At 32.0% G+C, this 123,185-nt stretch overlaps 2 protein-coding genes across 2 annotated transcripts; one reads left to right on the forward strand and one right to left on the reverse strand.

Annotated features, from left to right (window-relative positions):
• Positions 1–10,184: 10,184 nt before the first annotated feature.
• Positions 10,185–94,931, forward strand: LOC147063929 (uncharacterized). The gene is made up of 4 exons (XM_085958563.1): positions 10,185–10,296; positions 89,506–92,938; positions 93,420–93,544; positions 94,779–94,931. The coding sequence occupies exons 1-4, from the start codon at positions 10,267–10,269 to the stop codon at positions 94,821–94,823; spliced, it is 3,633 nt and encodes a 1,210-aa protein (XP_085814689.1). The 5' UTR covers positions 10,185–10,266; the 3' UTR covers positions 94,824–94,931.
• Positions 94,932–98,220: 3,289 nt separating this feature from the next.
• LOC147063930 (putative fatty acyl-CoA reductase CG5065) lies at positions 98,221–121,074 on the reverse strand. Its single transcript, XM_085958564.1, has 8 exons — positions 120,578–121,074; positions 112,580–112,828; positions 110,236–110,381; positions 106,801–106,910; positions 105,163–105,367; positions 102,928–103,155; positions 100,297–100,560; positions 98,221–98,620 (listed from the first exon to the last, which is right to left on the reverse strand). The coding sequence occupies exons 1-8, from the start codon at positions 120,815–120,817 to the stop codon at positions 98,515–98,517; spliced, it is 1,548 nt and encodes a 515-aa protein (XP_085814690.1). The 5' UTR covers positions 120,818–121,074; the 3' UTR covers positions 98,221–98,514.
• Positions 121,075–123,185: the final 2,111 nt, after the last annotated feature.

Genomic DNA, 123,185 nt, shown 5'->3' on the forward strand with positions numbered 1-123,185 from the left:
AATCATAGAATTTTTTAAACAAATGGAAGTAGTGCTGTTATCAGAAAAGCTGAAATCAATTTTGGGATTGATCTTTAATATAGAATAAAATATTTACCTAAATTACATTAATGGAAATCAGTTGTGAAGTTAGTGCTTTATAAATAAATGATATGCGCAGAATTCTGCATAGTGCGTGGCAATATTGTATGAGCTACATGGCTATATATCATTGTATCTTTTATCCAGTGACGTCCCATGGGGGTAGGCAAACTGAGCGTTGTTTGGGGGCGGCAGTTACTCAAAGGGCGGCAAATCGAGGAGAATCATTAGGTATATATAGAAAGCTACCTAAACTTAGTAATAACGGAAATATCTTTCCATTAAAAAAATCAGCTCACTAGTTGGAAACAAAATATATCTATTAATTAGATAAGTACTATACAATTTTCAACAGGACTTTATTTTTTTGTTGGGTTCGCGATGTCTAGTTTACTTCCGTTGTCCTTGGACGTCACGTTCTTCACAGTCACTCGCGAGTTATGAAAGTTGTCAGGTATATTTTTAGTTGTACCTATCTGAAACCGTAGGCTCGCAATATTGTTTATTGAAGCAGATATGGCATTTAAGTTAGATTTAGTAGTATAGGTGCCTATATCTTGTTAGTAATGTATCCATACAACATAATTCTTAGATGTTGGAGCCATGAAAGGATGATACAAAGTACTGTATAAAAAAATTTTGGCGGCATTTTGGCACTGCCTAGGGGCGGCATTTTGTCTAGGGACGTCACTGCTTGTATTTTACTATTCCAAAACCATCATATCTTCAATATTAACTGTGATTTTATAGCGCTGTATGCAGTATTAAAAGGTGATGTCTCTGGGTAAAGTTGTTATCGAAAAATAGCTAGAAAAGTTTATTAATCGGTAAATATATATTTAAAAGTAATGATAAAAATAAAATAAAAAATTAAGATGTATCGTGGAGTTCTATATACCAAAAATACGTGTCAAATTCGGTACATTTCTATCGGGTGGTAAGAATGAATGACATAAGATTTATTATCAAAATTACGATAAAAATGTACGTAAATCTATTACCTAGGGAAACGCTAAACGTTAATTGGAATTTATTATATCCTTATATCTTTTGTTTCAAATTTAAAAAACATCGATTTAGAGGTTAGAAAGCATGCAATTAAAATCGAAACATCTCGGTTCAGACGTAATTTATCGCAAAAAACGCTTACCGTTTCTATTAAAAATATTATTTAATAATTTTTAGGCTAGTTATTTAAATTTAATCTTGTATTTTTGTATATTAACGAATCGATTGTAAATAAAATGAATATTTGACAAGACTTTATCGACATATGCTGCTAACGCGGAAATAAATCGAACTATTTTTGAAACAGTACTTGCATAGATTAAAAAATACATACACACACACATACATTGAAAATAAAGGTTCGCCAGGTACGAAGACAAAAACTGTGTTAATTCTGCTGTCAATAATTTTTGTTTGCGATATTGGAGCATATGTCAATGGACTACATATATCAACCTCCACTTTCTGAAATAGTGTTGTGTAATTATTTCAGATATTTATTACTGTTTTGACGTACCTACCTTTTATAAAGCGATTTTAAAATAAATATAGTTTCATAATAATATAAAGAAAGCATACGAGCGAAAATGCCTAAGATACTTCTGACACACATCAAATTTAATCTTTGTCTAGTAACTGTACAATTTATCCATATTTATGTTAAGTGTTTAAAATGTTATAAGTAAAAAAAAAATCGTCTATTCACGTGGTAGTCGCGAAAATTATGAACAATATACAATGTTAAAAATAATAAGAATTGTTAAAATTTCTAGTCACAATATTATTCAAAGACAAATTAACCCGATCAAAACAGCCTCGACAAACTTCCTTTTCACTAACTTTTGTTCTATATGTTTATCCTGGATACAGCGGCAAACACATTTTGAAAATAGCCGATATACTGGATTATTTGTTAGCTTGGGTTAGTTTAAGTTAGATTAGGTAATCCTAACAAATAATCCAGTATATAGGCTATTTTCAAAATGTCTTTGCCGCTGTATCCAGGATAACCGACTTGTACCCTAACTTTAATTACATACATACTATTGTACTATATTTGGGCCATCAAACGTTCATTCCTGTCTACGGCCTTAAAATTATTATCTACGTGCCTATATAACTGTATGCCGTCCTGTCAAAAAGTGGAGGTTGATAATTTAGTATGTAGAAAATAGAAGTTATTATTAGTCTCCATAAAATATAGGGTAAACAATTCAGTGAATGAACACATAAGAGGTGAATTTGAAAATAAATTAAATTAAAAACGATTAAATGAACTAAGAAAATTATAACAATAGGTAGGTACAATAAATTGTGTATAACCGTGGTATTACTAATTTTATGCCGTGATGCTTTGATAGTTGAACTTTTCATAATATTTGGATCACTATTTAGTTGCTCATTTATCTGCTACATCATAAAGTCGTAAATATTGTTTTTTTATGAAGCAATCATAAATACAAAAAATTAAGATCTACTTTTCAATCATAGTAGATACCTAGGAATATGGTATAGGTGTTGATAATTTTTAATTATTTATTCGAGATCTTCAGGGAATTACAAAAGTCCACACCTAGAAACCACTGGGCCAATAAGGTTTCTTTTTATATCTCCAAATCCATTTCACTTACACATTTATAGGTAAAATAAATAAAACTATCTTTTATTTTATCTTGCACTGTTCTTTAAAATCTACATTAGATTTTTTCAAAGAAATAACGTTCTGTCTTTTTCTTAGAATATTATGTAATCAGTGGTGCACTTACTTCAAATTCTAAATTTTTTTCTTACGTTTTACAATTTTTTTTTTAATTTGTCACTTATTTTGTCCTTGGGTTTGCTTATCAAGATTTGTTCGCATGTTTATTTACGTTTTTTCTTACCTCCAACTTCTTTTTTATTCAATTCGTTGCGTGTCTTACTTTATTCTTATCTCAGATATAGTTAGTTAGTTAATACAAACCGTCCACTCTGTGGAGGCCCATATGAACCCATTAGGATCGGACATGGTTGAAACGAAATGAATTGGGATGTCTATATAATATCGACATTGTCATAATTATAACTACAGTCGAACTCGGTTATTACAATCTCGGACATAGCGAGATATCGGATGTAATGAGGAAACAGTCGTTGACATTTGGTATATGATTTTCTCCGTACATTTTTATTCACTGTTATAACGAGATACTTATCGGATATACCGAGCTAAAATACTGGTAATGTGTTGATCGTTTAAAGACATTTCGACCCTAAGCAATAAAATCCGATCGGACAGGATGCCGCCGGGGACAGATTACGTTTATGACACTAGTTAAGTGTCTAATTGTTGTTTTCGCCAACAATAAAAATACCTATTCTCTGATATAACGAGTACCGCTTATAACGAGCACATTCAGCCGGTCCAACCTTCCTAGTAATAACCAAGTACAACTGTATATTCCTTATTTTGTTTAATAATAATTCGAATGGCATTTGTTTTGCTATTCATTTCATATCATTCTTTTATTCCACCTCTAGTAGAAATTCGATGTAATTGTCAATTGTACAAGATTAAACTCAATCTTATAAACATTTGTACCTAAATGTTCATTTACTACTATAAATGAATTTTACTGTAGAAAAATATTTATATTAATTCGTATTGACAACGTAAAAAAATCTGGTTCATTGACTGGACAGGATACCCTTGTATTGCCACTGTAAAAAAAACTACGGTAAACAAAATGTAAAAATCATAAACACTTTAAATCAAATCAAATAGACATGTTAGAATTGTAAATATTTTATGGGGAAAATATTAATTGTAAATATTTTTACATAGGTAAGTAAATATATAATAAATTTAAATGCATTTTTATCAAGCTTATGATTTTTTATATGTGGCGACACACAATATTTTATTTTATATTTTATTGCCATCTGGTTGCGATCGACGAAAGTTTTTAGTAACACATTTTTAGAAATTCATGGTAGATGCCTGTAGATGCCTTTAGATGGCGTTGAAGTCACATTTGATCGTAAATTGAGGCAAAGAATTCGCCTTAAGGACTTTAGCGGAGGTAGGGATGTAGATAAACACATGAAAATCCGTTAGACTTCCTAAGCTATGATATAGAATGGTAAGGCTATATGGCTATATGAAATCTAGATGTTCTTCTTTTACAATGGCGTTAGAGTCAAAACTGAGCATTCTTATTATAATAATATAGTATAACGTATTACTATAAATTGTAATATGGAAAATAGCAATGTACAAGGTACCTACATAAAGAACGGATAAGGTTTTTATTACCCCCTCTAGTAAGTAAATATAATAAATCTTTATTTAAATTCCTAATGCATTCTCAACGGTTTAGTAAAGCACGTTTATCAAGATTAAAAACCATAATCGTAGGGCACCATTGTTAATGAAGGATAAATACAGAAAATTCTCCGTAAGAAATATAAAAAGGCATGTTGGTTTTATCATTCTATGAAATACAGGTATGTGTGAACAACACTGATTGTCAGACTACGCTCAAATCCAAAAAATACTGTCTAGAGAGTGGGAACATTTTCTTGAAGAGTTTTATTTTTTTTGTGCTCGAATAAAACTATAAGTATATATATATAACAAAATTTTTGACGACAATGCGATTTTAAAGACATTTGACAATATTTTTTTCTCTCTGCCTTCAGGTGAAGTAGGTAATAAGGTAATTATTGGTAACTTATCAGCTATTAAAAATCTATGCAAAATACTGTATATAGCTATAAGTAAATCTTTTTTTCACATTGAGCATAAATTGTCTCAAATTGATTTATCATAAATAGTTTATGATAGTCATATTATATTATTTGAGATTTATTTTTGTGAAATTGTATTTAATGTAAACACTGAAAAGTTATTCATTTTTTCAAAGTGCTCTGTTTTCAAGCTGTTATTTTCGACTTACATAATATTTACACTATAAGTAAGGGCTATTGCGCAGAGTATAATACTTTTAAAATATACGTTTAAATCAGGAAACTAATAATGAATTAATTAATATGGTATATCAGTGTCTACGTCTATCAAAACGTATTTTAACATTAATCTTACTAATGGTGACGTGACAAATGAAATATCTAAGTATTTTAAGAAAACGGATATTAATTAAACAAATTTAATAATAGTGATAGTATTGCAATAATATTAGCTATAATAACATTGTAAATATAATTCTACCTAATAAATTAATGTTATCGTCATAATCATACATGTCTTTAAAAAAATATAAGATTAAAAAAAAAAAAAATTATAACTAAATTATATAAGATCACATCAGTGCAGTACTTCAAAGCCATTATATATTATGTAAAAATGTGTAAGTATAAAATTAGTTAATACAGATTTTGTACACACAGTATCATATTTTTTTATTACAACGTTTTTCTTAGCTCGTATTCTTATTTGTCCGGTGGTTGTTTGTCCGGTATAAATCTTGCAATCGATTTTTAACTAACTTCCCGACTAGCTAAACATTTGAAACTTTTGGAATATGTCAGAACACGATGCCAATGTATTTTTTTTAATACTTTTTGCCATCTTTAAGTAGAATTGATTTCATTTTTAGTTAATTCTGTTTTGTATGAAAAGTTATTTCGGAAGAAATCCATAAAAAGTAAAACTATTATTGGTTGCTAAGTGGGTCCTAGGAACTAAATTATTAATATTAATATATACGTGCGTTACTATGGAAATCAATATGACATTTCAGTATTATTTCTATCAAGTTCAAATTTTTTTGATCGTTTAAGCTAGTCAAGTCAAGTTTATACAATTCAACAGAACATTTAACAACGTTGTATATGAAAGTTCTTTTTATCTTGTAATTATTTAAAAGCTAATTTACCTTTGAGTATATTCATAACAGAAACTTGAAATTTTTAAACCAAAATGTCGTTTTATCTAAATTCTTTTTTTTTGACATAAATCATTGTCTGGCTCTCCGGTCTGTTACGTAAATTATTTTATCGTAATGTAAATTTTTACATAAGCTATTAGATAATTGAATATTTTAAAGTTGTATTTTTAGCTGGGCTAACAGGTACATCAGGTAACTGAAGTTGGCGCTTGCCAATTTGCCGATTCCTTTTTCAAAAAGAATTAAATTATTTTCCCACCACCCTTATTTTTATAGTAGAATTTGCAGCATATATTGCTAACCCTTTCATGTTCATTTCGATTGCCTTGAGCTAGAGAGAGAAAGTATTTGGATATGAGGTGCAATACTAGATGAAGCGTGGGGGCTAAGTGTCAGAAAAACAATGTAAAGTGCATTCAGACTCCAGTATTATGCCCGTAAAACGCACGCGGTATATCTATTCGTAAAGCGCTGCGGAAATTTTTAGAGGATGCGATACTTTATCGATTTAAACAAAACTGTATATTCTATGTCACTTTAGTAGGTAGTTTTTTTACTTATTATTATTGACACGTTTATCTTTCATTACTTTCAGAATTGGAAATCATCACGTAATAGTAAATGTACCTAGTGATAAATTGAAATTACATGATTTTAAATAGAATAAATAAATTGAAATGGATAATAATTCAGTTTGCATAAAAAATGTTTTTAAAAATGTATGTTTAAGTAAGTGCATATGCCATAAACAATAGATATAAATTGATTAATTATTTTATCTGTAAGAAATGAAATTACAACGTGAAAAACAGCGACATCTGTAAATAATAAAATACTGGGAATGTAATCACAAATATGTGATTAACTTTCCACTTTCGAAATATATGGAAACTCAGTTTTATTTACAAAAATAATATTTAAAGTTAGTTTAGAGTTAAACTGAATAGGTTTGATCTAAATAGGAGGACAATATTACCCCGCGTCACCCCAAAAAGATAGGTGTATTAAATTATAATACATTGATTACTGTGTATTTTTATTCTTTTTAATTGCTATATACGAGGGTGGGTCAATAAGTCCTTAGAAAAGCCGACAGGTGGCGCGACTAGTACTGTAAGCAGTTTGTTTTCATGCAGCGGCACTACCGATTCAGTATGCTGCGAAGTTTCAATCAGATTGGTCGGGTTGTTGTGTGTTTCTCGTACATTTAAAAAAAAAATTGCTTGTGGAAAATGGAAAAATGGAAAATGGAGAAAATTGAGTTTAGAGCTGTTATTAAACATTTTAATATAAAAGGGTTAACAGCAAAGGAAATAAAAAATGAGTTGGATTTAGTTCACGGCATATCTGCTCCTTCACTTGCAACTATTTATAACTGGTTAAATGAATTTAAACGTGGTCGTACATCAACAAAGGATGAACCACGCTCAGGACGTCCTGTAGAGGTGACTACACCAGAAATGATCAATAAAATCTACGATATGGTGTTAAGTGACCGAAGATTAAAGTTGAGTGAGATAATTGAGGTTACAGGGATCTCAAAAGGTAGCGTCATTTCTATTTTACATGACAAATTGGGCATGAAAAAAATTTCTGCAAGATGGGTGCCGCGTTTGCTCACAGTCGACAATAAACGCAATGGGGTGGTGGCCTCTAAAGCCCTATTGTCGCTCATGCAACGCAATCCGGATGAATTTTTTCGTCGCTTTGTGACTGTAGATGAAACATGGATACACCACTATACTCCCGAGACGAAAGAACAGTCAAAGCAGTGGATTGCGAAAGGCGAACCATGTCCAAAGAAGGCGAAAACCGTAAAATCAGCTGGTAAGGTTATGGCTACTGTATTTTGGGATGCACGTGGAATTATTTTCGTTGACTATTTGTAAAAAGGAAAAACAATAACAGGGAATTATTATGCATCTTTATTGGACCAGCTAAAAAACAAAATTGAAGAAAAACGGCCTCATTTAAACAGGAAAAAAATCCTCTTTCATCAGGACAATGCCCGTGTTCACACATGTTTACGATCAATGGCTAAAATTGAAGAATTGAAGTTCGAATTGGTCGACCACCCACCGTATTCGCCAGATTTAGCCCCCAGTGACTTTTTCCTTTTCCCAAACTTAAAAAAATGGCTAAGTGGACAACGTTTTTTTTCAAATGAAGAAGTCATCGATCGGACAAATGCTTATTTTGAGGACCTTCGAAAACTTATTTTTCTGACGGTTTAAAAAAAATTGAGAAACGTCTAACCAATTGTATTGAGCTCCAAGGAGATTATGTTGAGAAATAAAAAAAAAATACAAAAATAAAAACTGTTTTAATGCTTTTTTCTAAGGAATTATTGACCCACCCTCGTATATTACATTAAACGATTGACAATTTAACAAAAAGAGATCTTTTATTTCCTCTTTTATTTTTCATCAGCCATTTTCTACTGATAAAAATGCTACTTATATATATATCATTTATTAGTTTCAAACTAAATGGACATATAAAATTATCAGCATCTGTATTAAAAAAATGCTTGGTAGTTTAATATATTTGTCATCACATTTTTTAACCATACTTTCTCTTCCATCATCCATCATGTTTTCACATCCAATATGTGGTAGTATATCGTGCTGTAATAAATATAAAACCATTAAAAATATCCATGAATTTTACCAGAAGCATAAAGCAATATTCCCGCGAATAAAAGTGTGCAAAGTCACGGTAAATTAGTATTTTTAATTACGATTCTATTTTGCTACTTCTGTATATAATTTAAAGTTGAATAATTATTAAACACAATTTATTCATACCACCCATAATTTTGTCTCCAACTGTAATTATGTTTTCATATTTTTGGATTTGATATAATGTATTATTTTACAGATTGTTTTTAAAATTACTATAAATTTAATTAAAAGACACTTTTACAAGTATATATATTTATATATATACATTGGAGGTAGGTAAGTACATCATACTATTACAACCTGTCGAAACATATTAAAACATAAACATACATCTTCACGTGTTTGCCGAATGTATAATTATATTATTTGAAGTAGAGAGATAATAATTATCTACATTAATAATTTATACCTACATGTAAATATTACAAAACATGATGATAATATGCAATGTTATTATATGCACGTTCTGCACCAAAAAATTCTGAAATTAAATTTATTGAAATAAAATGAAAAATGATTTGGTCGCTTTTATTTATAATCACTCAGTTATATTTAAAACTTTATAACTACGTATGTACTTATTTATAGCGCAAAACAAGCTGTTGATATTGATAACTCACATCTTTATAATTTTATATTAACTGCAAGATAATATATGTTTGTTTGTTCTTTCTAATTTAAATTTTTTGCAACTGCCTAACATAATTTTTGCATATTTTGGATTCTATTTTAATTTTTGACTTTTACTGTTAGAATTATTTTTATTTTGATATATTGCATTCCTATATTATTAAATAGTTAATTTGATATTGAAAAATATAACGAAGCGATTTCGTACGAAACCGGGACTTCAGCTAGTACCTACTTATTGTATAATTAATAAAAAAAAATATTTACAATCATTATAATATAGTTTAAACTTGTAAATGCTAGTAAAATTAATGATATAATATTATTTTTGTAAATGTGTACGGACTCAAATTGATTAAAAAAGCCTATAAGAGGCGGTGTTTTTGTAGCCGATGCTATGTCGAGTGCAGTTCACGTACCACCTCACCGAGAGCGCGCCGTATGGCAGCAATGAAGATTCAACACTCACAGGTAAAGTGAAATGGGTCACTAGGTATAAAGACTGCGGTTTCGCGTCGCGCGCGGTTATTTGAATGCCATCGTCGTCGCGACCTCTCGTACCGCGGTTCATTCCACACTCAAACAAGAGTGCATCACATACGCATTTAAATCGGCGGGAACCGCATCTTATAAAAGCGCGCGAATGCACAATAGCATCCATGTTGTTCCATTTTCAATAAAAATAAAACTTCTACATTTAAAAGTTTAAAGCTTAATAATTCATCCAATCCTATAAAAAGCTTCAAAAGTTAAAAGTGTACTGTGAATTTTCTTAATATGTTTCGTAAAAACTTTTACGCTTTTAATAGAACATTTTTTATTATATTTTGTTAGTGAAAGCTTTTTGATAATTTATTTATCGAAAGCTTCTTTTATTTGACTGTGAGAGCAAAAGCTCTATAAACGTTAAGTGAAATTAAACAGACCGTTCCAGAAGGAATGACGTGATTTTATATTTCAAGGACGTTATTGTTATGAATATCCTGAATATGGGAGGGCTAAAGGTAAGGACTATTTTTTAATAATAGTGTAAAAAAATGAAAATAATAATTCTGTCTAATTCAATACAATATCTTAAGGAATAATTAAGAAATATTTATCTATATATTTAGCATAAAATTATATATTTAGGAAAAAAAATATTATTTGACTAATTTCTCTCGCACATTTTCACACAACAATCAAGTTTTTTGCTGAATTTGTATTATAGTATTGTTGTTACTAGCTACATGTCTTATCTGTACCTACATAATACAAAGTATTGGGGCCTAATGCTAATGGAACGGGGGCCCTAAATCACAGTCCGATAGCTTATCTTCAATTGATGAAAATCGTATTACATTATATTATATCGCTTAAAAATGATTAAACATTTTACAATCAATTCAATGTGTAGCTAATGTTGAATAAACATATTTAATTAACGTATGAAATTAAATTGGACAAAAAAAGCTCAAAAAGCTAATTATACGTATTAATGATTTTATAAACATAAAGCCGACGAAGAATAAAATTTAAAAAATGATACCCACCCACGAACTTGTTTTATTGAAAAACTAATAACTAATTAAAAGATGAGTAATAATTATAAATGGTAGAAAATTTTTGACATTTCATTTAGATAATGAGATTGAATAGGTTAGGTTAGTTTATAGATTGTAGTAAAAAATATACATATCAATCAAAATAGTTACCAATACATTTAATTGCATATTTAATTTACTTAGCATAAAATTAAGCAAGTAGTTGATGTTAGAGTTTTTACTTTTAAAAATCTAAAAATACAATAGTCTGCAAATGAATTTCAAAAAAAAATCTGATGACTTATGTACGTGAATAATATAATCTCTTATTAATTTAATTAGTGTAAGTGGTTGAGGCGCCGAAATTATGTATTTGAATTGAATTGGTGTGAATGTGAATTAATTGTACTATAATAAAGCGGTATGAAAAGAATTACGGTATATTTAAATTACCAGTTAAAAATTGTGTGTATATTAATTATTTCAATGCTGTATTGCTCGAACAAACCTAATCCAGATCAAATGAGGCAAATTAAAGTTGAGTCGAATTTCTTTTTTGATATTCGGTCTACAAACACAGTTGTAAGTATGTAATATCGAAATAGTTACACTGTTGAAAATAATGTAAATGCTATATTACCTATTATTTTAATATATTTTCCTTACTTATGCCTTTTCTTATGATATGAAGTTTAAAAATATATTAATAGTTATATATAATAATTGCGTTAAAAATTCTGTATGATGATTTAGTGATATTATAATATATTACGAAATTTTTGTTTATAGAAAACTAATCGTATATTCACATATTTTCCGATTGAATCCGTGATTTTACGAGTAGTAAAAATTGATTGAAAAACGTATGATACCAATAGAAATATTTTGATATCATCATTTTAGCATATTCATGACTTTTTAGGTATATAATAAGTAAATGCAATATCACTAGTATTTATGTATGCCTGAAATCAGTACCTAACATTTTCTCTATATCTAATACATAAAACCATGTCCGATCGTAATATGATCATATGGGCCTCCACAGAGTGAAGGTTTGTATTAAAATATTTTTGTTTTTATGAACAATGTATGATAGCCACTTGCTAAACCTATTAGGTCTATACGCTGACTACAAACACAAATTGAAAAACAATATGTGTATTTTCCATACCCAGAATTTGAGCCTGGGACCGACGACATTATAGGCCGACGCTTCAGCCACTTGGCCATCGTGAATGTTTTCTCTACTATTGAGTAACCATCTATCAAATAAATCAATGACAAAACACTAATATACTTACGTAAAGCATTATTAAAATATTTAATATTAATGTTTGTCTAACTATATTTACACCCGTACACGTGCATGGATTTACTGCTAGTAATAGCGAAATCTCGACAATAACTTTTTACACCCAAAAATGCTGATTGTCATTTTTCAAGTGTTAGCAAGATGCGTTTGTTATATTTGCGTGCATATTTTGTGTTCTGCGCTGTGTAGTTTATAATAAGTATTTAGCTAAGTACTAGAGTTTCTACTTCATTCTACCCCGCATGCGCATAATATATCGCGCGAGTTATAATAACTATCGCGAGAAAATTCAGAAGTCGCTAGCTTTCTTTGATCCATGCATGTAGTGCTTAGTGACAATAATTTTTTTACATATTTTGCATTTTATTATTATCATCGCGACAATGAGTACCACCAGCAGTAAATCCATGCATGTGTAAACAGGTTATAATACAAATTTGAATTATATTCATCTAATAAGTCAAACTACCTACTTTGGTGACTTCTAAGCATATACATATTGTTACGTGGAATAGTTAATACCCGACAATTAGATCCTTGGACTGAATCAAAATTAATACGTACATTTTTAAAGAATATGCGATTTTTGGTAGATGTGATACGATTCATGACAAGAATTGCTGTTTAAAACACAATTAATAATACAAATAATTATTTATCTAAATTATCAGTGTAATCTATAATACAAATACATTTGACTAACAACACACAGTTTCAGAGAGTTAGATTTACTTATTTAAAAATCTCATAACTTAACATCTCAGCTATAAGAATACGGTTGTTATATAATGTAAGTACATACCTAGTTAAATGATTCTTGTGTTAATGGTATATCGGATATCCAATAGATTTGTTATATTGATCTGAATCTATCGATGTTTCCCGTCATGTAAACGTCCAAATATATTTAAACGTTAGTTATTCATGTCATCGGCTGTCATTCTTTACTATACCATCGTGCAATCGTGACCAAGTCAGTGTCTATAGATGACGTTTCTCGTATCACAGGGAAAAGCGAAAATATTTACATTTACTAAACCAGTTCCCACTTCAATGAATATTATGCAAAATCTAGAGCAGAAGATCGCTTGGGAGATATTATTTTTAATCTGCACGTTATATTGTTTCAAGAAATTAAATAAGTACGTACATTAATAGATTTTAATTTACACTTCCATTCATTGAAGTTATCAAACTGTGCTATTAACATATTATTACTATTTCCGATTCACACATTTATAAATATGTTTTTTAATACTATCGACCACTGACAGTGAAAAGAAATGCTTTTATATTGAATAGTGTATCACATTTATATACAGCCATTATATCATCTCTGTTCTGGCAGAACACACTAACTGGAGAATACTAGTTTTGAGTAATTTGATTTTGAAGTCGTTAAAATGTTTTAAATGGTCTATCATGTGAGTTTATCAAGTAATTGTAAAAAGGATGACTTTAAAATAAAGACTGTTTATTTATTAAGAAGGTTTCCAGACGGTAAAGTTTGAAATAATACATTTTGGTATAACTAACTCAATATGTCATTTTTTCGAATTAGTGTCTTCTGCCAGAACAGTGACGAATTATAATACATATTAGGTATAGATATTTTCTGAAGATGTGTAAAGGCATGGGAACGAATAAAACTATTTTTTATATACGCTCTTTAGGTAAAGCGTAATATATTATTATTATTATAAATGTACTACGCGTATTCCTCGTTCACTCACCATATTGCTCTTTATCGCTCACCACTCACCTGCATGGCCCCCACATCCGGAAGCGGCCCCCCAGACCAGGATGTTTGGTGGCCCCCCCTACCTATCGCTAAGGTGAAGGGCGTGTGATTTTTTTACATTAGTGTTCCCCAAATGGTATTCCGCGAAACCTCATGGTTCTTTGAGGTCAACTTAAGGGTGTTTCGTGTATTCTTAGCAATTTTTGTATTTTTAAATAATTCCAGTTGATTTATTGAGTCGTCAGCACTGAGCATCAAGTAACATGCGATCCTTCGACATATTGGATAAATAGCCATTTTTATAGTCAGGAAACACACTAAAAATAATTATAAAATGAAATGATACACATGAACTATTATCATTTAACTATATCAATCTTCATATCACATCAAATTGCATCGTACATCATGTAAATGTTCTTCATATATATTAGCTTTTTTTTACTAGACTATTCTAGAATTTTTTAGTACTTATAGGTGATGCTATACCTACCTATTGGCGAAAAAAGTATACACATACTAATGTATTTCAAAACAAATAAGTATTTTTTCAGTTACTTAGGTATATTTTCCCAATATACATATTGGTTTAAAAATAACTACCTACTCTCTAATTTGGATTCTATTCCCACCACGTTGTAGGTATGTTAGCGTAAAACATTACTTCTACCTATGTAAATTTATATTTTTTAATAGCTATGAAACCAAAGCTAGTAAAGATAAAGACTAGCATTTAAATATGTGAATATGCAACTAAAAATAAACATAATAAGGATAATGATTAAATTAACTGCGGAAAGTTAATGAACTTCATACGTTTTACATACTTCTTTTATTTAGATGAGTAATCATAGCAAATAATAGTAATACAATTCAAGCAAAACATGGTGAATATTTTGTTTTTATTTGGTTACAATGCTGCCAACTACTAATTGATAAATAAACAATTATAAAATCGTTCTACATTTTAATGTATCATGTTCTAAAAGTAGGATTCCTGAAAAAGTTATTGATAAGGGGTATGTCAGAAACGTAATCATTCCAATTAGAAAAAAAATATAATAAAAATCTTGGATCAAATCGGGTTTGAAATAACATTATTCAGGGTGAGAGGGTTTCTAACACAAAGCTACCGCCCGAAATACTTTATTATTCATTGTTGATATTGCCAATGAAATATGTACCCGAGGTTTTTTTTTAAATTCCAGACCATTTTTTGTATGTACAATAATTTATCTTGTGTATGTACAATTATTTTTATTGATCGTAATATTTTTTTATAATGTGCATTATTTATTAATTAATTAATAAAGCACGGATTTCATTGTTAATAACTATTTATTAATCGTCGAATACTATCAATGGCGTAACAATAAAATAATTCATTGAGGAAGTTTTTGTTTTTCCCTGCGTGCTGTATCAAGCGGTGCCACCTCGCATTAACACATAATTTTATTCTTCCTGATACCAAACGCTGGCAATTTTCATTATTACGTTGGAAACAGTGTTTATTCATTATTATTATTATATTATTAAGGTAATTGCGAAATATTTAATTATTTTGCAAAAAACTGCACCAACAAATTAGAGATTTAATAAGGTATACTAATCAGTAATTCTAGCAATGCATTTTTGCATATCGACTGCTTAATATGGAAACCGGCAAACTCCATTTAGACAAATTGTTCAGGAAGGAGAAAAGACTTAATAATTTAACTACTGAGCGGAATTTAATAATTCCAAAAATACACTTCTCTTCTTATATAAAGAGCTGAGTTATTCCATTTACGATATTGGAAATTTGACACCCGCAGTTGGGTGTTTTGTGTGAAGAACGATAACGCGTTTATTTATAAGTTTAAGAGTTTGAAATTTATTTTGTGTGAGCATCGAAAACATGCTTTATAACAAAATGCCATAAAAATCTCATTTTTGGTCAAAGTGCAGTTAGCTGGTTTGCGGATTAAGCAGTCAATATGCAAAATTTTATTAGAATCATTAAGCTTTTGCTGAGTTAAAACTTACTTCTATTATTAGATATTATATTATAATATTTTTCCTTGTTTTATATCGTAACTTTGTGTGTTTTTATAACACATGTTATAATATGTGCAGATATCATTAATCTGTGAATATTGGAAATTATGGGAACAACTGAAATCCCTGTTTTTTTTATAATTAATTGTATCATACTTACAGGTGTTGTAGTATTTATATACTGGGTTTTTCTTTTCGGCATCTTCATATTGTTTATATATATTATATATATATATATGTATACAACTGATAAAAACAACCGTTTGTAGTCTTTATTCCATTAATTAATTAGACAAACGTTCGTAAAAATAGTAGAAATTATTCAGGTACTCTAACCATACTTAGATAATTAATCAATTAGTACCCACGGTAATTTAATGCGTAAGATACTGGCTTTTTATCCAAGGGCTCCGGGTTCATTTCCAAGTGAGATAACAATTAATTCATTTAGATATGTAGTTTTTGCAAAGCGTCTGTTGTAGTATTTAAAAAAAAGCTGTTCTTCATGTCTGATTTTGCTGAAAATTAATTAAGTAGGTACAGAACATGAACATTAAGTCAATTCACTTTTTAAATATATCCGTGACAAAAACCTGAAGGTTTGTAAACCACAATGTCAAGAATTCATTAACAGTCTTATCTTATCTTAATCTTATCTTTACTACCAATCATATAGGAACAGACGTTTCCGGAAGCTTATAAATACTTTTCCAATATCTTAACATACCTAATTTTAGTATAAAAATCCATTTAATTAGGTAACAAATGCACCAATCTCAGTGGCGGAACTTCCAATTATGTTTCTTGCCGCGAAAAGAATAATCAAGCGAGTCACCATAAAAATACTAAACCAATTTCATGTTAATAATATTATTAAATCTCACCGCAATTATTTTACAAAAAACATATGGGGTGTTAAACAAAAAATCACGTTTAATTAAATATAAAATTCGATTTCAGTTCAGCAAGATCGCGATATTTTTGCATTGCTATATAGGTGTAACATGTTTCAATTAAAATAATCATCAATGTCTAATCACAAGTATAGATCATCTGCAAACTGCCAACGATTGAGTATTTTATAAAAACATATTTAAGTTTACAATTACAAGTTTAAATTGTTTTTGTTTTTTTTCCTCTCCTGTAAATTTGTATTGTAATAATTGTATGAGTAATTATTGTAATAATATGTATTAACAGTATATGTTTTAAAGAAAAGCTAAATAAGACTCAATTGAGACTTCGTAGCTTAATAAATTATTTTTTTTAAGTGAATTTAGTTTTTCTTTTAAAAAGTATACTAAGTATAATATTGAGAATGTATCTCTCTTTATATACTTTACGTCATTGGGCGGTAGGGGTTTTAAAAACATTTTCATCATGTTGTCATAAAATTCTCTGTGACAATTTAAATTACAGAAAATATACTAGATAATTGTATCGTCATCGCATAAGTTTAGCTCACGTTACGTACGTGAAATTAAATGGCGCTATAGATTTATTCTGGCAAACTTAGCGAATGGCATGTAATTAATATCAAGTATATTATCATTTAACTTGCTGTGACTCTGCTTTATAAATTTCTTCCCTTTACTTCCCTACTTTATAAATCACTATTACTGTGGAACCTGTGGGCGGTTAGAAAATTTTACTACTAGCATAGATACAAAAGTGGGCGGTAGGTATAAAAAGGTTGACTACTCCTGATATAGAGTAATCCTGCGCTGATATTGTAGCTTCAGTTAACGTTAATTTAGTCGTTTTCTTGGTGGTGTTGTTTAATCTTTTATTCTTATCACAATCGGACAACGCATCTCTTGTAGTTGGCCGAGAGACGTTCTTTGATGCTAAAATTTTCCAGTATATGGATATTTTTTTGTCTGGATGTCGATAGAATATAAAGCAACCTCCGTCAGTACCACATCTTGAACGCATACATTCTCTTTCTATTGGATGCTCTGACCATTTGTAAAAAGGTGCTAAAGATGTTGGGCTTTGTCTTGCGTACTTCCCGGGTCTTTTTGGATGTTACGGTACTAAAAAATCTCTATAACTCCTTAGTTAGAAGCAGACTTGAGAGTGGGTCTATCGTTTGGGCCCCACATCAGTTGAAGTACGGGAGAGAGTCCAAAAGAAATTTTTAAGACTCCTTTTCTTTCGGCTGTATGGATATTATCCGTGGCTCTATCCGACTGATTTTCTCTTAGGGATGCTTACATACTGTAGCTTAAAATTTAGAAGGGATCTTTATTTAGCTAAATATTTTTTCAGACTTATACGCGGCGTAAATGTGAACTCTGCCATTCTTGGTGCTGTTGGCTTGTGTGTCTCTGATAATTACCTTAGGAATCGAGGGCATCCGTTGTTTGTTCTCCCACGGTGCAGAACTAACCTGCCATTAGTAATGCCAATTGGGAGGGCAGTAACCATGTTTAATGAAATCGCTTCGGATATTGATATATTCCACTTACGTGAGGGTGAATTTAGGTGGACGTTGATTTATAAGTTTTTAAGATAGGGTCTATCAAAGTTCACTCTGTGTGCTTCCATCTACTTTTATTTTGTTACTTATTTTATTTCTTATTGTATTACTTATTCTCTGTATTTTTATTTTTAAATTTATAAACACTTTATTTATGTCATGTCGTGAACGCTTTGAATTTATAATTTATGTTCATTATATGTAAAATAAATAAATTTGATTTGATTTGATTTAAAACTTCATGTTTCAACACCCTATATCATGGTTTCCCAAACTATGGGTCGCGACCCACCAGTGGGTCGCAAGCGAATATTGAGTGGGCCCTCGCCACTGTACAGATGAATTTAACAAAAATAGGAAGTGATAAATTTGATATTTCATTCAGCTATTTATAATTCCTCAACATTGAAATAAACTTAAGTTGCGGAAAATATTGTTATAAAATAATAATAATTTGAATTTGCCAATGCACTACATATGGCAGCACAGTCGCGGAATATCGCCAGCTAGCACCAGCCATACTGACAGCTCAGTCGGCGACAGCGCGGCGAACTTTGACGACTATTTTGGGGACGAGATGAAAAAGTTTGATTCGTTGCGTTGGATTTGTAACCCATTTCAAGACGAGTTACCAACTAATATGTCAACAAAAGCAAGTGAAGAACTAATTGATTTATCAGAAGATACGTCACTGAAAAATAGTTTCAATCGTAAACAGTTAACGAAATTCTGGCTCTCAGTTGCTGATAATTATCCTTGCCTGTTTGATGAAGCTATGAAAGTGCTGCTCCTCTTTACTACCTCATATCTATATTAGGTTGGATTTTCGGCTATGGTTAACATTAAAACAAAATACCGAAATAAATTGGATATATCAAACTCACTGCGATTAAAGTAACTAAAGTTGAAGTTGATGCTATAACTGTAATGAAGAAAAATAAGAAACAAATACATCCTTGCAGGTGTAGGTATTTAAGTAATATTTTTTTAAATATTTAAGTTGTGTTTCTTATTTCAACAGTCTTTCATTCATATTGGTAACACTTATAAAAAATATTTTTTTTTATTTCAATTAGAACAAATAAGACAGCATTAAGTAGTTCCACGACTCGCCACTAGGGAATCTGAGCATTACCAATATTATGCCCTCTTTTCTCTAAGACAGCTAAGAGGTGGGTCCCAAGATTGGAAATTTTTGTTATATGGGTCGGAGCCCAGTCAACTTTGGGAACCACTGCCCTATAGGAAGATTGAAAATATTAGCGTTTTAACGTGTCTTTTTTAGTGAATATGTAGTTGCATTGCTACCATCTCTGCTTCTAGCGCAATATACCTCTGCCACTGATTACTATCCTTTTCTTAATTTATAGATTAATTAAAATTATAGATAGGTAATAAGCATTGGTACAATATTGTGACATATTTAAAATGAAAACTTTCTCCTGTTTGAGCCGCTTCATCGAAAGATGTTCGAGCAGACAATAATGCTATCGTGAAGTACTTGTATAAGTTTGTTTTAAATCTCAAGCGACCCAATAAATGTAAAACTTTTTCCATGTAATCGGCATACTCGCGCTTGGAGCCCGGCGAGCCAGAGTGTGAGAACCTTTTTACGTACTACCCAGTAAGCATGCATTGTGTGAGTGATTGAAAACATTTGGCTGTCGGTACATATTGATATTATTTATATTTCTTATAAGATATCAGTATTATATTGTGAGGTTTTTTGAAGATTGGAGGAGGCTTCAGCGGATCTATTCTATAGACAAGGCCGCTAAAGTGATTAAACGTTAGTATTTATTACATACATTATTTATTGAGGTATTATAATTGTTACAATAAGTAAGCCGTCTCATCAGTCCAAACTGTCTCTCTCTCTCGCTTTCGCTCTAAATTTTATTACAGCCAAGAGACGCACTATTAAAATATAGCACTTATTGCAACAATACCAACCAAATTATTGTAATTGTTGCAATAAGTTCTAATAGCCCCATACAAACCTACCCTAGTTAGCCGTAAATACTATCACTTTATGACTTTAGCGGCCTTGCGTATCGAATAGACCCGCAGAAGTAGATGGTCCTTGATAAGATACGACTTATTAAATATTACAACCTCAAATTATGGTAATACAATACAGATGCAATAACTAGTCACCATCTATAACAAGGGTTTTTAACCGCATGCCTGTGGGCGCACGTACGTAATATCTACCCTAATAATATATAACTAAGCGAAACTTTGAAACACTGTGTATAAGGTATACTAATACAAAGAAATGAAGGTACTGTTTGGTTATCAGGAATACAGCGGAAACACATTTTGAAAATACCCGATATACTGGATTACTTGTAAGTTTGGGTTAGTTTAGGTTAGGTTAGGTTGGGTTAGGTTAGGTTAGGTTAGGTTTGGTTAGGTTAACCTAACAAATAATCCAGTTTATCGGCTGTTTTCAAAATGTCTTTTCTGCTGTATTCCTGATAACCGAACAGTACCGATATTAATACTTTGGACGCGGAAGACGCACACGGCGCGTAATGACCAGGCGGCCGATCGATGTAATTAACGTGTATTTTAAAGGGGGCAATTAAAATCTCATTATCTATTCAGCAGCGAATGCGTTAATATTATTATATAAGATTCGTAAACATTACATTTAAATGGTGTAGGTATGAATAAGTATAAGTATATTGCAAATACTGCTAAAATTTTATTTAGGAGATTTTGTGTATGATAATATTATGTATTCCCCTGCTCATCATTAGGCAATTCTTACACGTATGGCATTTAAATTGATATTTTATTAATTAATTAATAATTAAATAACACCATTTTTAAAGGTTGTCTCCTGCTGTAATATACGATAAACACGCGACGCGACTCGGTAGGCCACCTTATCTGCTTTGTTTTGACTCCATTCAATTGAATTCGACCACAATTTCACATTTCACGCAACATATGTGTGAATTTTATTCTTCTTTGCCAGAACCACTTTGATCATGTTGTGCACACATAACTTACATGATGTGTTTAGTGTGAACGTATTTCTTTTTTTATATTTACCGCCACCAAGATAGTAATACTCGTCCAATTGATCTGACAATTAGCGAAAAAATCAGAATCAGTCAAAAACCTTTGCCCTCACCCAACATTTTCATGACGTGCTAAGATTGTATGCGTCGGTGACAGACTGTTAGTTATAGTTAAAATCACTAATGGGTTTTTAATGGTGTGACTAAAATTATGTAAAAAAAAACACTAATGCTAGGCTTCATAATATAGTTATTGCATATGTATATTTGCCAACTGTTTCGGTTTTGTGTGTACAATGTCTAGCCTATTAACACTTTAAGATTAATCTAAATAAATACGTACAGCGTTTTAATTATTATGTAAAGTGAATGTTTATAAGCCGATCTTAATTGTATGTGAGAATTGTATGAAAACGTTGGTTTAATTCGTTAATAATTCATGCACACTAAATGTGCTGCGTTCTTAATGTGCAAAAATCATTGGCGGAGAAAAATAGACAGATATCAGTGACTAAAAGGTTATTATACTTAATAATAATAAGAAATATTATTAATTTTGTAATCTCAAAGAAATTGAGAAGGGCAACGTAGTAAATAAAGTTCAAACATGAAATTTGTGCGTTGTTCAGTGATTTTTCTCTTGTTTCACATATGCAATTATTTAACTTCGCTATTCAGGTCATCTCAATGGATATCTCAAGGGTGAAATAGGTAGGTATACCTAATTACCTAAGAGTTTAATTTACCTTAATTAACCTACAAAGAAGTAAGGCATTCCTGAGTGTAATGCAGTAAACGTGAGACCTACATTTAAATGAAAACAATAAATTGATTGTTTTGTCCCTGTGGGGGAAACGAGCAATTACCACACAAAGTACAAAACTCAAATTCAAAAAAATAGCATGATATTTTCTAGATGCATCTGAGATCTACATTTAATTGAAAAACAAATAGAATGATAGTTAGGTCCCTGTGAGGGAATCGGACAATTACTACACAAAGTATAAAACTAAAATTCTTGACAGAAATTAACATTTTTTCCCCCAATAAATTAATAAATGCTAAATCATAAAAATCATTACAATTGGTTATATAAGTACTAGTACGATTTTTTTTTTGTAAATAAAATACATAATCTCTTTAACTTTTTGCAAATATATTTATTTCAACCAATAATTGGTCCTCCCCGGACCATCTTTCTGACAATCTGCTCACGCCAATTTTAGAATACTTTTCACATAGTTCGGGCTCTAGTGCCCGATTTTGATTTATGACCATATCCCAGTCTAGACGATTTTTAATGTGCGACCGGGCTTAATATTACGAGAAACGAAAACCAGTCCGCCACTGAAATAAATAAATAAAATGGTTCTCACAATGATGATTTAAATAGCGTCTACATATTATTATCTTTGTCGTATCATCTTTGATTCTGTGAGTCATTTTTATATCAGCTGATTAACCGGGTTTTAATTTTATATATTCAAAAGCTACCACACTTCCCAGCGAGTATAACCATAAACTATCACGTTGCGCATCGTCCCAAACTTAGAAATTTTCAAAGTAAAACTTCTTTAACTGTACTAGCAAAAAATCGCCTAAAATAAAGGAACGTGTGGCAAAATCATAAAATAACAAGTAAGAACGATATTATATGAGATGTCCGATTTGATTTGAATGCGATGAGTTTAAAATATCAGTGCAATCGTCGCTAATGTGTTATGAGGTTAGTTTTTGTTGCACTGGGACATTGGAAATTGGGCAATTAGAAATAGGACAACTGGGCACTAGGACAATTGGGTGCCGCACTGTCGAATAAAATAAATACACGTCCGTTACATAGTACGTTTATACAGAAAGTAGACGAGGAATTTAACCAGTTTCTATCTACTACTTAGTTTTTTAATTCATTTTGCTCTTAACATAATGTTTTATATTGCGGATTGATAATTATCATGCATGAGGCTTTATATAAAAATAACTCTCTTCTCTTTCATTATAAACAAAGAACTCTCTTCACGTTGGAACTTAAACATATGCACAATTATTAAAGCATTATTTACGTGTGCATATTTAAATTCTCGGCAAGTATTAATAAATAATAATATTAAATACATATTTTAAAAGTACCTATAATTGACGAACGACTATTTATTTTCGAATTTTATTCGCTTGTGTGGCGCCCAGTTGTCCTGGCCTGATAACTGATCATTCTATCGAACTAATATTGGATCTAGTTTATAAAATAACATACTTAATTTATTCGACAGCAATTATCTCGCCCTTATTAAAAGTATAACTTTAATTAACCGGCACACATAAATAAATTTTAACTCTTGAAAAATCGATACAAATAAATAGATTTTTTCTGATTGTATCATAAATGTTGATATTAATTAAATTTTAAGTAATAGTACCCCATATCATAAAAATGCCGTTTTTTATTTTCTTTTGGCAACATACCGAGAACTCAAAGAAGGAAGCGCAAAAATCAAATACTTACACGAATCAAATTAATTATTAATTGACCCTTTTCAAGTATTTCATTGACTATATTATGGAGTATGTACCTACTTAATATTTGCCAAACATAACATGCATCTATATATTGGTGTTATTAACATCTTCTTTTCTTCTTATTCTTCTACTTCCGCCCTGTCACGTCCCAACATTGGCGCATAGGGCAAGCACAAGTTGGCGCCACTTCCCTCGGTCCATCGCCAACTCTTGCTCCTCCCACCATGTCAGTCCTGCAGCACGTATGTCGCTATTGTAGCACCGCTGCAGGGTGAGGGAGAGCCGGCCACAGCTGTGAGACATGGCATCTTACTAAGCTTCAAGAGTCTCGGTTTTTGAGCTTTGAGAATCGATGTCTCCGCCGAATCTTAGGGGTACATTGGTACGACCGCGTTACAAACACCCGAGTTCGTGAGCAGGCACCACAGCCTTACAGGTTATTGAAGGTATCACGAAGAGACGCTTTACGTGGCTGGGACACGTATTCCGAATGCCGCCAAAGAGTGCGACACTTTGTACCCTTGTGGCACAGCCTCAAGGGTTCCGTTGTTATTAACATAACACAATAAAATTAACATTTAAATCTTCTTTATAATATTTGTAACTATTTATTTGTTTACTAATTAAAAATATTCCGCATTATGATTCTATAATGGTTATGACATAAAGACTTCATCTAAGTTTAATATGCGTAATTAAAAGTGAGTGAAAGCCATGGTATTAAAATATTTTGGGAACGAAATGCTTTTAATTTTAACAAAAGGTTGAGTAGGGACGCTAAGTAGTTTTTTTTTTGATTGCTGAACAATCATACTTAATATTATTTCATTAGAAAAACTTTTTGAAACGGTTGTTTTAATGACATTTCATCAAAGATTGACAATGGGATAATTAACCTTAACAGATAGGTACGCGAAATTGCTGGAAAAGTTTATTTTTTTCTATTATCAGTGTTAACTTTCATTAAACATTAGGCAAAATGTCAAATTTAATATACTTACTTATGACATTGGATTAGAATGCTCGTGCAATTTATAAAACTAAAACAGGTAGATATCTGGAACACACTATATGTATTTTATGTTCATTTAACGGTCAAAAATGAAGAATTCTAAGTATATTATGAATCTAAGCCTGAATAATCAATCAATATAAAACATACATAATTTTGAAAACACTTCTGAGAACATAATTAACCAATAGAAAAAAATCTGTTTTCAAAAAAGGAAGACACCCAGCAGGAATCGAACCTAAATATTTTTTCTATTGTTCAATAATTAGAATCTTACATTCTTAAATCTTGTGAATTATTCGTTGAATAAAAAAAATAGTTAACTTTCAATATATGACCGAGTTGTAGGAAATTAATCATTTTTATTATGTTCCGATAATAAAAATGAAGAAATAAAACCCCGAATAACCGCTGCAAATAAATCGTACTTCTCATTGCTGCCCTTATTCAAACCAGAAATGTCCACGACCACAAGACCCGGCTCTATAAAACCGCTATACGCACAGTCGTTGCATACATGAGTCATGGAGACTAAATATGAAAGCAGCTGAAATGGTGGACGGCTTTGAGAGAAAAATCCTGAGACGGATATACGGACCCATGAATGATGGTGGGGAGTGGAGAATTAGGTACAACACGGAACTATACCGCTTATACCAAGATTCAAAACTCTCACCTTCATAAAACTCCAGAGGCTAAACTAGGCAGGTCATGTCCAGCCCATGCCTGAGTCACGGATACCGAACAAGATCCTCGAAGGAAACCCAAGGGGAAAAGGCCAGTGGGAAAACCACGCACACGATGGGGTGACAACATTACAAAAGATGCCAACCAGCTGCTAAAAATCATGAACTGGAAAAGACGGAGGAGGCCAGGGCTCGACTTGAGCTGTAGCGCCATCGAAGAAGAAGAAGATTGTGTTCCGATACTGCATCAAAAAAATAACTTTTTTAATAAAACTTTAACAGACGACTCGTATTAGTAGATATATCATATTTTATATTTATCTTTATAAATAAAATGATTTTTAATAAGTTCTTTAAAACATGATAACGGTATTTTTGAATACTTTCTTTAAAATTTAATTTTTAATTTTATATGTAAATATCGGTTATATAACTTATAATAAAAATGTGTATACCTTCAAATATATTTTATTTATATCGAATCGATGTTTAGTACGGTCACAGATAAATGATATTTGTAAAAAAATGTAATTTGGTATGGAAAGAATTTATGTATTATTCCTGAATCGGAAAATTTGCGGCCCATGGCAGGTGCCTCTTCTACCCTCCTCTCCCTAATAGAGCCTGATTATTGGTATATTATAACAATATATTGATCACTTTATACGTATGTATTGATATTTTTTCGTATGTAGCAATTATTCACTGCGATATAAATAAATAATCTTCGTCACTGCCCACTATAAAATAAATAGATCTGAGGTAGAGTATACACTTTATAACCTTGCACTCCGACTCTTGGATGAAAATGATGTAATATATTCTAATAATATTTTTTACATATATTATCCATTTATTTATTTATTACTACATATATTATTTGATTTAATTTTATACGAAGTAATTAGGCAAAGAGGCATATCAGTGTAGTAAAAAGTGCACAAAAAGTGCAAAGTTGTAAAACGTATACTCTAAAAACTGTGTTGGCTCCAAAAAGGGTATTAAAGCATTTTTTTTCTCGATCTAAATACACATTTTGGCTGGAAAAAAATAATAAAATGTAATAAGCGAGCGTTTTAATTTCTACTTTGAAAGTTTTCTTCTTCACAAAGGGCAAGCATATAACTGGTATGCCTGGATGTGAATACATACATGATTTCTTTTAAACTCTCATGTCAAGTCATTACACGATGTATGTATCTATATTATAACCTTTTACCAGGTAATTATAGTAAAAGCATTATCGTGTTTAGGTATGCGGCATGCGTCTTCATGCACTGGACTAATGACCATGTACAATGTTGATTAACAAACTCTGGCAGGCACTTACTGATCAGCGCGTAATAATAGTCAAGTACTAAAAATATAATCTTCCTAACGACCGTTCACTTTAGGGCCGTGATGCACTAGGCGTACACCGCGGTTGATACCGATCAGGAAAAAAAACGACGCAAATGTTATTAGGTGACCAAAACGTTAACCGGCTCTCACATTAAAACTCGTTTCGCCTGTAATGTGTCGAATACGTTGATGTGATGTCATCGTTATTCACAAAACACACGTTGCCAAATGGAGCTCCGCAAGTTGGTCGAATACGACTTTTTAGTTTGAACAAAACATTTACGTTGCAATCGACAAGTTACATGGTTTTCGGGCCGCGAGTCGAAGACACCAGGACTAATACATACACATACGAATTGGTCATTCCTATACCGGCTCGCCGATTGCCGTATCCAAATATCTATATGTTTCGAATGTTACGTGCGACTGTCGCTGGGTAGATGTGCGCAGTCTTCATATGCAACACTAGATCAACGTTATTGGAAGGTTTGATTTATGGCTGTCCGGCAGACGAGGCGAGTTTAGATGTGAGAGCCGGCTTTTTATCAGAGAACATAAAAATAAGGAAACAGGGTTTAATTCAGGATGAGGCTGTGAACGTATAATTCTCAAATGTGTAGAAATATGGGATCCACTTAAACACGACCGTATTAAAGAATATGTTATTATTAATAGTAACGTCTGGATCATAATATTATTATGTATTTTGACTTCAATGAAAAGTGCATTGGATATTGGTAATATTTCAGGAAACTTAATGGGATTTAAATTTCTTGCGTTTTTATAGCATGACGGTCATTTAGTAATACATCAAAGCTGGTGTTAAAGCTATGGTCTATCTATGGTGACTGATTTTTCCATTTATATATATTTTAATCGGTTGTTTGTTTATCTTACAAAGATTTTAATTAAAGTATAACCATTGCTCATTGCTCACTGAGTCAATAATAGGTTACATTAGTAACTCCGCCAATTGGTAATATCACCTAAATTTGTACTTCTCTCACATCGCTGACCATTTGTTTTTGCATTCCATCTTTGCAGTATACTCGTTACATGACTTGGCATTACGAAATATGGTTTCAGGTCTAATTTAATTAATCATATCACCAATTAAAACCGAGGGCGTAGGTACGTCTCCATAATACACCTGAATGGCTCTGAATTATAAATATATTATATAAAGTCAAAGTGAAGTTAATATTGTGTTATTAAAATAAAACCTTATGTTCGTAACAGATAATCGTAAGAAAATTAAGCGGTCATATTTTTCTAGTCCGTGACCACCTCGTTTTACGACCGTGTGTATCGATCCTTAGTTCGTTTCATGCGTGCGCGACTGTTTCTATCATAATATTAACACCACTTCCTGACATATTATTTACATTTTTCTCTCTAACGACAGTGTAAACATACCTTATCTGATATAACATAATGTTATCATAATGTTGACGGTTTTTGTTAGAGCCGTCTAAGTTTTTTTGAAATAGGTAACATTTATTTTGTTTTACGTAAGGAAGACATGTTGATAGTTTTATGACAATCGCAAAAATTGTACACAGTGTAATCCCAGGTCAAACTTTTTGTAAATGTAATTTATTAGTTATGATTTAATCGAATTTGAAGATTAAATCTAATAGAATAACGGTTAGAAAATTCTTAAAATAATTTATTGAACATGACGATGTTTACTAAATCTAGACAAACGTTATACATATAACTGATGGGAATTCAAAAAACCTATTTTTCCTTGCAACAATGAGTGATCAAAATGATAGAATAACCTAAATTTAACTAATCTACTAGACCCATAAATAAAATAAATTATTTGAAATTGAAGTATTTGTCTGTAATTTTGAAATATTTGTCAAAATTTAGTTTTTTGTCTATTTGTTTGTTCAGTTTATAATTTTAAAGAAATCTGAACATACATAACTTATAGACTATATTCCAGTTAAGTAGAGTTTCATTTTGGTCTCTCGAAATTACAAGATAATACATCTCGAATATAACGCACTTGCAACAATAGATAAAGTGGTCGTGTAGTAGCGGTGGAGTAGTGAAGTGAAATACTGGTAGCAGGGCGTGCGCCAGTACTTCACGTTAGAATCTGAACAAAAATTAAAACGTATCGGTTTACTTTTTAAATTTAATTCTGTATATTATGATTACTTTTTATTTCCATACGTAGAGGAAGTCGTGGACTATCTCTAGTATTACATGTATTTTTTCAAAGTTTCTCTTTTAATTTTCTTGTGAAATTGTTAAAATAATTTTGCGGGTATTTAGGCAATATATTTTACCTACAAAATTATTAAATTTACAGAAAACCTGAAAACTGAACAAGGCATTCGATGAATAATACCATGAAATTGTATTACCATGACTAGCATAAATGCCATGCAAGGTGGTTTTTTGAATCTTATTTTCCAATCAATCTTCATCTAAGCCTAAGCTATACATATTATATAATGTAGAAATGAAAAAATGGTGTATTGCTAAGATAAATTTATAATATTATGACGTATAAGATTTTTGAAAACGACCAAACACAATTGTGCGATATCTACCTATCCATGCAAAATATCAATTTTGGCAGAAATGTCAGATAGGAAAAACTATTAACATGACCGTGATAGATATATGGCAGTAATAGTTATCGGTATATCGACAAACTAGCATCTTATAAATATTGGTATGTTGATCAACTATCGCTTACCCATACGGGGAATGTTTTTAGAATGAATGCTATATGGTTAAAGAGCAAAGAAATGCAGTACTAAATAACGGTAATGTCCATTTCGTTTGCCAAGTGAAAGTGAAGATGAGCATTTCCCTTCCGGCGAATGTGAGAGTGATTACTTATTAATGTTACTTGCAAACGTTCGTTAACCCTTTTTTCATATGTGATCATGACATTAACTGCATTATGATCGAGATCTAAAGAGAATCATAAACGATCAACATTATAAAGCTATATATTTTAATCAGTTAAAAATGACTGCATTGCACTAAACATGTTGGTTTATATAAGTAAAATTATCCTCATTAAAATAAATTAAATAAAAAGTGATATACAACCTTTTTGGCTGTATCTACTATTTATTATTTAATTACACGTTTCAGTGTATGGGACATTTGATTACATGTATCTACGCTAAAAGATTTAAGAAAGGATTCTGTTTTGTCGTATACACTATGAAAGGTTCCGTTAATAAAAATGATTTAAAATCATTGCTCTATACTAAAAACACGATGCGGTACGGCTTAAGCCTCGGCCTATAGCGTCGTGTGTCTCAGGTTTGAATCATGGGTCTGGCAAGTAAACATATTGTTTATAAATTAGTGTATGAGTCAAAGTATGGAATTCATAGATTGAGCAACTGGCTGAAATCCATTTGTTGTAAAAACAAAATCTGTTAATACAAACCTCCACTCTATGGAAGCCCATATAATGATCTTATTAGGATTACAAAAAAATACTACTATACAATCGTATAAAAATATATATATGTACGAAACAAATGTAGCTATCATAGAATTATTTTACACTTGACCTACATTAGTTTACTATTTTGTCAAAGTTTATCTCAATACTCAGCATTAGCATGTGATAACAATATTATCTTTCAAAATATGTTACATAAAAATGATCAGCTAAATAAGAAGGAAAAGATTTACGGAAAAAGAGTCAAGGTGAAAAGAATGAAGCAAATATTCATTACAATAACTATATCTTGAAGGGTATATCAATATCTGTTGTAGCATAATAAACTTTAAAAAATATTAATAGTACATGAAAGCCTTTTATTATAGGGTATTAGTACCTTGTCCGCGTGTTAAAACTGTGTACTAATAATCTCCTCCAATGCAGCTAATCACACTTCCGTTTTCAAATGAGGAACGCCCCCAAATTTATCATTTCAATTTACGCTTCCATGGTGCACGAATCTGTCAATTTACGTAGTTTGAAACTTTTTTATAATAAAAATATGTCTAAAACGATTAGGAGTGATGTTATAATTATTATTAGTAGAATTTTGGTTTATTTTAAAGAAGAAAACCGATATATTATTTAAACATTCCTCTAGCACGCGTTGCCGCCACGACAGGTACGTCACTAGAAGTCTTCTATATGCGAAAACAGCGACTTCCTGTTATCGCTGATTTCTTGTTGTCGAACAATATAATATTCGTCTCTGTTCTGGCAGAACACACTAACTGGAGAATACTAGTGTTGAGTAATTTGACTTTGAAGTTGTTAATATGTTTGAAATGGTCTATCATGTGAGTTTATTAAGTAATCGTAAAAAGGATGACTTTAATATAAAAGCTGTTTATTTATTAAGAAGGTTTCCAGATGGTGAAGTTTGAAATAAGGAACATTTTGGTATAACTAACTCAATATGTAATTTTTTCGAATTAGTGTCTTCTGCCAGAACAGTGACGATATTATATTCTATAATATATACCTACTCGTATATAAAGTATATTCTTAATTTAGTCAGTGGGTACATACCATGGGACCGTATACGTACATAATATATATGGCATAAGTGTTTAAATATAAACAAAAATAAATATGTTATATTATTATATACATAAATTAAGTAATTTTATTTATATATTTAAAAAAAAAATCGTAGTAATAAGATAAAGTGATTAAATTTCAACATTTTTCATGTAAACTATATTGAAGATGAAACCGTGAGCATAACAATCGGTTAATACATGGTTAAACTTGAAATCCGACGAGTTATTGCTTTAATGTATTATATTTATTGCGTGTAAGGTTATTATGACGTGTTGAGTTGAAAGAGAGGTACGTTAAATACCGGTCAAGGCAGATTGTTCAATCGAGAATCATTAACACTTAACGGAAGCTGTGCGATATTCCGCATACATCACGACTCGTTGTTGGTTTGTTAATACATACCGTGAATGAAATCAAAGACGTGATTTATTGACTCTTGGAGAGATGCTTATCCAACAAAAAACTAAATAAAGAAAAATAGAGGCACGTGGTTTTCAATAAACAACAATTAATAATTTAGAAAATTGTGTTACTTTTTAATTCTTAGTCAAACTAAAGAAATTTAATCTTTGATTTACTTGGCTTGAATGCTTGTGAATTGGTATAAAATAATTTGAACGTAATGATGTAGCTTCAAAATCAGTCATTTAAGATTAAGGCTGGTCGCACACGACTAGGGAATCCAATCCCGGGATCCCGGACAATTTTCGATACTTATAAATCCAGGGATTAGTAAACATAATTCAGAAACCTTCAGCATTGATGTTTTTATCAGTCACAATCAATTAGTATGTATACAAAATTATGTTAGTGAAGTGTATGTACATGTACATGTCACAGGGGCAATCGCCGGATGCTCACGGATAATAAATAACCATTTTTTGTTGTCATACGCAATCGTAAGAACATCAGAAAAATAATAAATTCGTTCATTTAACCAGCTGATGTTCTGGCACGCGAACGGCGTCTAACCGCCAGTGCCACGGACGTGCAGGTAGGTACTTATTTCTACGCCGAATTTTATGAATTTTATCTTTTCTTAAATAAATAAATAAATTGCTTTACTTTCACAGTATTATCTATATTACAATATTATTTACTCCGTTAAACCCATGTATTTCTGAGATTGAACGTACATAATATTATATTAACATTAAATGTCTTAAATAGTATAAATTAATAATTATTGCTATTAACATTTTTGACCGATTTTATCAGTGCTATTTGTATACATAAAAAAACATAATATTAACTATCGAAAAAAACGCCATTCCCGGGATCGTCAAATTGTAATCCCGAAATCCCGGGATCCACACAATAACTACCGGGTGTGGGTATTGACATTATATCGAAAGAAAGTATCGATTCTTCAAAGTGTCGATACTTTTGTACGTACCTAGGAATGGGTGCAACAGGTTGTAGATATGTTTATTGTACCTTCGGAGCAATTCGGAGTGACATGAAAAATAAAAATGAGAAATGCGGATGTCCCGTTAGTTTAAGTAAAAAGTCGCAGTAAGGTAGTACTTATATTATTAAGGCATCACTATTAAAAACTAATATATAAGCAAATGCAAAGATGTCAAATAAACAAAATGGAAAAATCCTTTTGCCAATATACTAATGTTAATAATACCTTGATTTAAATTACAAAATATATTGAAAAGTCAGCGCGTCTTATGGGTGGAGTTTAAAAATACCCTTAGATGCAAGAAAGTCATTTAAATCGACAGCTTAATTATTTCTGAGACTGCTCCAAGAAATGTATTTTGACGAACCTAAGATCGAGTACGCACCGGAGTTCCCAAAATCATGAAAACGGCAACTCAACTCAATTTGACCATTAAATCTACGTGGGTCTATTCTACACACAATGCGGTTATTGGCGGCTATGGACGATAGTTTATCATATTTATGTATTGAGGTGGTTGATAGTTACAATAAGTTAACTGTCTAAACAAACTGTCAAAAAATACTATGTTTTCACAGCCACTCTTTTGGCTGTGTTAACTTGTAGAGCGAGATAGAGAGTTTTGACAGTTTAGGCGGTTAACTTATAGTAACAATTAACCACCTCAATACATAAATAACATGATAAACTGATAATATTTATCATTTTAGCCATCGATAGCCGCCTTGTGTATAGAGTAAACCCACTGACACTGTCCAATAAATATATTTTGACAAACCTAAAATCGTATATGCACCGGAGTTCACAATATCATAAAATCGGCAACTCAATTCAATTTGACCATTAAATCTCTGAAGTCGTTTAATTGTAACTTAATTAATGGTAAATTAAATTAAGAAAGTACTATAAAAAAGTATTTTATGATGTTGTCAATTTTCTTTGTGTGTAACACGGTTTAATAGTTTCAGCGAATATTTAGTAACAGTTAGTAGTAAAATAATTACAAGATAAAACGAACTTTTTATATACAACGTTTTAAAATTTTCTATGAATCATATAAACTTGACATGACTAGCTTAAACAATCAAAAAAAATGTACTTAATTGAAATGATACCGAAATGTCATTTTGACATTTCATATGGATTTCCATAGTAACGCACGTATATATTAATAATTTAGTTGCTAGGACCCCAGACCCCTAGAAACCAATAATAGTGGATTGGATTACGGATGTCTTCCTAAATAACTTTTCATACAAAACAGAATTAACTGAAAATTAATTCAATTCTACTTAAATATGGCTAAAGAATGCATTGGCATCGTGTTCTAATATTTTCTAAAAGTTTCAAATGTCTAGCTAGTTGGGAAGTTAGTTAAAAATCGATTGCAAGATTTGTATTGGATAAATAAGAATACGACCTAATAAAAACGTTGTAAAATAGTATGTTACGTTAAGTGACTGAGATGCGCATCAGTTATACTGATTGGACTGCAAAAAATATGAATTATTTTTTTGGGTATTTTGTTATGATAGGATTTTGATATGATACTTATGACAATAGCTCATCTAGTGTGGTTTTAGTCTACGTTTAATTTTGACGTTAATATTTGATTATCACTTCTATTCTTATTCTAGAACGAAATAAAAAAGACTAGTCTCTTCATCGACTTATACTTTGTATTTATGAGCAATTCGTGGTCAAATAAACGTGAATATTGTTTTTTTTTTAAGTTTTGGTTGGTTTTCGCCGATCGACGTTAAAATAGTGTATTCAAGAGAATAAATAAAACAATTTTCCTTTCTGCCTACGCACGATTGCTCCAGTTAAAAGACCACTACCGGCGTAGACTGGAACGGAATAAAACCACCTAACTAATAAAATAATGTAACGACAAAGTATCACTAAACGAAACTGAAATTTGGTGTGAGCTATTTAAAATATGGTAGACGAATCTTTTTGTTACGGTCTATTGGATACTTCAATGCTTTTACGAGACATAATGATGCTTGAAATTCAATTTTTGACCACGGTGAATTGATCAAAATAATATAATGAAGTATTCATTAATATGTAAATGTGTATGTTAACTTGTATTATATATTACATGAACATAATATACACAGGTGATGAATACGTTATATTGGACGGAAGTAAACGACTATAACAAGCGTATAAACATATAATATAGCCCAAGAAAGTAATGTTATAATGCATAGTAATACCAAGTAACACGTGGAAATTTGTTCTAACTACTTATGTTTATTAACAGATATACTCTTTTGAAAAAAAAATGTGTATTTCAGATGATTCCACGAATAGTAAAAAATAAGCTCATTTTAATATTGAAAATATTTGTGTATTTATTATAGTTTTTTATTCTCCAATCATTCATCTTCCAGATCATTGATAAAACAATATGTTTTTATATATTTATAATGCGGTCCTCGTAGTCCAGTGCGTAAGGCATTGGCCTTTCACAGGGGCTATGTGTTTGTTTCTCGGTGATGTCACAATATAATTATGTGAAGTCTGTTTGTGATTGTTTTTCTTCTATTGCTAATTATTATACTACCATTTCACTGCACTACTACCATTGGCCCTAAGGGATTTTTGTAGTATTAAAAAGAATATTAAGTATTACTATATATATATAATATACAATTATTATCATTATTGTAAGTTTTATTATGTATTTATTTATTATCTCTTCATTAGGTATCGCCATATTTTTTCAATTGTTTTTTGGGAAAATGATATTTAAACTTTACTCGATAAACATAAATCTAGGTTATAAATATTATTATTTAAAACAAAAATAAAAAATTGTGCTTGTCTAATTGGGTAAAATTAAATAATAATGTTCAATTTTATGAAAAAATATTGCAGATGTATTATTTTTAGTTTTAAAATTATCTAATATTTTCAAACACAAAATTAATAAAGTTCCCATTAACTTCTGACTTACCTAGTTTCATCAGTTTGTAGAGAAGGAAATTAAGAATCATATTCAATAGCTATGTCAAAAACAATGAAAATCAAGACGTTATCTATGTAGTTGTAGTATTGAGGTGACGATATAAGTATATATACAATATGAGAAGGAAATACCCATATTTTACACGAATGTGCTGTATTATTGTAACATATAAAGAATGTTATAATATAATACTTACTTTTTTCATATTCAATAGTATTTAAAAAGTCTTCTTTCATTTTTTTTCTTTTATTTTGTTAACTGTCAATTCCGAAACCGGTCCTAATCTATTATATAAAAGTGGAATAAGTACTACAAAAAAATTGCGTTTTATTAAATAAAATCAACAATACAATGCAGTTCCACCATGAATTGACAGTTAACAAAATAAAAAAAATTAAATAAAGCCAGTACGGCAAAACTTACTGTCTTGTATAAGAAATACAAATTAAAACAGAGTTTATCATCACAACACATCTGGTTTAACAGTTGAAAATGTCCCTCTGAGGCGGACGAAACCGGTCCTAATCTATTATATAAAAGTGGAATAAGTACTACAAAAAAATTGCGTTTTATTAAATAAAAACTACAATAGTCTTCTTTCATTACGAAATTTTAGAAATAGGGTTATACTATATAGGTTATACATGCTAAAAAAAATAATTACAAGATAAAAAAAACTTTTTATATACCACGTTTTTAAATTTTCTGTTGAATCATATAAACTTGACAATTCTATGTATTAATAATTTAGGACAAATAAGGCAATTGTCAACAAATCATTTTTTTGCTATTTTGCAACAAACAAACAAATATATATTACTGAAATGTCATTTTGATTTCCATAGTAACGCACGTATATATTAATAATTTAGTTGCTAGGACCATCCCCTTAGCAACCAATAATAGTGGATTGGATTACGGATTTCTTTCGAAATAACTTTTCATACAAAACAGAATTAACTGAAAAGTCTACTTAAAGATGGCTAAAAGTATTAAATGAATGCATTGGCATCGTATTCCGATATAGTCTAAAAGTTTCAAATGTCTAGCTAGTCGGGAAGTTAGTTAAAAATTGATTGCAAGATTTGTACTGGATAAACAACCACCGGATAAACAAGAATACAAGCTAAGAAAAACGTGGTAATAAAAATTGAAGTATGAAATCACTCAGTGTGCTTTCTTTATCCACATACATGCAAATGAACATGAGGTTCATGATATTATTATTCTAAGTTTCTCATTATTATTGCCTCTATTTTGCCATATTCAACCGGAGAAACTTTATGCGCGAGGTCAAAAGGAGACAAGCATTCGTAATTGTTGAGCACTCTGTCGATATAATGAATGTATTATGCATTAGAAAAGTAAATGAAATCTGACAATAAATCCAATATTAGAAGATTACAATAGGTTCGTGTTATAGACACACATAAAAAGTGATTTTCAAAATATGTATCTCATTTTTTCATAATAAATTGAAACTTGACAAGGGTCAGGAAATAAATAAAATAAATCGAATTGATAAACTTACTAAGCACTAGGAACTAAGAATTAATGGGAACCGAAATATCTAACGGATGTGGAGTAACAGGCAACCGATCTTGAGTGTGGAAGAATATGGGATAAACTTAAACACGTGTCAAGAATACGATTGTAATTTCTGACAACTGATCTCGTTTTAGGCACTGCGCTCATTAAATATTGGTGTATGTGAAGGTTGCAACACACAGTACTGTACGTCTATAATGTGTGGTTCATTTTCGTAATACACTCACGCATTCGAAACCCAGCGTCAAAATTTAGTGTATTTGATTATAGCCTATCGGAATTATATTTATTAATCTGTTCTGTGATTAGGATAGTGAGATAATTATTTGCAAATAATTTCGCATTACAGGTTCATAGAAAGTTTATTGCATAGTTGTATATTTTCCATAGTACATAAAATGCCAAAAGGAGAATCTTGAGTCATAAAACTTATATCAATTATTAGATTTCGATTGTATTTATTTACATCATTTGTCGATGAACATGTTTCGTTGCCGTGTTATATTTATTTAAAAATACACATTGAACACATAACAAATTATTAATTCAAAACATTCACAACATTCGTGACATATAGAATCAAAAATACAGGTAAATGAAATTACCTATTAGAGAAAAAAAACAAAGTATAAAATAATTTAATAGAAATACAAAAACACAATAAAAAACAACAATAATTCAAAAAAACAAAATACATAATGCATCGCTAAAAATGTCTACATCTCTAAAGAGTGCATTGAACAACCGCACAGCCCTCGTTACTGGTGCCTGGTGAGCCTGACATGAGGAAACAGCTTTCACCCAAAATAAGTGCTGCAACCACGCATGAAATTGACGGGTGCATACAAATTAAAATTTTCCAGAATATCAGGATTGAAAACTATACCACGTGAGAGCAGAGAAAAATGCTTTAAGATCAGATTAGAAGTGACCTACGAGCTTCAAGAGAATGAAAGGCGAGCATACCTTCATGAAAGTTAGTCGGAAAATACTCGTTTGAGAAACGGTCAAAAGGAAAATTATTATATACATTAAAATAAAGATGTCGAAGATTTCTTTCTGAACATGCTCTAATACAAGCTTATAGGAAACCTCATAAGGAAACCTCCCTATAAGGTGTGCCCGTGTGCGCGCGGACATCTACTAAAATGTGTCCGCACACATGTTTTCATCCCCCGCACAGTCGGCACACAAAAATATTGTAAAAGAAAGTTTCCATTGCCAGATGTTAATTTTTCTCGAATGCACGAAACCATCACATGTACAATTCTTGGACTCATTTATTGGAAGGCGAACGTCAAGTGCGACTAACGCGAGCACGCAAGTGAAATTTTACGTCGAGCTGGATCACTAAATTCGACCCGTGCCAAAGTATACGAAAAAAAGATAGGTACGTATTTTAGTGTTTATCATTGACCTATGTGGTATGACCTATGACCTATGTGCTGTGTCCTCTATATTTCTTAGTCTTTGACACGTTTCAACTTGCAAGAAACATTGTCAGTACAGTCTCATAGTAGTCCTGATTGTGAAAACATCACAGTTCTTACTATATATTTTAAACGGTAAAAGTGTTCGTGCCACTGCACTGCTCAGATGCGTTGATGATCCGCACACACAATAGAAAAATTAGAGAGAACGTTGTTCATAAGGACTCCAGATAATGGACCCATACTCAAGAATACTCCGTACTAACTATCCTAACGTATATATAAAATGTGAAGTGAGTTGTCATTGTTATCGAATAAATTAATGGTGGCTAACACGCCATTAAACTTGTCGAGATTAGAGCACATGCATCTCATTAAATTTAGAATTGCTTACTTAATTGCATTAATGAGGCATTGGAAAAAAGTAAAGCTCTGAACGATGTCTGCCACTATCGGTATGTGAACTCGTTCTTTATCATATAGCATAGTTTATTCCCAATGGGCAAAAAACATGTGCGAATTCAAGCCATTGTAAATAATTTCCAGTAGTTAGAAGCCTCATTACACTGTGCTTGCTTTGTGAGATATATCTCACTTCTTTTAAGTAGGTTCACTCATAAATTGATCACTTTTCTTTTTAAAAAATTCTCGCCTTATTAAAGCAGTTTTATTTTAACGACAAAGTAAGTATTATGTTTTATTAGTAAAGTTATACTTTTATAGTATGTTGAATTTAACAATGGTTGTGTCTAAAAAATGCATTTGGTGCCTTATATTTTACAACGTTTTTCTTAGCTCGTATTCTTATTTGTCCGTTGGTTCTTTGTCCGGTACAAATCTTGCAATCGATTTTTAACTAACTTCCCGACTAGTTAGACATTTAAAACTTTTAGAACATATCAGAACACGATGCCATTGCACTTTTTGATACTTTTAGCCATCTTTTAGAAGAATTGAATTAATTTTCAGTTAATTCTGTTTTGTATGAAAAGTTATTTCGACACCATTATTGGTTGCTAGGGGTCTGGGTTTCTAGCAACTAAATTATTAATATATACATGCGTTACTATGGAAATCAATATGACATTTCAGTATGATTTCTATGAAGGACACATTTTTTTGATCGTTTAAGCTAGTCAAGTCAAGTTTGTATGATTCAACAGAAAATTTAAAAACGTTGTATATAAAAAGTTATTTTTATCTTGTAATTATTTCTTACTTGCTTAAGGGTGAGAGTAATGTTTTTAGCAAAAAAACAATCTCTGACAATTTTCATTTTAAATAATTAATACATGCGTTTATTGGAATCCAATTTGTATTAAGGCATCGTATTTTATAAATATTGTTATCATTAGAATGTAGAATTTATTATTCAGAAAGCGGCATAATAATTTTACAAAAATATCATAGTTTATCGTATTTTATTTCATTAAAAATAATGCGTAGGTACTACTTATTTTTTTTATACGAAACCGTGTTTTAATGTGTCACAATACTAAAGCTCTAATCAATATAAGTAAAAAAGATTTTAACCTATAGGTACTCATTTATATTTAATAAAAACATCTATAAGTATATATATTTTTTAAATAAAAAAAAACATTATGAAGACTACTAATTTTTCAAAAATCATGATGTGTCCTTCTAAAGAAATTTTAATGATAAAAATATCTATAATATACGATGTAAATCAATTTTCAATAAACGCACATTTTATATCGTTTTTTTTTATTGTAAGTTTATTTTTAAATATATTAAATTGCAGTTTTAAAATTTACTTGTATAGGCATTATGATCGGTATATTAAGCTGCCACTACAGACCATTCATGATCATGACCGACTACACAACCGTCCTCCGGTCGGATATTTATCTTGAGATCTCTTCCTCCAGTCGTTAGTCTTTCTGCATCCCTCCTGATTTTGTCCACCCTTCTTCTCCGATGCAGAAGAAAGCAAATAAAAATATTTATAAAAAAATATAAATAAAGATACTAAAGCACAATTTACAAATGATGAGAACCTATTTCATCCGCTTCAGCACAACATTTAAAATTGTTACAACATAGAAAATCTTACAGAAATTCTACTTATAAATGTAAATTTACGAATAAATTATTGGGAGATGTTGACAAAACATAAAATATTTAATAAAAGATCGTTTAAAAATATATCCAGACTAGTAGATACATACTATTATCAAATATCTCGTATTTAATATTACTGAATTACTTAATATTGTGTTTGATATTAACATACCTTAGTTTTATTAGATTAATATAATTTTAAATAGTATTTAAATTAGTTACTTAAATGAGAATTGATTTTAATATTTTTTAATCGATACCGTGAGAATTTCCCATGCGTTATAAAAATAAAAATACATGACAGTAAATATTTGAACCAGATCATAATACTTAGGTATTGAAAATATTACATCAGACATCAATATGACACACATCAGATCTGATACAGACATAATATTTCGTCATTTTATCTTTTTCGGCTTAATAATATTTAGATACCTTCTATATTATTATGTTTACCTGGTTTTTAAATTCTCTATTAATTAACTGTGTAAGAATATACTAAAAGAATATATTTCTACAAATTATTAGTTAATGTTATATTAATAATGAAATAAAGATCGAAGCTGTATATTCTATGATGATTCTCAATTGGAAGAAAATCAGATCATGCGGTCATTTATAAAAAATATTGACGACTGTAATTTGGTCCATAACCTTCGACAGAATAAGATAACACAACGATAAGCAGTACGGATATAATATAGGAAATCATTAAATGTATTTTTTTTCCGTTTAATTGTGAGATTGTCTACTTTTAAATTTACTTTTATTTTGAAAAAACGAATAAAGCCCACACCCAAAAGAGCTTATTATCATGTTATTATTATTAAGTTAAAGTTGTTTAAAGTATTTTATAATTCTATCAAATAAAATTAACTTATAATATTGTATTTTAATTATCGTCCGTGTTTCAATAAATAATTTTTGTCTTTAAACTGGCCCGTCGTGGGGTTTGAATAAAAGAGAAAGGGGCATGGGATGCTATCGCAGATATTGGATCTAAATAAATATATAATAGTTACTGAAATGAAAGATATGAAACATAATTAGTTTAGATATGTATGCAAAGTAATTATTGGATAATGATAAGTGATAATAACCTTCCTGATCAAATATATACGGGGTATAAATGACCTCTGTGTATAAATGAGTCTGTATCGTAGTTGACTGAATGAAATGGACATGTTTGTCCATGAGTCGTCCATTTCCAAATATCATCTAATCCAGCTTTGACCAAAAATTAACTGAATAATATGCAATATTTTATTCCTTATTTAAAGGGGTTCACATATATTCTATAAAGATTTCCAAACTAGTCGTTTGCAGTCAGTACCTATAACGGTTGAAAAACATCGTCCAATTTCAAAACGCATCTTGTCCGTCTGTTGGTCATTTTCAAATATTATCTTTTCCATTGTTACAGAGTGAGTATTTTGAAACATTTGCTCAATACGTAAAAGTATATCATGTTCTGAAAAACTTTCAAGTGTTTCATTGGAAAAACTATGTAGTAATATTAAAAGCACCCGCCCAAAAGCCCAAGAAAAAAATGGTTACTTTTCTATGTAGAGGTTCCATACAAGTTTTTTGCGAATATTTCAAAACAAAACAAAATCCACAAGGTGAATTTTGGAAATTGGCAACTCATTTAGTTATTCGTGACACTCTCAACATTTACCTCCGATACTACTATCTTATTATACAACATTACATAAATTGAGTTATATCAGAATCTCAGAACCAATGTGTCCGCTTTTTCAGAAAATTAAGGACAGATCTTGTACTGTATTTGTAATTATAACATTTTTTCAGTGACAGTTCATATTTTGAGTCTATTCAAAACAGAAACCCAAAAATTTTATAACCACAAAGACGTAAGTATCGACATTAACATTAAAAGTATGAAAATTCTGTCTTAAATAGCGTTTTTATTTATTTTAACTTACATAAAATACAATGGCACTTAGGTATAGATATGAAACGAGATGGAGAAGGTTTTTTAGATTATAATATTATTATGAATATGTGAACATTTCTTCATCTTAATATAATTGATATGCAAAAACTAAATGCTACCTACTGTCAGTTTAATCAGACGTCTAGCTGAATGAAAATAATACAATAACTTTACGGTTCGACGCGCTACGCGAAGGAGGCTGTTTCTGAGGAAAAACTTGACATGACATAGCTCCATTGTTCGTGGCCAGCATTGAAGTGAACCGATGCCTCATTTTCACACGAAAAAGAGAAATTTGCAAGAGCTGACTTGTTGGCAAGTGAAGAATATTGTGCTGCGCCCAACGCGCAAGATGTGCGTGCGAGTATTTAAATTGAGTTGAATCACTGCGAATGAAAACGGATACTTATCAAGTTCATAAATAACCTTTTGAAGACCTGTTTGTAGTATAACATAATTATTAACGTATTTTGTATATTTGGAAACGTGAGCTTTTAAATGCTCATTTCAAATGGCGAAAGATATCAAAAATGTATTGCGTAGATGGGTCAACAATTGAGCGTTTTTGATCCTTTAATAAAATTGTAAACACCAACACAAATTTTGTCATTAACAGCGAACCAATAGAACGTGTGACCCATTATAAATATTTAAGTACATGGGTCAATGAGAAATCGGACCGGTCTCAGGAAATAAAAACTAGAATTGAGATCGCAAGGAGTGCCTTTCTCAAAATGAGACGCCTCCTTAGCAATCGAGACCTTAACCTAGGCCTGAGACTGCGTATGGTACGTTGTTATGTACTCTCAATTCTTTTCTATGGTATGGAAGTATGGACGTTAAACCAAGAGATGTCACGAAGACTTGAAGCGTTCGAGATGTGGCTGTATAGACGCATCCTCAATTTTTTTTGGACTGACCGGGTGACAAATGTTGAAGTTCTCAATCGAATGGGGAAGGACCGAGAAGTTCTACTTAGTATAAAAACCAGGAAACTACAGTACCTCGACCACATTATGAGAGGACAAAAGTACAGCATTCCCCAACTTGTCATTCAAGAAAAGATCAATGGTAAGCGTAGCAGAGGACGGCGCCGCATTTCGTAGCTTAAGAACCTCCGTGATTGGTAAGAGTGCAGCTCCACTGAACTGTTCCGAGTAGCAGACGACAAATCTAAGATCGCCTTGATGGTGGCAGACCTCTGCTAGGGGATGGAACAATAATAAGAAGAATACAAAACCTAATTAAATTTAGTAATACTGTAATTTATAATTAAATTCATCCATTTATTATTTACAGTTTGGTAATAATATTGAAGGTGGGTGTAATACTTTTATTGTATCGGGCGGCTCTCATGGTATAGTGCGTAAGGCGCCGGCCTTCCATCCAGGAGCTTCGGGCTCGATTCCCGGTGACGACACAATATATTTGTGTGATTTTATCAAAGCCTGGGTGTTTGTGATTGTTCAAAATTACTAACAACTACCTTGTACGAAAAAGCAAGGACATGGTTATTAATAATAATAATAATAATAAAAGTATAATATATTATATCAATAAAAAGGTTTTTGAAATACGTAACGAGATTTTCGAAATATTGATTACTTTTGAAGACCTTTTGCACAATATTAGAATGTGTAATAATCATATTTTTGGCGTGAGTTTTTGCAATAGGTACCCATAAACCTTGCTTTATTATAGTACGATAGTTTATATTAGACTTACTTATTTATTTGCTTGTACAAATAGTAACATATTATATCTACTTACATATTTTATCGTAAATTTCATTAATCTATGCGGCATTAAGATGTCTATTGGGGTTGATTGTTAAATCAGAGCCTGTTTGAGGCTGTCCAGGTCCACCTTGGGCAGTAGCGTCAGAGTAAAAATATATAGACGAAGATGGAAAAAGTAAGTCATAATAATTCTGCAACGACTAAAATATTCAGGAGAACTTTCTACATAAATAAAGTGGTACAAGGTGCAATTCTCTAAATTTGAGTGACAGAGAGTAATGCTACAGATACTTTGAGAACGTAGAGAAATAAAAATGTGGTCTAGTATTGGTAAGGAGTAAGGACGGACGAGCTCGGTAAAATCATAAAGTTATACAATAGCATGAAAGGGAGCATAATCAACACAGCCATCGCTTTTCTTGATGGAATTATAAAAAAAGGTTATAAGACAAAGAGAATTAATATTATATAATAGAAGACATTTTAAAAGATACCGTGCTTAGTTTTGGTTTACATAGATATAAGTTATGAGGTCATTCATTTCTTGTTAAGACAAAAATAAATTGTTATCAGACATCAAATCGCTCTCTAGTGTTTTGTTTAAACAATGCACGTACCACTTTTAGTGTTTGATGCTTCCGAAAGTTAGCTAACGTCTCGTTTTAACCCTCAAAGTTGGAAATTGTGAAATTCCATTATCTTTGCATATGTAAATAATAGCTCAAAAGTTGGCAACACTGTCGCATTTTCCATCTGATGAGCCATACATCTGATCGCATCGCGAATACACAATAGGACATTTTGCCGCTTTGGGATGCGCGACGGTCGACACAAACACAATCAAGTTGTGCAACTTAATCGGTCTAAAACAGCTTTACGTAATGTGTTATAATGTTTATTCACAATGTGTTGTGAAAGTGACACCACGTCCGATGAATGCAAATCGTCGAACAATTACAAATCGATAGTAGAAAGACAGTTTAATTTATGGTGACAGATGATTTTGAAGGCCGCTAAAAGAAAAGCGAAAGGGGTGAAAATGAATACTACATCATGTAATGTAATTGTATGTATCATTACTTTGACATATTTAGTACAATGTCATCATCATCAGCCTGTATCTATCCACTGCTGGATGAAGGCCTCTCCAAGCTGATTCCACTTCTCTCGGTCCTGTGCGTTGCGTTGCCACGTACTTCCGCAGAACTTTATCATTTCATAGATCCAGCGGCCTCTAGCTATACCCTGCGGACGTTTTGTACCTCTTGGGTACCACTGGATGACAAGATTTGTCCAACAATTGTTCTTTCTTCGAGCTATGTGTCCAGCCCATTTCCATTTGAGGCCTTTAGCAAACTCTATTACATCGCAAACCCTTGTCTGTTTTCTTATCCACTCATTCATCTTTCTGTCCTTTCGCGTTATGCTCAGCATGTACCTCTCCATACCATGTTGTGCTACTCTAAGTTCGCAGAGTAAAGCTCGGCTGGAGTGCTTTTGGCCGCCTGAATAATGTCTTCAAAAGTGACCAGCCACTGTGCGTAAAGCGCAAAGTGTTCAACCAGTGTGTGCTTCCCGTACTCACATATGCGTGTGAAACATGGACCCTAAGTTAGTATAATGTATACTTATATTATAAAAGAATTGATTTTAAAAGTAAATCAGCTTGAATATGCTGGCAATTATGTAAATTTTTGACAACACATAAAACAATTTCTTTCGAAATTATCCGGTGATAAAAACTAGAATGGAGTGGATTTGGACATCTGAATATAATAATCAAATATGACTTTCTAATATTATAACAGTGTTAAACCAATGTATTTTTCTAAAACTAACGCATGGATATGAAACATGGACTATAGATATCCAAAAGATGTTTAAAAAACCAAGAGTACCTACCTTAAATAACGCCGTAGGTATTTGAAGATGCAGAGCGGCGTGGATATTGGAAAGCAGTCAATAGCCCGATAGCATTAAACCAATAACTTGAGAAGAAAAATATACGCCAGAAAGATACTTGAGATCAACTCAATAAGAAAATAAACGACATGACATGTATTCATTATCAAGAAACAGGTGTACAAATAAACTAAACTTTCTTTCCGAAATTGATGTTATTAAGGGTGCTTAATTCATATGTAAAAATTCATAACACTTAGGTACGTCTATGATTTTTTGTTGTTATTTTTTCTTATCAAGGTTTTTTATTTAAAATTTTGGTTCCAAACTATTTATAGGTAGAAGACAGAGTTAGAGAAGAAAATTGTGTAAAAACGTAACAATTATCTTAAAAATTAAATAAAAAGTGAAAAAGCATGTTGGGAAACAAACATAATCGTGGTGTGCTACGTGGTATATTTGGAATAAGTCTTGGATGGCTAGGGTAAGAAGGATGAGTCATTTTTTCTTCGGCCATATCTGCCCCTTAGTTGGAGCATATGGACACCACGTGGCGTCTCCAACAATCCCTGTCGCTAGCCAGTCTTCTTGCACCATTCCGGATCATACTAGAATCCCGTAGCTCTGCTCTATACACTCTATATATAGTATTTAGCGGGCTTCCAGATGCAGAAATCCGGTTGGCTTGAAGAACAGTCGTGGCAGGTTGAGATTCTTTTCTGATATCCGCAACACGTGTCTAAGCCAGGTCCAACATCGCCTCTTCACTCTCAGCGTGATAACGGCCTGGTTACTCCTAAAATCATCGCACAAACATAAAAGCTCAGTATATGGTTGCTCTGAGCCTTCGTAAGGCGCCATGATTCGCTGATTCAGAATGCAAGCATCGAAAAGGCAGCATTTGGTTTCGATGAGTCACGTATGATACAAAACTTATATTTGGGAATTCGGTAGGCAAGTAGATAACGAAAGTGCTGGTTAAGTTGAACAAGATGTTTAATATCAAGTTTGATTTGAAAGCATTGGGAGAATAAAACTAAAGGGAAGACAAATCTAGGCTCAACGGAGATACTGGAGAAACGAAAAAATGAATAAGACGAAGCTGAATATAATATTGTGCAATTTTATGACTAATTTATTATAACTCGATCACAAAATCCTTAAGTCAATATGAATTGTATCCAGCGCTCGAAATGGAAAATTTTACGAACCGGAGCGCTCGATAATTTTACGAAAATATCAACTATATTATACTATACTACATTAATTGTAAATGTGATTTATAAAAATAAGCGTGTTATTTTTTTATTATATGAAATATCTAGCTCAGACGGTCAAATAAATATTTTCACGAGACGGAGCGATAATTTTGTGGATTTTATGAACCGGAACGGCGCTCCGGTGCGTTCCGGTCCATTTCGAGCCCTGATTGTATCCAATAGTTGGTGTAGTAAACTGGCTAGAATTGAAAATGTGTTTATCTACTTCAAAACCATGTCTTTTGTAAAATAATAGTTTAAATAATCATGGAGAAATTTCTGTTACATTGGTATTAAAAAGTTATTTATTGTCGTTGTACGTATATATTACGTACGTGTATATTATAGTACCAATGAGTTCCTCCCATTTGTATAACATGTCATCAGTTTTACTCCCAGTATTTGTAGCAGAGAACGCGGAAATATTCTAATATTCAAATGCGTAGAGAAAGTGACATAATAAAATACCCATCTCAAACTCGGCACGCCTTATAACATGACTTCATTAAGCAGATGCAATGCTATCATGAAAAAACTATATGTGGTTTGAACATATACAATGCACTATTTCTGGCCAGTGAAATAATATTATTTTGAGTTCATTAGAAAAAGAGTTCTTTTGAAATAGATGTAATATTTTATATATCGTGGGTAGATTTTTTCTCTCTCATATAACATTGATTTTTACTCCACCACTCGCTAAGTAATTTTGACGTACCTAACGTTACGCGCATTTCATAGTTGTGTTGATGGAATTCCAGTAGCAACCCCCTAAGATGTTAGTTGGCGTATACTAGAGCAGAGGTAGCGAGCCTATGGTACGCGTGCCACTGGTGGCTCGCGAGATGATTTTGCATGGCACGCGTTTGAAGAGAAAAATATCTATAATAATAATAAATGACTGATCGCATTGTATAAAAAATAGCATGAAAATACTCTTCAAGAATAAGCATTACGTTTAATATAAATATATAATTGCTTAAGTCGGTCTTTAGAATTAATGTGTCAGATATTAATATTACCACACTAACCTCATCAGGCGGCGGAGGATGCCGCGCCACGAATCTCTAATTTTGATCGATTTACGGTGCTTGAGACCACTGTAGGCTAGAGAATGCCTCATATGATCGGAGCAATTCTTGTGTCAATTTATGCGATAAGAACCAAACTAATTAATGACAAACAATTTCATTTCTACCCACAAAAATGACTGCACCAAATAAGAAACAAAAACTTGGTGAAGCTAGTAGTGGTAATTCTGGCAGAGAGGCGGCTCTCGTTGTGCAGTGGGTAAGGCGCTCGCCTTCCACCCGAGAGTTCCTGGGTTCGATTCCCGGTCATGACAAAAAACATTTATGTGTTTTTCTCAAAGCCTGGGTGTTTGTGATTGTTCAAAATTACTAACAACCACCTTGTACGAAAAAGCAAGGATATGGTTATTAATAATTCTAAAAAAAAAAAAAAATTCTGGCAGAGAGTTTGAGAATTGGTGGACCGAAATGTATGGCGTAATTGAAAAACGCGATAAAGATACCTACCTAAAACATCATTATTTTTTTAATAGAATTTTTAAAAACTATTTTTTCTATTTATATGAAAAACTATTTATATGAAAATTAATATTTGGTAATTTTGGCACGCGTACATAAAAAGATTCGCCAACCCTGTCCTAGAGGGTGTAATTATTGGCATTCTGCAATTTGTTATGTAAGCAAGTAGGATATCTTGAAAAAAACCATCGTGACCGGTTAAAAACTAGTAATAGGCAAGTATGGTAATGGTATGAAGTCAATCAGATTGAAATCAGGTTGAAAATTGTGTATGTTCAATAAAGAATGCTACATTTTAAAATCATGTATACTTATTGTAATTGTATGGAAAAAAAGTAACTGAATACAATATAATTATGTTAATTTAAATAATAATAACAATAAAAATGTTTACTAAACCTGGAATTAAATCCAGGATATCCTTAATGCTAATTTGACGCAGGCCAAATATGTATAAACATTTTACGCAATAAATTTGCATACGGAAATAAAATGAATTATTGTTGATTGTTTCATTGTTGTTCAAAATATTATAATGATATAAGTATGTCAACCAATGAATTTAGACTCTAGATTGAAGGAGTCTTATATGAACGTAATTTCGTATTGGGAATTTTGAAGGTAGTTCGATTTTCGATTCAGGTTGTGTTGGTAACAAGTTAATTATTTCCTTCTTCTATTGGAAACCTCAAAAACAAAATGACGGCTCGTGTTATTGCTTTGGTTATATAATCTACTCTGTGTTTTACGTGATTATTAATATTATAAAAGATTAACTCAGTAAACGAATTGCTTTTGACTGCCCATGTATAATTGATGAGGAAGTGTATCACATGTATTATATAGGTAAATTTTATATTTAAATGTCTACCTTGATACAACAATAATATGTGAGATGCGTGAAATGTCAAATTCAAGTCGGATTTAATTATACATTATCAAATCCTATGAATTTTCAGTATAAAAAGCTCATTTTGTCGATATCTGCACATATAATCATGTATATAATTAACTAATTAGGTGAATCTGAAAGTATAATGGAATGACATACTGCCCCCATAAGCAAGAAGGGAGCTATTTGCCAAAGTCACATTTTGAGATCATGAGACATTAATAATGTGGATGAATTATTTGATATAAGTAAAATAAAATCAGTATATTTTCAATCGACGGTGTGTTTTTGCTTATGAGACTCGTTATAATGTATTTTTGATAAAATAATATTTTAAAATAATAATAATAAATAAAAAACAATAATATGTCGATTATTATACTGAAACAAATTTTATACCGATTTTGACTTTATGTAAAATGGTTCAGAATTTTACGTAGAGCATTATCTGTACACTAACTCAATTTGTGATTTTTGTCGAAAAGCTGCCCTTTTCCTTATGAGGGCAGCATAGAAAAAGTGTGAAGATCTGTTCAAATATAGCAGAATTGCGAAGTCACTAGTATTGTAGGTAATTTCCTCTAGATACATTTAGGCTTCATCTCTTTAGAAAAAAAAGGTTTTCCCATCATGTTTGATATCAGCAGTTTTTTACAAGATATACAAAAATACAATAGCTACGGCTAGTATCATAGCCTTAGTGCGGTCATTTTTCACGTCGCTTTTTTATTTTTTAATGGTTAAAGTTAAATAAAAACGAACAATAGATGAACATTATCGAAATACAAATTTGAAAAGTAATACAATAAATCAAATGTATGAATTCCTATTTAGGTACTCTGTCCGCATTACTTGTGCGTCAAACCGCATTTGAACAAAAAAGGTTAAATTTTATTTAAAAGTGAAAAAATGGTGCTCGCTGGATTTAGATTGAAAATAAAAACAATATGACGATCATTTTATTCTGGTTCTATAAATTGCCGCAAAACAATGCCTGAAGTGAAGTATATTAAAAATATTACGCTGTATCTACAAACAACGACGGAAGATTTAACATTTTATTGTTTCGTAAAGTATTAAGTTAACCATATACAAATAAAAATAAAAATAACTACTTTAATTACACGAATACAAAAATTAATAATATTTAAATATCTTATGTCCCCTATGTATAAAACATTTAGTCTCTTGAATACCTCAAGTGTACCCAAAATAGCGATCGAATTATTTTTTTGAGTTTCCACTTTACATGCTTTCTTTTCACTGTACTAATTTATTTCGATCAATCTCTGGTACTATCCATATTGCCCTTCCAAGGAAGAAGGCAGTAACTCGCAAAATGTGTGAAATTGAGTTATGTATGCCATCTGTTAGGTAATTTTGAAAGCTATATATTCTGTCCACTTTAAAATCAGAATTATCACTAAAATACCGTTAAAATCCTTAGTGAAAAATGGACATCTGATAAAATAATACAAATTTCTTAGCAAAAAGCCAGTAATTGCACCTATTTATTGCAGTTACTGCTTGTTTATTATTACTTTATTTGTATTTTAACATCCTACTAATAAAAATTATCACCATTTTTTATTAATTTACAGTAATAAAGTTGGAAAAAAACCACATTATGTCATTTATCTCGAAAGTGTGTGAGAGTCAGTTCCTGCCGTCTTCCTTAGAAGGGCAGCATAAAGGAGAATTAACATCTTAAAAATATATCTGTACCTGATAGCCATTGTATTGGATAGATGGTATTGTATATTTATAAAAAGAGTTGTAAGATATTATTATGATACTTTTTGTACAAAATTACTTGATAGGTAGGTTTTTAAATTACTTTTTGTATAATCATGCATACAGCATACTGGTTTTGCGATACGTATTATCGCGAGGGATGATTTCCAATCCTGGTGTCCTAATGAATTTAAATTTCCATGCGCCTGTCAATTACCTACGTGGTCGCAGTCATGATTTATTCTGGATTGGAACCGTTTCCTCGTGTCAAGCCTATCAGGCACCATAAGCTAGGGGTGCAAGACTAGTAAATGCGCTCCCTAAAGACATAGACATTTTCAGTGATGTACTTTGCATTTTGTTTATGAAACTGTATTTTTCTGTATAAAATTGTATGTTTTTCGTTCTCAAAAATTATATTTTTCTGTATTAAATTGTACTTAAGTATGTTTTGATTTATTTTTTGTTATTATTGTTATTATATATGTATATATATTTATTTTTCTATATTCTCTTCTCTCTTGTGAGGGTAATGTTTGACTTATAATGTAAATCTCATGTTGTGTACGTCTTGAATTTAGATTTGTTATGTCCACAATGTTTTGTATTCTTAAATAAATAAATAAATATCATCTAAAAAAAAGTCACATTATGCTTGATGCCAAACAGCTGTACAAGTCAAAGCAATGATTGATATAATATTACTTAGTTATTTGACTAGATTTGAATATTTAAATACGGTTTGTAGTTCACGTACTGTTTACAGAAAACTTTCAATATTTAACACGCTGATAGCGGACTTTATTTGAACTTTCTTCGTGTTATTTGACATTTTGAGATAAAGAGTGCGACAATTTATTTTCGAGCAATCAAACCTGGTTTACATTCGCGGCACGTAAAACTGTGGTGACGAATAAATAATGAAATTACCATACGCGTAATTTCCAAAGATAGCTGAGTTTTAACTTTTACCACGGCACTTTTAGTTTCTTTTATCGTTTCCTTTAGATCTCCATTATCGTGTTAGTATCATCGATCCATTACCGGATTAAGGCGTCTACTTATCTCCGTTATTACCTAAATATGGGTCGACACTTAACCAGATTGTCTTTTTGATACGATTGTCGCAAAATACTCATTGTGATTAATTATAACTAAGCTTAGATTAGCCGGCCCTCGAAATCCAGTGCGTTAGGCGCTGACCTTTCATACGGGGGCTCCGGGCTTGATTCCCGGCGAGGTCACAATAGATTGATGTGATTATCTTAAAGCCTGCGTAGTTGTGATTGTTTTACATAAATTACTAATTACACTGATATATCATCATAATATTACTGTCAACAGGTTTTGTTGGAGTATTAAAAATACTATATATTAAAAAAAATATATAAGATACCATAATTATTTTTTCCTAATCAAAACAAAATAAAATTTAAAAAGAGACTGAGTTTTAGTTAATTAGTGTTAAGTCATTTTTAGTAAGTAGTACGATTATACGTTTTGAAGCTAAGTAAATAAGACAAAACATTTTTTCAACATCCTCTTTTTTGCACTGTCTGGCGAAGGCTGACAACCAATGACAAAATTGTTCACAATTCATGTGATATGATGTGGCGCTTTGTTGATAGGTAAAAGTTAATAATCTTGGATAAATGAATACAAACTTTTTGGATGAAGGGCCATAATTAAGAATATAAAATGAGCGGCGGGCCACAAGTAAAATACTATTTTTAGACATATATTTTTTATTATCATGAAAAAGTAATTTCAATATTTAAAAAAAAAGATTCTCAATCTGTTTTATATTTTTAATTTCAGGTATTAATTTTTTAGTTGAGATTCTTAAAACTGCTTGTATTTGATCGTAAAGAGATTTTATTGATATTCATAATTGAAAATGTTTGTTTATATAAAATATTTTTCGAGCAGAATCTTTAAGTTGTTCGAATTAAGAGTGTTGCAAAATTTGCGGGTTTCATCTCGACGGTGCAATTCGTGTAGGTGCCTATATTCAAAATTTATTTTAAAAAACGCGTTAAAATGTAAAAAATAGTATTTTTGCAGAAATGCGATTAAAGCTCGCAGGCCCCATATAAATGCTTGACGGACCACATGCAGCCCGCGAGCCGCTAGTTTGTCCAGACCTGCAGTCTATATGGTTCAAAAATGATGGCGTTTTATGGCTCAAATTATTAATCTCTTGTTTATGGATCAGAAACTACATAATATTATAATAAATCGGGACATATGATAAGCCAAGTTATAACATTGTTAATTAATTAATGTAGAACATGCCTATCGATATGGATTTGTATACATTTCTATGGTGATTGTGTAATACCTATTCTATATTATAGCGCCTGTACCTACACATGCATGGATTTACGTGCAGCAATAGTGTGTATTTTAAACTATCGCAATAATAACAGTTTATACGTAAAAGTGCTGACTGTCTTGTCAATCTCATTCTTCAAGAGTAAGCGAGACGCGATGTTGTCATATAGTAAGTGTGTACTATTTGACAGATCGTGAAAATCGGTTTACCTCAAAATTAGTCTGCGCGGCGTAATTCGTTTACCGCAGGTTTGCGACTATCTTTCTACTCTGCAGGCGTAGATATTTCACAGTCCAATTGTCGCGTAAAAATTCAGAAGCTACTGAATTTTTTTAATCAGTGCATACAATCTTGCAACTTGCATGATAATACATATTTACACGTGTATTTTTTGTTATGGCTGCGTAACGTACTGTCACCAGTAAGTCCATGCACGTGTAAACTAGGTATTATGTTATTAACTGCATTTATTACCTCCAGCATTTTTTTTGTTAGAAAAAGTACGTGTGATATTTAAATACATGGATATGGCAAAATACGCAAAACATGCTAGGTATTTAAGAGTTTAAAAAGCGAAAAGATATGTCACATTTTTATTTCTATTTGAACAGTCTGCCGTGACGCAAAAAAACTTCAGTCACTGAAAAAATGCTAATGAAGGTTAAAGTTACGTAGGGGCTTCCATGAGAACTTTTAGAAAAAAAATGTATAATTACTAAAGAAGTCTTAATTAATATTATATGAAGCATTTCGCATTAACGGGCGGCTGAAGAGCTCGGTATTCAAATATAATTTAGTATGAAATTGACCTCGGCGTCGTACGCACGTTAATTTAAATCGATCTTTTGGCAAAAATCACTAATCATCGGAGATTTTATTTAAAAAAAAAAACATTATTATTACTATTGTCGACCTTCTATATTATTATTATTGTGGACAATCTTACATTATTATTTTATAAACACATGCACGTGTCCGCTGATCAGAAAACAGGGCTGTCAAAATAATATAATATTTGTAAAATGTTAATTTCATCATAGTTTTTAATCAAACCTGTGCAAGTACATACTGATAACTTGGGTGGATATCGTGGCAAACATACTATTGATATATCTACGGGTATATTATTATTATAACCCAATTCAAATTGAACATAGGTTGATACTCAATTACTATTATAGTATCTTTATGATTTCGAGAAAATAATACGATGGAATATATTATATAATCCATATCAATTATTTGAAAACATTATATTTACATGTATATAATATAGTGAAAAGGTCAGATAACTGTTTTCTCTGCAAGATAACATCAAAATTTATATATACTTACTTAAATGAAGAATTACATTCACGAGTGAGCACGGCTTAAAGTTCAAAGTTGATTTTTTATAACTAATAGAAAATGCTGTTTGTTTCTACGAATAAAAAATCACGGCAATCAGAAAGGCCGGAAAATATGGCCGACAATGCATGATACACAAACATAAAATACACAAAATTACAAACACATACGAAGTTTACCGCACACGTGCAGACCACGTGATATTTGTTTACGCAAAATCGTCGCTTTCCAAAATGGCGAATTTGGTTGCCAGTTTTTACTGCGATGAATCACTGTGTTCCTTACTGTCTTTTTTTATTCGTAGGTTTGTTAAAATCGGAAATGAGTTGGAATATAATGCAACCAAAACTGGAAAAATTCTATTATGGGTGTTTACTTTTTGAATTAGTTGACACCAGAAAAACAGGTACATGCCACTACGTGAACCACAGTGGATATTATGCCGGGTCCAAATTGGCAACATGTCGCCGGCAACCTCGTTAAATTTTAAGATAAGTATGATAATTATCGTAATTTTTTTTAAGCCATTATGATAATTATCGTAAAATTTATCGAGGTTGTCGCGCGACATTGTTTTGCGCCAGTGTGGACCCGGCATTAGATGCACAAAACTTAAATAAAATATATTATAAATTAAATTTAAAAAGTACAATAAAATTAATTGCGTCGGCAGCCCTGTTAGATATTTTTTATAGTGACAGTCATTTTTTATATGCCCGCCAGTCGATGGATTAATAAAAAAATAATGTGTCTAGTGACTGTATGTTAATAATTATTTTTAGGCACTCATGATATAAATTATTTCGCCCATTGGCTTTACCTACCACTTGTTTCACTAGTATAAAAGTGAAGTTGCGCAGGCAATAAAAAGTCACTTTCTTTTTATAATAGGCAGACACTAAATTCTACGTTTTAAAAAATATGCATTAGAATTAAACAATACCTATTATTTTTAATATGTAGGTCCTAAACATTACAAATAAGCACTATTCATTAGTAATGTTTTTTGGATAGCACATGAAATAAAAATGTAGGTAGATATGTATGTCAACATCCTTCGTATATTTAGTTCTCGGACAATTTCAGGTTAAAAAGTTATTAATATTATATTATTAAGTTTATATCGTGGCTAACACATAATCAAAAAAGTTATCATATCCATCATATCAGTTGCAATACTTCACACCAAAGAACTGATAAACATATTGAATTTAGTAACATTTATTAGAAAGTACTATTTTTTGGTCACCCCATAGCTTCACTTCACGAAAACCACCAAACGGGAGTTTATTGAGACAAACATTGGCGGCAACCTTTTTATATTAACTAGTAGACCAGTTATTATGGACCACATGTAAAAAAATCATATTTTCAATTCTCAAGGCCGATTCTGTAGAGCGTCCTCTTAAGTTAACAGCGTTTTAGTGATGCGATTAGCTTGCAATATATCACAGCACAGTGTACACCGAAAATATCTTCCACGCGCTCGATTTTCGACAAAGTGACATGGTGACCCAGAAATATTCTTTCGCGGCAGCTATTATGCGGCGGGAAAAAATCTTAGCACTTAATTAATAACAATAAAATTGTAATTACTAATTACTATGTTACTGTACGTAATACATCATTTTCTCCACATACATATGCCGAGTGTTTATTGGTATTTTAGCTTCACACGAATGTTTTCGGAGATAAAGATATCATACCAATGCGTGTCATGCATTACTTATATATTATGCACTGCATATATGTACATACAAAGATAATTCATAAAGCGTTTATCTATCAACATTTTTCGTTCGTCTTATTTGCGCCAGTTTTAAATTTAATCTGCAATGATGTGTACATTTCAACAGCTACGTTCATGGAATACAGAATGTCTGAACAATATTTATTTAATTCCATAAAATTTATAATGTATAAAGAGACAGTGTATCAGAGATATCAACACTTTCGGGAAAAAGCGATTTAAGATTGCGGCTTTTTGGTTTTAGAAGTTAGAGGTTTTTGTTATGAATAAATGACTCAAATCGAAAGATGAATTCACTTTAAAGATATGATACTTTAAGCCGGCGCTCCATTGACACGCAAGTCAGACGATCTACAGTCATCGGACTTTTTTTTCGTGTGGAGCACCTTTGATTTGCGGACTTTTTAATACGCAGACCAGGCTCGCTGGATTTCAAACATGTTTGATATTTTACTCTCCAAGTTGCCAGACTACGTCCGTCGATCACTATGCAATTCAATTTGAAATAATTACGCGATCATTCGGACCGAAAAAAATCTGTAATTGTTTTAAACATTTTCATTGATTAATTTGTTAATTTACACATTACAAAATGAGAGATTTATCAATTTTTTTTTTTTTTGTATTTATGAAATTCATAAAATGAAACGTAAAACTTGTGTTGTTTTCACTGCTATATTATTTTATGCAAGTCTAGATATAAATAACACAAATATATAGGATTATAGGAAGACATTACGATAATCGCAACTTTTGACAGCTCGACTTTTTTATTCGGTCGTTGATCAGTAGCAGAGGATAGACAAATTGGACGATTTATTGTCTTCGGACTTTTGGCTCGCCAATGGAGCGCTGGCATTAGGTACACAATATGTACTTGGGTTATTCTTTTTCTGCAGAATTGTATATAATATAATATAATATGGCTCTGGGATAAATACATGTATCCTTACGTAATCACCACGTATAATTAATTCTGTATGCGAAATTAAAACGGAGATAAGTCGCTACTTTTCAGAAAAGTCAGAAAAAGTATTGAGTTATGGATAGGCTTACCATAATTATGAAACCCTAAACCGAAACAGGAACGGAAGATAGGGCAAAGAAACAAATTTAACCGCCAAAAATTGTTTTATTATTAAAAGTATGTACAAAAAAAGAATGCATAAGGTCGCTGCAGCAGAAATTTAAATTATTTTATTTATTTATTGTACCAGTCGTAGTTCTTGCTGGAATGTCCTTTCTTCAGCATTTTATCATTTTTGAAGTTATACTTCTTTAGGCGCGTTTGGAAAATCAGATCAGAGTGTATTTTTGGCGTGTGACATGTAACACATAATTTATTTTTTCACACGAAAAAAAAACGCACTCGATTGGATTACCACCGATTGTTCGGTTATCAGCCGAACGCACAACCTTTACGCCACAGTATGATACTGCAATCGTGACGATTATACAGTATAATAGTATAGTTTAGAATTATTCCGTTGCCTAGGCAGCGAATTTATTATTGTCGGCCATTTGCAATTCCTTACGTAAACAAACAATTAAACGTCAGAGTTGGTACTAACGAGAAACCATTATATAATTTAGTAATATAAGTTAAAGTGTATAGAAATAAACCAACGGCGTTCCAATAAGCGGTCCTTTTTTTTGCGTGTGCAATTTAACAAGATAATTAAGAGCTAGTCAAAGAATCTAGTTTTTCACAAGTTTTGTTTTTACGCCAAAGAAGTATAACGTCTAACGCGCGTACATAAGTACATACACCGATTTTTTTTTAAATTTTCTCATATAAAAGGTTGCACGTAATGCCAAAGTTCAATTTGTACTGCAGTAGCTCTCGTACCGAGAACGGTGGATACTCGCGCGTCGCACCCTTCTCCGCCATCACATTACATATACGCTACTACGGTCAATCACGATAATGTATTATTGACAATTTATTATACATACGTGGAACAACAGCCGGGACCAATGTGTGAAACTGGGACGTATGTTAAGCCTAGTGATTGACAACTTTGGATGTAATTCAACGGCGTTGATACGACTCATGCGTCTTCTCCTTTAGTATATTTATCTCCCATTTCTTTAAATGACACGTTGTGCCCTTATTACACTATGTGACTCTTTTTCTGCTCTTCTCCCTACGCCATCTAATAATTAGATTCTTTTTCTTTTTCTCGTGCCATCCCCTATCAGAGGTTCGTCATAATCAGGGTAATCTGTGATTAATCGACATCAACATTTGTCATCCGGTCAGCTCAGAGATTTTAGGAGATGTTAGCACTGTTTGTGGACAGCATATTCTAAGAAACGGAAAATAAAGGTACGAATTATAGTTTTATTGAAATAAGTTTTTTTTTGCCTACGGTGCTCGCAAAATATGCCCGATATAATCTTCAGTGGTTTTATTTAGATTTTTTTTAAACTTGTCCATTTAAAATAAATAAATAAATAAAAATATATATATATCGAGAGATCATATTAGGAATATCATAACAAGTGTTTCAATAATGCGTCAGTGAGAGTTAGAACGAAACATTTTTTTTTTAAATTTTAAAATTGCTCTCCTGTCATGTTTCGTATTATCACATACTTACACATTTTTGCTAAGGATAGCCGGTATAAAGTTTCTTACTAATTCAAATGGGTATAAGTGATAATTTTTAACACTCTAGCAGGCCTATTCTAACATATTATCACTTAACATCAAAAAAGTGCCAATTGAGATAAATATGATATATTACATATTCTGGCGGTTAGGTAATTATGTAAAAAAGTTAACCATCTGAACTGTCAAAAGGTGATATCTTTTAACAACGCCTCTCTTGGCCGTGCTAACTTTGAGAACGAGATAGAGTACGTCAATTTTACATATTGAGAATTGAGATACAAGACCGACTGTTTTGCTGCAATCGCAATGACATGACTAATAACATTGTAGGTTATGTCGATATGTCTGACGTTCAGTACAAAATTCTTGTGTTCAGGTCATTACCGACTAGATGGCGCTTATTCGGCTTTATCCTCTTGTGTTCGCTTGGGATAGGCAACATGAATATATCCGAATTTGACCGACATGTCTTCCAACCTAAATTTTCGCCGTATTACGAATAATTAGAGATAGCCGGTGATACCCAACCGTTTAGTGTATACAATATCTTCCGTGTTAATCTGGAACAATAATAATAACGGAAATGTGCTAAAATGATAACCATTAAGAATAGACCTAAAACCGATCCTGGGTATATTATAACAGATCACATAAATTTAATTATGATTTTTTTTTCGACCATGTCCGATTCTAATATGATCATATGGGCCTCCACAGAGTGGAGGTTTGTATTGACAGATTTTGTTTTTTACGAGAAATGGATGTCAGCCACTTGCTCAACCTATTAGGTCCATACCCTGACATACACAAATTGAAAAACAATATGTGTACTTGCCAGACCCAGGATTCGAACCTAGGACCCACGACTTTATAGTCCAACGCTTATGCCACCTACAACCCTACAGGATAGTAATTTGAAAAAAGAAATGCATTGGCTTGATCTTATAAAAAAAGACTTTCCTACAAATAAATAGGAAATTTTTACTTCGTTACGGGATATCTCGTGCTGACACACTTTTAGAATGCTGGACTTGCCCCATAAATAAATGTTCGGCAAAACATTCTTTGCGACCTTTTTGCTTAGTAATTTTTGTAATGAAATTACATAGAATTTAAACTGAAAGAGGGGAAAAACGTGACTACATGACGTAGTAGGCGAAGATCAGACTAAAATGATCATGATTAAGAATTCTGATGATACAATAAACATCTGAGTGAAACTGTCATAAATTTTGATTAATGCATAAACCTACTATCTGACATATTATATTTTATTAGGTTACCTTATATTGTTAGGTAGATTTAATCGCGTGGCGTTGTTTTTGGTTTCAGCGCTTTATATCACAATCGATTAACAGTCGTTCCCACGCTCTTCAGTGCACAAGTGAAACTTCGTATCACATTTTTTTCGCTGCGTTTTCCCGCCAAAGTGTGCTTGTATGAAAAATTATTATTGTGTTCCATCGCTAGAATTATTAAGGTCAAATTAATTATTATACCATGAGTTTGATGCTTAGAGGCAAACTTTTGATGAGATTCAACGTTTATTTGATATATTATTATAAAATGAGTTTATCACTTGGTGTTCACAACATTTATATATTGTTTTATAGCATGTGTTTTACATTGAGTTTATGCAGTGTTATAATTATTATTTATACTCTGTGGTGGGGTGGAAAAGGAGTTATGTAGTGTGGAAAATTCACATACCGTAAATTACTGCAACTTATATAATACCCTTGGAGAAGTTTCAGCAGGAATTGAAATGGAATATTTTACGAATCGGAGCGCTCGATAATTTTACAAAAATACTAACATATTTTTCTAATTTTTTAAAATTATGTGCGTTAGATTTTTTGTTATATGGTCTACCTAGCTTAAATGGAAAACTTAATCTTTAAAACTTGTAGCTTCCGTGCATATTTAAAAAAAGTGATACTTAGCCTCTTAGTCTTAACAAACAAACAACCACAGCTGTCACACATACTTTTAATCGGGTTGCATTTTTTTGAAATTCACATAACACAATATAATATAACGTACTCACAATAATTAGTACTACCGCCCACATCGTGACTGCAACATCTTTGGTTGTAAAACACGCTTGATGTCGCATGCACTATATTTAAAAGTACACAGCATGAATATCTTGTGTGGTACATCAAGGCTTATGTGTAGTTCAAAAAATCGCTGCTTCCACGCATATAGTCCTTATTTTACAGCACGTACTGCGAAGAGGTTATCAATGTCAGATCACGAGATAGTATAAATGACAAATAAATTAATGGCGATAATCGTAATCAAATGGCCTTTCACGTTAACAAATATATCCTTCAAACAATAATTGGTAAACCATCGGATAATGAATGAATCTAATATTTCCGATAAACTGCTTCTTTTTCAGATGTACAATAACATTTTATCTGCGTTGACAGAAGGTCGTGTCGCATCACTGTGTGTGCGGGAGACTTAAAATATTACGGGCGGTTATGATTAATAATCATATTCATGTCGATTCGAATTTCGATGTGCATTACGCCTTATGCCAAATATATTTAGGAATTTAACCTTTTGTTGTTATTGAAGTTTTAGAATTTTAAATGGTAAAATATAGCGAGAGAAATTAGGTATATAATTTATTTAACATATAATATGACTAATACGTATCATTTAAGTTTAATTAAAACTGAAATATATGTTTTATTCTATACGCTGAAGAAAGGAACGAATCGAATAAGTATTCATAACATAAGAACAAGTATAAAAATAAATAAATGTACAAATTGATGTGTTATATTTATATAATTCAAGCTTAACCATAAATGGATATTTTATAGCTGTGATTAGTGATTTAACAAGTAATGAAAGTTATTTTGACGTTGACGTTCTATTGTATCAATTTGGTACAACTTTTATGCATCGTTTTGCGAATGAAAATGTAAGTATGCCAATATGGAAAATCGCCAAATATGTATGTTGTAATTACTTCCGCATCTCAAATACCAGTATAATTTCACCAAAAATTCACATGTAAGATTTTTGGAATTTATAATTTGTGTAATATTGCTTATATTCACTTAATTCAAATGATAGAAATATTATTATCAATTATTATCGATTTATTTTAAAAATCAATTATTGTGTTCGATACATTGAAACGAAAATAATACGGCAATATCGTATAGAACTATTTTATCTAAGAAGAAAGTTATAAACATGACGTATTGATAATGTCAAAACAATTATGGCTAAATACATACAACGAAATCTGTTTGCACGAAATACTTTTTGGAGGTCAAGTGATATTACTACGTTTTTTTTTTAAATAGTACTTACATACCTTATAATAAAACATTTGGTATGATAAATATAATATATAATCATATCGTTAGTAGAATATGATACATATAAATATATCATTAATATTTAACATAATTATAATATTTATTTCATATGTAAAATATTGATAACTACCTACAAGGACTGCTGACTGAAGTATTAGTACGAAGACGTTAAATCTGAAAGTTTGCAGAATCGTTTAGACTTTTAGAGCTTGTGATTTATCGTCTACAGTGGCATATCAAATCAAACCATGTTTTATCAATAAAAAAATAACACGACATAAAATCGATTTATTCCACAAATCTAAATGTCGACTACAACTACCCAGATGTGCTTCTATGGTGAATAAATACATTGGTTATATTATTACATAATAGTAAGTAATTTTAAGGGCTGTTAAAGGTTCAATATGGATCCAGTCCAGAGCATAGCATAGCCGTTCGATTGAACGTATTTTTGTTCGATTTTCACCATAATTACCATATGGACAGTTTTGGAAATGGACATCTCATTTATATTTTGTGTTATAATATTATGTTGTGAACAATTTGAACTTGTATTTTCTATTATTCACTCATGATAATAAAATACATTACGTAATATAAGTCAATGATAAAGGTTGATTTGTTTAAAAGTTGTGACGTCACGCTCAAAGATGGGTTTAAAATATTGCGATGATTTGTGATGAAGGGGGTAGGAGGTTGTACAGAATATGACGTCAAAAACAATAAAATATGAAATATTTTTTTTCTGAAAACATGAGAACATTGTACTGAAATAGATTATATTTAACGAATTTGTTGAGTTAATGAGTGGGGAGTTGAAAGATGTGTCGTAATTTATAGAATAGAATTATGACCTAGCGTGACAATGTGGGAAGGAAGGGGAAAAAATCCCTAAATCGTCTGAAGGTCTGAGGTCATTTACTTATAAATTATACTTAAAAGACTGGATGACAAGTACGAGTCCGGACAGGGTTGGAACTTCTTAGTGTTTATTAATTTTGTCGTCTAAATTATTACGCCATACTAGTGAAAGTTTCACTGCTTGTTGTTTAGAAACGCTTAAAATAATTGGTTTAAACGAAAGGGCACAAAAAGCGAGTGTGTTTTATGTTTGTCCAAAACGTTGCTAAGTATAATTTCCGGCGGTCCACTTTTTTCGTCATGTATGTACAGACATGTCCATTGTTACTCATTATCTTATTACTCATTGGTGAAGTCTTTTGGAAGACGCGCGTTGTGCCATATGGATGTATTTTAGCCAGTTTTACGGGTGGAGCTAAGATAATATATTATAAATAACAATATTTAATAAACATAATAATATTCTTTGAACATACATAATTTTGAAAACACTTCTGAGAAAATATTTTATAGCCAATAGAAAAATCTTTTTGAAAAAAGTAAGACACCCGGCAGGATCGAACATGTATCTCTCGGGTATCGCGCCCATGCACATAGTTCACTATGCTAAAATAATCATACTTAATTACGACAAATTTTAACTATTGGTTTTTTTAATAGATACTCACTGAAGTGCTTTCCAAAATGAGCTACTATTGGCAATCGTATTCAATCAATCAATATTTTCTAGAAGTGTTTTCAAAATTATGTACGTTCAATAGTTGGAATGTTACATTCCTATATCGTGTGAATTATTCGATGAATAAAAAAAAGTTAATTCATAATAATCGTATTTAATTTTTTTATTTTTTTTAAATTTCAGCTACGAAGTCTGACTTATTCAGCCGTCATAGGATTATAAAAACAAAAAAATACGTATTATTCATAATGGTAACCATGTAGTAGCAATTTATACTTGCAGGTTACATTTAGAAACAAAAATGCTTTGATGATTGGCTGAGCTATAAACGTCTAAAGATTATGTGGTAATTGATAATTTTGACTTGTTAAATTTTTAAGGAGCCTTGTCCTCGCGTGTCCGGAAATTTGGAAGTAAGCAGTTCGCCGTATCACACTTCACCTTGAAAATGTTGTATCGGAAATATATGGTCGTATATTAAAGACCGTCCAACCTCTTTGGGTTGTATAGTACTGACATAAAATTCATGTCTAAATAAAACACGGTTCTATTCGGTTTACAGGAAGCCAGCGACAAAAAAAATTGAAAATAGCCGATATACTGGATTATTTATTAGGTTAGGTTAATTAAATCGGAATATTATTGTCTACAATGCTCCACGAATAACGCGTATTTTTTTCATCTCGGTGCTACAGAGATGAAAAAGTACAGTATAGATTTCCTATAAGAAAGCTCACGGCGAACTGTGCTACGGTGTTAATGTAATACGTACAATTTACATATTGTAACCTCGTCTTTGACCATCATAAAGCGAACATTGCCAAACATCGAAATATAGCTGCTGCAGTATTTTTTTATAACTATCACGTTTTTCACCAATAATTTTTCTTCATAATATCATTTACTTAGTTGGAGCATATTATACCGTGCGGTGTCCCAAAGAACTCAGTCGCTCACCTATATTATCGCGTCCCAACGCTTCACATTGTGGATGGTATTTAGTAGCCTTGCAGGAGAGTGATGTTCCGTGGGGATAGGTAGGTTATATATTGTTTATAGGTGGTACATTATAAAGGGCGGCAAATGAAGAAACGAATGCGATTATTACAACTTTTGAAAATAATGGCGGGTTTCCGTAAATCAGACGATACGGTCGCTTCGTTAGAATGTACTGACATCATATTCATAAAAAAATATCATAACAGGGCCTCCAAACATTTCATAAACTCAGACATCTACGTAGCTAATACCAACGCTGTTTAAGAGGAGGTTTGGTGGAAATGATCTATTCTTCAATAGATCAAACGTGTACGTCATTTAATACAGCCGAAAATAAATAAGTAAGTAATACAAATGGTAGGTATTTACCCAGAAACTTTGCATACAATTTGAGACTAAAAATGAAAGGGTGCGACAATCTAAGTTTGCGTAAGAGAGGCACTTTGCATAGGGACGTCACTGTTATAAGACACCAGGTAGGCCATGTTCAGACTCCTTTTACTTGGCTGAATGAGATCCAACGTTGCTTCTTCGACTTTGATCTGACATTATTATCTACACATTACTAAATAAAGGTATAAATAATTATAATGATTGACAAAAAATCATATTGCTTGTCTTTATATAAGTGTAACAAACTATTTTTTTCGTTAAAAGCGTACATAAGTGAAACGGCAAATAATTTTCAACAGTATGTGGGACGTAATTTCGGCCGCGTTGCCAGTCGGAGAGCGATAGCCGACCTGTTCGCACGTCAATTTGTTTTGTGATGGCGTCGGAGGAATATATTCTTAAATCGTGTAAAGATGACTAAAAAACGTTCCGCATGTACTTGAAAAAGAAAACATGTCAATGAATATACTATTATTATAATGAATATAAAAAATAAACATAACATTAAAAGGACGCATGTGAAATTATTATGACAAATTATATTTCGTTCGGCTCGCGTCATTTACACAATCCGTGCATCGCCTAATCACGATCTTTTTTCAGCTAAAGTATAGCCTTAATAGGTTCTAATATACTGAACAATTTTAAAGTAAAATAAATCCAATCAAAGATGTCGAAGTAACCCCTGCAATGCAAATATGCATTTTATGAATGAAAGAGAAGCTGAAAAAAAATATTTCGACTACTACTGCACCATGTCCGATCCTAATAAGATCATATGGGCCTCCACAGGGTGGAGGTTGTATTAACAGATTTTTGTTTTTACGAGAAATGGATATTAGACAATTGCTCAACCTATTAGGTACATACTCTGAATCCAAACGCAATTTGAAAAAACAATATGTATGATTTGCCAGACCCAGGTTTCGAACCTTGGACCCACGACATTATAAGCCGACGCTTAAGCCGCTCGGCCATCGTGGGTTCGACTAAATAATGATTAAAATATTAGCTCAACGACAAATTTCATTTAATTAATACCGTATTTTAAAAATAGTTGTCAAATAGGCTTAGTTTCTATCAACCAAACTTTACCCATCATTTCTTCGTGGTTGTAAAATTGTAGTCGCATGAAAGCAGCATAATCACATATTATATTAAATGTAGTTGTTGCTAAGAGCGAATGAATAATCCTCATCTATGACGATGACGCATAAAATAATCTTTCAAAAATTTTGTGTTTTTTCTTGTGTTTAATTTAATATTTTTAATGCACCTCAATAATAATAATAAAAATACTGCGTTGTTTTTTTTAATTGTGAAATTTTATTAGATATACCTAATATAATATTGAATGTTAGGAGAAAGACACAACATTATAAAATAACTTTCTATCTAATTGTTTTTTTTTAAATTATATTGCAGTTTCCGGCATTTTCTTTGATTTTACATAAAAAAAACTATGACGTATAATTTTACCGTATTTTAAATAGAGTCATTTTATTTTTAATAAAGTCTTATGGGACATTTGTTATAACAACGCGCTAACAAAATAAAGACACTGCTATAGAGTTGATTAAAAACGTAAGTAATAATATGTGACATCTAATTAACGCAACTACAATATTGTCATTGTCATGAATCTTGCGCTAAGACTAAACTGGGCTCTGTGCTCCGCCCTTGTGTAAGTTATTGTACAATGGCCTTAGATTCGAGCCAAATAAAGTGAAACTTGGTTCATTATATTGTTGTCTTATGTGCTTGAAACCTAAATTGCGTAAAAACAAAAGTCTGCCCGTGTGAAAATGCTTTATTTCAGTTCGACGTTAATCCCTCGCGAATCATCTGACTTTGAAGTAAAAGTGATACATAGACGGTTATCTTCACAAATATTTTTTTTTTGTTTTGTTTTGAAAGCGTGCTTCAAAACAATTAATATTAATTGTTTTATACGTGTAAAATTAACCGTTATTGCTTATACTGTGTTTGCATATGTATTTTATTAACCTTTTATTGTAAAAATATACGTTTGTTCATATGGGTATAATTACATTTTTTTATTCGCAATCTTCTTGTAAACGAAGGTTGTAAATTCTCGTCAAACAATTTATAAATTTCGGTTGATGTTTTTTTTATTTACATCTATCATGGCACCATATAAAATGTATGTTGTGAGTAGAGTTGGGTTTCGGGAATTCTCGAGAAATTTTCGAGATTTTCCATCCCGAATCTCGAGAATTGAAATTTAGGGAAATCCCGGATCTCGAGAATCTTTTCTCGGGATTCGGGATTTCTTCATTATCAAATATTAAATGAAAAAAACCGATTTTATATATGGAAAAAGTGGACAGAAAACACAAAACGTTCAAAGACTGATCGGGGCATTTAACACAATGAAGCCAACGTCGACTCAAAATGAGCGCAATTTTTGCAACAGGGAATTTTGTGTCTCAAAAGCGTACGCAATTGTCAGACGCAGGGATCTGTGTTTATTGAAAGTCTATTTTATTAAGTAATGTTTTGAATTATTTTTGTTTTCCTACATCTATTTTGTATGTCTCCTTACATAAAAAAATCTTTTCTGGAAATCCCGAATCTCGAGATTGCGATTTTCTCGGGAAATACCCAACTCTAGTTGTGAGCAATTGATTTTCCGCCTAATTCAGATTTGAGACTTATCTTCAGCGTTACCCATCTGTCAATCGAAAGTATCCCTACCGGAATATGCCATGAGTGGTATTTTCTTTGAAGAATTCACAGTATTTTTTTTTAAATTGTATGTTTTCGTTTTTCACCTGAAGAAAATTGCCACAAAATTATATGAATCCTACATTATGATCTTGTAATGGCGCATTGAATTACAATAAATTGCCTCGAATTATTTTTTTCTAACTTCAGCATTCGCACACTTAGAACACTTACAGACTATAGCTCATGGGCCCCACAAGCGGGGAGGGAGCTGACATAGGCTCTAGTCTGGGGGCCCGGCGTGGGAAATCGACCAGATAAATGAGATAAACAGATATCACAAATTTGCTCTAACAGTAAAAAAAGTCGCCTGCTGCGCTATTTTACTTCAATTATTATGTTAATATTTTAAAATATGTGATTGTGCGATGCAATTTTTAATTGTGTATCGATACTCGATAATTTCAATACAAAAGTGGATCTAGGTCTTAAAAATACAAAAATACGTGAATATCGCCATAATGCCTTCAACATTATTAATAGGTAAGAGGGTCCGAAGACCCTAGCCCGGGGGCGCACTTCAGGTTGTGGGAGCCACGCTACAGCTACTTGGTGCTTTGGTTTGTTTACACTTTACAGCCAACAAATGCGTCTTCTTCTAGGATTCCTTATACTTTATATTTTCGCTGTATGATTAATTGAATTAATGCATATTTGTCATTTCGTATTACGTGGCCAATTTTTTAAATTTTTTAATTTAATTACATTGGATACGATTTATGGGATTTTTAAAATTTAACTTAGTTTAAATAGTTCTTAAATTTAACTAAGTATAACAATCACAATCATTGTTTCAATGAAGGCATGAAATTATTTGTTGATTATAATTAAGAAATAATTATTTGTCTTACTGGAATATGATTATATTGACTCTTAAAGATATGTACACAATCTGTACTACTTTACTCATTCATTACCAGAAAAACCTGACATTAACCATACTGGATTTGGTATAATATATTATAGAATTTGGTTTTTACTAACATTTATTTTAATTTAACAAATCAACTTTAATAAATGTCGTTTTTTTTTTAAACAAGAAGACTTTAAATAATGCTAAAAAAGTGTCATAAGTAGGCGAATATCTAGTTATTTTTATCAAAAACTTCTTATCACAAAGTTTTAGGTCCTTGACTTTGTGTGGTATTTCCCGCGGAAAAACAAACATCCGCTTCCGCAGCATGTATATGAAAATGCCGCCAGGCTGACGCGCGTGTCGCATAGTGACAGACGACGTGACGGTAAAGGCATATGCAAGTTAGGTAGCGGGCGCCTAGTTAAAATACTTTTTTTGTGTTTTTAATTGCGCACACCAGTGCTTCGCAACTTTTTCTCATCATGACACACTGTTCAAATTGTAACATGTTCACAGAAACAAATACTTTGTAGGTACTCAAATTAAACTATTAGAAACGTAAAATTATTAGAATTTTATGAATACTGTAATATGCAAGTCATACTCCTACTAAGTAATAGTGTTATCACGTTATTCCAATATATACTTGCTATAGACTACCAGGTCTGTTTTTAATTAGTTTCTTTATCTTGAGTTACAGCTATCTATACTCTAATTGCAACTTTTGAGTTGATCAGATCAGTCTATATGTTACGCCGAATGTGCTAAATTGAGTATTACATGAAATGGGCAAAATTTTGCTTAAATCATGAAAATGCAAGCCCGTTGCCTTATTCATGAATCAGGCAAAATATCTGCCAAGTGCGTGAATTCGGCAGTATTTTTTCTGCCCAGTTCATGCTTTGGGCAAATTAGATAGTAGCGCTACGGTGGTGTTTTTTTGCAACTAAACCAAATGTGTCAAATGTCTTTGATTATATAAAAATATACCAATCAATAACTGCAATGACGTTCATATCCATTTACTATGCCCAAAAGCAAATCTAGAACTATAATATTATGATAACGGAAGAATTTTATTAAAAGGTATTTACGCGATTTGATTCGTGCTTGGGTGCAATGGTCGATTGTTTGTGATAGTATGATTTTTGATAGTTTGTTGAGACTTGTTAGCTAACCTCAAAATGGACATTCAGTTGAATTCAGAATTACAAAACCTAACCTAACCTAACCTAATAATAATACTTTTTATATTATGTCCAATTATAACTAATAAAACCATCCGTATTAAATTTACTTTTTCTACTGTCATGTTAGCAGCTTAAGAATTCCATACCCTGGCGAATTCACGCACTCGGCATATAATTTACCTAATTCATGAATAAGGCAAAATTTTGCCCATTTCATGTAATAGTCAATTTCGTACATTCGGCGTAACATATATATCGCAACTCAATTGTATTATTATAAATACTAGTGTATATTATCAGTATAATTTAGTAAACAATTCATAATATGTATTAGTAGAGAAATAGAGAATTTCAGATATTGATGAAAAAATGGCAAAAAAGTATTGGAATTACAGCACCGACTAAAAAATATTGATACATAAATGATTATTATCTAATAGATTTTTTTCGTAAGAATAAACATAGTAATTATATATATAGTAACTGATAAATTTTAGACCGACCGAGATTAAGGACTCTACTCTGACAAATTATGACAACACGACTATAATTATTATGTAGATATTTCCGGGAAAATTGTAATTTTATGGCAAAAAAATAAATGAAAACATGTTTACGAAACCGTACTTCATATTATACGAGTATTATATTATTTTTCTGTATTAAATTATTGTACTTAATAAGTATGTTTTGATTTAATTTTTTTCTGTTATTATTATTATTATATTCTATATTCTCTTCTTCTCTCTTGTGAAGGTAATATTTGTTATAATGTAAATCTCATGTTGTGTACGTCTTGAATTTAGATTTGTTATGTCCACAATGTTTTGTATTCTTAAATAAATAAATTAAGACTAAAAATCAGAAAATTGCTATGCAATGAGATATTATTACTCATTGATCCGATATGTTTGACTATGAATATAAATTGGCATATTTTAAAATGGTTCTTATTAAAATAAAATTCAAAATAATATTAACATCGTAAATACGTCATTAAATATAGATGAGGGTATCGTCTTTGGTCTTTGTAATAGTGTCGATTAATTTTGAACGTAGTTTGCGGAATCAATGTCTCTTGTGGCACCGAACCGGTTCCAAATTTAATAGTACATACTGACAAACAAAAACTTCTTGTCCACGTGTTAAGACTGTGAGCCAAGAAGCCCCTCCTGTTTAGTTAATCGCACTTCCGTTTTCAAATGAGGAACGCCCTTAAATTTATCATTTCATTTTACGCTTCCGTGATGTACAGATCTATAAATTTACTTAATTGGACGTTTTTTATATTAAATAATATGTCTAAAACGATCAGGAAAAATATTAAAATTATTATTGGTAAACTTTCTGTTTATTGCGAAGAAGAAAAGGAGTCGTACCTAAAAATATGTATGTCACAGAGAAGTCTTCTATATGCGACTACAGCAACTTCCGGTTATCGACGAGAACTTGTTGTCGGACAGTATGTATTGTCATCGCATACCACATGTGTAGGTACTAAAAAATGGGAAAATATGATATATAAAACATAATATATAGTCCAGCCTACGATGACCGCGTGGCTTAAGCGTCAGCCTATAACGTCGTATGTCCCGTAGGTACGCGCGGATTGTGCTAATGACGCGTGCCGAACGGAACATAATTTGTCATAAAAATTCAACATGCGTCCATTTAGTGTTATGTTTATTGTTATAATAGTAATAATAATAATATATTCATTGACGTGTTTGCTTTTTCGAGTACATGATAAGGTTTTTTAGTCATCTTTACACAATATAAGAATATATTCTTACGACGCCATCACAAAAAAAATCGACGTGCTCCCACCTCGAATGCCGCTCGACGATTGGCGACGATGCGAAATTTCGTCCAACCTATTGTTGAAAATTATTTGCCGTTTCACTTATGTATGCTCTTAATACAAACCTCCAATCCGTGGAGGCCCATATGAATGATCTTATTAGGATCGGATATGGTGGAAAGAAAAATAATATAGTTCAAGTGAGGCTAATATAAAGTAGATAATACACAAAAGTAAAATTTATTACAAACTGCTGAAACCGCAATCCAATGGCTACGTACAACTGTTCTGAGTGTGTTTAAAACATCTTCAGCTCGGAGGTGTAATTATGGCATATTTGTGCCAGTGAAACTTGCCAACGCCACTACTTACTTACTCGAGATGATACTATTATGAAGCCTCGGGCCATGTTCTGGCTCATCTTCACAATACGCTTCCATGCGGTACGAAATAATAAATACACCAATGAATGAATGAGTCAAACGCAACGCCATTCAAGAAATAATACAGTGTGATCGTAATATGGTTAAATGATAAATCATATTATTAAAGTATAACTAATAATGGTTGACTAAAAAATGGCAGTAAGCTTTATTGTATCATTGGTTTACTTAATGTATGTAATATCTGAAGAATTAAAAAGCTACCAAAAACAACTTCGCTCATTAGCAAATTTTGTAAAAAAAACGAAAAAATAAACTTTATCTCAAATACTCCAAAGATGATTAATGCAAATCCGCCAAAGCCAACACCACCAAAAATGGCAAAGTTCACATTTACGCCGCGTATAAGTCTGAAAAATATGTAGCTAAATAAAGATCCCTTCTAAATTTTAAGCTACAGTATGTAAACATACCTAAGAGAAAGTCAGTCGGATAGAGCCACGGATAATATCCATACAGCCGAAAGTAAAGGAGTCTCAAAAATTTCTTTTGGACTCTCTCCACCATAAGGCCGTACTTCAACTGATGCGGGGCCCAAACAATATCCACTCTCAAGTCTGCTTCTAACTAAGGAGTTATAGAGAATTTTTAGTACCGTAACATCCGAAAAGACCCGGGAAATACGTAAGACAAAGCCCAACATCTTTAGCGCCTTTTTACAAATGGTATCTATATGACCACTAAATGTCAGTTTACTATCAAACGTAATAGCAAGATCTCTTACAGATGATATTCGCGAGAGAACTCTGCCATGCATCGAATACTGAAAAACAATACTCGTGAGGCTTTAGTAAACGATAAAACATCGCATTTATCAATGTTGAAGTCCAGTTTGTTACGCCTGCCCCAATCTAATATATTATCTATATCAAGTTGGAGTTGACGACAATCGTCCAAGGTGACAACTTCCATGAAGAGTTTCCAGTCATCAGTAAACAACAAAAACATAGCATTTTTAATTACCAATGCTGAACAGCAATGGCCCCAAGTTTGAGCTCTGAGGCACACCAGAAAATGTTTCAAATGTCTGTGACTGATAAAGGCCGTACGATACGCATTGTTGACGATTCTTAAAATAACTCCCGAATAACCTGAGAAATCGATCAGACAATCCAATTAGTTGGAGTTTTTCCATTAGAATATCGTGATCGACTCTGTCAAATGCTTTCGAGAAATCATTGTAAGAACAGTCAACCTGGCTGGCCCTATCTAGTGCTGATGACACATAATCAGTAAATACCATCAGGTTTGTTTCCGTTGAACGGCCTGCTCTAAATGCTCTAGTTGAAAAGTGGCAATTCGTGTTCACTTTTATTGTATTATATTCTAATGACGTGTATATTTAAATATTGAAATTTTATTTTAAAACGATGTTGCTTGGTGTATCAAAAAAATAGCTAAACTAGAGGTAAGTTTAAGGCTTTATTAATTATAAACCATCAAAGTTGTAAGTCTATAGTTATTTTTTCTATGATAAATTAATACAATGTAAATATGAATACCGATTTGTATATGCAAATAATATCGTTGAGTTACCTGATAATAGTGATGTACACGCAAAATTTCATAAAATAATTAGTTTTGCTGTATTTTTGTTATTGCTTCAGTCATTTGTATGCAGAAATAATGTGATATCGCAAACGTAACTATACAATTTCCTTCATAATATTATGTTGAAATTTTTAATTTTAATTAAGACGATTTTACGATAGATTTACCAGAATAGATAGATTTACGAGAAAAAAAAATAGGTGTCGGTTTGGATTTATATTTTTAAATAATAAATATAGTATTTTTTATTATATCTACGATTCCTTGATATGTAATATACATATTATATTCATGTAGGTATATCTGGATCCGAGAGCCGTGTGTCTTAAAATAACACAATATACATTATGACTATTCTGAAAAGTTGATTTGATCATGAAAGATATGATAATAATTATGGTACCATTTTTAGCAATATCGGACTTGAAACACATCGGTACTGATGTACCTACTGATATAAATTATCTTGATTTGTATATGGTTGTAATTTAGTAGAGATAACGTTAATACAATTTACGCAAAATCATATGTAATATGTGACAGTTTTTTTGTTACCATGTAATTTTATTTATATGCGTAAAAAATGTGATAATTATGTACAGTTTTATTGGTTTGAGTTTGCACTGATATTTATTTAATTTTATTTGCTTAGAAAGTTACCAAAGGATAGCCTTAATACGATGCATTATGAATGCATACACACCTGTCAATTATAAAATGCATTCATATCATTCATATTTATAAAAGCAGAAATATAATACCGTATTATTATGCACACGCTTTGCGAATCTCCCTGTGCCCACACTAAAAGCGGTGGAGATGTATGGAAAGATCTCTCGTTAGACCGTGGGTAAGTAGCCCGCGCCGTGGGAACTTCGCTGCTCTTGGACCACTTTTGCCAACATAGTTACTTGTCTGTGAGCAACAATCCAATTGATGCGCAGGTATTAATACAATAAGGTGTTGTCTTATTTCGTTATTGTCGCAGACTGGTTTCTGGGCATGCGCCCCTGGAAACGGAAGCGCTACCGTTTCACGGTTATCTCGGAAATGCAGCCTTCACAATATTATCAATATTAAATTGCATACAGCCTTTTAACTGCGTATATTATTATGAACTTCAATATGGTAATAACATGTTATGGTTTCTTCAGAGAAAATATTGCGTTTGAGTATGTAATTTAGAAACTATATTTCTTTGTCGACTACACTATTTGCATATAGAAATTCTTTTTCACTGTGTTTGTAGGCATTGTTTGAAAATAATATCATACAACAAACTGGACATTATAGTAAATTAATACTATATTCGTAGTAATAATTTCATATTAAATGCATGAGATTTATTTAAAAGGTTATCGTTGTGATAATCCGGGGTGGGTTCTGGCTTTCTACAAAAATTGTCTCCAGATTTCTATAAATTCATTAACCCCTGCCTAAACCCAAACTTTAATAGATAAAAAAAATATTCTTTTATCCATAATAATATTTTATGGATAAACAAATATTTTTTGACTAGTATCTACTATGGATTCGATTAGGGTTATTCTTAGAGCTTAATTGAATTTTAAAAACTAACAAACACTATCTACACAGTGTATTCATAGTTCAATGAAAACAAAAACATGTGACTGTCAAAGTTTAGTGTGCACTATTCCCTACCACCCTTCGCCACTGGTGAATATAAAGATACTAGTATGTGCATTCTAATGTAAACGCAACGTAATTAATAACATAAAAAATCTCCTGTAGAAAAAAAAAATCAATTTAGTTTATCTTTTTTTATAAAAAAAACCCCCGTTGTATTTTAGGGTACCTAGTTACTAGAGACTCACTGGCATACGTGTACTTAGATATGAGGAGAAACGTGGTGAATGGGAACAGGAGGATACGTGCTAATTAGTGGTGAGGTTATCAGGGAACACAAAAATAATAAGAAGTGGGTTGCCTTTTAGCTGACTAACAAGTTTTAAATTATGTGTATGGATCATTGATATACTACTAGATGAGCAGTTCCCATACAAGTGTCATTTTAAAAATGTACCACAAAAGATATTACGAATATTGTCTTATAATATTTCCTTGTAGGTATAATGCGTTAAGACTGTTAACATGGATTCCCGAATTTCACCCGTATTGCCCTGGCTGTAAAACTAAATTTGCGTTCTTGGAATAGTGAACCTAAGGGTGGCTGCAACGCAAAACAGACAGAGCAAGTCGTCATGCGCTGACTATTAGTTAGAGTAAGATGCAAGCTAGTCGGGCTTACTCAGTAAGTTTTAACAAAGGCCGAGTCGCTGAAAATCGGGCGTCATTTTAAGAAGCATAATTATGATTCATCCAGTAGTATATCAATGGTATGGATTAATATGGGTTACATTTAAACACGTGTTGAAGAATATAATGTTAAATAGTTACGTCTGTATCGTAATATGTATTAAAGTTTGTCATGTAAACGGAACGCGTGTCTATTCAATTTTGTCAATATTTGAGGACAGTCAGTGCGCTTTGTGTTCCTTGCGTTTTATGGCATAACAGTCATAAAGTAATAAAGTGATCCTGGGTTCAAAACCTTGGTACTAAGCGACTAGTTTTCATATAAATATCTTATTAATCTATTATGTGGTAGTGACATATTGAAATGCATTGCTGGACACGAATTTACTGGCGACGCAAACACATAATAATTGTAAAAAGTAAGATATCATAATATGGTTTCTTAAATCGTAATTTTTGTGTACTAAACTCAAAATAGTCGCTGTTTTCTGTTGAGATAAATATTCATTAGAATGCCTTTTTTTAGTGCAAGCATTGAATTTATGAATCATGTTTTTATATATTTACAATTATAATTACAATCACACGCGTAAATAAAATAATAATATTTAACGAATTGACAGATTTTATGGTATTTGCAAAATGATATTTAGTATTAATAGTTCCCAGACATTAAATTTATTAACGGCCTACATGCTCAGCGTACGTCAAAATGGAGCTTTTATGCTATTTTCAAAGCATGATCCTGGACATTCCTTAAACGTTGTAGATAATCTATTTATATAATTTTGAAGCCTTATTATATACTTAAAGTATTTAAATGTGTAAGCTTGCCCATTTTTTTAATAATAAAATGCCTAATTTTTGTCAAATTTGGGATCACAGAGATTATAAATATAATTTTTTATTGTAAATATTTCACTATAATAATGTCGACATAAATTTTACTAATGGTTTTATAAATGCTTTTAAAAATTAATAAATATAAAAAATCTTAACACCACTTCACATGGACGTACTGAAATATGACTATATTCTAAAACATTAGAGCGAAAAAATACTTTATGCAGTCATCAAATGTTTAAAATAAATATAAAGGATAATAAGGCTTTAAAATTATGTAAATAGATTATCTACAACGTTTAAGGAATGTCCAGGATCATGCTTTGAAAATAGCATAAAAGCTCCATTTTTACGTACGCTGAGCATGTCCCCCCTTAATGTATCAGCAATAAAATTTATAAATGAACATAAAATTATGTATAAAAACAGACAATAATTATTATTGTCGTTTATGTTCATTCTATATTGTGACCAAAACTTTTGACATTTTGTGTGAGATTGCTTTTTTAAAAAAAGAATAGACGCAATTTTGACAAGTACACTCAGTGAAAAGTGTTATTTTTAATTTTATTGAATGAAAATTAGTGTCACGAGACACTGCTATTTCTTTGTCGTTTTTCAGCGAAGTTTCTTCGATATGTGATAAAACTTTCACGTATATTATAATTACAATAAATTGTAACGCATCTCATATACATACCATTTCTCATAAATCCATCGTTGAGATAAGTGAATAAAGGTCATGACAAATAATGTGAAACGTTTGATAGATTGCGATCACTTTGAGAGTTCAACAAGAAGATTATACATTACACATGACAGCGCAAAAATGCGAACAATCCAGCAATTTGCACACGCTGTTGAGATTAATACATATTTTTTTTTAAATATGAGACATTAATAATATGTATAGTGGAAGAGAAGTAAGTACATAGTCGTTTCAATCGATGGGTCCCTGATCACACTGGTTCGTTAAATTTCGTATTTTTTTAATAAATATTTTTGCATTAGAATTTCGGAAAAAGCATATGGGGCTCTTCCCATCCATTTGGAAAAAATATATTAGATTTAATATTTAACTTCGAGGTTTGGTTCTAGCGATTAATACCTGGTGTGCAGCTAAAACCACTGGTTGAATTTATTTTACGTTCCATTGGCATAACAGGCCTAATTTTTTTCATCATAAATCGTCCGGTGTTCGAATTTAGAACTAAGCGCATCACAGTATGAAAAGTATCAAATGGTATGTCAAATACTGGAATATGGTGCCCTCACTCGACGGACAACTTATACTGGTGGATCTATAGTATAAACCAAATTTTTAGTAAGTCAACCATCAAGTACAGAAAAATATAATAATATGAGATACTAAATAAATGATTACAGTGATGGTCCCAATAACAGGCGGACACATAAAGCATAATCAAATCAAACAATAATAATAGTTATGAAAAATACATTAGGGAGAGCTTTTAAAAATAGTTAAACTTGAATGAAAAATAGAATTTACTGAATAAACATAACAAATATATATGAAGAGAGGATAGGCAATATAAGAAAAATTAATCCAAAAAAATGCAGGCGTTCAGTTACAATAAATGGTAAATTTTAGAGCAACTTAATTTAAAAGATGCAAGAGAACAAAATAGTTCCACTAGATCACTTTGACGATTCATAGTTCTGTAGTGAAGTCACCGGATAATAGTAACCTAGATTGATTTTATATATTTGAATGTGAAAGATGTAATCAAAATAAGACGTCAACTGCATACCACCATTTTATTTTATATTTACAAAAATGTATTAAATGCTGTCAACCCAAATAGTATTATTTCTGTAGTTAAAAATTTAACTTTTGTATTATAAACCGACAGTTATAACCTGAGGCATGACATTGGCGCTAGTGTCGCGATGTGAGTACTGCAAGATATTAGTTTTTCAATGTATCGTAGAATCGCTGTAACCGAAAAGTGTTGTAATCATAGACTATAGGTTGTAATATAAAAAGTTTAGTTTTGCTATCCGTTTGTTGTAAGTTAATCTCTTTAAAAAAATATTTAACGATACGTTTTTGGCAATGACGGTTTTATGTCAGGTCTGTAGGGCCTTATTTGAAATCACCATTAGTTACGTTAGCAGATAATTTGTAAACAGTATTTTTTGTAAACTAAGAGTAAAGATGTTGAATAAAACCTTCTGTAATGGAGTTGAAATATAAATGTATAAAAAATAAACAATATAGATCCCTGGTACACTCATTTTTATACAAACTGAGTGGGTACGGACTTGGAGATGTTTGAAAGATTGTTGTATAGAATAATTGCACTCATATACATCAAACTGAAATTTACATAATCGATTTTTGGTTAAAACACAATTTGGTATTTTCTGACGAAGATTCTTCTTATTATAAAACCGTATAATATAATTTGAGTATACTTATAATGCAATCAAAAGTTGTTGTAAGTTTTTACATAGGTACCATAATATGTAGTCGTGATGAATAGTGATGTATCACTAACTTCAAATACTAATGACTATGTTTTTCATTCAAAAATTAATAACAAACTCAACACAAAAAGTTATCTACGCATAAGCCACGAGTCTACTTTTTTCAATATCAATTATTTATAGGAATGTGTGATCATTATAATATCTCAGTAAATATTTTGTGCTCTCCAATATTCGCGACCATGTGCTAATGGCATTTCTTCATATGAGCATCTTTCTCTTTTATTTCGGACTAGACCCGGTAGTGAATTATTAGTGACGGTAAACCTAATATTATGGGTTTTTAATTTTTATCAATATCATTAACATCACCATCTTTCGCTTTACAACACTAGACTTAGCCGGCTCTCACCTCAAAACGCGTCTCGCTTGCAACGTGTCAAATACGTCGAATGCGACTTTTTAGTTTGAAAAAAAAATCTACTGCTGCAATCGACAAATTGCATGGTTCTCAGGCTGCGAGCCGAAGACGCGAGGATGCATACGAACACCTACGAATTGGTAATTCCTATACCTGCTCGCCAATCTCCGCATCTAAATATCTATACATTTCGAAGGTTGCGTGCGACTGTCACTATGTAGATGTGCGCGGTCTTCATATGCAACACCGGATCGACGTTATTGGAAGGTTTGATTTATGGCTGTGCGGCAGATGAGACGATCCTCGTCATAACTAATTATTAGTACGACTGATTTCTGATGACTTCATACACTACCTTATTGCGTCTCGCCGTTTCCATCGCTAATAAATTTCGTTCCGAACGTAGCCCGCATAAATTTCTTATGCCCTGATACTCCATCCAAGCATCTGGCTTGTAGCTATAACCCAGTGGCGAAGGGTGGAGGTAGGCTATTAAGATCCGACATAAATAGTGCACACTAAACTTTATCAGCCAAAAACGCCAAACGTATTTTTTTTATTGAACAAAAAAGTTTTTCTTAAATTCAATTAAGCTTTGCTTAATTCAAGCCATAGTATATACGTGTCAAAAAATATTCTTTTATCTAGAAATTAGCTTAAATTATGCCATTGAATCATACATCGTTTTAAATATTTTATAGTTATTTAAAATATTTTTTATTGATTATGGTTTAGTTGAGGCAGGGCTTAATGGATTTTAAAAAACTAACCCGCACCATCCGTAATATGATGTATTCTTAGTTCAACGAAAACAAATAACTATGACTGAAAAAGTGTACATTATTTTTGTCAGATCGCCCATAGCATATCTAAACTATTATGGCTTGGTAAGTTTAAAAACGAAACCAGCACTATCTGCAAATTGTATTCTTAGTTCAGCGAAAACAAATAATTATGAGTGAAAAAGTTTAGTGTGCACTATTTATGTCGAACCTTAAAAACCTACCATCACCCCTCGCCGCTACTATAACTACCGGTGGATATTCCCACCGTGCCCACAAATGGTTCCATTTACGCCAGTAGCAAATTTAATTTTAATGGTAATGTCATACAATTGAGAGAAACGTATTATTATTATACCCACGATGGTCGTGTGGCTTAAGAGTCGGCCGATAGCGTCGTGGGTTCCATGTTCGAATCTTGGATCTGGCAAGTACACATATTGTTTTTTTCAATTTGGGTATGAATCAGATTATGGACCTAATAGGTTGAGCAAGTGGCTGACATCTATTTCTCGTAAAAACAACATCTGTCAATACAAACCTGCACCTGTGTGTCACATTCGACCGTGTTTGGGAAAAAGGGCGTAACCCTCACAGAACAAATTTTACAGGAAGGGCAAAAAACATTTTTTGGATGATTTTAGTTCATTATTTTTTTTTAATAGGCACATACATCGGATGCATGATGATTAATGATTTGGTGTAATATCTTTTCGATCTAACAATAATTAAAGAAGTTATTACAGAAAAATCTTTAAAATTGAGAGTTAATTCCTTAAATTAAAACTTAATTAAAGCTCAATTAAAACCTAAATTTAGATACTAATTTGGTATTTGCGGCTTACTTCCTTTTTGCAGAACGTATATTTAAATGTATACATTGGTAATACCTAATAAAAGCACTTTGCAAAAAATCGAGGGTTACGCCCTTTTTCCTAAACACAATCGATAATAATGATCTCATTAGGATCGGACATGATAAAAAAAATATTATTAAAAAAAACAAATATGTATGTCGAAACAAGAAATTCAATATGTATGTCTGTAAACATATTTTAAGCTATTATAATTATTGTAGGTAAATACGCTTACCTCAAATATCCCATAACTGCCATAGTCATATATGATTGAATTTCAAAGTGTGAAGTGTAATGTGAATTTTTTATTCGAATACCGATAATGACGCGTGTCTTGCTTTCAATCGAAATTACTACTTTGGAGAAAGTATTAAGGAAACTGCAAAAGAAATACGTACTTACAATAAATATTTTTATGATTAAATTGTATTGTAATATTGCATTAAAATTAATTGAAAATGAATCGAGAAGATATTAATAATACGGAATCCACGTATTCTAATGCAGTGTTAGATAGTAATAATAATAATATCATCATCATCATCAGCCGGGGTCAATCCACTGCTGGATGAAGGCCTCCCCAAGCTTCTTCCAACTCTCTTGGTCCTGTGTCGATCGCTGCTACGTATTTCCGCCGAACTTTATCAGTTCGTCAATCCAGCGGCTTTTAAAGCGACCATGTGGCCGTTTCGTGCCCCTTGGGTACCATTGGATGACGGCACTTGTCCAGTGGCCGTCTTTTCGGTGAGCAATGTGCCCCGCCCATCTCCATTTCAGCTGTTTGGCAACGTCTATTACATAGCATACTCCTGTCTGCTTCCTAACCCGCTCGTTTCTCTTACGGTCCTTTCGCATGATGCCCAACATACACCTCTCCGTACCTCACTGTGCGACTCTTAGCCTTTGGACATCTCTCGTGTTGAGGGTCCACGTCTCGCAGCCATACGTGAGCACGGGCAGCACACATTGGTTGATTGGTTGAACACCCTAGGCTTAAGACATAATGGTAGGTCGTTCTTTAAGTATAATCAGACGTCCGAAAGCACTCCATCCCAGCTTTGTTCTGCGAGATAATATAACTCTTAATATTTTACCGAAAGTTTAAAGAAAACATAGGGAGCGGGAAAAAAACTTATATTTCAATATTTACCAATACAGAATAGGTATGTAATATACGAGATGTTAAAAGACTTGTCAGTTATAAAAACTAAATGAAAATGAGAACATACCTATTATTGAATAAAAACAAAATACAGTTCATGGATAACTAACTGTCTCCCACTAAATGTTGCTGCTTTTCCTGAGTAAAATTATTTATATTCACTTTAAAATCTTAGGTGCAAATTCAAATTGAAGCATGATATGTATCAATCGGTCTAAAAGAAAATGTATTATTTATAAAATTAATGATAGAAAATGCGTAAGTCATAATTTTATTCCAACGCTTTAATCTTTAGTTTGTTTTTTTTACGAAGGTAATTGATGTATATTGGTTTGTATAATACATATCGCCACAGTGTACGTATAGTTTTAAATTTGAACTAAGATAACTTGAAATCAAGAGAATATGATAATATATAACTAACTGTCGTCGTTATATATTGTAAACACCATAAATCAAAAACTATTTCTTTAGGAGATGTGTCTAATTTTCGTTTTAAGTAGGAGTTCGATTTCAAAAAATGCAAAGAATGACTAAACTCTCTACTAATACAAAATGACAACGATTACTTTTATTTAGGAGGTTTTTGTGATTAACCGTGTCTTACTCAGGGTCAAATATTTATAATAGGATTTATATATTTCACGATATACCCAGGCACAATTTTATTATTGGTGTTTTATCATGCTGTATATCACGCGGTTAAGATGTTTGATATACTCAAACTATTTTTTTGTATTAAATATGTTTTTCTCTTAATTTTGGTATATTAGTAATATCTATAATATATATAGTGCTATATATTAATATTTTTGTCTATCACATGTTCACTATGTCAGGGTTTCACAAAGTTTCCCTCCAATGGAACACTTCGCAAACCCTGAAAATTTACCGGAACACCATGTTTATTTTGTAGGGTATGTAAATAATACATAATCAATAAAATGTAAAAAAAATGAGAAAATACTATAATTAGATATTTATTTAGTAACTATTTTTAAAGCATTATACATAAAATATATAAGAATTTTTAAATCATTAAAGTTCTTAATGATTTTGTGTCCTTGAATTGCAAATCTTCTTTATATCAGGCACAATTTTTGAAAGTTGAATTCTTTTATCTGGTATGGCGTTGAGCATGTTCCTGGACTTTGACTTCGTATGAGCATTATAAGAAAATCCTGCTTCGCCTGTCAATATGAATTCAACGATGTTTGAATCCGTAGTTGCTTATAAAAACATTCCAGGTTTTCGCGGAACACCTATTCACATTCTGAGGAATGTCAGTGTTCTATGTCCACTATGAAATACTAATAATTATAAGGACATTGTAATTTTACCGTTTTTCTGAATAAATTAATACAATATATATTATCGGAATCGATACAATATACAGTACAAATCTAAAAAATATATTTAAATGTAAAATGTGTGCTTTCGTCATTACTGTCATCAAACTTAATTTTAAATAATAAATCATAATGATTTTACGGGGCTTAAAAGTTTTCATCGTGCTGTGGTCAGTAGTGTTTATGTTTTGAAATTGAAACGAATATAAATTGTAATAATGTAATATATTGGTTTCAATCAAGAATTTAAATAAATTGTATTAGAAATCGAAGCCATATGTTTTTTGGCAATGAAAACATCGAAATGCTTACGGTTGTTTTTTTATCGAAGCGAATCAACAATAATATGTATATAATAACATAACCATTTAACTGTATCCGGTATAGTTAAAATTGCATAATCATCGAAATATGAAAATCGGAATTTTTATATTTTGACAGTAAAGTTGTCAATCTACTTTCTGAGATAGTCAACATCAAACATAAGCGATATACCCCGCTACTTATTTATTCATTGAAGAATTATCAATGAAATTTCTTATTTATATATAAAAAAATCGATATTTTGTTTTCGGTCCCTGTTTTCGTTCCGACAAAAGTAACTGTTTTTTTCGCTTTTCGGTTCAGTTCCGGTTCGAATTCCTGGTTAAAACGTTTAAATATAAATGACACAATTTTATTTTATAAGTGTTTTTATGTACCTATTGACTGCTTCTTTCGTACCTATTTTTATTATGTATGTGACATTGGAAAAATATTTCATCTAAGTAATTACTTTGATAAGTATGATATTATTCTTTCAAAATCTATGCCAAGAGGAACTTTCATTACAATACGTACATCCGTATATCTTTTATTATAAATTATTTTTTAATACCATTAATAGCTAACAAATTTTATGATTAAACTTGCCATATGGTTGTGTACCATTATAAATTATTGCCTATTCATGGATGCTCTAAAATCTCAATAAGTCGCATATTGGATACAAATCAAAGCGTAAAGCAATAAAAAACTTTATAGGTAGTCTACAATAATTAGTTGAAATGATGATATATGGTATAGATAGGTAAATGATAAGAGAAGGCACTTCCGACAAATTATAATTAGCTAGTGACCCGTACCCATTGATAGTCAATGTCCATTTTGGAATTGTTTCTATCTAGTGTTTATAAATGTCATAACGATTGTCTCTCCATTATCCATCACACTGATTATTTTTATTTTGATGCTGTGGTCTATCGAAGGTTGGCGAGTAAGTCGCAGTCAGGTTCACGCCAAGGGGTGTCGGGTGTGCGAAACACCCAGGCGGCAGGATTCAGGGGACGTCAAAAATCTGAAAAAACACTTTTTAAATGATTTTATTATAATTAATATTGATAATAATAATAATAAATGAATCTTCCGGTGAGATATACTTATTATGAAATACATGGACGTTGCCTACGGTCAAAGGGCGGCGCTTACCGTAGGGTGAAATTTAACTGTGCCATAAAGGTACTACATTTGAAGAAAATCAATTTGTTTAGTTAGTTTTTTTTTCATATCTTACCTCATTGTGCTCGATTTAGTTATTTACATAAAAAGGCTTCGGTAGTGATAATGAAGAACAGTTTATTTAACGCTTGAAACTAATTTTGTGATTCATTGCACTAATGCAGTGTTTCCCAAACTTTCGACATATGTATACCCCTTCTATAATTTCCGTAACACTGGAGTACCCCTCGTCAAAAAAAAGTTGCATAGGTATACTTTAATAACAATTAAAATATATTTATTTTTTACTTTTTAAGTACATAAACAAAATATGTAATAATAAACGAAAAATAAAGTTCATTATTAATCGAATATAAATAAAATAAATAAAAGTTTTATTTTAAAATATAACATTCATTATAATCAATGAGAAGGATGAAATCGTTTATGTTGAGACAGATCATCATAATTTGGTTCCCTGGTTGTTAATTTTAATCTGAGATGCGGTTCCACATCCAGAAGCCTATTCCTTTTTTTCACTTAATGTCTACAAATGCTGCAAAAGCAACTTCACATACCTGATATAAAGTTGGAAAAGGCAAAATGTATTTCAGGACTTTCTCTGTTAAAACTTGATAGGTACACATGTTGCATTTGCAACCAGAATGAACTCAGAAATACACTCCTTATATTTATTTTTCAAGAATCCGTCTGAAGTTAATTTCGACAATAATTGTTCTTCTTCCGCATGCGAAAAACCTTCTAGCATGGATGTTGTATTGATGTCGTATTAATGCTTGTTGCACCAAGCGCAGCCAAAGTCCGGTGCATCGCGTACCCCCACCAAACTCTTCCCGTACCCCAGGGGGTACGCGTACTACACTTTGGGAAACACTGCACTAATGTATAAAAGCTCCTCGGTTCAATTATTATCTGCTGAGTAAAAAATAAATAATTACAAAACATATCGTATGTTATTGTTCATATTATAAAAACCATACTGAGAAACTCATTCATTTACAACCTTGTTTTAGTAACTATCTATTCCATTACAATGAATGTATGGATTACAAGTATGTGGGCAATCGATGTTAATTTGAATGCATTTTTACAAATTATTACAGTCGTACTTTTCAGGTTATATTTATACAACTAACTAACTAATCAACTATATTTTTATAATGTGCTTGGAGCTTTTACCACGTCTCTGTGAATGAAAGCTCGGAGCCAAATTAAGTATGTAGGAGTTATGAATAAATAATAATAATCCACCACAGTTTTTACTATCGTAATATGATAACTAGGTACTAACTGACTATTATTCGGCATACTATACGGAATAACTAGCATTAAATAATTATTGTCGATGATTTCTTTTTTATTGTATTATTGCACACGCGTCATAACTTATGGTTTATTCTGATTATGTGTGTATTTACATTAATCTCTTGCAATACAAGTTTTAATCTTTATAATACATCTACAATATAAATGATTCATTAAAAAGGGCTTCAGAATCAAACGCTAATTTGTTTTCTTTTACAACGGATAATGATATTACATTCACCAGGTGATTGTATAAAAAGAGAAAAATGATTTCACATTACGCTTGATGGTAAATTGAATACTCGCATTATAAAAAAAAGTTTCTAAATTGACAAATCGTCGTCGAAAACGTTTTATTTACCAATAATAATAATATAATAATATGTGCCTCGTAGTTTTTTCACACTTCATTATACTTATATCTAAAATATTCGAGATCCGTATGATCATCTACTCTACTTCATAAGAACCTAGATTAGTACGTATCCGGAAATTTGTACGCAAACAGTTCACCGCAGGACACTAATTATTCGTGCGCCGCAGTACGTGAAATATGAGTTCGTGTAACATTTAATCAAATGACGAGTTCTTCGTTGAAGATTTCACCGTGGAGTATATTTGCACGTATGCTACAACATGTGGAGATGTCTTTACTAGGTTAGGTTAGATTAGGTTAAGTTAGGTTAGGGTTAATCTAATTGGAACAGTACTATTTGCAAACTATCCCCGCATTTTGTAAGATACGTAGAAACCCACGAAGAACTGCATACGTACAACTTACATGTAAGCAGATTAGTAAGGGACCTCCCTCATATGTGTCTACCCTCAATGAGGACGATCACAAAACGCCGTTTTAAATGAATTATTGACTTTATTAAATGTAGCCACAGAAAAGCCTTTCTTTGAGACATGTTTTGAAGAACCACACTTTTACTCTCATTAATTCTAGTACGGATATATTTCAAAAAAATGCCGCCACATCATAATTATCGATCTTATTTATGTCTCTCTTTATTCTTTATGGTGCAAGTCCGACAGAATAACGTAAATAATGATAGAAAATACCAAAAAAATACTAGGTGAATTATTATATACATAGTACATTTTCCATTGGTTTTGCATAATATGTTATACAAATCAATTGCTTTTCTTGCGATGCCTATTCTGTGATTGGTCTGATTTTCGCAAACTTTGATATTTGGAATGCAAGAACCAAGTTAAACCAAAACATCAATTGTCTTCAAATCTATATCGCCATAAAGTACCCTGATTCAAAAGCTTTATCCATGGCGTTGGCTTTTACATTTATATTTATTAATCTGTTTTGTGGTTGCGAGATACTTCTACTAAATCCACAAAAGTACCAAAATTACTGAACTAGACTACACCCAACATTTTATTATGTTTTAAAAATATATCGGCTACCTCCTTTCAATAGGCAGTCTTCGCCATTAATACCTGTCTAATTTAATCAACAGATAATTTTCAGCTATGTTTTATCATCATATTATTTATCACAATTGCCATAATTTTTTTTGACAAACATTAAATAGATACTTTAAAAATTACTAAAAATACATTGGGCTAAATCAGCATTTTTGTTCATCGATATTATGCTAACGATTTTTTTTCTAATTTTCAGATCATCAGCATTTTGCTGATATGGCATTTCATCAGTCCATCCCGTTCGTCGGATCTAAGTCCAGCCATCGCGCAGACAGCTCGACCGAGACTTGACATATATGACGAAATACTCAGGCCACCACCGCCTCCTCCTAATCTAGCCGCACTTAGAGGCCAATACACTAATAACAACGGGTTGAGGCAGCAAAGACAAAACCATCACTTAAGGCCTCAGTTTGGACCAAATCAAGGATCTTACGGCCCCCCACAATACAATAATGATAGATATCCAAGTATTACAGCAAGACCAACACAATCACCATCTTTCTTCCAGAAGGTATCAAGCTGGTTTTTTACGCCCGATAGTGAAGGACCAAGTAATGATTATGGTCCTCCACCGACGTATGGGGCACCTCCTTCAAATGGGCCCCCTTCTCAAGGATCTTCTTCACACGGCGCACCACCTTTTAATGCACCTTCTCCTCACGGATCTTCTTCACATGGACCTTCTATTAATGGTCCTCCTTCGCACGGCCCTCCAATAAGATTGCAACAGGCGCCTAATAAAAAAATCTGCAGTACGTGCAATCAGTTTCCTTGGATACCAGTTTTGAGATATCAGTCAGCGCAAAAATCATTAAGGCCAACCAGTGACCAGCTCAATTTTAATGCCAATTCTCCGCGTCCAGCACCATTTTTAAATAATGGGGAACATCACAATGGGCCTTTGAAGGGACCATATGAACCTGTTAAACTTTCATTGCCAACGATTGAATCAAACAATCGATATTTGCCACAAAAACACGTCAATGAACAAGATCCGGGTAGATTACCAAATCCTCCAACTACGTATCCAGGGAAACCTTTCAGTCTCGCTGACCAGTCTTTAGATGGAACATCTTCATCAATAACTGGTTTACCTAAACCTATTATTACAAATTCATATGGTACACCAATTCCACTCAATAGTTATGGTTCTCCGTTACCAGAAACAAATGACGGAGGTGATTCACACTTCACAGCAAAGGATCCAAATCCTTCAAATAATATTCGTAATCATGATACAGAACACGAAGGAAATGAATATCACACAAACATTAAAGATTCGTACGAAAATCTGGAGACAAACAATGTTCCTTCAGTGTCAAATCTAAGTGACGATAAAAATCGTCCACATGAATCGGTAAAAAATACTTCATCATCATTTAATCATGGATTTATTCCTAAACCTGAGTCGATAGCAGAACACAATGATGATCCATTTAGTCATTTTCCAGTTGCCAATAGGTATGAGCAAAACAGAGGCATCCAAATATTGCAGCCTATTCCACTTCCTAATTTGAGTCCCGTTCATATTCCTCCTATCTTCAATGCACGACCGTTTAGAACTCAATACGCAAACAATAACAATAATTACCATAACGCCTTTTCTCCTCAAGAGAGCACAGTCTTGCCGTCAACACGCCCAAGCACAAATTATCCCACACCGTACTCGACAAATGCACATTCATACAATGAATATAGTTCACCACCTAATAGTGGCATTAAAACATTTGGTGAAACTGGTCGACCAAACTTTCAGACTCCAAAACCCAATGTGAATTTCCAACTTCTTCCTAGTATACCAATAGCTGAGTTCACATCTTCGATTGAATATCCTATTAGTATTATTCAATCACCTCTTATAGAAATCGAAACAACACCGCAGATTAATCATGAACACGGTCATGGAGGAAATCAATTTAATGAAAATGTTAATTTAAATCAGCACCCTATTGTAGTCCAAAATGAAACCCCTAAGCGCACTCCAGATTCTCATTCAGCTGCTTCAGGAGGAAATTATCAAAATCCTCATGACATTGAAGACACTTTCAACGGAAATCAGCTTCACTTTTTGCCTACTCCAAATTCAATCGATGTTGAACCGACTGAAAAAAATCAACATCAATCCATATCATATTCGTACATCGACCAAAGATTTACAAATGGTCAGAGTCCATCGTCTACTCCAATCCCTGTAAATCATAAACCGGAATTTGCAAAATTTGAAGATCAGCCGCCATTACAAAATATCTTTAATCCTGTTCAGCCCAATTTATTGCAGTCATTAGATTCTCCATTGTTGTATCTTAATCCAAATGTTCCACATAAAGATTCAAAATTATTCAGTTCACCAGGAAACACTTACTCTACTTCTTCTCCAAAAGAAAGCTTTAGTACATTGTCGGAAAATTTTGTTTCATCAACAAACACCCCAACGCTAAGACCGTCAATTCCAACATCATGGAACGCTGATTTTAGAAACATTGAAAAAGATGAAGTTCCAGGAAGATGGCCTCCGACAATTTCCGATATTCAGACCCAGCAGCTTGAAAATGCCACAAAAAAACCAAAAAGAATCCAAATTATAATTCCTTATACATCCAAAAATAGTCCCAGTCCATTTAAATATTCCAATAAACATATCGAATCCGGATCTGGTTGGGTACCATTATCTGAAGACTATGCTGAAAACCACGGTAGAAAGGTACCTCCATTTATAACAGAAAATTATTCAACAAATGGTTTGCATTTGACAAATTCTGACATTGATTATCATCAAAGCTCAGAATCTAAAATAGTTTCATCATCAGCTCCATCAGCAAATTCAACGAAAACTTTCTATAATGTTACTTACCAAAAACCAGAAATTGTTGTTGAAAATAAAACTAAGGGTGCAAATAAAGTAGCATTTGATATAAAGAAATTGCAGCAAAACATTGATGAATGGACAGCACAGGAATATTCCAAAATATATAAAAGACAGCAGAAAGCAAGTACAATCACACATTTGAAGAGATCTAAAAATATACCAGAGGAATATTTGACGACGACTCCATCACAGAAAAAACCTGGAAAAACATTTTTATCATCAATAAATGATTTAAACGCATCATTACTGGACAATGAAGCGGCTGGAAGTATTCAACATTCCATAGAAAGAGATTTGCATAATGAAACGACTGAACAAAGTATCAGAAATGGGATATATGAATTAAATGAAATTTTACAGAATACCAGAAAGCCTTATTTAACTACAAAAAGGGTGTCAAAAACGACTGTGTTTGCAGAAACTACAACACTGCCACCAAAAACCACTACCAAACATTCTTGGGAAAAAATACAAACGTCAATTTCACCATTGACCAAAGAAAAGGTATATGTTGTCACACCATTACCATGGAACACTATTGACTCTTCAACGTCAATTAGGAATAGGATTGCATCGACTACTAATTCTCCCAACACATCAAAGCTTAAGGAGGAATCCAGCAATTTGTCATTCAAATCTCCTAGATTCTTAGTTCGTCCAACTCCTGGACCCACTGGAAGTCAAAAAGAAATAAGCTTCTCAATATCTGATGACAAACGACCAAACGATAAAAAATCTGGCCTAGAATGGCTCCGTTCAAGTAAGCATATTATATTTCTTTACAATTTCTTTAGTGAATTAACATGTTTAATAGTGCCTGTATACGTGCATGGATTTACTTGTACCAATAGTGTGTATTTTAAACTGTAAAAGTGCTGACTGTCTCTCCAATCTCATTCTTCAAGCGTAAGAGAGATGCGATGTTGTCATTGTATGGTGCTATTTGACAGATTCAGATATGTTCGGGCAGGTTCGTAGATAATCAATAAACGTCAAAATATTCTGTGCGGTGTAGTTCGTATTTCTTCCGACAGGTTCGCCACTATTGTTCTACTGTACATGCACAGCCGCCATGCAAGTATCAATTATTGCGTGAAAATTCAGAAGCTTCTGAACATTTTTAAGCAGTTATTATTGCAATAGTTTAAAATACACACTATTGCTGCAAGTAAATTCATGCACGTGTACAAGCGCTATTATGCTCTGATTTAATAGAAAAACTAATTCGTTTTTATTTTCAGTAAATAATTTGGAAGAGACAACAACAGAGTCGTGGGCGATCAGAAACGAATTTGGATTGTCTGCAGTGACATCTTATAAACCACCAGATGGATCTTTAGTCCATACTTCTTCTGGCCATTCCAAGGTAAACTTTGAACTTTGAAATATATAAATTTTGTTTTCTTGCCTCATTCGCAGACTCCCAAGTGTTTGTATTCTGTGATTCTTTTTATACAAATGCTTATGAAGGACTGTAATTCCTCTAACGATACAATACGTTTAATAGATTTTACTCATAATTTAAAATCTTGTGCATTAAAATCTAAAAGCATTTAAAGAAAAATATATTTAAATATATAATATATAAAATATACCTACAATAATTTAAAAAAATAAACCATTTCTATTATTCAATGAATAATTCACAAGATTTGAGAATGTAACATTCTACATAATATAGAACATACATAACTTAAAACACTAGAATAAATCAAATTTGAAAAAAATATGACGCCCGACACGATTTGAACCCGAATATTATCCACTGGTATAATAGCATCAATATGATTTAACCAATTAAGCTACAGACCTCCTACTTAATTAACGATAATTTAAACTAGTTGGTCCTACATGAAATACTTATCAAATTGCGTTATTTTTGACTATCCGTTTTCGTACAAGGCGTTCTGAGGTGTTTTCAAGTTATGTATGTTAAAAAATATAGTTATAAAATGATATTCATTCATTGTAGTTTAATAAGTTCTATTTAAGGATTTTTGAATAATTCATAGCTTTGATGAATTTTCCTTATATTTAAAAATTTAATTTTTTTCAAAAATGAAAATGTGTGTAAGTTGACATTCTTTTTATTTATCGAGCTATGGTATGATCACAATATTAAAATGCATTTTTCATATTGAAATTAATAGTATCACTGCACTTTGCTTTTGTTGTTGAAATACTTGAGAGTGACCATGTCCGATCTTAATAAAATTATATAAGCCTCCACAGAGTGGAGGTTTGTACGAGAAATGGATGTTAGTCACTTGCTCAACCTATTAGATCCATACTCTGACTCAAACACAAATTTAAAAACAATAAATGTATTTGTCAGACCCAGGACTCGAACCTGGGATCCACGACGTTATAGACGGTCTCTTAAGCGGTGCGGTCATCATGAATTACTTAGCGGTAGAAAAATGTAAAGGATTTTGAGAAAAAGAGAATTTATAATACCTAATTATTGAAAAATATAAATATTTTATAGTTTTAAGTTGTTATAATAATAATATTGTTCCACTATTTGAGCCAATGAATGCCAAAAGGCAAATAAGAATATAAAAAATGCGATGAAGACTTATAATTTAATTGTTTTTCAGGTAGTGACTGTGGTGACACCTGCTTCTGCCTACTCATCCCAATGAACAATAAACCAACACATAATTATTGATTCTACACGCGTCCATGACAAAACCAGTATGCCAAAATGTTTTAGTTATAAAGTGAAATGATATTGGAATTGTACAAGATGGTTTAAAAAGAGTGAAAACAAGTGAATGACAAAGATAAATAGGTACAATTTAAATAAAAGTGCAAAGAATAATTTATGACAATGAACGATGATTGTAATTTTAAGGAATTAAAGTGAATTATTTGAAGAATGTGTCATGAAGATGCCAATGAATAGAAATAGTATTTATTGTAAGGCAACAATATACAATTTTGAAATCACTATGAACCTTCTTTTTATAATTCACAGATGTCGCTAGTAGTCATTTAATATTTCCCATAATTTTTGTAAATATGAAATTGTAAGAAAAAATAGTTTTTAATAATCTGGAGAGCAAAATGTAATAAAGAAATATTCAATTGACAATATTTTAATGAATCACAGATATCAAATTTAATCATTCAGTCTTATGAAGTCATTTCTGTTTGAAAATTTGAAATTTGGTAGAATTTTGATATAAATAAATGAATGTCAATTTATTCTTTGTAGCTCCCTAAATATGTAAATATTTTCTTCTTACAGATGCCTTATAAATTATAAAGTAATATTAATTATTAATAATATAAAAATAAAGTGTAAAATCTGGAGAAGGGAAGAAGGATTAAGGCATTTTTAGTATGGCTATATTTTTTTATATCATTCTGATAAAATTGTGTTTAAATTTAGGTTATATTGTTCTCTCTAACTTGCCTATGTATTTTGGCATTAGTCACTATGATAAGATTAATAATTATTCTTTCACAAAATGACAAGTAATTTGTTGTCAGTGTTCAATTTTATTAATATTATAAAATAAAACTAAATATTCCTATTCCAATATATTAATAATTATCCAATTCTAATACATAATACAGCACAAGCAATAACTTGGGCATTATTTTTCATTATTTTTTTACCTATTATATTGTAAACTTCTCTATTTTGTATATTGAAAAATGTATATATTCTCATTATATTTTGTTTTGTAAGCAATATTTTTAATACCTTTCAATTCGATGTATTCACTGCGGTTACATGTAAGTTGTAAGTAAAACATTTCACCGTGGCACAGTTCGCCGTGAGCTTTTTTATCGGAAAGAGATGACTGTGTACTTTACGGTTTTCAATTTTATTATGTTCAATATGAACATTAATTCAATCTTCATAACTGATTTTGGCAAAATTCATAAATTCAAGAATGAAAACCTAACCTAACATAACAAATCCAGTATATCGGCTATTTTCAAAAATTGGTTGCTGCTGGCTGTAAAGTGTAAACCGACAAGAACCGTGTTTTATTTAGACATGAATTTTATGTCAGTACTATACGACTCAAAGAGGTTTGATGGTCTTTAATATACGGCCATATATTTCCGATACAACATTTCACAGTGAATACAGCGAACTACATACTACTAGACACGAAATATGGTTGGAAAACATTATAATATACACCTGTAAAATTTTCATGTAAGTGAACGTCAATTTTTTTATTATTATTCTTTGTTTTGGTAATGAAAAAAAAGGAATGAGAAATATAATGAAAAAACCTAAGACTTTTGTAAATTCGTTTAATTTCAAATACTTATTGTACAATTTTGTTTTAAAATAAATACTACTACCTACTTACAATTTAATCTGTAAGACATTTTAGTTTTCCCTAACATCACACATAAATAATTAATTATTTAGTATTATGTGAAATACCTACCTAACACCTACCCACAATGGTCATTATTAACCTTTCATTTACTTTGCCAGGAAATTCTGTTACCTACATCCTATGCCGACACATTTAATTACCAAACTAGTTTCATGATTTGACAATATCTTAAGATGTTGATGCTGCTTCTGGTAACGTCATAATATCTGTACCTTATCGCCAGTGTGTCTTGTGTCAGATTTACTTTAAGTATCATATCTTGCAGAACCAAATTCACCTTTGAATCTGTTGATAATAGAATCCCAAAATTTATAAAACTATACAATTAGTGTAAGTCCATTACTAACAATATACTCCTGAAAGATGTTAACTTGCATATACAGGGGGTCCTCATTATCCAAGTCTACGCAGTTACAAATTTGCAGGCAAATGCAAAAAAACTGTCACAACACATAAAAAACACAAGTGCAATAGCTCACAGTCGTCAACTATCACTTTCAATCTTTCAGTCTCACACTCCTACGCTATTTCTGACTTGCTCACATTTCTTTTTCTTTTCTAAACGTGTCCCAATTAAACCCATATACTAAGTAATTTTGGTTCCCGTTTTAAGCGGATTCGCTTCAAAGCGCCGGCTAGACGCTATCACCGGCCTTCTTCGCGCTTAGGCGGAGATGGCAGACCGTGATAATGTCATGGCCAAAGAAGCGGGGGGGTGGGAGACAGAAACGCACGGTGTATGCTGTTGAGGCTGGTTTATTTTATCGTAGTTAGTTATTTGCAGGGTATTTTAATATTCGGTCATGGGTAATGGCGACTTGGCGGGCTGCAGACGTGGTGTTGCGGGCTGGGCTGCTGATGCTTGGTGTCCGAGGCGAGAGAGTCAGGGCTTGCGATCCTTTTTCTGGCAGAGCTGGAGATGCTTGTGGCTGGCTTAGCGTCCGAGAGGCAAGAGAGTCAGGGCTTGCGGCTTGGTGTGCTACCGATGTGGTCTTTTGTTTGCTGGAGATGCTTGATGCTTGAGATGCTGCTGGCTAGTCGGCGTCCGAGGCGAGAGAGTCGGGGCTTGCGGCTTGCCGATGCGGTCTTTTTCGCGGGAGATCTGGCTGGGCTGGAGATGCTTGTAGCTTCGCATCCGAGGCGAGAGAGTCGGGGCTTGCAGCTTGGCGATGCGGTCTTTTTGGCGAGAGATCTGGCTGGGCTGGAGATGCTTGTAGCTTCGCGTCCGAGGCGAGAGAAAGCTTTTTCGCGCGCATCCAACTGACAGATCGGCGGCGTCCTCGCGCTGTCGGTCGCGAAACTCTGTTTTACCGACGGATTGACTAGTGGCGGCGCGAGCGGCCGTTTTCGACAGATTGCGTCTGTGTTTTGGCGGGAGCGTGGAATTTCGGATTTTGAGGAGGCGGGCTCCGCTCGGCCGAGGGTTGCGAGAACCGCAAAGAGTGGACGTAGGCTGTGGTGTTTTGGGAAAGATGATGGTTCGGTCCGCTCTTTGAGGTGGTCTCCTGTGGGAGACCTTCATCCGGTATCAACGCTCATGCTTTACTACAAGCTTACCTCCGCAAACCGGTTTGTATTGGGAGGCCCGTGTGTATGGACGGGAAAACTGTAGCTCGCGCAAACCGAAAAGCGCTGTAGAAGTGTTCCGTATTTTTTGCACAAACTATACCGCGCAGGCAAATCGCTGCTGTCTAGCGCATAAGAGGTATTTTTTCGGTCCCAATTGCCCTCGGATAACGAGGACCCCCTGTACTCAAAAGTGTTCTTTTACTCATGGTATACTAGCTCTAAGTTACAGAAATATAAATTGATAAATGTTCCTTCATAGTTATTTGCTATTTATTTTTCAATGATTTCAATGATAAAGTGCATAATATTAACTAAAATATTTAAGAATCTGTGTTTTATGAAATTACATCACAGAAAGGGCAAGGTTAATATTACTTTTACTATAGTGACACCACTATAAGAATCCTGCTGATATCAGAAGTGACACTGAATATTTAAAAACTGTCCACCCGAAGATTGACACGAGAGCACCTTTCAGTAGTCGATCTGCATAGTACATTCTGCGAAAGAAATAAAATTTTAAATTTTAAAAAAGTTTATTGGGACTGTGAAAAAAGATATACTTCAATATGAATTAAACAAATACAACTGACATAATAATTAATGAAAAATTATTCGGTGGGTCTATTCTATGTGCTCAGCCGTAGTGGTTTAGCGGGCGCGGCGCGGTGGTGTCTTGCGAAACTCAAAGGTATAACCGTGTGTGAAATGTTCGTAGACAGTGTCTTTTTTGGGGGATAATACACACGGTTATACGTTTGAGTTTTGCAATACGCCGCCGCGCCCGCCAAACCACTACGGCCGAGCACTATACGTATCGACCGCTAAAGTGATAAAGTGATAAATATTATCAAACTTAGGGTAGGTTTGTATCAAAGTATTAGCACCTATTGTAAAAATTACAATAAGTTGGTTACAATTGTTGCAATAAGTGCTATATTTTAACAGCACCTCTCTTGTCTATGATAAAATTTAGAGCGAGATAGACAGTTTTGACTGTTTAGGTTTAGACAGCTAACTTATTGTAACAATTATAATACCTTAATACAAATATGACGTAATAAATACTATCACTTTAGCGGTCGTTAGTCGCCTTGTGTATAGAATAAACCGCAGGAACACTTTTCATATCAAAACATAGCTGTTTATGCATGGAAAAGGATCTAATATTATATTCTTAATAGTGAGATTACATTCCATAAACCTGTGTATAAAATACTGTTATTATTATCATACAAAGGACCTATCTAATTCGATGTCCTTTAAACACTAATAAACATAAAGAAATTTCCATATATTTTCTTGGCGTATTAATAATAGGTATATCAACTGAAAATTAAACCTTATTTACAGGATATTGAAAACAATTACCTGGAATTAATCGCGTATCGTCGTTGAAACTAGAAAAATATGTAACTCCATTTCAATCGAAAATTGACTTTGAATGCCATCTAGTGGCCATTGTTAACATCTACCCGTCATGCAAATGATGTAATTTCAAAAAAATTGTTACATTGTTCAATCATGAATGATTTAACTCCATAACCATATATTTTTGTATACAAAACCATAATGTTTTTTGCCTCTCCTGTAAAGTAGCATTTTTGGAGTTACATAATTTTATAGTCTCAACGTAGAATATAACTTTAACTTTAATCCAGATTTCTTTTTGGTCATACAAAATTAATAAGCTGATGTTTTATTATTTTTTCGATTATCTGGACTTATCGTTATCCAAACATCTTTCCCAAGTTTACGGATAATAATTGAAGTTCTACTGTAGTTCCCAAAGGATGATTGTTATTTATTTTGGTTCTAAGCTGGCCACATTCACTAACTTTTGGTTTGTTTTTATGTTGTATTATTCACACTTACACTGCCATCCATCAAAGTAATTTAGCATTTAATGTACAAACCGTGTTTTCGAACCAAATGTGCTATTGGTGCTATTATTTATTTTATGTTCAACATAGAATCACTACATAGTTATCACATCTAGTAATAATATATTGCACATAAATTAGAATTAGATGATTGGACATATATTTAAAGTGATCAATCAGACGTGTGCACTGCTCCGGTAGTTCTACAAGCAGGAGGTATGAGGTACAATACCCAGCGGCAGACTATGAAGCATGCGCTTTATTAAAATTTACTTATATACTTAAATACTTACATATTTAGATTTCTTCTGGCTTTTTTTATGGAACTTGTACTGAGGTCTTCTTTAAGAATGAACTTTTTTAATCCATTCAGTCCTACACGAAGTGCCAACTCAAATTCAAGGTCATCTATTTCATATGGAAACATTTTTTTCTCTTTCTCATTCATAAAGTGTTGAAGTGTGTAATATTTTTTAGTATGTATTTTCCATTCATTGCTTATAAAGAAGGACAGAGCTTTGTTGGCGATGAATATTTTTCGGTACAAGCGAAATAAGCTGTAAAAAAATTATGAATTAGGAAAATTGATGAAGATAAAACAATTCTAAGTAAAGTGACATTTAGACAGAAAATAATTACAAGATAAAAAGAACTTTTTATATACCACATTTTTAAATTTTCTGTTGAATCGTATAAACTTGACAATTCTATGTATTAATAAATATTTTTTTTTGTACTAAGTAAATACTAAAGAAATGCTAAATAAATATAGAATACTGTCATTTTGACATTTCATATTGATTTCCATAGTAACGCACGTATATATTAATGATTTAGTTGCTAGGACCCTCTTAGCAACCAATAATAGTGTTTTACTTTTTACTTCCGAAATAACTTTCCATACAAAACAGAATTAACTAAAAATTATTTCAATTCTGCTTAAAAATGGTTAAAGTATTAAAAGAATGCATTGTCGTCGTGTTCTGATATATTCTAAAAGTTTCAAATGTCTAGCTAGTCGGGAAGTTAGTTAAAAATCTTCAATCGTTCAATACAAATCTTGGACAAACAAGAAAACGAGCTAATAAAAACGTGGTAAAATGAGGTTCAAGTTGGAGCTGTGAATCACATACTTTGCGCGCAGCTGTAATAATTGCTCTAGTGTATTATTATATTCAGTTGCTGAATAGTGTGCGACTATTTGGTTCCAATGTGCTCATGTCAACAATATCGACACTTAACTTAACGTAGTCATGCGTATCATTAGTGGCACCCAGTGAAGTCCCGTGGGGGTAGGCAGATTGAGCTTCGCTTGGGGGCGGCAGTTACCCAAAGGGCGGCAAATCGAGGAGAATCACTAGGTATATAGAAATAGCTGCCTAGAAATAATGGAAATATCTTTCCATTAAAAAATTGAGCTCACTGATTGGAAAGAAATTGTATTAATTAGGTACCTACTATTAAAGTTTTACCAGGATTTTTGTCAGGTTCGCGATATCTAGTTTACTTCCGTTGTCCTTGAATGTCACGTTGTTCTTCGTGAACAGCAACGACACGTGCATCTCTCATTTAAAATGTAAGCAAATGTGTTTGCCAGTCACTCGCGAGTTTTGGAAGTTGTCAGGTGTATTTTTAAATGCACCCATTTGAAACCGTAGACTCGCAATATTGTCTTTTGAAGCAAAGATGGCATTTAAATTAGATTTAGTGGTATATTATATTTATAGTAATGTATTCATAGAACACATTTCTTAGATATTGGAGTCATGAAAGGATGATAAAAAGTACGACATAAAAAAATGTGGCAGCATTTTGGCACTGCCTAGGGGCGGAATTTTGTCTAGGGACGTCACTGGTGGCACCCTATCCTCTACTCCATGGCTGCATATGCTGCCAAAGATATTCAAGATAAGAAGAAACATGGCCATTTTGAGGGAATGTAAGAAAATTTTAAAATGGTATTAAATGGTGGTATTCTTTGGTTCGATAGAGGATAGGTATTGCAGATGAGATACGGTAGTAGTTGTTTGTGATGATGGAGGAGGCGAGATTTTATTTACTGTTTCAAATAATTACAAGGGTACAAGCGATGCAATATAATAAATATAACGGCAATTCGGTGCGATGTGTCTTTGACGGAAACTTGTAATCGAGTGAGATGCCTAATCGATTCTGACCCGGTATTTATATATATTTACACTATGAAATAATGTGTTGAAATTATTATGAAATAAGTAACATTAATTCGTAACGTTATGAAATTATATTATATGAGATATTTAATAAATAATATTATAATTGAGATCTGGGAATCCAATGACAGCCACAAATATAAAACCCTCGCTCTATGCTGACATAACGTCTCCTCCAAAAAACGTCTTTGCTTCACAAATCTTTTCTGGATTGTAGGATAGGACATGGTTTAGGCTGAGAGCGAGCAGGAGGATGCCTGGTGAGTTGACTGGTTAGCATCGGACGTTAGGAACTACCTTATAACTGTGGATCTTCTAAGTGAAGTTCCTGCCCAGACCAAATGTTATTATTAAATTTTTGTTTATTTAATACATTCATCTTTTTATCCATGTTCTCTCAGATGTAGGTACAGACTTTTGCAAAATTTAAGAAATCTTATTTTATAGAATACGTAAGTGTGTAAGATAATATGCATTTTTTAAAAAATCAAATCGATCTTTAGTAAAAGGTAGGTTTAGACAAAAGTTTTAAAAAGTTAGGTATTTTAGTTCTCCCGAACAGCTTTCGCGCTATTTTTTATCTATTTTTCCGAATTTTCAAAATTATAGTATTTTGGGTGTACTATACCTGTTTTATATCGTACATAGTACGCGGACCAAAAATATAGTACAGATACTATAATTATAGTACGGTTGGCATCACTGCCTCCATTATTCATTTTTCACACATACCTAAAATTGATTCCTTTGAATCTCAAAGCAGTATCGACGACGATCGCTGGAAGAAGATGCGTAAATAACACCAAAAAAAGATAAAGCTGGCGATTCGTGGTGACGACAACCCCTGGATACCAAAGCATATGACTTGGAGGTTTTTCCATGATTATTTCTTTGGATGTTTGAAACGTGTATTCTGCGGTTACTTTTTTCTTATCACCAGACGCAGCATTGAAAGTTATGCTAAAAATAAACATAATATTATAAAGTTTATTAATTTACAATTATTAAAGTTTTTTTTTATTCATGGGTGTAGTCATTCACATTGAAGATACATATTAATTTGGAACCACCATAGAAAGATATATTTGAAAAATATCCGTACCAGGCGGGACTAGAACCTGTATCCATCGGATTATCGGATTACGGCTAATGTGCTTTACCGATTAAGCATTCTTTACCATTGTCATCACACCAAAATTTACTAACAACTATTTATCCGAGGTATTATCTTAAATTTCGCTTAAATTTCAAATTTTGGCGAACGTCTTTTGTATTTCTTTACCACGATATGTCTCAAAAATTTAGTTTTTGATATCCATATAAGCCGATGGATACAGGTTCGTGTTTTGCTCGGTACCTACCAATATTTTTATAATAATAAAATTATTTTTCTAACAGGTATTTTTCTGAGGTGTTTATTAATAACAATACTATAATGCAATGGTAAGTATAGTGGAGAATTTTTATGAAACGTCTAAGGCAGTGTTTTACAACCGTCGGTAAGCAGAAACTTTTGGCCAGTCCGCAAAAAGTTATCCCCCTTTTTAAAATGCATAATATGCCAAAAATTCCAAGAAAAAAATACTCATTCAAAAAATGTGTCTCAATTTGCAAGCTTTGTATTTTTCTGCTAGGTGCCTCTGGTGGGTAGAGGATTTGCTCTTTATGGTCCCCGAAATATTTCTCTTATTTCTACAGGTCCACAGGTGTAAAAAGGTTGGGTAACTATGGTGTAAAGCACTCACTTCATTAAAAAATCATCAAACTCAAGGAAAATCATGGTTCATAGGCACAATATTTTTCGTAGATTGGTACTATTAAAAATTGTGTGACATATGCAAAATACCATGTCAATCAAAAATTCATTGACATAATGTTACCTACCCTAATAATTCCAATAAGATTATATGGGCCTCCACAGCGTGGAGGTTTTTTACTAACAGATTTTTTTTATACGAGAAATGGATATTAGCCACTTGCTCAACCTATTAGGTCTATTATTCTGAAACACAAATTGAAAAACAATAATATGTTTATTTGCCAGACCCAGGATTCGAACCTGGGACCCACAACTTTATAGGCCGATCTGCCCAGCTATCGTGGGTGATAAACACTTTATACTTCAATCTGCACTACTGCACAAGCACGTTTTATAAGCACGTCACGATGTTAAAAAAATTGTATAAACTAAATTGTTTCTAAATCTGTGAGTTAGTAGGTAATATATTGCATAAATGCATAGTCATAATTAATAAGAAAAATTAAATAGTGTACCTACCTAAAACAACATCTCGACAATAATTTAGAGTTAAGTATATTAAATGTATGCTAGATACTTGATAATTTAAGTCGTAACAGACTTTAATAATTTCTAATATCTGTCATTATGGGGGAGAGGCATGCCAGCAGAAGCAGCTAGCGGAAAAATACAAAGCTTGCAATTTGAGACATTTTTTTGATAATTTACAATTTCAACTGTATTAATTAATAAATATGTATCTGAAAACATTAAAAAGATTTTTTTTAAGTCAAAGATAAACTTACAATTGTATAAATAAAAAGGATTTCAAGTTATACACATTTTTTATATTTTTGTAAAAATCGATGTTTTTTAAAATAAATATAAAAAATATTAAAACGATGAATTTGTCAAAAATCTAAACGGTCAAAAATTGAAAACTTAATAAACTAAATTTTAATAATAAATATGACCATAAATATAATGTAATAATAACATTATTCGTGACATAAATATGTAACAAATTCACATTTTTTTTACAATTGGTAAGTTGAGGAAATTGTGAATTATCAAAAAATGTCTCAAATTGCAAGCTTCATATTTTTCCACTAGGTGCCTCTGTTGGTATAAGGATCCCCATTATAAAGCGAGGGAATTTTTAATTTTCTAGATGGCCGTAGTGACGTGTCATCCAGAATATAAAAAAAAATTACAGCAGTTGTTCTCACCATTCTTTGGTATCAATTATCCCTCTGTACCACGTCGCAGCTATGAGACCATTGATGGCAAAGTCACAAGGCACGTAATCGGTTATTGCCGATGGATTTCCATGCATAGCGTGTAAGACACCTGTTGCAACTCCCATCGATAGACCCATGGGGCCATTCAAATTGTCGATCCATCCTGGAGTTGGCTCAGATATAGAGTGTGAGACTGCAATAATAAAATGCATTCTATACTATTCTACACATAAGGCGGTTATCGATGGCCAAAGTAATAAATATTATCAGTTTAATATATTTATATATTGAGGTATTATAATAATTCTCACAATAAGTTAGCCGTCTAAACTGTCAAAACTGTCTATCTCGCTCTAAAAGTAAACACAGCCTAGAGAGGGACTGAATCTTTGACAGTTTAGACCAGTGGTTCTCATGTGCAGCAACCAGAGGATTTTGCTGCGGACACCAGCGTTTTACAGAATAATATTTCAAAAATGTATTTATAAAATTATGAAATTTGTTGAATACACAATATGACTTGTCTTAAATTTCTTTCCGTGCTCAAAAATGATCCATAATTGAATTGATAAAAAAAATTTGGTCGAAATTATACGTTGACCAAGAATAAAGCCAATTCAACGAATAGGCAACAATTGCTTTATCAATATTTTCAATTTTTCCTACTACTGTATACGGTGAAATATCATTCAGTGTAATGCACTTCATAAAAAATAAATATCGAAGCCAGTTGACAGATGTAAACTTAGAAGCAGCCATGCGGCTCGCTTTGGAAAAAAGAAGTATTGAGGAATTTCCATTTGCATTATTTTTAAATAAATAGATATGTAGTAAAATGTTCAAATGTCTTCAATCACAACAAAAGTGAAATTTGGTGCGGCCACCAGAATGATGTTTCCATAGAACTGTCAATGTGAATTGTGCGGCCACAGTTAAATTCCACGTGAGAACCACTGGTTTAGACATACGTTAAAGTGCCCACCACCACCCGTCATATATGCACAGCCGTGGATATGCACAGCCGCTTTCTATGACGCTTTAAACGTGTCTGAAAGAAGTGATTTTAAGTGCTCTGGGACTGATGCTGCAACCATGCGCCGTAGTGCTTAAAGAAGAAAGTTAAGAAAGATTTGTTTTTGTTTTTTGGACTGGCTCTTGGAACAGACCATTGATAGATCTGTAGTCCAGCGAGAGAGGCATCATGTTTCCATACCTGGGTTTCTCCAGGAAAAGTATTGAACTCCCTTCAATATTAATGAGTGAATCGATTTACATTTTTTTTAAATACAATAATAATATACTCCTAAGGCTGTAGACACACTGCAAACTATGAGAAATAGAGCTCCCTGAATGGTTAGAAAGGCCTTGGTGACAGAACCCACATTATTCATTGAAAAATGTGAGTTATATCACCAACAGTCAAATTTGTCAACGATTTGATAGCCAACTATGTTTCTTTATATAGGTCAATTGCCTTTAGAATCACTTGGTATATTTAACTCAAAAATGACAAAATTGTAAAATGTGAATTATGAATCAAGGCGACTCAAATTATCGCGATTCATGTGGATAACCAAAACCCATTCTATGTAGCAACAGAATCTTATAATAGTTAATTGAACTCACCTACTGATGGTCGGAAAACTGTGATCGGTAAAACGTGACGATGGTCATACACAACATTTTCTGCTAAGTATTTTGTGTATGTGTAAGTATTCGGGCGAGATTGCAACAGTCTGAAAAATGATTAAGGTTACTGAATTAACATACTTAATATCACGATAAATAGTTGCATTGAAGTTCGTCGAAAAAATTGTATTTAAAAGAAAACATCGAATGTTGAAAACGATATATTTCATTGTTATTTTATATTATTGTGTTACTATATGCACGGAGCGTTCACAACAATTAAGCCTTACTTTTATAAATCTATATTTCTCATCAAAACAATAAGAAAATGGTTTAGTAAACAAATAGGAAAATAATCATTTATTTGAGATGTCGAGATCATGAGATTTCAATGACTTCGTAGAGATAAATATTTTCACATGACAGTTATTGGTATAAAGTAATGGTAATAGATTAGGTTTAATCAGAGATTAGTGATATCAGTTTGTCATTATTCGAAGAATGCGGTAAGGTGAAATCCAGAAGGCTAAATAATTTCTGTGGAATAGTACAAAACTTTCAATAATAAAAGATATTTCTAAACATAACGCAATATTCTGACTGTAAAAAAATGTACTGTTACATAATTATGAATGGTTTTTATCGCCCCCGATTTCACATTCAGTCTGGTATCTTCACTGTATCACTGTGTAAGTCAGCGATTTCCAAACTGGGGGGCGCGCCTCCCTGGGGACGCGCGGACTGTTGCAAAGGGAGGCGCGAAAAGTTTAACACAATAATGTAGCCACAAGGTCCACAGGTTTGCAGTTTTCAAGTGCATAGTTTATAAAACGGCAGCTAGTTATAAACTACATAAAAAACATTCCTATAAAACTTAGGTTGTTTGCAAACCCTTATGAAGATATGGAGACTAATTTTATTATACCTCATTTCTATACTATTGTGTGGCGTTGCGGGTCGACCAGTTAAGTGAAACAAACACACCACAAATTTGTTCTATCAGTAAAAAAAATCTCCTGCGGTGCTGTTTCGGTTACAGAGTATTAAAATTTTATAATATATTATGTGTCTGTGTGATGCAATTTGATGTGATTGTATGGTGTGTGTGATTGATGGTAATTCACACGTAGAATTTTATTTTATAATTATTTGTAATGTATTTCCTGACTAATAAAAATGGCTATATGGAAAAAAAACATTTGTTCAATTTTGGTTTAATCTAACTGAAGAATAATATAACACTTCGTCAAGAAAAGCAATACAAGTAGGTACTTCTACCATTCGTAACATAATATATATGCCGAACGTATTTTTCTACATTAGAAAACACTTTAGTGTAAAAATGTATTTAATGAAATAAAGGGGGGGGGGGGGGTAGGCGCAAAGATTAGATTGTTTTAAAAGGGAGGCATAGTAACGTGAAGTTTGAAAACCACTGGTGTAAGTAATAAGTTTGTATACTATGGACCAGTGGCGAAGAGTGGCTTTAAAAGTAGGTAGGCTATGAGGATCATAAGTCATACATATGGGGCTTAAGAAGATAATCATCATTATAGTATGATGTTACTACTGATGACTACGTATACAATAATGTCAACGTAAAATTGTAATTATAAAAACCATTAAAGATACAACTTTAATTTTAAACGATTTAAAAAAAATGATTCTTATTAAAATACTTTTATTGAAGGCTAGTAATGAAAAGCCTTACAAAGACTATAGTGCAATTTCCGATTTGTTACGATAATTTGTCAGTAAATCTCACGATATCCTATATAAAAAATAAAGATTTATTTACGTACGGAATATTACAACCTTTGAACGCACGAAGATACGACACAGCGCATCCGTATATGTTTCGGTTACGGTTCAATGCCAGTATATTACTGATGGTTATTGGTTACTGATAAGTGATATAATAATAATATTATATCACAATTTATTTGTATTAAGATAGGCTCTAAAAATAATAGCCTAGTAAGGAGTCATCACTCATCACCACTGCTATGTAGAATAGATATATGCTTTATAACTTTGCACTTTTTAGTACCTAATATGTATATATACATTGATACGCCTCTTTGCCTGAACCCATTTGCTGCGTCCAATGCAACTGGTGCGTTGCCCATCAGGTGGCCATGAGATATAATTAGCATGTTATTTAAATGTGGTAATTAAATATTAATTAAAAGGTCAAAAATTTGATCAAATGATATTCACTTGTATTAAGGCTATACTTCATCTGGGGCACGGTCTAAACTCTAAAACGATCGTGACTACGCGACGCGAAGATTGTGCAAATGACGCATGCAGAAAAAAACATAATTTGTCATAAAAAGCCAACATGCGTCTATTTAATGTTATGTTTATTGTTCTATTACTAATAATAATAATATATTCATTGACATGTGTTCTTTTTCAAGTAAATGGGTAACGTTTTTTAGTCATCTTTACGCGATTTAAGAATTAATTCCCCCGTCGCATTCACAAAACAAATTGACGTGTTCACAGCTCGACTTTCGCTCTCCGATTGCCAGCCAATCCGAAATTTTGTCGCACCTATAGTTCAAAATTATTTGCCGTTTCACTTATGTATGCTCTTAATATAGTGTTATGTAGTAATTAGAAAATAAATAGCTGATAATATATGAAAAAAGTATGTTTAGGATAAATATTTTCATCCTGGAGCCGGAGTGCAAAGTTATGAAGTGTCAACTCTACATATATACATACCTAATAAAGATTACAGTTTTTTACTGTTGATATAATATTACATTTACATGTAAATTTTAATCTAGCCGAAACCCGGGTTGCTAACACGATTCATAAGGAGTAGTACAATCTTTTAATTAATTCGAATCTTAATTCGAATTCAATTATCTAAGTGTCGTTATTTGTCTATGGTATCATTTTATAGTGAAACTCTCTGTTAGCTTCCACCAATCCCGGGAACCCGAGATTCAGTTCGGGACTTCAATCACTAATAATATTATAATAGGTATACTCATGGGCCCCACATCGTGAAGCGGGCCCTCAGTCTAGGATCTTTGGCGGGGCCCCCACCTATCGCTAAGGATAAAGGCAGTGCGATGCTCTACAGTAGCGCTTTACAAAAAATGGTGTACGCGGAAAAATTAATGTGGATATTTAGTGTTTTATCGTATATTTTAATACATCCATTTGAATTGTGGAGATGTCCAGTATTGATACACAATTAAAAATTGTATCTATCGTACAACCACATAGTAATTTTAAATAATAATATATTATCGAAGGGAAATAGCGCCGCAGGCTTACTTTTAAATCAAATTTGTGATGTGTGTTTATCTCACTTATTTGGTGGACTCGCCTCGCCGGGCCCCTCCTGAGCCCGGGCCCCCAGGCTAGAGCCCTGTCAGCCCCCCCCCCCCCCCCCCTTGTGGGTATACTTACTTGGCTTGTAGAACATTTAAATATTCCTCGTCAATAGTTTCAGCCGCTTTGATAATAGTCCTCCAATCGATGTCCGACGTATAAATCTTTTCTTCGATCGTTTTTTTATCCGTGTTAGAATATGCAGTGGATACATATGTGATGACCTGTATATAATTAAATGTCAGTCATAAAACAATTACACTATATTTCCATATTAAATAATTAACAACTTTCAAACAATAGAAACAGTCGGTAAACGATTATAACATGACATTGCGAACTGTGTGTACTTGAATAATGAATGATTATTTAAAAAAAAAAATACTAAATAGGTAAATGATATTGAAATTATATAATGATTGATAGCACATCGTGATTAGTAGGTATGTCTTAGCGAGTCATTCAAATTCTACAAAAGAAATTATTAATTTTCAAAAAAGGTAAATCATAAAGACGTTGAATGAAACCTTATATACTTTAATATATAGATAGAGTGTAACTAATGAGTACATTTGTTAAATTTTATTTAGCATTTATAGATTCATTTATGACTGCAAGTACATATTTCAATACATACCTACTACAATTTTAAATTCACTCGAAAAATAACGTCTCAAAATCCCAGCATAATAATATGTAAGCAATGCCAATTTTCAAGGCACTGCTGGATAGAATACAAACGCTTTGAATTAAAATGTTAAAACGTAAAAAAAATGTACTTATAGAAAAAATAATTATCATGATTTAAAATGAGGAACAACAGTAGTTACGTGGAATTCAGTTCCACGACATTCGATTAACCCTTTGGGTTTTTGAACCGGTTCAAATGCCCTTTTAAAGAATAACATAATTTTTTGACCAACTGCGAGTTTCTACTCGCATTTCAAGGGGTTGTATTTATACAATGACGGCCATTCCACCAAATATGTCAATGTGGATGCTAAACGCCAATACATGCTGCCAAAACTTGTGGCTATCAATAAGAGTCGCGATCTTTCTATCCTCTAAAGTACAATATAATATAAAGTTTTCTATTGCTACCAATTCAACCACATTCGACCATTGTGGAATCTGCATTATTTATCCTGGTTATAGTTCAAGTTTTCTTATAAATTATCGATTACATTCAAACCGCAGTCTATCATTTCTGACTACAGAGCACCATATCAGTCAACTTTTATTTCTTCTTGGTAAAGACGACCGACTTTCATGTTCGTGGCTGTGATGTGCAGTATGCTATACGCTTTGGGATTATACGACAGGAAAGAGGCACTCAAGTCAAACCATTCAGTTCAGCCCATCGGGTCGTTTGACCTGGTTGGCATAAAGCTCATCTTTAGAGTGCATACCCACTAAAACGTCTGGCCATTGATACTTCACCCCACTATACTCGTACAAATATCACACGCCGACTCTCTCCTTAACTTCTTGCGGGTGACGTCAATAGGGAGTATAGCGGAGGCAAGTCTCAGCGGCCAAACGTTATAGTGGGTGCACGATGTTAATATTTGTCTTAATACTCGTACAGTATACCGTAATACGGTGGATGTGGTCTTAGTCATACTCCTGACTAATACCGGGTGTTGGTACGAAGCTGACATGTTGGGGAAAACCTAATAGTTTCATTAGATCTGTAGAAATAACTTCTTTAAGAATTGTGATCCATGAAAGGTGTCTTTTCGAACCTCTCTTTCACGTACAACTCTAGACTCCCATTCCCGCTTCCATCATTTTATACTATATACAGGGCTCTGTGCCACTCTTTAAAGGTCGCACCCTTGAAAGGTCCTCTTCAAGATCTCAAGTACCTATCTAGTTTATTTAATTATTTATAATTACAAATTATTTATTTTGTATATTGTATAACTGAACCACCTCATCGAATTAGCGATGACTTTGAAACAACTTGACCTTCAGTAAAATGAGTCACAATTAGTATATAATATATTCCATTATCATGGTAACCTTTTAAAATTATTTATTTCCAATTGTACGCAAAGCATGTAACTGTTTTTAAATCATTTTTTAATTTATTTTCATTGTACCTTGTTTCTATTTATATAAATTAGAAAAAAAATATGATATAGTACGGCAAATAAAAGTTGTTGTCAAGTACTATGCCATCGATAAACGTTCTATCGTACCATTACTGTCATCCCCTATCAGCGGTCTACCACCATCAGGGCTGTCTTTGCTCTATCATATTCTGGTACTCGAGGCAGTTCAGTGGGACTGCACTCGTACTGATTACAGAGGTTCTTAAGACAAGCGATCTTACTTCTTATGTACCTACTTACAAGTTCACGTCGCAAGGTATGTTGCCGCACTCTAACCTTAAAGAATGAAAAACAATTAAAATTACCTTTAAATTTTTAATATTTTTGGAAAGGTTAATAACATCTCGTGTTCCTCTGACGTTAAGCAATATCGCCTTCTTCAGTGGGTCATCAAATCTGACAGAAGATGCAACGTGGAAGACCACTGATACATTGTCTTCAATGAGTTTTCTATCATGTTCACTTAAGCCAAGGTTCAAATCCATGACATCGCCGGCTACAGGGATGATCTTTGATAGTATTTTGGCATCTCTTCGTTTTAATCTGTCGAATGCCTGAAATGCAAGAAATATTTCAGCATTTACCTATTATTGATTCCAGGTAAGTTCACGATTATAATGTCAGGTAAATAAATTGTAAACTTAAACGGTAGTGATAATGAAATATAGTTTACTATTTTTAGAAAATGTTGATAGTGCATGATAGTGCATGCTGAAATAAAATAATGGTAATCATTTGAACAAAATATGCAATCGAAAATCTTCAACTATTACGAGCAGGTTAACGCATGCCATTATGATAACGAATAACTAGCACTACGCAATTCAGTGGCACAACCTGAATATAGTCGGCCTTGATAACGTCGTATGTAAACTTACTACATTACAATGTGGGAACGTTTTTTACAAATAATCGTCACCGGGTATTGGGTTCAGAATTCGAATCCATTTAGCTAAGTAAAATTCACGTTGTTTCTCAACCTTTATTTAAAATATGTTGTGTGCATAATAAATTAATAACTTAAGATGTTTACAACATGACATTTAAATAAGGCGGGCCCTGCCCTTTCATCCGGGGGCTACGGGTTTGATCCCGGTGAAGTCACAATATATATTTGATTTTCTCAAATATAATTGTTTTGCTTATGTTACTAATTACACTTAGAGTTGGGTTTCGGGAATTCTCGAGATATTTTCGAGATTTTCCATCCCGAATCTCGAGAATTTAAATTTTTAACATTTCGGGAAATCCCAGATCTTGAGAATCTTTTCTCGGGATTCGGGATTTCTTTATTATCAAATATTAATTGAAAAAACAATTTTCTATTTGAAAAAATTGGACAGAAAACACAAAACGTTCAAAGACTGATCGGGGCATTTAACACAGTAAAGCAAACTTCGACTCAAAATGAGCGCAATTTTTGCAACAAATTTTTGTGTCTCAAAAGCGTACGCGATTGTCAGACGCAGCTATTGACAGTCTGTGTTTTTTGAAATGCTATTTTAATGTTTTGAATTATTTTTGTTTTCTTACTTCTATTTTGTTTGTCTTCTTACATATATAAAAAAGCATATTTTTTTTGAAATTTGTCTGTTTTTACACTGATTTTAGGATATTTACAGATTTTTTTTAAAATTTCCTGATATCTCGAGAATTCTCGAGAATTCTTTTCTGGAAATCCCGAATCTCGAGAATTGAAAGCTTTATCATTTGGGGAAATCCCGAATCTCGATATTGAGATTTTCTCGGGAAATATCCAACTCTAATTACACTACTGTTTCACTATACTACTCTCATTAGGCCTCATGGTCTGCTATATATAGTGTTAAAAATAATATAATATGTAGAGCAAGTTTTGATAAAATACAAAGCAAAGTAGAAAAGAAATAAAAAAATATATACTGCTCACGAACTTTGGTGTTTGTAACATTGCCGTACTCATTCATACTATAATAACACAACGTAAATCTTAAGTAGATAGGTACATGTGTGTTTATAAATATATAAAAAAATACAGAAAATACGCTAGTTTCTAATAAAATATTTAATGATACAATAAAGCATAAAGCATCTTTAATTGCTACTCAAATAATATATAAGAAAAGAATTATAATTGAACATCTGAAGTTAGATGTAACCTTAATAATTACACTTGTTATACAGCCATTTATCTAAGTAGGATTGCAGTAGTTTTATTGCGGTTTGTTGTTTTTGCAATAGCAGTTTATACGTATTTAATTATTAAGTTCTTAGTATTAAATGCATTCCTTATAGAAAAATATACGACTATACCAATTGCGTGCAGTGTCTTTTGAGATTAGGCATTTTGAAATACATTATTTATCTGAGAGGTCCGGGTTCGATCCCGGTGTGGATATAATATAGTTATGTGATTTCCTCAAAGCCGGTGTGTTTGTGATTGTTTCACTTCTATTACTAAATGTCTACTACCTACTGTTAAACTATACTACTGACATTGGGCATCTAGAGCTGTTATAATGTTAAAAAGAATATATTATATAAGTATAATAAAATAATGTAGTGGTGCTAATTAAATTACAAGTTGACAGTGCTATAGTAACTGTCTGCATACCACATACCATTTGATCCCATAGGGAGCAGTACCGGGCAGTTTATAAAAAATTACTGTTAAATTATTAAATTATTACTGATTTAATGTATTTATTGATTATGTCGATATTTAAACTCATATAGATATTTTGGAATAATTATGGCATGTCTCTAGGCCAGCGTTTCCCAACCTTTTTTGGCTAAATTGCTTTGGCTTTGTCGAAATTCAAAACCAGGACATTCAAAGAAATTTTTTTTATTATAAAAAAAAAATTACATAGAATTAAATTAAATTATTTGTATGAAAAAAATTAAATGCGCCGCAGGCAATTTTTTCCAAAAATTACCGATATTAATAGAGAATATATGTATTGTTACACCCCCGAATGGTCCCCATTTGCGGATGTCTCTGTGTATCTGGAGAGGCCCGAGTCGGTATCAAATCCAACAAATATAGTAATGGTTGATTACGAAAATAAATAATAATAGAGCCGGCAATGCCGTAGATTACGACCGTTGAAAAATATTTGCAACGTCGCCGTTTTTCGACAACGCTTCTCGTTGAAAGCGAAACACAAGATGGCGGGGAATACGGTGGAAACAGCAAAACAGTAAACACGCACATTTCGTCCTCCGTAAAATAAATTATTAAAAATGTAACTATTATATAATATTGACTTAAATATAGCTCGCCGTTTCTGATCACAATTCCGGTGTGTTATTTGTCCTTCTCCAAATCCTGAATCCAGACGAAAAAAAACCACAACGAAGAAAAGTGACAGCGTGCTTGTCACTTTCGAAAATGGAGGGAGATGACAGTATATAAAATTAATTAAACACGGTAAATGTAAAAATTCTTCTGATGAAAACGAGACAATTCACACTTTCATTTTTACAAATTTACAGCAACGCGCAGGCGAAATTTTTGTTTTAAATATAATAATATTAATGAAATTGTATTTAAAAATATTTTTATTACCGAAATTTTCTATTTATTATCGAAAATAATAGTTATGAAAGTGTTGCTTAAGATTATAATACATTGTTATCAAGTTATAAGTTTAATTTTTAAACAAATTTTACGAAAATATAAGCAAAATAAATTTAATGAGATCTTTGTGCTTGTTTCGAAGAACATAATTTTTTGAAATTTGGTTCAAAAGATGTGAGATATACCCTTAAATCTACACCTGCGTCCAATTTGTTTCGATACTTATTTTTTTAAAAAACATATGAAGAAAAAGCTCTTTCTACTAATTCCGTACTAATGAATGGTAATAAGAATTTGAGAGCTTTTTCAGAAAGTTCACTCCAAAAATACGATATTGATTGTTGGATTTTCGATCATTGACTGTACATATTAACAACTGTACTGTATATTAATAATTAAAATTATGAATTATAGAAAAAATACAATAGTTTAAATGTTATTTTTATGACTGATTTTTTTAAAACTTTTTATGTCCGCCATTACTGATTATTTTTCGCGTACCACCAACTATCCACTCGCGTACCACCGGTGGTACGCGTAACACAGGTTGAGAACCGCTGCTCTAGGCCATAGACCCCACATTCTGAAGCGGGCCCCCAAGCTATCGCTGTGGTTAAGGGCAGTGTGATGCTCTACAGTAGTGTATCCTAAATGATGCACGGGAATTATTATTTAAGTAAGTAAGTATATTAATCATCATATCATATCACATTACTACGTACAACCACATATTTAAAATATTTAATAGACCTGAAGTAAAGTGGTGCCGAAAGCAGGCGACTTTTTTACTATTAGAGTAAATTTGCGATGTGTGTTAATCTGACTTAGCTGTTCGACCCGCCACGCCGGGCCCCTCCAATGCCCGATCCCCCAGGCTAGAGCTATGTCAGCCCCCCCTTGTGAGGGCCATGACCTAGGCCAGTGGTCGGCAAACAGAGACTCGCGAGCCACACGTGGCTTTTTGGCCCCTTGAATGTGGCTCTACCACAAATGACCACGTACGGACTAAAACAGTGAAGATAAAACAATCAAAATGTCTTCGAATATAACCAACCAGCAAATCGAAGATCTTATATTGGTTTCAGCTTTATTAATAGTAGTTGACGAGTTTTGTGACATACATGAGTCGGAAATGACAGTTATCTAGAGACTTTCAATATAATATGTAGAGCTTACAAGGGCACTCAGTCCTTTTTCAAATTATTAAGTTAAAAGGATCATGATAAACCTTTACAGTAAAACATAGTTTAATATAACTTCATGCTATCTGCCGTGTAATACCACTAGTGTAAAGACAAAATGATATAAATACCAACGCGTATTTTTCTTGAATACTGCTCATACAATATCACATCTCACATACAAAAGCAACCGTCTGAAAATAAAATAATAAAGGGGTAGTTGACCAAACAAATAACAACTACTCCCCTTATACCGTCATTCGCTGCCTTTTATAATGTGCCGCTTCTATGCAACGCATGACCTGCCTACTGCTACGGGACGTCATTGATCAAATCGTACATATAATAGCACTTAGCAACCACATATGCTAGAATCTAGATATTATTGCATACTGACACCACATATATATGACAATATGTGAATAATAATTCTACATACATGGATCTTATCTCCAATGTAGTTTGACCTTTTGATGAAAACAGTAAGCCGTAAAAAATATTATAGATAATTTATCGTTATTGTTTTAAATAATAAACACACTTTGTTAGGTCATTGCGTTATTATTAAGTGTCACTTAATTCTTTATTATAAAGGCATGTTAAAAAAAACACCCCCAATCTCATAATGTTTCATAAAATATATTTTATATAATATACACAACCACAAATAATAATATGAACATGTTTGGACATGTTCCCTCCAATGCGGAAAATATGCACCCCACGGAATGGGGGTTATCTTAACAAGTTTTTTATGAGAAACAGTGACGTCCCTAGAAAAAGTACCGCTATTTAAGAAAACTTAGGGCTTTTCCTTTTATTACAACGTTTTTCTTAGCTCGTATTCTTATTTGTCCGGTGGTTCTTTGTTCGGTACAAATCTTGCAATCGATTTTTAGCTAACTTCCCGACTAGCTAAACATTTGAAACTTTTAGAATATATCAGAACACGATGCCAATGCATTTTTTAATACTTTTAGCCATCTTTAAGTAGAATTGAATTCATTTTCAGTTAATTCTGTTTTGCAAAGTAAAGTAATCCAATCCACTATTATTGGTTGCTTGGGGTCTGGGTCCTAGCAACTAAATTATTAATATATACGTGTGTTACTATGGAAATCAAAATGAATGTCAAAATGACATTTCAGTAGTCAAGTTTATATGATTCAACAGAAAATTTAAAAACATTGTATATAAAAAGTTCTTTTTATCTTGTAATTATTTTTACTTTCAAATTGTTTTATAATTTCTTAGGTACAAACTTTATTTAGTTTTTTAAACTCTCTTAAACGGCTGACATGTACACCGATAACCTTAAATTGACGTACATGTTATCTACTTAGAAACACAGAATCTCTCATAGCGCTGATAGGTTTGGAGGCACCCTTGTGAAAAATTTCCTGTGCGATTACAATACTATAACGTCTACAACCATAGCTTCGTTGTCAGGGTTTCGTATGCTTTGATTATTTTTTTAAACCAAGATGTCGATACTTTCTAAAGAAGCGATAGCATCGTCTGGTTTATAGAAAACTGCTATTGTCCTCAAAAATTGTAAAAGCTGTATTCATTCCATTATTCTCCACCCTTTACAACTCTCGGTTGGGTTCCGCCTGATGAGAGATGATTGCTACCCATTCGCTCACCTTATTCGTGTCCGTAAACTTGTACATATGCCCGTATCACACTTCACCGCGAAATGTTGTATCGGAAATATGTAGCCGTATATTGAATAAAGACCTTCCAATCTCTTTGGGTCGTATAGTAGTGACATAAAACACGGTTATTGACAGTTTACAGTGTTTACACTTTACAAAAAACCAGCAGCAAACAAATTATGAAAATATACGATATACTGGATTATTTATTAGGTTAGGTTAGATTTTCATTCTTGAATTCATGAATTTTGCCAAAATCACCTATGAAAATTGACTTGGTGTTCATATTGAATCTGATAAAATTGGAGACCGTATAGCATACGGTCATCTCTTTCCGCTAAGAAAGCTCACTAATTTTTGTACAATGTTCAAATGACAAACTAAAATAATTGAGCGTGACACGCGTGCAAAGTTTGATGTTTTATGCAAAATATTAGTATTTTTTGTAAACTTAATTTATCAAAAATCAACTGTCATTAAAAAAAATGTTTATCTGGCAATTTTGGTTTGTTTTATCAATATTCAAATTACGAAACATTTTAATAATAATATTATTAGCGACGTAGGTACTTTTAGTAATACTGTATGTGAATAAGAAGAAATATTATTGTAATGTCACACATTACACATAAAATATTCAGTAAAATAAATATCTAACGGCTTATAAAGCGTGTCGCCAATTTATTAAACAGAAATAATGAAATTGATATCAGACAAACAGTACACACTATCACAAAATTTGGAAAAAAAAGTGTCAAGTTTGTAAATTCAGAAAATACATCATCGTAATAGATTCTTGGGTTTCCACCTCATGTACTTCTTCCTTCTTTCCTCGACGGTTCTCTTGATAATGGCCTCTGCAACGAGTCCGAAACGTCGAGGAAAGAAGGAAGAAGTACACGCGGTGGAAACCTAAGAATTTATTACGATAAAAAACAACAGTTAAAGTCTCAAACATTATAAAATATATAATACTATCTAACCGTTTTTGTTAAATTTATGATAAACCATTAAACATAATATCTAATTTTATTTTATTTGTGTATTAGATGACTATTTTTTTTGAATATTTTAATTAATATGAAATTTGACATAGATACTCGTCGAAACAGGTATGCCATCACTGCTTTATAGAAACCCATCGGCTACATAATATGCTGGACCAAACTACACATTTTAATTGCAAAACTATCACGTGAACTTGACACAGTTGCGGAATATCATCTCGAACAATCTTATAAATTTATGAGTTTTTAATTAACTATTTTTTTAATTTAACGAATAATTCACAAGATTTAAGAATGTAACATCCTAATTATTAAACAGTCAAAAAATCTTTTTGAAAAAAGTAAGACAGGATCGAACCTGCATGTCTCGGGTATCGCGCATACGCATATATGCTAAAGGAGTCATTCTTAATTGCGACAAATTTTAACTTATGGCTTTTAATATTCACTGAAGCGCTTTCCGAATTCAGCGATCGGTTTTTGTATTTTAAATCAAAGTAGGTATTGCTTATATTATATTTTCTCATAAGTGTTTTCAAAATTATGTATGTTCAATATCTATTAGTATTTAAAACTTTGGAAATATTGTTTTCTTAATTATACAATATGTATTATACAATAATATAAAAACTTTATTTCAAGAATATTATAATATGTGAATATAAACGTCAATGCTTTTTAAAATACCGGTGTATTACGCAGCTAAGTTATTTAAATAATTATGATTGTGAGTTAGAAACTTTAAAAATATATTCCGATACTATTATTTTACAGATAATAATTTTAGTTTACAAGATTGCAAGGTAGCATCTCTGAAATAATTAAGTAATTAATATTTATATCGACAATATATTAAGTAATAATTAAAATAAACAAATAAAAGATTTATACTCACAGCAAAATCGAGCATTGTTTGAATCCTTTTACTCATTTCTAGGCCTTTTTTCGGTCTAATTAACAGATACAAATTTCCAATATCTTCGCATGACCACAAAAGTTTTTCCACCAGAACTTTCCCCATAAATCCAGTAGCACCAGTAATAAATACATCTTTCCCACTGAAGAATTCACATACGGACAAGCTACTCCCAGGGCTAGGGCGAAGTAAACCATTTAGCAACTCTTCTCCGTTCATATTGGCTATATGCTACTCTTTTTTTTAAAATCTGACCGCCGACGGAGAACTCTCAGAGGTAACTAACTGCCTATCATACAATTATTATTTCCGTAGTCACTTTGGATATTGCGTTTATGTTAATCATTAGAAATAGGTTCTCTTCTACGCTAATAAGTAAAAATGCACGTACTGTTTTGTGTGGTAACATAAACCGAGTAGCATTTAAAGTGATTCTAATTGTATGCATGTTATGAAAATTTCAGTTTATTTAATTCGCATGTATCAAGGCTTAATTATTATTTATACCTACTAAACGTTTCAATGCAATACGTGACGTAGAATTACTACATAATGACAAATCATATCAGAACATAAGCAATAATTGAATGCGTTTACGTTTATTATTAAAAATAAAATGATATTATTAGGCATCCAATGATATGGTAGTAAATTTCATTAATATATATTAACATTATTGATAGCCTGTAATTTTGTCTGCTTGAATTATGCAAATAAAAGTAGAAAAATTTACAGTATGAAAAAATCTATTGATCATAAATAATTTTAAAACATCTCATGCATATACCTAGAAGAAAAAACGGTACTTAAACCTCTAACCACTGGATTCGCGCCAGTGTGCTTTTACAATTAAGCTACGGGCACCCTGCTTAATAACGATAATTTTAACCAGTAATTCTCACATGAAATGCTTATGTTAAATATATAGAATGTTACATTCTCAAATCTTGTGAATTATTCGTTGAATAAAAGAATTGGTTTATTAAGAAATTTATAATTGATTTTTTTTGTTTAATATTGAGAAACACAACGTTTAGATCCAGCCACTATTTACCTGTATATCACCTCACCACTCCATCACTGCTATCAGAGTAATTTTCTTACTCGTGATGAATTTAGTAAGTTTGTTATTTTTGTGCCTTGTTTTATGTAAATTTCCGAATTTTAGATATCGAGATGAAACTCTACTATAATTAGTACCAACAGTGTAATCAATAAGTAGTGTGGGTTTTATTAATATTGGTCTTGTAGTTTTTAAGTAATGACGTAATAGACAGGGAAAATTAATTTATTTTATGGCAAATGTTTCGAAATCTCACACTGTATTCAAGATGTTTATCACACTTGAATGGTCAAAGACATAGCTTATAATAAGTATTTTTAGAGTTATCTTCAAATGTGTTAATCTTGCCGATTTTTTGAATAATAAAATGCCTAATTCTTGTTAAATTTGGGATCACAGAGATTATCAATATAATTTTTTATCGTGAATATTTTACAAAAATTATCTCGTCATAAATTATACTAATGGTTTTATAAATGCGTTTAAAAATTAATAAATGTAAAAAATCTTAACACCACTGCACATTCATGTACCGAAATATGACTATATTCTAAAAAAATAGAGCGAGAGGTTTAAAAGAATATTATTTTATGTAACAAAAATACTTTATGCAGTCATCAAATGTTTAAAATAAATATAAAGGATAATAAGGCTTCAAAATTATATAAATAGATTATCTACAACGTTTAAGGAGTGTCCAGGATCATGGTTTGAAAATACAGTAAAAACTCAATTTTGACCTACGACGAGCATGTCCCCCCTTAAGTATGATTTGATTTTATTTCATTTTTTTGTTATTATTATTATTGTTTTTTTTTCTATATTCTCTTCTTCTCTCTTGTGAGGGTAATGTTTGACTTATAATGTAAATCTCATGTTTTACGTCTTGAATTTATATTTGTTATGTCCACAATGTTTTGTATTCTTTAATAAATAAATAAATTATAATATAATGAAACTGATAATAAGAAATATGTAGTTATGTTTTTCATTAATAAATATTAAATATTTATGAACGTCGTTTGCGATAAGTATATAAGAATAAAGAATGACATTTTATTGAATGGGTTCTTTGCCATTGGATTTCTTCAATCAATTTTTATAGTTAGGAATTGGATATTCGTATTTTTAAAGTCATTTAGATTCGCATTAGTGAGTCGCGACTTTATTATCCTCCTTGTTGAAAATACTTATAAACACGGATTCCCAATTCATGGGTCGCGAGCTCCAAGGGTTTTGCAAGTTATTTTCGAAGGGCTCACCGTCTAAACCAGTGGTTCTCACGTGAAATTTAACTGTGGCTGCATAATAAAATTGACATCGACAGTTCGATGGAAACGTCTGGCGGCCGCACACAAATTTCACTTTTGTTATGATTGAAAAAATTAAAGCTAACTTTCTAAAAAAAAATGGATAAATTTATTTATAGACAAGTCCATTTAATAAAAAAACATTTGAACATTTTAGTACCTACATATCATTTTTTTTAAATAATGCAAATGGAAATTCCTCAATAATGCGAGC

The sequence above is a fragment of the Rhyacophila brunnea genome, unplaced genomic scaffold (genome assembly GCF_057557595.1).
Source record: "Rhyacophila brunnea isolate RB1 unplaced genomic scaffold, BYU_Rbru_1.0 scaffold_8, whole genome shotgun sequence".
NCBI classification, from domain to species: domain Eukaryota; kingdom Metazoa; phylum Arthropoda; class Insecta; order Trichoptera; family Rhyacophilidae; genus Rhyacophila; species Rhyacophila brunnea.

What these genes read in the sequence shown, in the direction of transcription:
- LOC147063929 (XM_085958563.1), top strand. Translation starts at nt 10,267, where the DNA reads ATGAATATCCTGAATATGGGAGGGCTAAAG. An exon ending in TGAATATGGGAGGGCTAAAG is followed by an intron (nt 10,297 to 89,505) that starts GTAAGGACTATT and finishes TCTAATTTTCAG; the next exon opens with ATCATCAGCATTTTGCTGAT. An exon ending in CTTCTTCTGGCCATTCCAAG is followed by an intron (nt 93,545 to 94,778) that starts GTAAACTTTGAA and finishes ATTGTTTTTCAG; the next exon opens with GTAGTGACTGTGGTGACACC.
- LOC147063930 (XM_085958564.1), bottom strand. Translation starts at nt 120,817, where the DNA reads ATGAACGGAGAAGAGTTGCTAAATGGTTTACTTCGCCCTAGCCCTGGG. An exon ending in AGTTTTCCGACCATCAGTAG is followed by an intron (nt 105,368 to 106,800) that starts GTGAGTTCAATT and finishes TTATTATTGCAG; the next exon opens with TCTCACACTCTATATCTGAG. An exon ending in ATAATTGATACCAAAGAATG is followed by an intron (nt 103,156 to 105,162) that starts GTGAGAACAACT and finishes GTTTATTTTTAG; the next exon opens with CATAACTTTCAATGCTGCGT.